General features: G+C 47.0%; 3 protein-coding genes across 6 annotated transcripts; 2 read left to right on the plus strand and 1 right to left on the minus strand.

The window, feature by feature from the left end:
- Nucleotides 1–5,886: 5,886 nt before the first annotated feature.
- LOC110530878 (elongation factor 1-delta) lies at nucleotides 5,887–22,712 on the minus strand. 4 transcript variants are annotated; one of them, XM_036986788.2, is made up of 8 exons: nucleotides 22,384–22,712; nucleotides 14,216–14,342; nucleotides 12,750–12,809; nucleotides 10,553–10,631; nucleotides 10,342–10,427; nucleotides 7,950–8,135; nucleotides 6,759–6,953; nucleotides 5,887–6,175 (listed from the first exon to the last, which is right to left on the minus strand). In XM_036986788.2, exons 2-8 carry the CDS (start codon nucleotides 14,333–14,335, stop codon nucleotides 6,137–6,139), a joined length of 765 nt encoding a protein of 254 aa, XP_036842683.2. In that variant the 5' UTR covers nucleotides 14,336–14,342; nucleotides 22,384–22,712; the 3' UTR covers nucleotides 5,887–6,136. The 4 variants fall into 4 exon arrangements, with proteins under 4 accessions (XP_036842683.2, XP_036842682.2, XP_036842684.2 ...); XM_036986787.2 differs by having other exon boundaries at nucleotides 10,553–10,661; nucleotides 22,384–22,583; XM_036986789.2 differs by lacking the exon at nucleotides 12,750–12,809 and having other exon boundaries at nucleotides 10,553–10,661; nucleotides 22,384–22,583.
- Nucleotides 22,555–39,821, plus strand: LOC110530867 (uncharacterized). Its single transcript, XM_021614155.3, has 3 exons — nucleotides 22,555–23,068; nucleotides 23,163–23,222; nucleotides 37,566–39,821. Exons 1-3 carry the CDS (start codon nucleotides 22,969–22,971, stop codon nucleotides 38,549–38,551), a joined length of 1,146 nt encoding a protein of 381 aa, XP_021469830.3. The 5' UTR covers nucleotides 22,555–22,968; the 3' UTR covers nucleotides 38,552–39,821.
- A 2,492-nt stretch (nucleotides 39,822–42,313) lies between these two features.
- LOC110530865 (chemokine XC receptor 1-like) lies at nucleotides 42,314–83,031 on the plus strand. The gene is made up of 3 exons (XM_036986791.2): nucleotides 42,314–43,305; nucleotides 78,052–78,302; nucleotides 79,454–83,031. The coding sequence occupies exons 1-3, from the start codon at nucleotides 43,279–43,281 to the stop codon at nucleotides 80,454–80,456; spliced, it is 1,281 nt and encodes a 426-aa protein (XP_036842686.2). The 5' UTR covers nucleotides 42,314–43,278; the 3' UTR covers nucleotides 80,457–83,031.
- Nucleotides 83,032–144,179: the final 61,148 nt, after the last annotated feature.

Consider the following 144,179-nt stretch of genomic DNA (forward strand, 5'->3'; position numbering starts at 1 on the left):
TGATATGTGTGGCAGGTGTGGCACCTGTCAGGTGGATGGATTATCTTGGCCCAGGAGAAATGCTCATTTCTGGGGGTTTTCCATTGAATTTAATTTTTCATTTAAGCTCATGAAACAACCAACACATTTTGTTCAGCATGTGATAGGCCCAATTAAATGGGATGCACACGATCATTTGTTGTATGGCTATTTAGGGAATATGAACTCATGGCCGGAAAAGGAATGAGAAATGTATTCTGCAATGTGGTGTTTTTAAAAATTTTATAAACAAAATTTCAGTGTTCAGAAGTAGCCTAGAAAACCTTCTGTTCTACCGCTAAACTGCGCGTTGGGTTAAAACGCGGAGAGCAACAAACTGCTTGAAATAGCTTATTTACTACTGTGAAATGTGTCTAATTAAATAGGGATGGGGTGAATGGTAGCCTATCCGAACTTGTTGTAGGTCTTGTTGTATATTCTGCGAGTCAGAAAAGGTAAGGAATTTATTTTGCAATGATCTTGTAAATGAAATAAATAGTAGGAAATATGCTTATTTCTAATTATTTTCAAATGCAAAGTAGAAATACTTTTTGCTCTTTTAAACAGAAAACGATTGTATCTTGTTTTTCTATTGAGCAACCTGTTATTGTTCTGAATAAGTTTCAGCATATATATTCCACATGGCTACTACTAAACTACGTTTAGATACAGTGCCTTGCGAAAGTATTCGGCCCCCTTGAACTTTGCGACCTTTTGCCACATTTCAGGCTTCAAACATAAAGATATAAAACTGTATTTTTTTGTGAAGAATCAACAACAAGTGGGACACAATCATGAAGTGGAACGACATTTATTGGATATTTCAAACTTTTTTAACAAATCAAAAACTGAAAGATTGGGCGTGCAAAATTATTCAGCCCCCTTTAAGTTAATACTTTGTAGCGCCACCTTTTGCTGCGATTACAGCTGTAAGTCGCTTGGGGTATGTCTCTATCAGTTTTGCACATCGAGAGACTGACATTTTTTCCCATTCTTCCTTGCAAAACAGCTCGAGCTCAGTGAGGTTGGATGGAGAGCATTTGTGAACAGCAGTTTTCAGTTCTTTCCACAGATTCTCGATTCGATTCAGGTCTGGACTTTGACTTGGCCATTCTAACACCTGGATATGTTTATTTTTGAACCATTCCATTGTAGATGTTGCTTTATGTTTTGGATCATTGTCTTGTTGGAAGACAAATCTCCGTCCCAGTCTCAGGTCTTTTGCAGACTCCATTAGGTTTTCTTCCAGAATGGTCCTGTATTTGGCTCCATCCATCTTCCCATCAATTTTAACCATCTTCCCTGTCCCTGCTGAAGAAAAGCAGGCCCAAACCATGATGCTGCCACCACCATGTTTGACAGTGGGGATGGTGTGTTCAGGGTGATGAGCTGTGTTGCTTTTACGCCAAACATAACGTTTTGCATTGTTACCAAAAAGTTCAATTTTGGTTTCATCTGACCAGAGCACCTTCTTCCACATGTTTGGTGTGTCTCCCAGGTGGCTTGTGGCAAACTTTAAACAACACTTTTTATGGATATCTTTAAGAAATGGCTTTCTTCTTGCCACTCTTCCATAAAGGCCAGATTTGTGCAATATACGACTGATTGTTGTCCTATGGACAGAGTCTCCCACCTCAGCTGTAGATCTCTGCAGTTCATCCAGAGTGATCTCTGATCAGTCTTCTCCTTGTATGAGCTGAAAGTTGAGGGACGGCCAGGTCTTGGTAGATTTGCAGTGGTCTGATACTCCTTCCATTTCAATATTATCGCTTGTACGGTGCTCCTTGGGATGTTTAAAGCTTGGGAAATCTTTTTGTATCCAAATCCGGCTTTAAACTTCTTCACAACAGTATCTCGGACCTGCCTGGTGTGTTCCTTGTTCTTCATGATGCTCTCTGCGCTTTTAACGGACCTCTGAGACTATCACAGTGCAGGTGCATTTATACGGAGACTTGATTACACACAGGTGGATTGTATTTATCATCATTAGTCATTTAGGTCAACATTGGATCATTCAGAGATCCTCACTGAACTTCTGGAGAGTTTGCTGCACTGAAAGTAAAGGGGCTGAATAATTTTGCACGCCCAATTTTTCAGTTTTTGATTTGTTAAAAAAGTTTTTAAATATCCAATAAATGTCGTTCCACTTCATGATTGTGTCCCACTTGTTGTTGATTCTTCCTTTGAAGCCTGAAATGTGGCAAAAGGTCGCAAAGTTCGAGGGGGCCGAATACTGTCGCAAGGCACTGTATATATTCCACATGACTACTACTAAACTACATTTATATATATTCCACATGACTCCTACTAAACTACATTTATATATATTCCACATGACTCCTACTAAACTACGATTATATATATTCCACATGACTACTACTAAACTACATTTATATATATTCCACATGACTACTACTAAACTACATTTATATATATTCCACATGACTACTACTAAACTACATTTATATATATTCCACATGACTCCTACTAAACTACATTTATATATATTCCACATGACTCCTACTAAACTACGATTATATATATTCCACATGACTACTACTAAACTACATTTATATATATTCCACATGACTACTACTAAACTACGATTATATATATTCCACATGACTCCTACTAAACTATGATTATATATATTCCACATGACTACTACTAAACTATGATTATATATATTCCACATGACTACTACTAAACTACATTTATATATATTCCACATGACTACTACTAAACTACATTTATATATATTCCACATGACTACTACTAAACTACATTTATATATATATTCCACATGACTACTACTAAACTACATTTATATATATTCCACATGACTACTACTAAACTACATTTATATATATTCCACATGACTACTACTAAACTACATTTATATATATTCCACATGACTACTACTAAACTACGATTATATATATTCCACATGACTACTACTAAACTACATTTATATATATTCCACATGACTACAACTAAACTACGATTATATATATTCCACATGACTCCTACTAAACTACGATTATATATATTCCACATGACTACTACTAAACTACATTTATATATATTCCACATGACTACTACTAAACTATGATTATATATATTCCACATGACTACTACTAAACTATGATTATATATATTCCACATGACTACTACTAAACTACATTTATATATATTCCACATGACTACTACTAAACTACATTTATATATATTCCACATGACTACTACTAAACTACATTTATATATATATTCCACATGACTACTACTAAACTACATTTATATATATTCCACATGACTACTACTAAACTACATTTATATATATTCCACATGACTACTACTAAACTACATTTATATATATTCCACATGACTACTACTAAACTACATTTATATATATTCCACATGACTCCTACTAAACTACATTTATATATATTCCACATGACTCCTACTAAACTACGATTATATATATTCCACATGACTACTACTAAACTACATTTATATATATTCCACATGACTGCTACTAAACTACATATATATATTCCACATGACTACTACTAAACTACATTTATATATATTCCACATGACTACTACTAAACTACATTTATATATATTCCACATGACTACTACTAAACTACGATTATATATATTCCACATGACTCCTACTAAACTACGATTATATATATTCCACATGACTACTACTAAACTACATTTATATATATTCCACATGACTACTACTAAACTATATTTATATATATTCCACATGACTACTACTAAACTACATATATATATTCCACATGACTGCTACTAAACTACGTTTATATATATTCCACATGACTACTACTAAACTACATTTATATATATTCCACATGACTACTACTAAACTATATTTATATATATTCCACATGACTACTACTAAACTACATTTATATATATTCCACATGACTACTACTAAACTATATTTATATATATTCCACATGACTACTACTAAACTACATTTATATATATTCCACATGACTACTACTAAACTACATTTATATATATTCCACATGACTGCTACTAAACTACATTTATATATATTCCACATGACTACTACTAAACTACATTTATATATATTCCACATGACTACTACTAAACTACGATTATATATATTCCACATGACTACTACTAAACTACATTTATATATATTCCACATGACTACTACTAAACTACATTTATATATATTCCACATGACTACTACTAAACTACATTTATATATATTCCACATGACTACTACTAAACTACATTTATATATATTCCACATGACTACTACTAAACTACATTTATATATATTCCACATGACTACTACTAAACTACGATTATATATATTCCACATGACTACTACTAAACTACGATTATATATATTCCACATGACTACTACTAAACTACATTTATATATATTCCACATGACTACTACTAAACTACATTTATATATATTCCACAGGACTACTACTAAACTACATTTATATATATTCCACATGACTACTACTAAACTACATTTATATATATTCCACATGACTACTACTAAACTACATTTATATATATTCCACAGTACTACTACTAAACTACATTTATATATATTCCACATGACTACTACTAAACTACGATTATATATATTCCACATGACTACTACTAAACTACATTTATATATATTCCACATGACTACTACTAAACTACATTTATATATATTCCACATGACTACTACTAAACTACATTTATATATATTCCACATGACTACTACTAAACTACATTTATATATATTCCACATGACTACTACTAAACTACGTTTATATATATTCCACATGACTACTACTAAACTACATTTATATATATTCCACATGACTACTACTAAACTACATTTATATATATTCCACAGGACTACTACTAAACTACGATTATATATATTCCACATGACTACTACTAAACTACATTTATATATATTCCACATGACTACTACTAAACTACATTTATATATATTCCACATGACTACTACTAAACTACATTTATATATATTCCACATGACTACAACTAAACTACGATTATATATATTCCACATGACTACTACTAAACTACATTTATATATATTCCACATGACTACTACTAAACTACGTTTATATATATTCCACATGACTACTACTAAACTACATTTATATATATTCCACATGACTGCTACTAAACTACATTTATATATATTCCACATGACTACTACTAAACTACGATTATATATATTCCACAGTACTACTACTAAACTACATTTATATATATTCCACATGACTACTACTAAACTACGTTTATATATATTCCACATGACTCCTACTAAACTACATTTATATATATTCCACATGACTGCTACTAAACTACATTTATATATATTCCACATGACTACTACTAAACTACATATATATATTCCACATGACTACTACTAAACTACATTTGTGTTCTGGCAGCGAGTCTGCGCGATCTAAGGTTGGCGGGAAAGATCGGCACCTTCATGTCAAGTTCCGTTTTTACGATTGCAACTTTCTGTGTGAAAACTGACTCATGCATGTTTTAGGTGCATATGCAACGTTTCTAAATGAGGCTGCTGGTTCTGAACGTGAACACAGCCAATCCCCACCTGTGTGTGTGAGGGGTAGAGGGAAGTGAGGACACAGGGGGACCCCCAGCCGTACCCCTGACTGGGCTCAGGTGCTGTGTGGAGGGGCGTCTATAGGGGCGTAGCAGGACTACTTCCCCTCACTGGGCCTTTACTAGTCCTGTATTAACAGACCTATATATATAGTCATGTTTGCCCTCATTCAGACAAACAGACAGGTGTTTGTGCTTAAAGCTATGTTTTATTAGCAACTGGAAGCAGAGAGCAGCAGTAACTCTTTGGATGACAGGAGAGGAGGGAGGAAGGAAGGAGGGAAGGAGAGGAAGGAGGGAGGGAAGGAGAGGAGGGAGGGAGGGAAGGAGAGGAGGGAGGTGAAGGAGAGGAGGGGAGGAGAGGAGGGAGGGAAGGAGAGGAGGGAGGGAAGGGGAGGGAGGGAAGGGAAGGGGAGGGAGGTAGGTAGGTAGGAGAGGCTTAGATCTTGTTGAAGGCAGCCACGTCGACACTCTGGACCTGAAATAGAAGAGCTCAGATCAGGGTAAAGTCACTACATAACGTGTCCTCAGACCACTATAATACACTAGTAGTAGTAGCTCAGATCAGGGTAACGTGTCCTCAGACCACTATAATACACTAGTAGTAGTAGCTCAGATCAGGGTAACGTGTCCTCAGACCACTATAATACACTAGTAGTAGTAGCTCAGATCAGGGTAACGTGTCCTCAGACCACTATAATACACTAGTAGTAGTAGCTCAGATCAGGGTAACGTGTCCTCAGACCACTATAATACACTAGTAGTAGTAGCTCAGATCAGGGTAACGTGTCCTCAGACCACTACAATACACTAGTAGTAGTAGCTCAGATCAGGGTAACGTGTCCTCAGACCACTACAATACACTAGTAGTAGTAGCTCAGATCAGGGTAACGTGTCCTCAGACCACTATAATACACTAGTAGTAGTAGCTCAGATCAGGGTAACGTGTCCTCAGACCACTATAATACACTAGTAGTAGTAGCTCAGATCAGGGTAACGTGTCCTCAGACCACTACAATACACTAGTAGTAGTTGTGTTATCTACAGCGCGTGATACTCACATAGTCCTCAAACTTGGTGATCTCTTCCTCTAGCAGGTCTGTCCCCACCTTGTCGTCCTCGACAACACACCCGATCTGAAGCTTCTTTATACCGTAACCCACGGGAACCAGCTTGGACTGACCCCACAGCAGACCGTCAGCTACAACAGACCTCACACACGCCTCCAACTTAGACATGTCTGTCTCATCATCCCACTGAGAAAGGGAGAGGTGGGGAGAAAGCATTAGATAGAGGGACAGACAGGGGACAACGTACAGGTTTGACATAGAGCAGGATAGAAGGACAGACAGGGGACAACGTACAGGTTTGACATCGAGCAGGATAGAAGGACAGACGGGACAACGTACAGGTTTGACATCGAGCAGGATAGAAGGACAGACAGGGGACAACGTACAGGTTTGACATCGAGCAGGATAGAAGGACAGACAGGGGACAACGTACAGGTTTGACATAGAGCAGGATAGAAGGACAGACACGGGACAACGTACAGGTTTGACATAGAGCAGGATAGAAGGACAGACAGGGGACAACGTGCAGGTTTGACATAGAGCAGGATAGAAGGACAGACAGGGGACAACGTACAGGTTTGACATAGAGCAGGATAGAAGGACAGACAGGGGACAACGTACAGGTTTGACATCGAGCAGGATAGAAGGACAGACAGGGGACAACGTACAGGTTTGACATAGAGCAGGATAGAAGGACAGACACGGGACAACGTACAGGTTTGACATAGAGCAGGATAGAAGGACAGACAGGGGACAACGTACAGGTTTGACATCGAGCAGGATAGAAGGACAGACAGGGGACAACGTACAGGTTTGACATAGAGCAGGATAGAGGACAGACAGGGGACAAAGTACAGGTTTGACATAGAGCAGGATAGAAGGACAGACAGGGGACAACGTACAGGTTTGACATCGAGCAGGATAGAAGGACAGACAGGGGACAACGTACAGGTTTGACATAGAGCAGGATAGAAGGACAGACAGGGGACAACGTACAGGTTTGACATCGAGCAGGATAGAGGACAGACACGGGACAACGTACAGGTTTGACATAGAGCAGGATAGAAGGACAGACACGGGACAACGTACAGGTTTGACATCGAGCAGGATAGAAGGACAGACAGGGGACAACGTACAGGTTTGACATCGAGCAGGATAGAGGACAGACAGGGGACAACGTACAGGTTTGACATCGAGCAGGATAGAGGACTTGGCGATGAGTGCTGGTTTCTTAGACTTCTTGGCAGCGTAAGCAGCGATTCTCTCCTCCTTCAGCCTCTCTGCCTCTTCATCCTCCTCATCACTCCCAAAGAGGTCCATCTCATCATCATCATCCTCCTCTACCTTCACAGACTGAACAGTCACCGCCTGGGAGGAGACAGGAGAAATAAGCATCTACAAAATATTGTTCATACACTGATGGAACAATTTCAAAGATTTTTCTCAGTTGCAGTTCATGAGGAAATCAGTTCATTTAAATAAATTCATGAGGTCCTGATCTATGGATTCCACATGACTGGGAATACAGATCGGCATCTGTTGGTCACAGATACCTTAATAAAGAGGTAGGGTGTGGATCAGAACCAGTCAGTATCTGGTGTGACCATTTTCCTAATGCAGCACAACATCTCCTTCACATAGAGTTAATCAGGCTGTTGATTGTGGCCTGTGGAATGTTGTCCCACTCCTCTTCAATGGCTGAGCGAGTTACTGGATATCAGCGGGAACTGGAACACGCTGTCGTACACGTCAATCCAGAGCATCCCAAACATGCTCAATGGGTGACATGTCTGGTGAATTTTCAGGCCATGGAAGAACTGGGACATTTTCAGCTTCCAGGAATTGTGTCCAGATCCTTGTGACATGGGGCTGTACATTATCATGCTGAAACATGAGGTGATGGTGGCGGATGAATGGCACGGCGATGGGCCTCAGGATCTCACCACAGTATCTCTGTGCATTCAAATCGTCATCAATAAAATGTGTTCATTGTCTGTAGCGTATGCCTGCCCATACCATAACCCCACCGTTACCATGGGGCACTCCGTTCACAACGTTGACATCACTAAACCCCTCGCCCACACAACACCATACACGCTGTCTGCCCAGTAGTTGAAACAGGGATTCATCCTTGAAGAGCACACTTCTCCAGCGTGCCAGTGGCCATCAAAGGTGATCATTTATCCACTGAAGTCGGTTACGATGCCCAAATGGAGTCAGTTCAATACCCTGGTGAGGACGACGAGCACGCAGATGAGCTTCTCTGAGACGGTTCTGACAGTTTGTGCAGAAATTCTTCAGTTGTGCAAACCCACAGTTTCATCAGCTGTCCAGGTGGCTGGTCTCAGATGCTCCCGCAGGTGAAGAAGCCAGATGTGGAGGTCCTGGCATGGTCTGTGGTTGGGAGGCTGGTCTCAGATGCTCCCGCAGGTGAAGAAGCCAGATGTGGAGGTCCTGGCATGGTTACATAGTCTGTGGTTGTGGTTACATGTGGTCTGTGGTTGTGGTTACATGTGGTCTGTGGTTACATGTGGTCATTTGGTAGTGGTTACATGTGGTTGTGGTTACATGTGGTTGTGGTTACATGTGGTCTGTGGTTGTGGTTACATGTGGTCTGTGGTTGTGGTTACGTTGTCTGTGGTTGTGTGGTCTGTGGTTACATGTGGTTGTGGTTACATGTGGTCTGTGGTTTCATGTGGTCTGTGGTTCCATGTGGTCTGTGGTTGTGGTTCCATATGGTCTGTGGTTGTGGTTACATGTGGTCTGTTGTTGTGGTTTCATGTGGTCTGTGGTTTCATGTGGTTGTGGTTACGTGGTCTGTGGTTGTGGTTACGTGGTCTGTGGTTGTGGTCTGTGGTTGTGGTTACGTGGTCTGTGGTTACGTGGTCTGCGGTTGTGGTTACGTGGTCTGTGGTTACGTGGTCTGTGGTTGTGAGGCTGGTTGGACGTTCTGACAAATTCTCTGAATCGATGTTGCTGCATATGGTAGAGAAATTAACATTCAATACTCTGGCAACAGCTCGGGTGGACATTCCTGCAGTCAGCATGCCAATTGCTCGCTTCCTCAAAACTTGAGACATCTGGCATTGTGTTGCGTGACAAAACTGTACAATTTAGTGGCCTTTTATTGTCCACAGCACAAGGTCCACTTTTGTAATGATCATGCTGTTTAATCAGATTCTTGATATGCCACACCTGTCAGGTGGATGGATTATCTTGGAAAAAGAGAAATGCTCACTAACAGGAACGTAAACAAATTTGAGAGAAATAATATTTTTGTGTGTTTGGAACATTTCTGGGATCTTTTATTTCAGCTCATGAAACATGAGACCAACACGTATGTTTGTTCAGTGTAGTTATAAAGCCTAAATATCGTTCATAGATCACACCATTCTTGGTACAGAAAAATCCAAATGTACACCTTCAATCTTCAACCGAATGTCCGCTCAGAGTTCCGCGTCCACAACAGCCAATGCAGATGGGGACGGGGTTGGACGTTCGAAATTCAAGCATTTTGCTTGAACAGACCAAGCGGACAGCGTGGACAGTGCAAATTAGACTTCTCTAAACCCACCTTGGCACAGGGAATAGCTGGGCTCCTCTCCAGAACCCGGACTCTGTTCTCCAGCTTGAACAAGGCTGCTCTCAGATCCTCCACCACTACACACAAACACACATTATCGTCAATCATCACTGTTTCTGTGGTCTGTGAACTGGATTAATAAAGACATATTCCACGTCAATATAGATAAGAATATGATCATTAAATTAAAAGACAGACGTACCTTTGTGCAGTCCCTGGTTTTCCAGCTCCAGACTCTTCATACGAGACACCAACTCCTGGTCCCCGCTGGCTGAGGAAGACTGCACACACACCCGGTGGTCAGAGGAAGACTAGACACAAACATACCCGGCGGTCAGAGGAAGACTAGACACATACCCGCTGGCTGAGGAAGACTAGACACATACCCGCTGGCTGAGGAAGACTAGACACATACCCGGCGGTCAGAGGAAGACTAGACACATACCCGCTGGCTGAGGAAGACTAGACACATACCCGGCGGTCAGAGGAAGACTAGACACATACCCGCTGGCTGAGGAAGACTAGACACATACCCGGTGGGCTGAGGAAGACTAGACACATACCCGCTGGCTGAGGAAGACTAGACACATACCCGGTGGGCTGAGGAAGACTAGACACATACCCGGTGGTCAGAGGAAGACTAGACACATATCCTGTGGCCAGAGGAAGACTAGACACATACCCGGTGGTCAGAGGAAGACTAGACACATACCCGCTGGCTGAGGAAGACTAGACACATACCCGGTGGTCAGAGGAAGACTAGACACATACCCGCTGGCTGAGGAAGACTAGACACATACCCGGCGGTCAGAGGAAGTTCACTTCAATACAGCCACATGCAGGACTGACTAAGTAACGCTGTAATATCATTGTTATACTACAATTCACCTCTATACACTCATCAGCTGAAAACACAACTACGTCAGCTCTCTGACAGAGCAGATATTTAACTGTCAACCCGTCAGCTCTCTGACAGAGCAGATATTTAACTGTCAACCCGTCAGCTCTCTGACAGAGCAGATATTTAACTGTCAACAGGTCAACTCTCTGACAGAGCAGATATTTAACTGTCAACAGGTCAACTCTCTGACAGAGCAGATATTTAACTGTCAACAGGTCAACTCTCTGACAGTGCAGATATTTAACTGTCAACAGGTCAACTCTCTGACAGAGCAGATATTTAACTGTCAACAGGTCAACTCTCTGACAGAGCAGATATTTAACTGTCAACAGGTCAACTCTCTGACAGAGCAGATATTTAACTGTCAACAGGTCAACTCTCTGACAGAGCAGATATTTAACTGTCAACCCGTCAGCTCTGACAGAGGAGATATTTAACTGGCAACAGGTCAACTCTGACAGAGCAGATATTTAACTGGCAACAGGTCAGCTCTGACAGAGCAGATATTTAACTGTCAACCCGTCAGCTCTGACAGAGCAGATATTTAACTGTCAACAGGTCAACTCTCTGACAGAGCAGATATTTAACTGTCAACAGGTCAACTCTCTGACAGAGCAGATATTTAACTGTCAACAGGTCAGCTCTGACAGAGGAGATATTTAACTGGCAACAGGTCAACTCTCTGACAGAGCAGATATTTAACTGTCAACAGGTCAACTCTCTGACAGAGGAGATATTTAACTGGCAACAGGTCAACTCTCTGACAGAGCAGATATTTAACTGTCAACAGGTCAGCTCTGACAGAGCAGATATTTAACTGTCAACAGGTCAACTCTCTGACAGAGCAGATATTTAACTGTCAACAGGTCAACTCTCTGACAGAGCAGATATTTAACTGTCAACAGGTCAGCTCTGACAGAGCAGATATTTAACTGGCAACAGGTCAACTCTCTGACAGAGCAGATATTTAACTGTCAACAGGTCAGCTCTGACAGAGCAGATATTTAACTGTCAACCCGTCAGCTCTCTGACAGAGCAGATATTTAACTGTCAGGAGCAGGGTTCCCCAATTGGTGGTCCGAATTTGGCCTCCCAAACATTCTGAGAACCCTGTAAAAACACCAGGAGTTCAGCTCCAAGTTGTTAATGTTAATTTAACAAATCTGTTCCTAAGTATTTCCACGCATAATAGAGATACATGTGATCGTATACAAATGGAAGAACGGTTTAAAATGATTCTGTTTTATTCAAACATTATATCTGTTTGGGACTCCTGCAATCAAATTGGAGTCTACAAATTATTTGTAATTATGTTCTGTCCCCAATCATCCGGTCAAGAAAGAAATTGGTCTGCGGCTGAATCTAGTGGATGATCCATGGGTTAGAGGACAGAGAGGACAGAATTAGAGAGTGGGGGTGGGGGGGGGGTTGGTCAATCTGTGTGTGTCGTACACGCCAGTCCAGTCCATGCACCTCTCAGCCCTGTACGGGGACTTACATTCCTGTGCTGGCGCTTCTGGGGACGAGATCGTCCTCTACCTTGGAGCGCTGACTTTACCTGGTTAACATGGAGGGGGGAAGGAGGACAGGACACAGACAGGGAGGAGAGGACAGTGAAATAGCCATGAAGAACAGGAGGACAGAGGAAAGATTGAAAGATTGCAGGTCCACCAAGATAGACGTCAGGAACACTACGGAAAGAGACGTCAGGAACAGTACAGGAACAGACGTCAGGAACACTACGGGAAATAAGGGACATTGAAAACAGAGAAAGATGTAAATAATAGATTGTTAACCAGAGCCACATTATTTCAACTCCACTGTCTCTGAGAATGTTACAACAGCCGCGCGTTACTAAGAGTTCCAGAACGTTACAACAGCCGCGCGTTACTAAGAGTTCCAGAATGTTACAACAGCCGCGCGTTACTAAGAGTTCCAGAATGTTACAACAGCCGCGAGCTACTAAGAGTTCCAGAACGTTACAACAGCCGCGCGTTACTAAGAGTTCCAGAATGTTACAACAGCCGCGCGTTACTAAGAGTTCCAGAACGTTACAACAGCCGCGCGTTACTAAGAGTTCCAGAATGTTACAACAGCCGCGCGTTACTAAGAGTTCCAGAACGTTACAACAGCCGCGCGTTACTAAGAGTTCCAGAACGTTACAACAGCCGCGCGTTACTAAGAGTTCCAGAACGTTACAACAGCCGCTCGTTACTAAGAGTTCCAGAATGTTACAACAGCCGCGCGTTACTAAGAGTTCCAGAATGTTACAACAGCCGCGCGTTACTAAGAGTTCCAGAACGTTACAACAGCCGCGCGTTACTAAGAGTTCCAGAACGTTACAACAGCCGCGCGTTACTAAGAGTTCCAGAATGTTACAACAGCCGCGCGTTACTAAGAGTTCCAGAACGTTACAACAGCCGCGCGTTACTAAGAGTTCCAGAATGTTACAACAGCCGCGCGTTACTAAGAGTTCCAGAACGTTACAACAGCTGCGCGTTACTAAGAGTTCCAGAACGTTACAACAGCCGCGCGTTACTAAGAGTTCCAGAACGTTACAACAGCCGCGCGTTACTAAGAGTTCCAGAATGTTACAACAGCCGCGCGTTACTAAGAGTTCCAGAACGTTACAACAGCCGCGCGTTACTAAGAGTTCCAGAACGTTACAACAGCCGCGCGTTACTAAGAGTTTCATCCTAACTGAACATTCCCAGCAGCACCAGTTGAAACATGGAGGACAGGACAGAGGCTAGAACTGATTGACAGATGTTTTCAGCCCAGCTAATAAAAGGTTAGTGTGGCTTAACACACACGAACACAGAGGACTGTATGAAAGGGTCTCAACCCAACTTAGTGGCGTCTCAACTGATTCTCTATCAGAACCTCATGGCACCTCATCACACCACGTTCTTTAGTAAAGCAGGTACCTGGGGAGAGAGAGTGTGTGTGTCGTTACGTTAGTACCTGGTGGTGTGAGTGTGTGGAGGGCCCGTTGGCTCCCTCGTAGAAGCGTCTCTCAGCCTCGTCGTAGCGGGGCTTCTCAAACCAGATGTTATCTTCACCAAGGCACTGTAGACCAGACATGATGATACTGATGGAGAAGGAGAGAGAAAGTGAGAAGAACAGAGAGGAAGTTAGAGTCATGAGCTCCTGAGAACTTCTGCAAAAATAATTTCATTTTAGTTGAATAAATGTAGATAAAATCCAAGTTTTTCACAAGGACTTATACAGGATACTACATCCAAACCTGCACTCCACAGCCAAATTCCAGACCTACAAACATGTCTGGTTAGTTACTAAGAGTTCCAGAATGTTACAACAGCCGCGAGTTACTAAGAGTTCCATCATGTCTGGTTAGAGTGTTGGACTAGTTAACTGTAAGGTTGTAAGCTTGGATCCCCTGAGCTGACAAGGTGAAAATCTGTCGTTCTGCCCCTGAGCAAGGCAGTTAAGCCACCGTTCCTAGGCCGTCATTGAAAATAAGAATGTGCTCTTAACTGACTTGCCTAGTTAAATAAAAAGGTATAAAACCATATATTTTTTTTTATTATTTTTCGGAAATCGGCGCTCAAAAATACCGATTTCCGATTGTTATGAAAACTTGAAAATCGGCCCTAATTAAATCGGCCATTCCGATTAATCGGTCGACCTCTACTCCAGAGTACAGGCCTCTGTGTAACGCTCATTCCTTCGACGATAAACGCAAATCCGACTATTACCCCTGGTCAGACAAAACCGCTACTCGTCAGTGAAGAGCCCTTTTGCCAGTGGTCCAGCGACGATGGATTTGTGCCCATAGGCGACGTTGTTGCCGGTGATGTCTGGTGAGGACCTGCCTTACAACAGGCATACAAGCCCTCAGTCCAGCCTCTCTCAACCTATTGTGGACAGTCTGAACACTGATGGAGGGACTGTTCCTGGTGTAACTTGGGCAGTTGTTGTTGCCATCCTGTACCTGTACCGCAGGTGTGATGTTCAGATGTACCGATCCTGTGCAGGTGTTGTTACATGTGGTCTACCACTGCGAGGACGATCAGCTGTCCGTCCTGTCTCCCTGTAGCGCTGTCTTAAGCGTCTCACAGTACGGACATTGCAATTCATTGCCCTGGCCACATCTGCAGTCCTCACGCCTCCTTGCAGCATGCCTAAGGCACGTTCACGCAGATGAGCAGGGACCCTGGGCATCTTTCTTTTGGTGTTTTTCAGAGTCAGTAGAAAGGCCTCTTTAGTGTCCTAAGTTTTCATAACTGTGACATTAAATGCCTACCGTCTGTAAGCTGTTGGTGTCTTAATGACCGTGCCACAGGTGCATGTTCATTAATTGTTTATGGTTCATTGAACAAGCATGGGAAACAGTGTTTAAATGAAGATCTGGGAAGTTTTGGGGATTTTTATGAATTCTTTGAAAGACAGGGTTCTGAAAAAGGGATGTTTACATGTATTTATTATGGATCCCCATTAGTTCCTGCCAAGGTAGCAGCTACTCTTCCTGGGGTTTATCATGGATCCCCATTAGTTCCTGTCAAGGCAGCAGCTACTCTTCCTGGGATTTATCATGGATCCCCATTAGTTCCTGCCAAGACAGCAGCTACTCTTCCTGGGGTTTATTATGGATCCCCATTAGTTCCTGCCAAGACAGCAGCTACTCTTCCTGGGGTTTATTATGGATCCCCATTAGTTCCTGTCAAGGCAGCAGCTACTCTTCCTGGGGTTTATTATGGATCCCCATTAGTTCCTGCCAAGGCAGCAGCTACTCTTCCTGGGGTCCAGCAAAACTAAGTTATATATATTTTTTAAACAGTACAATACATTCACAACAGATTTAGCAACATTTTAAGTGTATGCCCTCAGGCCCCTACTCTACAACACAAAATACATCAATCTAATTGTACTTATTTTGCATGAGTTACTTGATGTGGACTAGAGTTCCATGTAGTCATGGCTCTACTTAGTACTGTGCGCCTTCCATAGTCTGATCTGGACTTGGGGACTGTGAAGAGACCTCTTGTGGGGTATGCATGGGTGTCCGAGCTGTGCGCCAGTAGTAAAGACAGACAGCTCGGTGCATTCAACATGTCAATACCGCTCATAAATACAAGTAGTGATGAAGTCGATCTCTCCTCCACTTTGAGCCAGGAGAGATTGATATGCATATTAATAATGTTAGCCCTCGGTGTACATCCAAGGGCCAGCCATGCTGCCTTGTTGCAATGTTCCTTAGTCCAGGTGTGACTAAACTAGGGCCTGTAGGACCTGCCTTGTTGATAGTGTTGTTAAGAAGGTAGAAACTAGGACCTGTAGGACCTGCCTTGTTGATAGTGTTGTTAAGAAGGTAGAAACCAGGGCCTGTAGGACCTGCCTTGTTGATAGTGTTGTTAAGAAGGTAGAAACTAGGGCCTGTAGGACCTGCCTTGTTGATAGTGCTGTTAAGAAGGTAGAAACTAGGGCCTGTAGGACCTGCCTTGTTGATAGTGTTGTTAAGAAGGTAGAAACTAGGACCTGTAGGACCTGCCTTGTTGATAGCGTTCTTAAGAAGGTAGAGCAGCACTTTATTATAGACAGACTTCTCCCCATCTTAGCTACTGTTGTATCAACATGTTTTGACCAGGACAGTTTCCAATCCAGGGTTACTCCAAGCAGTTTAGTCACCTCAACTTGCTCAATTTATACATTAGAGGTTAGTTGAGGTTTAGGGTTTAGTGAATGATTTGTCTCAAATACAATGCCTTTAATTTTATAAATATTTAGGACCAATTTATTCCTTCCCACCCACTCTGAAACTAACTGCAGGTCTTTGTTGAGTGTTGCAGTCATTTCAGTCACTGTAGTAGCTGACGTGTATAGTGTCGAGTCATCCACATACATAGACACACTGACTTTACTTCAAAGCCGGTGGCATGTCATTAGTAAAGATTGATAAAAGTAAGGGGCTGCCCTGGGGAATTCCTGATTCTACCTGGATTGTGTTGGAGAGGCTTCCATTAAACACCCTCTTAGTTAACTGTCTAACCGAACACTTTATCCGCAATAAGGTGACGTAAAGCCATAACACAAGATTTTCCAGCAGTAGTCTATGATCGATATGTCAAAAGCCACAGCGCGAGTGTGTGGCTTTTGTCTACACCTGATGTATTTGGCATATGTGACAAATACATTGGTTTTGAAATGGATTTGATTATGAACACCTGTTCTTTCCACGACAGACTGACCAGGTGAATCCAGGTGAAAGCTATGATCCCTTATTGATGTCACTTGTTAAATCCACTTCAATCAGTGTAGATGAATGGGAGGAGACGGGTTAAAGAATGATTATGTCTTGAGACACAGATTGTGTGCCATTCAGAGAGTGAACGGGCAAGACAAAATATTTCAGTGCCTTTGAACAACGGGGGTATAGTAGCAGGTACCAGGCGCAACAGGAACGTTCATATGAACGCTGGAGAAGCTCTCAACTGTAGCGGTCGTGTATGGTGGTGTGTGGGAGAGCGGCTTGCTGATGTCAACATATACTAAAATACTACCCTGAACAAAAATATAAAAACAACATATAAAGTGTTGGTCCCATGTTTCATGAGTTGAAATAAAAAGTTCCCAGAAATTTTCCAAACCTTATTACTCTCACATTTTGTGCACAAATTTGTTTACATCCCTGTTAGTGAGCATTTCTCCTTCACCAAGATAATCCATCCACCTGACAGGTGTGGCATATCAAGAATCTGATTAAACAGCATGATCATTACACAGGTACACCTTGTGCTGGGGACAATAAACAGGCACTTAAAAATGTGCAGGTTGTCTCAAGTTGAGTGAGCGTGCAATTGGTCTGTTTACTGCATGAATGTCCACCAGAGCTGTTGCCAGATAATTTAACGTTAAATTCTCTACCATAAACTGCCTCCAATGTCATTTTAGAGAATTTGGCAGTACATCCAACCGGCCAATCAACCGCAACCACGCCAGTCCATGACCTCCACATCCGGCTTCATCACCTGTGTAATAGTATGAGACCAGCCACCTGGACAGCTGACGAAACTGTGGGTTTGCACAACCAATGAAATTTCTGCACAAACTGTCAGAACCGTCTCAGAGAAGCTCATCTGCGTGCTAGTCGTCCTCACCAGGGTATTGAACTGACTCTATTTTGGCATCGTAACCGACTTCAGTGGATAAATGATCACCTTTGATGGCCACTGGCACGCTGGAGAAGTGTGCTCTTCAAGGATGAATCCCTGTTTCAACTGTACTGGGCAGACAGCGTGTATGGTGTTGTGTGGGCGAGGGGTTTAGTGACGTCAACGTTGTGAACAGAGTGCCCCATGGTAACGGTGGGGTTATGGTATGGGCAGGCATACGCTACAGACAATGAACACAACATCCACAGCCACCACCTCATGTTTCAGCATGATAATGCACGGCCCCATGTCACAAGGATCTGTACACAATTCCTGGAAACTGAAAATGTCCCAGTCCTTCCATAACCTGCATATTCACCAGACATGTCAACCACTGAGCATGTTTGGGATGCTCTGGATCGACATGTATGACAGCGTGTTCCAGTTCCCGCCAATATCCAACAACATTACAGTCATTGAAGAAGAGTGGAACATTCCACAATCAACAGCCTGATCTACTCTATGAAGGAGATGTGTCAACGAATACAGATGCAGATCTGTATTCCCAGTCATTTGAAATCCACAGATTCGGGTCTAATGAATATATTTCAATGAACTGATGTTGTCCTATGAACTGTAACTTGGGAAAATCTTTGAAATGGTTGCATTTCTATTGTTGTCCATGGTACCTCTATATAGTCCTGTGGATTAGAGAAGTTGAGTTGAATGGTGAGCCTGTCAGGTAGCCTTCATTCTCTCCTAACATCTAGCCTAGCGGACGCCATTTTCCTGATTCATGACCACTTTGTTCCTCTGGACGTTGATGTCGTCACTAATTTTGACCATCCTTCAAGGGTAAAAACTCCAGTATGTTTTGAACAGATTATGATAGAGACATGAGGTTTGGACCGTTGGTTTTCTAAGAGGAGTCTCTACACAATTAGCATTATTTTACCCATTGGTCAAAATATGCGTTTTCGATTGGACACCATACAAATAGGAATCCATAACATTACAGCTGCATTTCCCATTAAGAAAACTTGACATTTTAACCGAGAATCTGTTCTTTCCTCATGTCACCGACTTAAAACATGTCATGGTTTTATTTTTTCAAGGGTAAACATTTGCTTAACAAGTCACATAATAGCATGGTTAAGTTATTAATTATACTGGGATGGGGTCTCAATACACCCAGACACTACGAAGATACAGGCGTCCTTCCTAACTCAGTGGCCGGAGAGGAAGGAAACTGCTCAGGGATTTCACCATGAGGCCAATGGTGACTTTAAAACAGTTACATAGTTTAATGGCTGTGATTGGAGAAAGCTGAGGATGGATCAACAACATTGTAGTTACTCCACAATACTAACCTACTTGACAGAGTGAAAAGAAGGAAGCCTGTACAGAATAAAAATATTCCAAAAACATGCATCCTGTTTGAAACAAGCCACTTAATACCGTAAAAGACGTGGCAAAGCAATTCACTTTTTGTCCTGAATACAAAATGTTTGGGCAAATCCAATACATACTGGATTTGAAGCATAGTGGTGGCTGCATCATGGCTATTCTTGATATAGTTTTTCCCGGATAAAAAATAAACTGAACGGAGCGCAGGGAAAAATCCTAGAGGAAAACCTGTTTGTCTGCTTTACACCAGACACTGGGAGATTAGTTCACCTTTCAGCAGGACAATAACATACACCATGAAGACAGTGAATACTCCAGAATGTTACAGTTTTCACTTAAATCGGCTTGAAAATCTATGGCAAAAATTTCAAATTGCTCTTTGCCATGATCCTCAACACCTTGACAGAGATTGAAGACTTTTTTCAAGAATAATGGGCAAATATTGTACAATCCAGGTGTGGAAAGCTCTGCGAGACACACCCAAGAAGACTCACAGCTGTAATCGCTGCCAAAGCCGTTCCAACAGGTATTGACTCGTTGGTGAATAACTTATCAAAATCAAGGTATATTTATTTTCATTAACCTTAAAAAAAGAAAAAAAAAAGACAATTAAATAAAGTTTAATTCCACTTTGTAACAATAAAATCCAAGGGGTGAATACCTCAGATTCTTTATAGGCAGATCATGTCTAAAACAGAGTTTGGAACATCTGTGCGTCACAACAGGAAAATTGAACTTTTTTTAATTTGATCTTTATTTAACTAGGCAAGTCAGTTAAGAACAAATTCTTATTTTCAATGACGGCCTAGGAACAGTGGGTTAACTGCCTGTTCAGGGGCAGAACAGATTTGTACCTTGTCAACTCGGGGGTTTGAACCTGCAACCTTCTGGTTACTAGTCCAATGCTCTAACCACTAGGTCCATTTGCCAACTAACATGGGGTGAACAGCTGCGTTGATTGCTTTCTGTCCAATAGACAGTGAGACAGACCTGCCAATCAGCGCCGACATTGTTCACACAAGACAACACGGCACATATATTTTACATGGGAAATACTGCACCAGACGCATTAGTTTGATGTCAAATTGCGTGACTAAGACCTCCTCGGCAAAAACTTCAAATTAATTACAGATTGCGTGAGTCATCTTAGATTCTTTCTGATCTGATCAAATCTGGGGATTTAGAGGAAATACACCTCAACTGAAGTCTTGTTTTTCTAATGAGCAACAGAAAAACACGTGCCAATCAGCGTGTTCAGTAGCGTTTTTGTCAATTGCATTAAGATCAGTGACCTATCTCAAATACCTCGAAACCGGTGCCCCCTCACATTGACTCCTGTACCGTAATACCCTGTATATAGCCTCCACATTGACTCTGTACCATAATACCCTGTATATAGCCTCCACATTGACTCTGTACCATAATACCCTGTATATAGCACCACTATTGTTATTTAGTGCTGCTCTTTAATTATTTGTTTTTCATCTGTCACTTACACATACATACATACATACACATATATATACACAAACACACACACACACACACACATACATACATATATATTTTTTAATAGGTATTTTCTTAAAATGGCAAAGTTGGTTAAAGGCTTGTAAGTAAGCATTTCACTGTTGTATTCAGCATGTGAAAAAACTATTCAATTAGATTTTAGGATTAACAAGTGACGGTTTGATGTAGATTTGGGTTACAGAATCTAAGAGATCAGTACAGTTTTACAATGGCAAACTATGGAACACTCATTACCAAAACATGCACTCATCTCCAAAACCTGCTCATCATTAATGTAATGCACCAATATTTAGAAAAATAAAACCTATACTTCAGTAATTTTAGCTTATCCAAATATGAGTACATAAAATATTCATACACAAGTAATAATGACAAGAAACAAGATTCAGAAAAGATTGCTAAATACATTTTCATTTGAAATATATTTGCTTTCAGTGTTGTTTAACTCGGGCCTTTTCATTAGCTGAACAATTACACAAATATTAGATTTGGATGTATTACTTTTTTGGACTTTGAAAACTGTTGGAAGTTGTGGACATGTCTAGTGATCATGGAAACTTTCTGTCCAAAAATGATGCTGCTAACCAACATGGCTTCCTGTAGCAGCATGGTAAATGTCTAGTGGTCGTGGCTTCCTATAGCAACATGGTACATGTCTAGTGATCATGGCTTCCTATAGCATCATGGTACATTTGGTGTTCAGTTTCTCATGACAGACATGACATTAAAAAAAATGGAAACAATCCAGGATAAAATAGCTTTGCTCCATTTCACATTGGACTTGATTGTCATGCAAACGTTTTGTTTTCCCCTTGAAAGGACATTACTAGTTGATAAAGAGCAAGTCCGTGCAAGTAACTAGTGGAGTCAATTGCAGCTGTGCGATAGCGTCTCCGATTTGTGGTTTGATGTGTGGCAGGGAAAACTCTGCAACTTCAGCTGAAGTTTGGCATGCCGAAAGTTGCTACTTATTCGGCCACGTGCTATTAAATATTCCCCGTTAAAAACGTTTTCTAACTAAAAGAACATTCCCCTCAACTATAGATACTTGGAGGTGTAAAATAATCAGTTAGTTTGACTCACTGTGTTTTTTTTATCGAGGTTTTATAGTTGAGTCGGAGTTGCCGGCGTGCACCCTGTTGTAATCCGACGATCCAAAAGAAGTGGACAGGATGGACGAACAGTAGTTGTTCAGAAAGGAAGGGGGAGTGGGGGGGACTTTTAGAAGTTTATATCCTGCGTGGCGGAACTATTCAACGATATAAAGAGATAGTGACCACTATATGAAACTGTAGAGACCTATTCGTTTACGGTTTAGTTAGCAGTGAAAAGCTAGTTTATGTTTTTACCATTTTTTAAATGTACTTGCTCAGTTGGTACGCACCAACATTCAAAACAGCAGCTACCACAATGCACTGCGCTTAGGGTGTGTCGTAAAACTTGGTCCGGTAAGAAAAGAGGAGAGGAAAGTTTTTAGCAAACAACAAAACAAGTCTTTCAAGTAGCTCGCTGTTTGTAGAACATTTGATTTAGGTTTAGCCATTGGTTTTCGTTCTACATGGGACTGTGAAATTCGTAGAGTTTATCTGCTACATAACTCACCGTTGACAGATAGCTAGCTAGCCTAATAACATAGATGGTAAAAACACAGAACTAGATACAGCAGAGATGGTATCAATCAACCCAGTGGACTCTGATCCGGTACTCGGGATCAACGTTGTGGTGAAGGATGAAGACGGAGAGGTAGTGGATTATTTAGCTGAACCAAGTAAGTTTTAATGGATCCATGTAGCTAAACTGTATGTTCTTGTGATATTATTTCTTGTTATAGCCTATCTGTGTTTTTATTCTGTTTAAAATAGGGCTGTCCTGGTGTGTGAAAGAGGAACAAGAAGAGGTACCGTGTCACCTAGAAGAACACGGTAAGTCTGATTGGATGATAATAGAAATATATATTTGTGGCGTATTTTTGTAGGCACTAAAGCCGGTAACGGCATGCTTCAGTTCGGCTGGCGGCTGGCGAACCGAACGAGTATACTCGCATGGTCCCTAAAATGACGTTCGCTTGAAAAACAAAAAAATAAGGGGGAAAGCAGCAATATTACCCAGGAACAGTAGAGGGCGGTGAGCTGGTAATAGCCATCTACGGCCAAACAAGGAAGCGACAACAACCAAACAAGGAAGAAACGTACTGGAGAAAATAAACAAAGATTTTTATAACTGAAAGAAGATAGGCTACAGCCTGTTGTTTCCAAATGGAACAAATGAGTCATTGTGGGCAGAACAAGTAAGGAGGTGGGCACAGCCAGAGAGATCCTATTGGCGTGTTCTGGCATTCATCTGCATATTTCCGTTAGGGAACGCCTACTCTGGTGTGTGCTATAACTTAATTATCTTTTGCACTCCTCCTAAGCAACGCTATTTTAAAAAACCTTTTCAGAAGGTAAAGTCTACTAAACGTAGTCCACTCGGTTCATAACATATTCTAGTTTTGGGAACAGAAAACTGTATTGACATCAAATGTTTAAATTGATGAGAAAATGTGCAGAATGTTGGCCAAAATCCATCTCGGTCGTCTTCTCCCACTGCTGGCCAGTGAGCAGGCAGATGCTTGACATTTATGCATCCGGTTAAATATCTGTCCCATTGTTCTATATGTGATATAATAGTGTACACAGAGAGACACTTGACTGGCGAGATAATGATAGTTGTGCGAATTGCCCGGGATCTACTAGATTTGATATACTTAGCAACTCGCATAATAGGGATCTACAATCAATCAATCAAATGTATTTATAAAGCCCTTCTTACATCAGCTGGTGTCACAAAGTGCATTACATAAACCCAGCCTAAAAACCCAAACAGCAAGCAATGCAGGTGTAGAAGCACGGTGGCTAGGGAAAAACTCCCTAGAAAGGCCAGAACCAAGGAAGACACCTAGATAGGAACCAGGCTATGAGGGGTGGCCAGTCCTCTTCTGGCTGTGCTGGGTGGAGATTATAACAGAACATGGCAAAGATGTTCAAATGTTCATAGATGACCAGCAGGGTCAAATAATAATAATCACAGTAGTTGTCGAGGGTGCAACAAGTCAGCACCTCAGGAGTAAATTTCAGTTGGCTTTTAATAGCCGATCATTGAGAGTATCTCTACTGCTCCTGCTGTCTCTAGAGAGTTGAAAACAGCAGGTCTGGGACAGGTAGCACGTCCGGTGAACTGGTCAGGGTTCCATAGCCGCAGGCAGAACAGTTGAAACTGGAGCAGCAGCACGGCCAGGTGGACTGGGGACAGCAAGGAGTCATCATACCAGTTAGTCCTGGGGCATGGTCCTAGGGCTCAGGTCCTCCTCCAAACGAGAGAGGATTAGAGAGAGCATACTTAAATTCACACAGGACACTGGATAAGACAGGATAAATACTCCAGATATAACAGACTGACCCTAGCCTCCTGACACAAACTACTGCAGCATAAATACTGGAGGCTGAGACAGGAAGGGTCGGGAGACACTGTGGCCCCATCCGATGATACCCCTGGACAGGGCCAAACAGGCAGGATATAACCCCACCCACTTTGCCAAAGCACAGCCCCCACACCACTAGAGGGATATCTTCAACCACCAACTTACCATCCTGATACAAGGCAGAGGAAAGCCCACAAAGATCTCCGCCACGGCACAACCCAAGGGGGGCGCCAACCCGGACAGGAAGATTACGTCAGTGACTCAACCCACTCAAGTGAAGCACCCCTTCTAGGGACGGTATGAAAGAGCACCAGTAAGCCAGTGACTCAGCCCCTGTAATAAGGTTAGAGGCAGAGAATCCCAGTGGAGAGAGGGGAACCGGTCAGGCAGAGACAGCAAGGTCGGTTCGTTGCTCCAGTCCCTTTCCGTTCACCTTCACATTCCTGGGCCAGACTACACTCAATCATAGAACCTACTGAAAAGATGAGTCTTCAATAAAGACTTAAAAGTTGAGACCGAGTCTGCGTCTCTCACATGGGTAGGCAGACCATTATATAAAAATGGAGCACTATAGGAGAAAGCCCTTCCTCCAGCTGTTTGCTTAGAAATTCTAGGGACAGTAAGGAAGCCTGCGTCTTGTGACCGTAGTGTAGGTATGTACGGCAGGACCAAATCGGAAAGATAGGTAGGAACAAGCCTATGTAATGCTTTGTTGGTTAGCAGCATCATTTTTGGACAGAAAGTTTCTGATTTTTGCAATGTTACGTAGATGGAAAAAAGCTGTCCTTGAAACAGTCTTGATATGTTCTGGCAGAACAGAGACGCTACCTCTGGTAAGACGAGGGGTGGGGGTGTGTGTCTTTTTGTCAATAACAGCTGGTGCGCGATGTCTAATATTAAAGAAGTCTCAAGGTATTGCTTGCCTGAGGTAGAGTACCTTATGATAAGCTGTAGACCACACGATCTACCAAGAGTTCTGATCTGTATTATTTGTAGCCGTCTACACAGACCGATGCTGACACTAAGACCGCACTCAACCAACTCTATAAGGTCATAACTATACAAGAAAATGCTCACCCAGAAGCGGTGCCCCTAGTGGCCGGGGACTTTAATGCAGGGAAACTTAAATCAGTTTTACCACATTTTACCAGCATGTCACATGTGCAACCAGAGAGAAAAAAAAATCATAGACCACCTTTACTCCACATACAGACATGCATACAAAGCTCTCCCTCACCCTTCATTTGGCAAATCTGATCATAATTCTGTCCTCCTGATTCCTGCTTACAAGCAAAAATGACAAACAAAACCTTTAAACAGGTCAACATTCACAAAGCCGCTGGGCCAGACGGATTACCAGAGCGTGTACTCAAGGCATGGACCAACTGTCAAGTGTCTTCACTGACATTTTTTGTTGTATTTTTCACCCCTTTTTTTACCCTTTTTTCATGGTATCCAATTGGTAGTTACAGTCTTGTCTCATCGCTGCAACTCCCGTACGGACTCGGGAGAGGCGAAGGTCGAGAGCCATGCATCCTCCGAAACACAACCCAACCAACCCTCACTGCTTCTTGACACAATGCCCATCCAACCCGGAAGCCAGCCGCACAAATGTATCGGGGGAAACACCATACACCTAGCGACCGTGTCACTGACATTTTCAACCGGGTCTGTAATAACTACATGTTTCAAGCAGACCACCGTACCGACCACCTGTGCCCAAGGAAGTGAAGGTAACCTGCCTAAATGATTACCGCCCGTGGCACTCACGTCGGTAGCCATGAAGTGCTTTGAAAGGCTGGTCATGGCTCACATCAACAGCATCCTCCCGGTCACCCTAGAGCAACTCCAATTTGCATACCGCCCCAACAGATCCACCGATGATGCAATCTCAATCGCACTCCACACTGCCCTTTCACACCTGGACAAAAGGAACGCCTATGTGAGAATGCTGTTCATTGACTACAGCTCAGCGTTCAACACCATAGTGCCCTCAAAGCCCTCAAAGCTCATCACTAAGCTAAGGACTCTAGGACTAAACACCTCCCTCTGCAACTGGATCCTGGACCTCCTAATGGGCTGCCCCCAGGTGGTGAGAGTAGGCAACAATTCGTCTGCCACACTGATCCTCAACACAGGGGCCCCTCAGGGGTACGTGCTCAGTCCCCTCCTGTACTCCCTGTTCACCCACGACTGCGTGGCCAAGCACGACTCAAACACCATCATTAAGTTTGCTGACGACACAACAGTGGTAGGCCTAATCACCGACAATGACGAGACAGCCTATAGGGAGGAGGTCAGAGACCTGGCAGTGTGGTGTCCACATCACCAACAAACTATCATGGTCCAAGCACACGAAGACAGTCGTGAAGAGGGTACGACAAAGCCTATTCCCCCTCAGGAAACTAAAAAGATTTGGCATGGGTCCCCAAATCCTCAAAAGGTTCTACAGATGCACCATTGAGAGCATCCTGACCAGTTGCATCACCGCCTGTTATGGCAACTGCTCGGCATCTGACCGCAAGGCGCTACAGAGGGTAGTGCGTTATGGCCCAATACATCACTGGGGCCAAGCTTCTTGCTATCCAGGACCTATATACTTGGCCGTGTCAGAGGAAAGCCCATAAAATTGTCAGAGACTCCAGTCACCCAAGTTATAAACTGTTTTCTCTGGTACCGCACGGCAATCGACACCGTAGCGCCAAGTCTAGGACCAAAAGGCTCCTTAACAGCTTCTACCCCCAAGCCATAAGACTGCAGAGCAACTAATCAAATGGCCACCGGACTATTTACATTGACACCCCCCCCCCTCCCTTTTGTACACTGCTGCTACTCGCTGTTTATTATCCATGCATAGTCACTTCACCCCTACCTACATGTACAAATTACCTCTAACCTGTACCCCCGGCACTGACTTGGTACCTGTGCCCGCTGTATATAGCCTCCACATTGACTCTATTCCGGAACCCCCTGTATATAGCCTCCACATTGACTCTGTACCAGTACCCCCTGTATATAGCCTCCACATTGACTCTGTACCGTAATACCCTGTATATAGCCTCCACATTGACTCTGTATCGTAATACCCTGTATATAGCCTCATTATTGTTATTCTTATTGTGTTTTTATAATTTTTTAATTTAATTATTTTGGTAAATATTTTTTTAACCCTTCTTGAACTGCACTGTTGGTTAAGGGCTTGTAAGTAAGCATTTCACTGTAAAGTGTACACTCATTGTATTCGGCGCATGTGACAAATAAAGTTTTGATTTGATATAATAGGGATCTACTAGATTTTATGTACCTAGCAGCACACATAATAGGCCGGATACGGAGACAGAGAAGATGCTACAGGTTCATAATGGTGGATGTAGGGGCATAATGGTGGATGTAGGGGCATAATGGTGGATGTAGGGGCATAATGGTGGATGTCAGGTTCATAATGGTGGATGTCAGGTTCATAATGGTGGATGTCAGGTTCATAATGGTGGATGTCAGGTTCATAATGGTGGATGTAGGGGCATAATGGTGGATGTCAGGTTCATAATGGTGGATGTAGGGGCCTAAGGCTGAGAGAGCAATGGTGGAGTGATTCAAGAGTTCTTTCGGGTCCAAACTGCTGCAGAAGACCCTTGATTTACCACCGCCAGCTGTCCTGCCAGTACCACAATTCCTTGTGTTTTCCTGGGAGATGCAGCTTTCCCTCCACATGAGAACCTCATGCGCCCGGATCCAGGTATGTTTAATCTAATTTCCCTTGCATACATGTATTCACCTCTATGAGAAATGCCATTTTATTAAGGCTTTTGGAATATGGTTTCTAGAAAATTGTATGATGTTTTTAAAAAAATGTTTAAAAAAAATACATTTTAATTATTATTATTTATTTATCTCAGTCATGTATGTATCTGCCATATATCCTCTCATTCACAGGTGTCTCAATAAACCTGGGCGTACCTTGAACCATCACCACTCTCATTCTCACAGGCAGAGAATGCATTATGGCTTCGATGAGGATTCTTGGTCGTCCAATCAAGTGTAGCTCTGAAAAGGCTAAGGACGTGTGACCCTCCACAACTACCTGTCTTCCTTAGATGAAGCTCATCAGCCAAACAGAAATTACCAAAAATATGTGGACACCTGCTGGTCCAACATCTCATTCCAAAATCATGGGCATTAATATGGAGTTGTTCCCCCCCCTTTGCTGCTATAACAGCCTCCACTCTTCTGGCTTTCCACTAGATGTTGGAACATTGCTGCTATAACAGCCTCCACTCTTCTGGGAAGGCTTTCCACTAGATGTTGGAACATTGCTGCTATAACAGCCTCCACTCTTCTGGGAAGGCTTTCCACTAGATGTAGGAACATTGCTGCTATAACAGCCTCCACTCTCCTGGGAAGGCTTTCCACTAGATGTAGGAACATTGCTGCTATAACAGCCTCCACTCTCCTGGGAAGGCTTTCCACTAGATGTTGGAACATTGCTGCTATAACAGCCTCCACTCTTCTGGGAAGGCTTTCCACTAGATGTTGGAACATTGCTGCTATAACAGCCTCCACTCTCCTGGGAAGGCTTTCCACTAGATGTTGGAACATTGCTGCTATAACAGCCTCCACTCTTCTGGGAAGGCTTTCCACTAGATGTTGGAACATTGCTGCTAAAACAGCCTCCACTCTTCTGGGAAGGCTTTCCACTAGATGTTGGAACATTGCTGCTATAACAGCCTCCACTCTCCTGGGAAGGCTTTCCACTAGATGTTGGAACATTGCTGCTATAACAGCCTCCACTCTTCTGGGAAGGCTTTCCACTAGATGTTGGAACATTGCTGCTATAACAGCCTCCACTCTTCTGGGAAGGCTTTCCACTAGATGTTGGAACATTGCTGCTATAACAGCCTCCACTCTTCTGGGAAGGCTTTCCACTAGATGTTGGAACATTGCTGCTATAACAGCCTCCACTCTTCTGGGAAGGCTTTCCACTAGATGTTGGAACATTGCTGCTAAAACAGCCTCCACTCTTCTGGGAAGGCTTTCCACTAGATGTTGGAACATTGCTGCTATAACAGCCTCCACTCTTCTGGGAAGGCTTTCCACTAGATGTTGGAACATTGCTGCTATAACAGCCTCCACTCTTCTGGGAAGGCTTTCCACTAGATGTTGGAACATTGCTGCTATAACAGCCTCCACTCTTCTGGGAAGGCTTTCCACTAGATGTTGGAACATTGCTGCAGGGACTTCCATTCAGCCACAAGCATTAGTGAGGTCGGGCACTGATGTTGGGCGATTAGGCCTGACTTGCAGTCAGCATTCCAATTCATCACATTTGCTGACAACCAGCCAGGGTTAGAAGAGGACAACTCAACCCAAGGCCAGCCAATCAGAACAGGCCTTTGTTTTGCCTGCTCACACACCCCCCCTGATGGACGCACTGTGAACGAAAAGTACTTTGTATTAAAATGTAGAGTTTTAATCTTGTTAATAAATTGAAACCTGATTTTCTGGGCCGTCTCTGTGTAATTTAGATTGAACTACTCCATTAGTAGAAAGCCTGTCAGGCTCTACGGTCTCAGAATGTCCATTCAAACACCTTCTATTGAGATGAAATGCCAACAGAACACACTTTTTCAGCCCACTAAAAAACCTTTATTCGGGAAAGTACTAAAGTGTCTGCTGAGAATAGACATGTAAACAAGTGTTTTTATGGGAAAAAAATGTGTCAAGAGTGGAGTTACAAATATTAGGTTTGGCGAGAGTTCATCCATGAAATCAGCTGTAGGACCCAGTGGAATGGAGGAGGAGAGGGGGGACATTAGGGGTGTCTGGAGAACAGTGTACATAGAGGAGAGGGGGGACATTAGGAGTGTCTGGAGAACAGTGTACATAGAGGAGAGGGGGGACATTAGGAGTGTCTGGGGAACAGTGTACATAGAGGAGAGGGGGGACATTAGGAGTGTCTGGAGAACAGTGTACATAGAGGAGAGGGGGGACATTAGGAGTGTCTGGGGAACAGTGTACAAGGAGGAGAGGGGAGACATTAGGAGTGTCTGGAGAACAGTGTACATGTTGAGGAGGAGAGGGGGGACATTAGGAGTGTCTGGGGAACAGTGTACATTGAGGAGAGGGGAGACATTAGGAGTGTCTGGAGAACAGTGTACATGTTGAGGAGGAGAGGGGGGACATTAGGAGTGTCTGGGGAACAGTGTACATAGAGGAGAGGGGGGACATTAGGAGTGTCTGGAGAACAGTGTACATGGAGAAGAGGAGAGGGAGGACAATAGGAGTGTCTGGAGAACAGTGTACATGGTAGGAGAAGACTGGGGACATGAGTGTCTGGTGAACGGTGTACATGGAGAAGAGGAGAGGGGGGACATTAGGAGTGTCTGGAGAACAGTGTACATAGAGGAGAGGGGGGACATTAGGAGTGTCTGGGGAACAGTGTACATTGAGGAGAGGTGGGACATTAGGAGTGTCTGGAGAACAGTGTACATGGAGAAGACGAGAGGGGGACATTAGGAGTGTCTGGAGAACAGTGTACATGTTGAGGAGGAGAGGGGGGACATTAGGAGTGTCTGGGGAACAGTGTACATAGAGGAGAGGGGGGACATTAGGAGTGTCTGGGGAACAGTGTACATAGAGGAGAGGGGGGACATTAGGAGTGTCTGGGGAACAGTGTACATAGAGGAGAGGGGGGGCATTAGGAGTGTCTGGGGAACAATGTGCATAGAGGAGAGGGGGGACATTAGGAGTGTCTGGAGAACAGTGTACATGGAGAAGAGGAGAGGGAGGACAATAGGAGTGTCTGGAGAACAGTGTACATGGTAGGAGAAGACTGGGGACATGAGTGTCTGGTGAACGGTGTACATGGAGAAGAGGAGAGGGGGGACATTAGGAGTGTCTGGAGAACAGTGTACATAGAGGAGAGGGGGGACATTAGGAGTGTCTGGGGAACAGTGTACATAGAGGAGAGGGGGGACATTAGGAGTGTCTGGAGAACAGTGTACATGGAGAAGAGGAGAGGGGGGACATTAGGAGTGTCTGGAGAACAGTGTACATAGAGGAGAGGGGGGACATTAGGAGTGTCTGGGGAACAGTGTACATAGAGGAGAGGGGGGACATTAGGAGTGTCTGGAGAACAGTGTACATGGAGAAGAGGAGAGGGGGGACATTAGGAGTGTCTGGGGAACAGTGTACATAGAGGAGAGGGGGGACATTAGGAGTGTCTGGAGAACAGTGTACATGGAGAAGAGGAGAGGGGGGACATTAGGAGTGTCTGGAGAACAGTGTACATGGAGAGGAGGAGAGGGGGGACATTAGGAGTGTCTGGAGAACAGTGTACATGGTAGGAGAAGACTGGGGACATGAGTGTCTGGGGAACGGTGTACATGGAGAGGAGGGGGGACATTAGGAGTGTCTGACCAGCTCTAGGAAGAGTCTTGGTGGTTCCAAACTTCTTCCATTTAAGGATGATGAAGGCCACTGTGTTCTTCGGGACCTTCAATGCTGCAGACATTTTTTCGTACCCTTCCCCAGATCTGTGCCTCGACACAATCCTGTCTCGGTGCTCTACGGACAATTAATTTGACCTCATGACTTCTGCTCTGACATGCACTGTCAACTGTGGGACTTTATATTGACATGTCTGCTTTTTCAAATCATGTCCAATCAATTGAATTTACCAAAGATAACTGAACTAAATGACTATCGCCCCGCCCCGTAGCACTCATTTCTGTCATCATGAAGTGCTTGAGAGACTAGTCAAGGATCATATCACCTCCACCCTACCTGACACCCTAGACCCACTTCAATTTGTTTACCACCCTAATAGGTCCACAGAAGATGCAATCGCCATCACTCTGCACACTGCCCTAACCCATCTGGACAAGAGGAATACCTATGTAAGAATGCTGTTCATTGACTACAGCTCAGCATTTAACACCATAGTACCCTCCAAGCTCATCATTAAGCTGGAGGCCCTGGGTCTCAACCCCACCCTGTGCAACTGGGTCCTGGACTTCCTGACGGGCCGCCCCGAGGTGGTGAGCTCCACCCCGCTGATCCTCAACACTGGGGCCCCACAAGGGTGCGTGCTCAGCCCCCTCCTGTACCCCTCCCCCTCTTGTACTCCCAGGCCTGAGGGCACACACTTTCTAGTAGGCTTAAATTTAAAATTTGGCAAATAAGAGTGGCAATATCGTCCGCTATCATCCTCAGTAATTAAACTGTTAAACAGCCATCACTAACACAGAGAGGCTGCTGCCCACATACCGACTCGAAATCATTGGCCACTTTAATATATGGATGACCAGTCACTTTAATAATGAATAAATCTGTTGCATCTTGCCTATGCTGCTCAGTCATCGCTCATCCAAATATTTATATGTACTTATTCTTATTCCATCTCAGGATGCACCTGAGCTCAATTTCAAGTCTCAGCAAAGGGTCTGAATACCTTTGTAAATAAGGCCTCTGTTTTTTATTTTGAATGAATAAATAAAATGTTTTCGCTTTGTCATCATGGGGTATTGTATGTAGATTGAGATGTTTATTTAAATGAATCCATTTTAGAATAAGGCTGTAACGTAATAAAATGTGGAAAAAGTTAAAGGGTCCGAATGCTTTCCGGAATGCTCCGTAAATCACAAAGGCTTCATTAATCATAAAGGCCATGTTAACTGTTATTAAATCATAGAACATGGAAGATCTCCTGTCTTTACCTTATTTTCAGCCTTTATTCCAGAACCTCATTCCTTCCCCATTCATTTCCCCTGGAAACGAACCAGGGTAACTTATTTCCTGGTTTCAGGGCTGCAAGCTCTAAAGATGACAATCTTTGTTTATGGGGGGGGGGAGAATTAATTCAATTAAAATGGTTGTTCTTAATTTGAATTATATTTCAATGATTCTACCGATTTGCATTCCATCAATGTTTAAGCAGTGTAAGGCTATTGTTAAAGAGCGTATGGGAGGGAAACGACCTGCATCAGCATGCAGAAAACATGCCCCTAAAGAAAAGGACTTCCAGATGTGGCCCTCTCCAACGTGACCTCTCCAACGTGACCTCTCCGTGACCTCTCCGTGACCTCTCCAATGTGACCTCTCCAGCGTGACCTCTCCAACGTGACCTCTCCAACGTGACCTCTCCGTGACCTCTCCAACGTGACCTCTCCAACGTGACCTCTCCAACGTGACCTCTCCAACGTGACCTCTCCAACGTGACCTCTCCAGCGTGACCTCTCCAACGTGACCTCTCCAACGTGACCTCTCCAACGTGGCTTCTCCAGCGTGACCTCTCCAACGTGACCTCTCCAACGTGGCCTCTCCAACGTGACCTCTCCAACGTGACCTCTCCAACGTGATCTCTCCAACGTGACCTCTCCAACGTGACCTCTCCAACGTGACCTCTCCAACGTGACCTCTCCAGCGTGACCTCTCCAACGTGACCTCTCCAACGTGACCTCTCCGTGACCTCTCCAGCGTGACCTCTCCAACGTGACCTCTCCAGCGTGACCTCTCCAACGTGACCTCTCCAACGTGATCTCTCCAACGTGACCTCTCCAACGTGACCTCTCCAACGGGACCTCTCCAACGTGACCTCTCCAACGTGACCTCTCCAACGTGACCTCTCCAGCGTGACCTCTCCAACGTGACCTCTCCGTGACCTCTCCAGCGTGACCTCTCCAACGTGACCTCTCCAGCGTGACCTCTCCAACGTGACCTCTCCAACGTGATCTCTCCAACGTGACCTCTCCAACGTGACCTCTCCAACGGGACCTCTCCAACGTGACCTCTCCAACGTGACCTCTCCAACGGGACCTCTCCAACGTGACCTCTCCAACGTGATCTCTCCAACGTGACCTCTCCAACGTGACCTCTCCAACGTGACCTCTCCAGCGTGACCTCTCCAGCGTGACCTCTCCAACGTGACCTCTCCGTGACCTCTCCAGCGTGACCTCTCCAACGTGACCTCTCCAGCGTGACCTCTCCAACGTGACCTCTCCGACGTGATCTCTCCAACGTGACCTCTCCAACGTGACCTCTCCAACGGGACCTCTCCAACGTGACCTCTCCAGCGTGACCTCTCCAACGGGACCTCTCCAACGTGACCTCTCCAACGTGATCTCTCCAACGTGACCTCTCCAACGTGACCTCTCCAACGTGACCTCTCCAGCGATCCAGAACAGCTAAACACTAGAGGAAGTTGAGGAGAGATGGTTTGAATTTGAACGGGGTTTAGCAGCTCCTTTTGGACCGCTACATATTCTGTCCCAAAAAGAGCCAATGATATTCAGAGCATTAATCCATTTCGCGGCCATTCCTGAGCGGCCTGGTTGTCAGTACATACAACGATCAAAGAGTCTCCACACTGACAAAGATATGCTTTTGTATGGTACTGTGTGAGGAAGCAGTCTATGATGTGGGGGAAATGGGTAAAAGAAGGGTTCCTACTCTGGGAGACCTGAACAAGAATAAGGTATTTTTTATATAAAGTGTGCGATAGTGATATATGCTAATTAAAATATTTGTCTACACTAGGTGGTGCCATCATGTCAAAAAGGCAACAATGTTGTAGAAGATGTATTTTCCAAGCTCTGTACAATCAGCCTTTGTATGTTAATCATGTGAACCTGTAGCAGAGGGACAATGTGACGTAAGAAGCAGAGGATGATAAACCGGATATATCGACAACGTCCAGAGATTTTACTGATATCGATCTGAAGTCTGTTAATTACAGGACAAATAACGTTCAAAAATAGTAGGATTTTAAAGGGTGAAATAAAAAGAAAGTAACTGGTGCTTATTCATTTTATAAACATATCGTTCAATTGATCATTATTGTGATAAATCAGTCAATTTATTGTGGTTTTGGTCAGAATCACACAGGTCAAATAAGAGGATATGATTGTATATTATCTCAGATATTAAAAGTTTTTCAGAGATTTTATGTCCCTCCTGTAAAGTTCCATAGGATGATGTGAAGGAACCCTCCTAGATGCATTGTGGGAAAGCCCGATTGTGCACCCCCTATGGGACAAAGCCTTATAGTGCATGGGAGATGGCCTTGGATCCCAGGTACCTACTTATAGGTCACCAAAGCTGTCTGTTGAGTGATATCTGAAATAAGAGAGATTAACCAGACAGAATGTAAAATATTATGTTGAGGTATTTTGTTAAGGCTAGTCCTAAAACATTGGAAAAGCTCTGAGTCGTTTGTTTTTTATTTAACCTTTCTTTAACTAGGCAAGTCAGTTAAGGACAAATTCTTATTTTACAATGAAGGCCTCCCCGTGTGGACAGAATGGATTAATACTTTGATAAAAACAACATTGTATGAAATCATGTTGGCAAAGAGGCCGGAGAAAACCCCTCCAGACTCCAAGATGAGATGAACAATTCCTGTGTTTCCTTTAGGGCACATAACAGAATATCGTGAACTCGCAGATCATTTATCAGGAAAACATCTCCATGGTTTTGCAGTGTCTGTTTTTGGATTTGTGTTTTGTATTAGTGTTTTCTTGTTTAATACAGTACCAGTCAAACGTTTGGACACACCGACTCATTCAAGAGTTTTTCTTTATTTTTTAAACTATTTTCTACATTGTAGAAAAATAGTGAAGACATCAAAACTATGAAATAACACATGGAATCATGTAGTAACCAAAAAAGTGTCAAACAAATTAAAATGTTATTTTTGAGATTCTTCAAAGTAGCCACCCTTTGCTTTGACGACAGCTTTGCACACTCTTGGCATTCTCTCAACCAGCTTCACCTGGAATGCTTTTCCAACAGTCTTGAAGGAGTTCCCACATATGCTGAGCACTTGTTGGCTGCTTTTACTTCACTCTGCGGTCCAACTCATCCCAAACCATCTCATTTGGGTTTAGGTCGGGTTTGTGAAAGCCAGGTCATCTGATGCAGCACTCCATCACTCTCCTTCTTTCTAAAATAACCCTTACACAGCCTGGAGGTGTGTTGGGTCATTGTCTTGTTGAAAAACAAATGATAGTCCCCCTAAGCACAAACCAGATGAGATGGCGTATTGCTGCAGAATGCTGTTGTAGTCATGCTGGTTAAGTGTGCCTTGAATTATAAATTAAACCAGACAGTGTCACCAGCAAAGCACCATCACACCTCCTCCTCCATGCTTCACAGTGGAAACCACACATGCAGAGATCATCCGTTAACCTACTCTGAGTCTCGCAGAGACACTGCGGTTGGAACCAATAATCTCAAATTTGGACTCATCAGACCAAAGGACAGATTTCCACTGGTCTAACGTCCTTTGCTCGTGTTTCTTGGCTCAAGTAAGTCTCATCTTCCTATCGGTGTCCTTTAGTAGTGGTTTCTTTGCAGCAATTCAACCATGAAGGCCTGATTCACGCAGTCTTCTCTGAACAGTTGATGTTGAGATGTGTCTGTTACTTGAACTCTGAAGAATTTATTTGGGCTGCAATTTCTGAGGCTGGTAACTCTAATGAATTTATCCTCTGCAGCAGAGGTGACTCTGGGTCTTCCTTTCCTGTGGCGGTCCTCATGAGAGCCAGTTTCATCACAGCGCTTGATGGTTTTTGCGACTGCACTTGAAGAAACTTTCAAAGCTGTCATCAAGGCAAAGGGTGGCTACTTTGAAGAATCTCAAATATAACATATATTTTGATTTGTTTAACACTTTTTTTGGTTACTACATGATTCCATATGTGTTGTTTCACGGTTTTGATGTCTTCACTTTTGACTGGTACTGTATGTTGGTTATTGTTTTGTGTTTAAAGAGGAATTGAAGTAATGCTGTTCCCCTCCTGTCCTGCAGGTGGCTGTATAGACCAGGCTATAGATCCTTCAGAATCACTCCAGAAGAATCAGCGGAGTCACACCACTGAAACCAACTACCCTTGCTTAGCCTGTGGGAAGTATTTCTACAACTCATCAACCCTGCGGAGACACATGCGTACTCACACAGGTGAGAGGCCGTATCACTGCTCTGAGTGTGGGCGGAGCTTCAGTCACTCTGGCAACCTGAGGAGTCATCAGGTGATCCACACAGGAGAGAGACCGTACCACTGTCTGGTCTGTGGCAAGAGCTTCAGTCAGCCAGGAGGCCTGGCCAAGCACCAGAGCACACACACAGGAGAGAAGCCATTCCACTGCACTTTCACAGAGTGCGGCAAGAGTTTCTCCAAGTTAGAACACCTACAGATACACCACAGGACTCACACAGGAGAGAAGCCTTACCCCTGCTCTGCCTCTGACTGTGGAAGGAGATTCTCCAACTCAGGCCAGCTGATCCAACACATGCGTACTCATACAGGAGAGAGGCCGTACCACTGCTCAGAGTGTCTGAAGACCTTCTCCCACCCAGGAGCTCTAAAGGACCACCAGAGGATTCACTCAGGAGAGAGACCCTACGTCTGTGCTGTCTCGGCCTGCGGTAAGACGTTTATAAACTCTGGGGCTCTGAAAAAGCACAGCCAGACCCACACAGGGGAAAAACCTCACTGCTGCTCTGACTGTGGGAGAGGCTTCTCCCAGCTGGCTCACCTCCAGGCTCATCAGAGGACTCACACAGGGGAAAGACCCTATCATTGCTCCCTCTGTTGGAAGAGCTTTATCCAACAAGGGCATCTGGACAGGCATAGACGCATCCACCTAGCAGCGGACACACCTGGAGATCAGTTATCCCCTTGCATCAGTCCAGATCAGCACATCAGACCGATAGATGATTCACCTGAGGTCTTTGATGAAGAGACTCTACCAGAACAACATGTACATCCTGAATTAATGAGTGACCTTGAATGACTGGTTTGATTGCATAATTCCAGACTGTGTCAATTTTTACACTGTTTTTGCTTGTATCTCACTGCTGCATAAAACCATTGGTGTTATTATTCTGTCAAATATCCTGCAATACATTACGTGGATGGATGGATTGGATGATTGAATGGATGGATTGGATGGATGGATGGATGGATGGATGGATGGATTGGAATGGATAGATGGAAGAATGGATACTTCAGCTAAACACAACATTTACACACTTTAGTGTTTTCCCTCTCAGTGAATGTTGAACGTTTCATCACAGTCTAGTTGATAACAGCACGACTGGATGTGTTGAACATGTACATGCTCTCATGAAACATGAGTCAAATCAGTTGTTCTACTCTCAACCTTTGTTTAAAACATGGATTTAAAATGAGATAATATAATACATTGAGTTAAATAGTATTTCAATTACTATTATGAGTGAAATACAAAACAAACTGCCTCAGCTGATCAGAGGGAAAGATGTGATGCAAGAGGCCTCTAATAAGGATGTGATGCAAGAGGCTTCTAATAATGATGTGATGCAAGAGGCTTCTAATAATGATGTGATGCAAGAGGCTTCTAATAAGGATGTGATGCAAGAGGCCTCTAATAAGGATGTGATGCAAGAGGCTTCTAATAATGATGTGATGCAAGAGGCTTCTAATAAGGATGTGATGCAAGAGGCTTCTAATAATGATGTGATGCAAGAGGCTTCTAATAAGGATGTGATGCAAGAGGCTTCTAATAAGGATGTGATGCAAGAGGCTTCTAATAAGGATGTGATGCAAGAGGCTTCTAATAAGGATGTGATGCAAGAGGCTTCTAATAATGATGTGATGCAAGAGGCTTCTAATAAGGATGTGATGCAAGAGGCTTCTAATGATGATATGATGCAAGAGGCTTCTAATAAGGATGTGATGCAAGAGGCTTCTAATAAGGATGTGATGCAAGAGGCTTCTAATATGGATGTGATGCAAGAGGCTTCTAATAATGATGTGATGCAAGAGGCTTCTAATAATGATGTGATGCAAGAGGCTTCTAATAATTATGTGATGCAAGAGGCTTCTAATAAGGATGTGATGCAAGAGGCTTCTAATAAGGATGTGATGCAAGAGGCTTCTAATATGGATGTGATGCAAGAGGCTTCTAATAATGATGTGATGCAAGAGGCTTCTAATAATGATGTACAGTAAAATGATGTAAAAATACTTTTTTGACATTTTTACAAGTGTATTAAAAATTACAAATGGAAATATTACATCAACATAAGTTTTCAGCCCCTTTACTCAGTACTTTTTAAGCACCTTTGGCAGTGGTTACAGGCTTGAGTTTTAGGTATGACTCTACAAGCTTGGCACACCTGTATTTGGGGAGTTTCTCCCATTCTTCTCTGCAGATTGATGTGTGGCAATCAAACAGGCAAAACATCAGTATAGAGACAAAGTGCAGTCACAATTCAACAGCTCAGACACAAGACATTTATGGCAGGTTCTACAGACAATCACAGACTACAAAAGGAAAACCAGCCACGTCACGGACACCGACATTTTGCTTCTGGACAAACTAAACACCTTCTTTGCCCACTTTAAGTATAACACAGTGCCACTGACCCGGCCAGTACGAAGGACTGTGGGCTCTCCTTCTCTATGGCCGACATAAGACATTTAAAAATGTTAACCCTTGCAAGGCCGCCGGCCCAGACGGCATCCCTAGCCTCATGTGCAGACCAGCTGGCTGGTGTGTTTACGGACATATTCAATCTCTCTCTATCCCAGTCTGCTGTTCCCACATGCTTCAAGATGGCCACCATTGTTCTTGTACCCAAGAATGCAAAGGTAACTGAGCTAAATGACTACCGCCCCCATCCCATCTGCATAAGAGGAATACCTATGTAAGAATACTGTTCATTGACTACAGCTCAGCATTTAACACTATAGTACCCTCCAAGCTTATCCTTAAGCTTGAGGCCCTGGGTCTGAACCCTGCCCTGTGCAACTGGGTCCTGGACTTCCTGACGGGCTGCCCCCAGGTGGTGAAGGTAGGAAACAACATCTCCACCCCGCTGATCCTCAACACTGGTGACCCACAAGGGTGCGTTTTCAGCCCTCTCCTGTACTCTCTGTTCACCCACGACTGTGTGGCCAAGCACGCCTCCAACTCAATCATCAAGTTTACAGACGACAGTAGTAGGCTTGATAAGCAACAATGATGAGACAGCCTACAGGGAGCATACAGGGAGGAGGTGAGGGCCCTCGGAGTATGGTGCCAGGAAAATAACCTCTCCCTCAACGTCAACAAAACAAAGGAGCTGATCGTGGACTTCAGGAAACAGCAGAGGGAGCACCCCCTATCCACATCGATGGGACAGCAGTGGAGAAAGTGGAAAGTTTTAAGTTCGTCGGCGTACATATCACTGACAATCAATTGTCCACCCACACAGACATTGTGGTGAAGAAAGTGCAACACCTCAGGAGGCTGAAGAAATTTGGCTTGTCACCTAAAACCCTCACAAACTTTTACAGATGCAGAATTGAGAGCCTCCTGTCGGGCTGTATCCCCGCCTGGTACGGCAATTGCACCGCCCACAACCTCAGGGGTCTGTACAATGCCTCAACGGGGGCAAACTACCTGCCCTCCAGGACACCTACAGCACCGATGTCCCAGGAAGGCCAAAAAGATCATCAAGGACAACAACCACCCGAGCCACTGCCTGTTCACCCTGCTATCATCCAGAAGGCGAGGTCAGTACAGGTGCATCAAAGCTGGGATCAAGAGACAGAAGCTGTTTTTCAGTCTCAAGGCCATCAGACTGTTAAATCGTCACTTTAATAATGTTTACATACTGCTTAACTTATGTAAATTCTGGGCTTCCAGAATTGATACCTGAGGGACACCGTAGTGAATAGGTCCCACAAAGATATGAGCTGAACCAGTCGAGGGCAACGCCAGAGATTCCCACCCACCTCTTCATCCTTTCAACAAAGATGTTATGATCAATAGTTTTAAACTGAGATCTTAAAGAACTACAATAGAGCATTTAATGGCATCCACAGCCAACAGAAGGTCATTAATGTCAACAGGAAATAGAAAAAGAAGAGAGGAAGACGTCCTGTGTAACTCTAAAAAGGCCTCCATATCTATGTGGAAAGGGTTAAAAACAACAGCCAGGGATATTAGAGACCTTGATGTCTTTGTGGTCTAGTGACCTTTACTTTCCCAAATCCTCTTGGTACCCCTCTGTAGTTGCTAGGACCGTTCTACGAGAGGAACAGATACCCGCATGTGTTCTAGTTGGATTTCAGCTCCAACCTCCACACTATGTGTGCAGGCTAAACGCTATTCTCTTTACAGTACATTGATTTAACCTTTATTTAACTAGGCAAGTCAGTTAAGAACAAATTATTATTTAACAATGACGGCCTACCCCGGCCAAACCCTAACCCAGACGACGCTGGGGGACTCCCAATCACGTCCGTTTGTGATACAGCCTGGAATCAAACCAAGGTCTGTAGTGATGCCTCTAGCACTGAGATGCAGTGCTTTAGACCGCTGCGATACAGCCTGGAATCAAACCAAGGTCTGTAGTGATGCCTCTAGCACTGAGATGCAGTGCCTTAGACTGCTGTGATACAGCCTGGAATCAAACCAAGGTCTGTAGTGATGCCTCTAGCACTGAGATGCAGTGCCTTAGACCGCTGCGATACAGCCTGGAATCAAACCAAGGTCTGTAGTGATGCCTCTAGCACTGAGATGCAGTGCCTTAGACCGCTGCGATACGGCCTGGAATCAAACCAAGGTCTGTAGTGATGCCTCTAGCACTGAGATGCAGTGCCTTAGACCGCTGCGATACAGCCTGGAATCAAACCAAGGTCTGTAGTGATGCCTCTAGCACTGAGATGCAGTGCCTTAGACCGCTGTGATACAGCCTGGAATCAAACCAAGGTCTGTAGTGATGCCTCTAGCACTGAGATGCAGTGCCTTAGACCGCTGTGATACAGCCTGGAATCAAACCAAGGTCTGTAGTGATGCCTCTAGCACTGAGATGCAGTGCCTTAGACCGCTGTGATACAGCCTGGAATCAAACCAAGGTCTGTAGTGATACCTCTAGCACTGAGATGCAGTGCGTTAGACCGCTGCGCCACTCGGGAGCCCATGTGGGCCTGGTTAAAAGTAGTGCCTTTTAAAGGGAATAGAGTGCCATTTGTGACACGTCGTATCTATGGTCTCGTCTGTTTCTCTGAGGAACAGAAACCTGCAGTTGGATTTCAGGTGCAACTTCCATACTGTTTCTATGAGGAACAGATTTCAGGTCCAACTTCCATACTTGGTGCATCTCAACGGTCTACATGATGCACTACTTTGACCAGAGCCCCCATAGTACACTATATAAAGTAGTGCATCATAAAGGGAATAGGGTGCCATTCGGTCTATCCTTAGGGTCTAGTGTTCCAGTCAGTCAGAGTAGGTATCTGAGACAGGAAGACTGAATCAGATCAGTCATCCTCATCTGTAGTCACTTAGCAACAACCAGGGTCTCTGTGTTCCAAGGGTCTCTGTGTTCCAGGGTCTCTGTGTTCCAGGGTCTCTGTGTTCCAGGGTATCTGTGTTCCAAGGTCTCTGTGTTCCAGGGTCTCTGTGTTCCAGGGTCTCTGTGTTCCGGTCAGATCATCACTACCACCACCTAGTCCTGTTCTGCTGGGACTACACACCTCTACAGGGAGATGGATGCTGAAGGAGTCAACATGGAGGTAGGAGGAGGGATATACATTTTATATCTAATATAGACTGAACAAATATATACTGAACAAATATATACTGAACAAAAATATAGTGAACAAATATATACTGAATATATACTGAACAAATATATACTGAACAAATATATACTGAACAAAAATATAGTGAACAAATATATACTGAATAAATATATACTGAACAAATATATACTGAACAAATATATACTGAACAAAAATATAGTGAACAAATATATACTGAACAAATATATACTGAACAAAAATATAGTGAACAAATATATACTGAATATATACTGAACAAATATATACTGAACAAAAATATAGTGAACAAATATATACTGAATATATACTGAACAAATATATACTGAACAAATATATACTGAACAAATATATACTGAACAAATATATACTGAATAAATATATACTGAACAAATATATACTGAACAAATATATACTGAACATATACTGAACAAATATATACTGAACAAAAATATAGTGAACAAATATATACTGAATATATACTGAACAAATATATACTGAACAAATATATACTGAACAAATATATACTGAATAAATATATACTGAACAAATATATACTGAACAAATATATACTGAACAAATATATACTGAACAAAAATATACTGAACAAATATATACTGAATATATACTGAACAAATATATACTGAACAAATATATACTGAACAAATATATACTGAACAAATATATACTGAACAAATATATAAACGCGACATGTAATGCCTTCCTAACCATCTTAAATAAACATGCCCCTTTCAAGAAATTTAGAACCAGGAACAGATATAGCCCTTGGTTCTCCCCAGACCTGACTGCCCTTAACCAACACAAAAACATCCTATGGCATTCTGCATTAGCATCGAACAGCCCCCGTGATATGCAGCTGTTCAGGGAAGCTAGAAACCATTATACACAGGCAGTTAGAAAAGCCAAGGCTAGCTTTTTCAAGCAGAAATTTGCTTCCTGCAACACTAACTCAAAAAAGTTCTGGGACACTGTAAAGTCCATGGAGAATAAGAACACCTCCTCCCAGCTGCCCACTGCACTGAAGATAGGAAACTCTGTCACCACTGATAAATCCACCATAATTGAGAATTTCAATAAGCATTTTTCTACGGCTGGCCATGCTTTCCACCTGGCTACTCCTACCCCGTTCAACAGCACTGCACCCCCAACAGCAACTCACCCAAGCCTTCCCCATTTCTCCTTCTCCCAAATCCGTTCAGCTGATGTTCTGAAAGAGCTGCAAAATCTGGACCCCTACAAATCAGCCGGGCTAGACAATCTGGACCCTTTCTTTCTAAAATTATCTGCCGAAATTGTTGCCACACCTATTACTAGCCTTTTCAACCTCTCTTTCGTGTCGTCTGAGATTCCCAAAGATTGGAAAGCAGCTGCGGTCATCCCCCTCTTCAAAGGGGGGAACCCAAACTTGACCCAAACTGCTACAGACCTATATCTATCCTACCATGCCTTTCTAAGGTCTTCGAAAGCCAAGTCAACAAACAGATTACCGACCATTTCGAATCTCACCATATCTTCTCTGCTATGCAATCTGGTTTCAGAGCTGGTCATGGGTGCACCTCAGCCACGCTCAAGGTCCTAAACGATATCTTAACCGCCATCGATAAGAAACATTACTGTGCAGCCGTATTCATTGATCTGGCCAAGGCTTTCGACTCTGTCAATCACCACATTCTCATCGGCAGACTCCACAGCCTTGGTTTCTCAAATGATTGCCTCGCCTGGTTTACCAACTACTTCTCTGATAGAGTTCAGTGTGTCAAATTGGAGGGTCTGCTGTCCGGACCTCTGGCAGTCTCTATGGGGGTGCCACAGGGTTCAATTCTTGGACCGACTCTCTTCTCTGTATACATCAATGAAGTCGCTCTTGCTGCTGGTGAGTCTCTGATCCACCTCTACGCAGACGACACCATTCTGTATACTTCTGGCCCTTCTTTGGACACTGTGTTAACAACCCTGCAGGCAAGCTTCAATGCCATACAACTCTCCTTCCGTGGCCTCCAATTGCTCTTAAATACAAGTAAAACTAAATGCATGCTCTTCAACCGATCGCTACCTGCACCTACCCGCCTGTCCAACATCACTACTCTGGACGGCTCTGACTTAGAATATGTGGACAACTACAAATACTTAGGTGTCTGGTTAGACTGTAAACTCTCCTTCCAGACCCATATCAAACATCTCCAATCCAAAGTTAAATCTAGAATTGGTTTCCTATTTCGCAACAAAGCATCCTTCACTCATGCTGCCAAACATACCCTTGTAAAACTGACCATCCTACCAATCCTCGACTTTGGCGATGTCATTTACAAAATAGCCTCCAATACCCTACTCAACAAATTGGATGCAGTCTATCATAGTGCAATCCGTTTTGTCACCAAAGCCCCATATACTACCCACCATTGCGACCTGTACGCTCTCATTGGCTGGCCCTCGCTTCATACTCGTCGCCAAACCCACTGGCTCCATGTCATCTACAAGACCCTGCTAGGTAAAGACCCCCCTTATCTCAGCTCGCTGGTCACCATAGCATCTCCCACCTGTAGCACACGCTCCAGCAGGTATATCTCTCTAGTCACCCCCAAAACCAATTCTTTCTTTGGCCGCCTCTCCTTCCAGTTCTCTGCTGCCAATGACTGGAACGAACTACAAAAATCTCTGAAACTGGAAACACTTATCTCCCTCACTAGCTTTAAGCACCAACTGTCAGAGCAGCTCACAGATTACTGCACCTGTATATAGCCCACCTATAATTTAGCCCAAACAACTACCTCTTTCCCTACTGTATTTAATTAATTTATTTATTTTGCTCCTTTGCACCCCATTATTTTTATTTCTACTTTGCACATTCTTCCATTGCAAAACTACCATTCCAGTGTTTTACTTGCTATATTGTATTTACTTTTCCACCATGGCCTTTTTTGCCTTTACCTCCCTTCTCACCTCATTTGCTCACATCGTATATAGACTTGTTTATACTGTATTATTGACTGTATGTTTGTTTTACTCCATGTGTAACTCTGTGTCGTTGTATGTGTCGAACTGCTTTGCTTTATCTTGGCCAGATCGCAATTGTAAATGAGAACTTGTTCTCAACTTGCCTACCTGGTTAAATAAAGGGGAAATAAATAAATAAATAAATAAATTTAAAAAAAAGTGTTGATCCCATGTTTCATGAGCTGAAATTAAAGATCCCAGAAATGTTCCTTACAGACAAAAAGTTTATATCTCTCAAATGTTTTGCACAAATGTGTTTACATCCCTGTTAGTGAGCATTTCTCCTTCAGCAAGATAATCCATCCACCTGACAGGGCTGGCAGATCAAGAATCTGATTTACAGCATGATCAAGTACACCTTGTGCTGTGGACAATAAAAGGACACTAAAATGTGCAGTTTTGTCAGACAACACAATTCCACATATGTCTCAAGTTGAGGGAGCGTGAATTTGGCATGCTGACTGCAGGAATGTCCACCAGAGCTGTTGCCAGAGAACTGAAAGTTAATTTCTCTACCATAAGCAACCTCCAACATCGTTTTAGAGAACTTGGCAGTGCGTCTAACCGGCCACACAACCGCAGGCCACATGTATGGCGTCGTGTGGGCGAGGTGTTTCCTGATGTCAACGTGCCTCATGGTGGCGGTGGGGTTAGCTATGAGCAGGCATAAGCTACGGACAACAAACACAATTACATTTTATTGATGGCAATTTGAATGCACAGTGATACTGTGACAAGTTTGAGGCCCATTGTCGTGCCATTTATCCACAGCCATCACCTCATGTTTCAGCATGATAAAGCACAGCCCCATGTCGCAAGGATCTGGACACAATTCCCGTAAGCTAAAAATGTCCCAGTTCTTCCATGGCCTGCATACTCACCAGACATGTCACCCATTGAGCATGTTTGGGATGCTCTGGATCGACGTGTACGACAGTGTGTTCCAGTTCCCACCAATATCCAGCAACTTAATCATCAATGAAAAGGAAAAGGCATAACATGCACATAGGTTAGGCTACTAGGGTGACAATAGGTTAGGCTACTAGGGTGACCATAGGTTAGGCTACTAGGGTGACCATAGGTTAGACTACTAGGGTGACGATAGGTTAGGCTACTAGGGTGACGATAGGTTAGGCTACTAGGGTGACCATAGGTTAGGCTACTATGGTGACCATAGGTTAGGCTACTAGGGTGACCATAGGTTAGGCTACTATGGTGACCATAGGTTAGGCTACTAGGGTGACCATAGGTTAGACTACTAGGGTGACCATGGGTTAGGCTACTATGGTGACCATGGGTTAGGCTACTATGGTGACCATGGGTTAGGCTACTATGGTGACCATAGGTTAGGCTGCTATGGTGACCATTGGTTAGGCTACTATGGTGACCATAGGTTAGGCTACTAGGGTGACAATAGGTTAGGCTACTATGGTGACCATAGGTTAGACTACTAGGGTGACCATAGGTTAGGCTACTATGGTGACCATAGGTTAGGCTACTATGGTGACCATGGGTTAGGCTACTATGGTGACCATTGGTTAGGCTACTATGGTGACCATAGGTTAGGCTACTATGGTGACCATAGGTTAGGCTACTATGGTGACCATAGGTTAGGCTACTAGGGTGACAATAGGTTAGGCTACTATGGTGACCATAGGTTAGACTACTAGGGTGACCATAGGTTAGGCTACTATGGTGACCATAGGTTAGGCTACTATGGTGACCATAGGTTAGGCTACTGTAACGGTTCTCTTCTTGTGAAGTAGAGGCGGACCAAAGCGCAGCGTGGTGGTTGTTCATTGTATTTTATTCACGACACTATACATGAACAAACTGACGAAAAAACAAGAAACGTGAGAACTCAAAACCTAATACAGCCTATCTGGTGAATACTACACAAAGACAGGAACAATCACCCACAAACACACAGTGAAACCCAGGCTACCTAAGTATGATTCTCAATCAGAGACAACTAATGACACCTGCCTCTGATTGAGAACCATACTAGGCCGAAAACATAGAACTGCCCCAAAACATAGAAAAACAAACATAGACTGCCCACCCAACTCACGCCCTGACCATACTAAATAAATACAAAAACAAAGGAAATAGAGGTCAGAACGTGACAGTCTACTATGGTGACCATGGGTTAGGCTACTATGGTGACCATGGGTTAGGTTACTATGGTGACCATAGGTTAGGCTACTATATTGACCATAGGTTAGGCTACTATGGTGACCATGGGTTAGGCTACTATGGTGACCATGGGTTAGGCTACTATGGTGACCATGGGTTAGGCTACTATGGTGACCATGGGTTAGGTTATTATGGTGACCATAGGTTAGGTTACTATGGTGAGCGAGCGTTGCGCCTTTTCATTTTCAATATGTATTAATTACCCATTTATTTGTCTCTGCCTGCAAATCGTCCCCCTAAAAGGTAGGCTATACCCCTTAGGCCTAGGCAAAACGTTGCATCATCATTCTCTCTGTTTCCAGTTCAGGTTCAGGTGCTCGTGTGGCCTCAATTAAATAGAGTAGACTATAGCCTATGCATGGGTGGAGCCCAACATATCTTTCCAAGGAAATTGACTTCCTAAACAGGCTATAGTTTACTACATTGCCTAGAAATAGGGCTAAATTATGATCCCCCATATTTCTCTGTCTGAAAATCTTCCCACTCCCAAAAGCTATAAAAATAGCTCAAGAGGAAGTGCAAGTCTCTCCAACTCTGCTCTCGTCTAACTACAGATATCATATTGGCTGATATAGCCCAGTAATACAATATAAGGGCCATGTGAGAATCTCTGGTCATTTAACCTATTTCTGAAGTTATTTTTATACATTTGAAATTGCCAATAGGGCGCAAAATTGCGGGGACCATGGGTGGCAAGTGAGCTGCTTCACATACGCCTAAAATAACATTTGAGACTGTGGTTGGGTTGGACCAGTCCTTGAGGTAGTGGGTAGGACTGGAGTTGGACCAGTCCTTGAGGTAGTGGGTAGGACCGTGGTTGGACCAGTCCATGTGGTAGTGGGTAGGACTGTGGTTGGACCAGTCCATGTGGTAGTGGGTAGGACTGTGGTTGGGTTGGACCAGTCCTTGAGGTAGTGGGTAGGACTGTGGTTGGACCAGTCCATGTGGTAGTGGGTAGGACTGCAGTTGGGTTGGACCAGTCCTTGAGGTAGTGGGTAGGACTGTGGTTGGGTTGGACCAGTCCTTGAGGTAGTGGGTAGGACTGTGGTTGGACCAGTCCATGTGGTAGTGGATAGGACTGCAGTTGGGTTGGACCAGTCCTTGTGGTAGTGGGTAGGACTGCAGTTGGACCAGTCCTTGAGGTAGTGGGTAGGACTGTGGCTGGACCAGTCCTTGAGGTAGTGGGTAGGACTGCAGTTGGACCAGTCCTTGAGGTAGTGGGTAGGACTGTGGCTGGACCAGTCCTTGAGGTAGTGGGTAGGACTGTGGTTGGACCAGTCCTTGAGGTAGTGGGTAGGACTGCGGTTGGCTTGGACCAGTCCTTGAGGTAGTGGGTAGGACTGTGGTTGGACCAGTCCATGTGGTAGTGGGTAGGACTGTGGTTGGCCCAGTCCATGTGGTAGTGGGTAGGACTGTGGTTGGACCAGTCCTTGAGGTAGTGGGTAGGACTGTGGCTGGACCAGTCCATGTGGTAGTGGGTAGGACTGCAGTTGGGTTGGACCAGTCCTTGTGGTAGTGGGTAGGACTGCAGTTGGACCAGTCCTTGAGGTAGTGGGTAGGACTGTGGCTGGACCAGTCCTTGAGGTAGTGGGTAGGACTGTGGTTGGACCAGTCCTTGAGGTAGTGGGTAGGACTGCAGTTGGGTTGGACCAGTCCTTGTGGTAGTGGGTAGGACTGCAGTTGGACCAGTCCTTGAGGTAGTGGGTAGGACTGTGGCTGGACCAGTCCTTGAGGTAGTGGGTAGGACTGTGGTTGGACCAGTCCTTGAGGTAGTGGGTAGGACTGTGGTTGGGTTGGACCAGTCCTTGAGGTAGTGGGTAGGACTGTGGTTGGGTTGGACCAGTCCTTGAGGTAGTGGGTAGGACTGTGGTTGGCCCAGTCCATGTGGTAGTGGATAGGACTGTGGTTGGACCAGTCCTTGAGATAGTGGGTAGGACTGTGGTTGGGTTGGACCAGTCCTTGAGGTAGTGGGTAGATCTGTGGTTGGACCAGTCCATGTGGTAGTGGGTAGGACTGCAGTTGGGTTGGACCAGTCCTTGTGGTAGTGGGTAGGACTGCAGTTGGACCAGTCCTTGGGGTAGTGGGTAGGACTGTGGCTGGACCAGTCCTTGAGGTAGTGGGTAGGACTGTGGTTGGACCAGTCCTTGAGGTAGTGGGTAGGACTGCGGTTGGCTTGGACCAGAACTTGAGGTAGTGGGTAGGACTGTGGTTGGACCAGTCCATGTGGTAGTGGGTAGGACTGTGGTTGGACCAGTCCATGTGGTAGTGGGTAGGACTGTGGTTGGGTTGGACCAGTCCTTGAGGTAGTGGGTAGGACTGCGGTTGGACCAGTCCTTGAGGTAGTGGGTAGGACTGTGATTGGGTTGGACCAGTCCTTGTGGTAGTGGGTAGGACTGCGGTTGGGTTGGACCAGGCCTTGAGGTAGTGGGTAGGACTGTGGTCGGGTTGGGCCAGTCCTTGTGCTAGTGGGTAGGACTGTGGTTGGACCAGTCCTTGAGGTAGTGGATAGGACTGTGGTTGGGTTGGACCAGTCCTTGTGGTAGTGGGTAGGACTGTGGTTGGGTTGGACCAGTCCTTGAGGTAGTGGGTAGGACTGTGGTCGGGTTGGGCCAGTCCTTGTGCTAGTGGGTAGGACTGTGGTTGGACCAGTCCTTGAGGTAGTGGATAGGACTGTGGTTGGGTTGGACCAGTCCTTGTGGTAGTGGGTAGGACTGTGGTTGGGTTGGACCAGTCCTTGAGGTGGTGGATAGGACTGTGGTTGGGTTGGACCAGTCCTTGAGGTAGTGGGTAGGCCTGCGGTTGGGTTGGACGAGTCCTTGAGGTAGTGGATAGGACTGTGGTTGGGTTGGACTAGTCCTTGAGGTAGTGGGTAGGACTGTGGTTGGGTTGGACCAGTCCTTGTGGTAGTGGATAGGACTGGGTTTGGGTTGGACCAGTCCTTGAGGTAGTGGATAGGACTGTGGTTGGACCAGTCCTTGTGGTAGAGGGTAGGACTGCGGTTGGGTTGGACCATTCCTTGTGGTAGTGGGTAGGACTGTGGTTGGACCCGTCCTTGAGGTAGTGGATAGGACTGTGGTTGGGTTGGACCAGTCCTTGAGGTAGTGGATAGGACTGGGGTTGGGTTGGACCAGTCCTTGAGGTAGTGGATAGGACTGTGGTTGGACCAGTCCTTGAGGTAGTGGTAGGACTGTGGTTGGGTTGGACCAGTCCTTGAGGTAGTGGGTAGGACTGTGGTTGTTTTGGACCAGTCCTTCAGGTAGTGTATAGGACTGTGGTTGGGTTGGACTAGTCCTTGAGGTTGTGGGTAGGACTGTGGTTGGGTTGGACCAGTCCTTGAGGTAGTGGGTAGGACTGCGGCTGGACCAGTCCTTGAGGTAGTGGGTAGGACTGTGGTTGGGTTGGACCAGTCCTTGAGGTAGTGGGTAGGACTGTGGTTGGACCAGTCCTTGAGGTAGTGGGTAGGACTGCGGTTGGGTTGGACCAGTCCTTGAGGTAGTGGGTAGGACTGCGGTCGGGTTGGGCCAGTCCTTGTGCTAGTGGGTAGGACTGTGGTTGGACCAGTCCTTGAGGTAGTGGATAGGACTGTGGTTGGGTTGGACCAGTCCTTGTGGTAGTGGGTAGGACTGCGGTTGGGTTGGACCAGTCCTTGAGGTAGTGGATAGGACTGTGGTTGGGTTGGACCAGTCCTTGAGGTAGTGGGTAGGACTGCGGTTGGACCAGTCCTTGAGGTAGTGGGTAGGACTGTGATTGGGTTGGACCAGTCCTTGTGGTAGTGGGTAGGACTGCGGTTGGGTTGGACCAGGCCTTGAGGTAGTGGGTAGGACTGTGGTCGGGTTGGGCCAGTCCTTGTGCTAGTGGGTAGGACTGTGGTTGGACCAGTCCTTGAGGTAGTGGATAGGACTGTGGTTGGGTTGGACCAGTCCTTGTGGTAGTGGGTAGGACTGTGGTTGGGTTGGACCAGTCCTTGAGGTAGTGGGTAGGACTGTGGTCGGGTTGTGCCAGTCCTTGTGCTAGTGGGTAGGACTGTGGTTGGACCAGTCCTTGAGGTAGTGGATAGGACTGTGGTTGGGTTGGACCAGTCCTTGTGGTAGTGGGTAGGACTGTGGTTGGGTTGGACCAGTCCTTGAGGTGGTGGATAGGACTGTGGTTGGGTTGGACCAGTCCTTGAGGTAGTGGGTAGGCCTGCGGTTGGGTTGGACGAGTCCTTGAGGTAGTGGATAGGACTGTGGTTGGGTTGGACTAGTCCTTGAGGTAGTGGGTAGGACTGTGGTTGGGTTGGACCAGTCCTTGTGGTAGTGGATAGGACTGGGGTTGGGTTGGACCAGTCCTTGAGGTAGTGGATAGGACTGTGGTTGGACCAGTCCTTGTGGTAGAGGGTAGGACTGCGGTTGGGTTGGACCATTCCTTGTGGTAGTGGGTAGGACTGTGGTTGGACCCGTCCTTGAGGTAGTGGATAGGACTGTGGTTGGGTTGGACCAGTCCTTGAGGTAGTGGATAGGACTGGGGTTGGGTTGGACCAGTCCTTGAGGTAGTGGATAGGACTGTGGTTGGACCAGTCCTTGAGGTAGTGGTAGGACTGTGGTTGGGTTGGACCAGTCCTTGAGGTAGTGGGTAGGACTGTGGTTGTTTTGGACCAGTCCTTCAGGTAGTGTATAGGACTGTGGTTGGGTTGGACTAGTCCTTGAGGTTGTGGGTAGGACTGTGGTTGGGTTGGACCAGTCCTTGAGGTAGTCGATAGGACTGGGGTTGGACCAGTCCATGTGGTAGTGGGTAGGACTGTGGTTGGGTTGGACCAGTCCTTGAGGTAGTGGGTAGGACTGCGGCTGGACCAGTCCTTGAGGTAGTGGGTAGGACTGTGGTTGGGTTGGACCAGTCCTTGAGGTAGTGGGTAGGACTGTGGTTGGACCAGTCCTTGAGGTAGTGGGTAGGACTGCGGTTGGGTTGGACCAGTCCTTGAGGTAGTGGGTAGGACTGCGGTCGGGTTGGGCCAGTCCTTGTGCTAGTGGGTAGGACTGTGGTTGGACCAGTCCTTGAGGTAGTGGATAGGACTGTGGTTGGGTTGGACCAGTCCTTGTGGTAGTGGGTAGGACTGCGGTTGGGTTGGACCAGTCCTTGAGGTAGTGGATAGGACTGTGGTTGGGTTGGACCAGTCCTTGAGGTAGTGGATAGGACTGCGGTTGGGTTGGACCAGTCCTTGAGGTAGTGGATAGGACTGTGGTTGGGTTGGACCAGTCCTTGAGGTAGTGGGTAGGACTGTGGTTGGGTTGGACCAGTCCTTGTGGTAGTGGATAGGACTGTGGTTGGACCAGTCCTTGAGGTAGTGGGTAGGACTGTGGTTGGGTTGGACCAGTCCTTGAGGTAGTGGATAGGACTGTGGTTGGGTTGGACCAGTCCTTGAGGTAGTGGGTAGGACTGTGGTTGGGTTGGACCAGTCCTTGTGGTAGTGGGTAGGACTGTGGTTGGACCAGTCCTTGAGGTAGTGGATAGGACTGTGGTTGGGTTGGACCAGTCCTTGTGGTAGTGGGTAGGACTGCGGTTGGGTTGGACCAGACCTTGAGGTAGTGGGTAGGACTGTGGTCGGGTTGGGCCAGTCCTTGTGCTAGTGGGTAGGACTGTGGTTGGACCAGTCCTTGAGGTAGTGGATAGGACTGTGGTTGGGTTGGACCAGTCCTTGTGGTAGTGGGTAGGACTGTGGTTGGGTTGGACCAGTCCTTGAGGTAGTGGGTAGGACTGTGGTTGGGTTGGACCAGTCCTTGAGGTGGTGGATAGGACTGTGGTTGGGTTGGACCCGTCCTTGAGGTAGTGGGTAGGCCTGCGGTTGGGTTGGACGAGTCCTTGAGGTAGTGGATAGGACTGTGGTTGGGTTGGACTAGTCCTTGAGGTAGTGGGTAGGACTGTGGTTGGGTTGGACCAGTCCTTGAGGTAGTGGATAGGACTGGGGTTGGGTTGGACCAGTCCTTGAGGTAGTGGATAGGACTGTGGTTGGACCAGTCCTTGTGGTAGTGGGTAGGACTGCGGTTGGGTTGGACCAGTCCTTGTGGTAGTGGGTAGGACTGTGGTTGGACCCGTCCTTGAGGTAGTGGATAGGACTGTGGTTGGGTTGGACCAGTCCTTGAGGTAGTGGATAGGACTGGGGTTGGGTTGGACCAGTCCTTGAGGTAGTGGATAGGACTGTGGTTGGACCAGTCCTTGAGGTAGTGGTAGGACTGTGGTTGGGTTGGACCAGTCCTTGAGGTAGTGGGTAGGACTGTGGTTGTTTTGGACCAGTCCTTCAGGTAGTGTATAGGACTGTGGTTGGGTTGGACTAGTCCTTGAGGTTGTGGGTAGGACTGTGGTTGGGTTGGACCAGTCCTTGAGGTAGTCGATAGGACTGGGGTTGGACCAGTCCATGTGGTAGTGGGTAGGACTGTGGTTGGGTTGGACCAGTCCTTGAGGTAGTGGGTAGGACTGCGGCTGGACCAGTCCTTGAGGTAGTGGGTAGGACTGTGGTTGGGTTGGACCAGTCCTTGTGGTAGTGGGTAGGACTGTGGTTGGACCAGTCCTTGAGGTAGTGGGTAGGACTGTGGTTGGACCAGTCCTTGAGGTAGTGGGTAGGACTGCGGTTGGGTTGGACCAGTCCTTGAGGTAGTGGGTAGGACTGCGGTCGGGTTGGGCCAGTCCTTGTGCTAGTGGGTAGGACTGTGGTTGGACCAGTCCTTGAGGTAGTGGATAGGACTGTGGTTGGGTTGGACCAGTCCTTGTGGTAGTGGGTAGGACTGCGGTTGGGTTGGACCAGTCCTTGAGGTAGTGGATAGGACTGTGGTTGGGTTGGACCAGTCCTTGAGGTAGTGGATAGGACTGCGGTTGGGTTGGACCAGTCCTTGAGGTAGTGGATAGGACTGTGGTTGGGTTGGACCAGTCCTTGAGGTAGTGGGTAGGACTGTGGTTGGGTTGGACCAGTCCTTGTGGTAGTGGATAGGACTGTGGTTGGACCAGTCCTTGAGGTAGTGGGTAGGACTGTGGTTGGGTTGGACCAGTCCTTGAGGTAGTGGATAGGACTGTGGTTGGGTTGGACCAGTCCTTGAGGTAGTGGGTAGGACTGTGGTTGGGTTGGACCAGTCCTTGTGGTAGTGGGTAGGACTGTGGTTGGACCAGTCCTTGAGGTAGTGGATAGGACTGTGGTTGGGTTGGACCAGTCCTTGTGGTAGTGGGTAGGACTGCGGTTGGGTTGGACCAGGCCTTGAGGTAGTGGGTAGGACTGTGGTCGGGTTGGGCCAGTCCTTGTGCTAGTGGGTAGGACTGTGGTTGGACCAGTCCTTGAGGTAGTGGATAGGACTGTGGTTGGGTTGGACCAGTCCTTGTGGTAGTGGGTAGGACTGTGGTTGGGTTGGACCAGTCCTTGAGGTAGTGGATAGGACTGTGGTTGGGTTGGACCAGTCCTTGAGGTAGTGGGTAGGCCTGCGGTTGGGTTGGACGAGTCCTTGAGTTAGTGGATAGGACTGTGGTTGGGTTGGACTAGTCCTTGAGGTAGTGGGTAGGACTGTGGTCGGGTTGGGCCAGTCCTTGTGCTAGTGGGTAGGACTGTGGTTGGACCAGTCCTTGAGGTAGTGGATAGGACTGTGGTTGGGTTGGACCAGTCCTTGAGGTAGTGGATAGGACTGTGGTTGGGTTGGACCAGTCCTTGAGGTAGTGGATAGGACTGCGGTTGGGTTGGACCAGTCCTTGAGGTAGTGGATAGGACTGTGGTTGGGTTGGACCAGTCCTTGAGGTAGTGGGTAGGACTGTGGTTGGGTTGGACCAGTCCTTGTGGTAGTGGATAGGACTGTGGTTGGACCAGTCCTTGAGGTAGTGGGTAGGACTGTGGTTGGGTTGGACCAGTCCTTGAGGTAGTGGATAGGACTGTGGTTGGGTTGGACCAGTCCTTGAGGTAGTGGGTAGGACTGTGGTTGGGTTGGACCAGTCCTTGAGGTAGTGGATAGGACTGGGGTTGGGTTGGACCAGTCCTTGAGGTAGTGGATAGGACTGTGGTTGGACCAGTCCTTGAGGTAGTGGTAGGACTGTGGTTGGGTTGGACCAGTCCTTGAGGTAGTGGGTAGGACTGTGGTTGTTTTGGACCAGTCCTTCAGGTAGTGTATAGGACTGTGGTTGGGTTGGACTAGTCCTTGAGGTTGTGGGTAGGACTGTGGTTGGGTTGGACCAGTCCTTGAGGTAGTCGATAGGACTGGGGTTGGACCAGTCCATGTGGTAGTGGGTAGGACTGTGGTTGGGTTGGACCAGTCCTTGAGGTAGTGGGTAGGACTGCGGCTGGACCAGTCCTTGAGGTAGTGGGTAGGACTGTGGTTGGGTTGGACCAGTCCTTGTGGTAGTGGGTAGGACTGTGGTTGGACCAGTCCTTGAGGTAGTGGGTAGGACTGTGGTTGGACCAGTCCTTGAGGTAGTGGGTAGGACTGCGGTTGGGTTGGACCAGTCCTTGAGGTAGTGGGTAGGACTGCGGTCGGGTTGGGCCAGTCCTTGTGCTAGTGGGTAGGACTGTGGTTGGACCAGTCCTTGAGGTAGTGGATAGGACTGTGGTTGGGTTGGACCAGTCCTTGTGGTAGTGGGTAGGACTGCGGTTGGGTTGGACCAGTCCTTGAGGTAGTGGATAGGACTGTGGTTGGGTTGGACCAGTCCTTGAGGTAGTGGATAGGACTGCGGTTGGGTTGGACCAGTCCTTGAGGTAGTGGATAGGACTGTGGTTGGGTTGGACCAGTCCTTGAGGTAGAGGGTAGGACTGTGGTTGGGTTGGACCAGTCCTTGTGGTAGTGGATAGGACTGTGGTTGGACCAGTCCTTGAGGTAGTGGGTAGGACTGTGGTTGGGTTGGACCAGTCCTTGAGGTAGTGGATAGGACTGTGGTTGGGTTGGACCAGTCCTTGAGGTAGTGGGTAGGACTGTGGTTGGGTTGGACCAGTCCTTGTGGTAGTGGGTAGGACTGTGGTTGGACCAGTCCTTGAGGTAGTGGATAGGACTGTGGTTGGGTTGGACCAGTCCTTGTGGTAGTGGGTAGGACTGCGGTTGGGTTGGACCAGGCCTTGAGGTAGTGGGTAGGACTGTGGTCGGGTTGGGCCAGTCCTTGTGCTAGTGGGTAGGACTGTGGTTGGACCAGTCCTTGAGGTAGTGGATAGGACTGTGGTTGGGTTGGACCAGTCCTTGTGGTAGTGGGTAGGACTGTGGTTGGGTTGGACCAGTCCTTGAGGTAGTGGATAGGACTGTGGTTGGGTTGGACCAGTCCTTGAGGTAGTGGGTAGGCCTGCGGTTGGGTTGGACGAGTCCTTGAGTTAGTGGATAGGACTGTGGTTGGGTTGGACTAGTCCTTGAGGTAGTGGGTAGGACTGTGGTCGGGTTGGGCCAGTCCTTGTGCTAGTGGGTAGGACTGTGGTTGGACCAGTCCTTGAGGTAGTGGATAGGACTGTGGTTGGGTTGGACCAGTCCTTGAGGTAGTGGATAGGACTGTGGTTGGGTTGGACCAGTCCTTGAGGTAGTGGATAGGACTGGGGTTGGGTTGGACCAGTCCTTGAGGTAGTGGATAGGACTGTGGTTGGGTTGGACCAGTCCTTGAGGTAGTGGGTAGGACTGTGGTTGGGTTGGACCAGTCCTTGTGGTAGTGGATAGGACTGTGGTTGGACCAGTCCTTGAGGTAGTGGGTAGGACTGTGGTTGGGTTGGACCAGTCCTTGAGGTAGTGGATAGGACTGTGGTTGGGTTGGACCAGTCCTTGAGGTAGTGGGTAGGACTGTGGTTGGGTTGGACCAGTCCTTGTGGTAGTGGGTAGGACTGTGGTTGGACCAGTCCTTGAGGTAGTGGGTAGGACTGCGGTTGGGTTGGACCAGTCCTTGAGGTAGTGGGTAGGACTGTGGTTGGGTTGGACCAGTCCTTGTGGTAGTGGGTAGGACTGTGGTTGGACCAGTCCTTGAGGTAGTGGGTAGGACTGCGGTCGGGTTGGGCCAGTCCTTGTGCTAGTGGGTAGGACTGTGGTTGGACCAGTCCTTGAGGTAGTGGATAGGACTGTGGTTGGGTTGGACCAGTCCTTGTGGTAGTGGGTAGGACTGCGGTTGGGTTGGACCAGTCCTTGAGGTAGTGGATAGGACTGTGGTTGGGTTGGACCAGTCCTTGAGGTAGTGGATAGGACTGCGGTTGGGTTGGACCAGTCCTTGAGGTAGTGGATAGGACTGTGGTTGGGTTGGACCAGTCCTTGAGGTAGTGGGTAGGACTGTGGTTGGGTTGGACCAGTCCTTGTGGTAGTGGATAGGACTGTGGTTGGACCAGTCCTTGAGGTAGTGGGTAGGACTGTGGTTGGGTTGGACCAGTCCTTGAGGTAGTGGATAGGACTGTGGTTGGGTTGGACCAGTCCTTGAGGTAGTGGGTAGGACTGTGGTTGGGTTGGACCAGTCCTTGTGGTAGTGGGTAGGACTGTGGTTGGACCAGTCCTTGAGGTAGTGGATAGGACTGTGGTTGGGTTGGACCAGTCCTTGTGGTAGTGGGTAGGACTGCGGTTGGGTTGGACCAGACCTTGAGGTAGTGGGTAGGACTGTGGTCGGGTTGGGCCAGTCCTTGTGCTAGTGGGTAGGACTGTGGTTGGACCAGTCCTTGAGGTAGTGGATAGGACTGTGGTTGGGTTGGACCAGTCCTTGTGGTAGTGGGTAGGACTGTGGTTGGGTTGGACCAGTCCTTGAGGTAGTGGGTAGGACTGTGGTTGGGTTGGACCAGTCCTTGAGGTGGTGGATAGGACTGTGGTTGGGTTGGATCCGTCCTTGAGGTAGTGGGTAGGCCTGCGGTTGGGTTGGACGAGTCCTTGAGGTAGTGGATAGGACTGTGGTTGGGTTGGACTAGTCCTTGAGGTAGTGGGTAGGACTGTGGTTGGGTTGGACCAGTCCTTGAGGTAGTGGATAGGACTGGGGTTGGGTTGGACCAGTCCTTGAGGTAGTGGATAGGACTGTGGTTGGACCAGTCCTTGTGGTAGTGGGTAGGACTGCGGTTGGGTTGGACCAGTCCTTGTGGTAGTGGGTAGGACTGTGGTTGGACCCGTCCTTGAGGTAGTGGATAGGACTGTGGTTGGGTTGGACCAGTCCTTGAGGTAGTGGATAGGACTGGGGTTGGGTTGGACCAGTCCTTGAGGTAGTGGATAGGACTGTGGTTGGACCAGTCCTTGAGGTAGTGGTAGGACTGTGGTTGGGTTGGACCAGTCCTTGAGGTAGTGGGTAGGACTGTGGTTGTTTTGGACCAGTCCTTCAGGTAGTGTATAGGACTGTGGTTGGGTTGGACTAGTCCTTGAGGTTGTGGGTAGGACTGTGGTTGGGTTGGACCAGTCCTTGAGGTAGTCGATAGGACTGGGGTTGGACCAGTCCATGTGGTAGTGGGTAGGACTGTGGTTGGGTTGGACCAGTCCTTGAGGTAGTGGGTAGGACTGCGGCTGGACCAGTCCTTGAGGTAGTGGGTAGGACTGTGGTTGGGTTGGACCAGTCCTTGTGGTAGTGGGTAGGACTGTGGTTGGACCAGTCCTTGAGGTAGTGGGTAGGACTGTGGTTGGACCAGTCCTTGAGGTAGTGGGTAGGACTGCGGTTGGGTTGGACCAGTCCTTGAGGTAGTGGGTAGGACTGCGGTCGGGTTGGGCCAGTCCTTGTGCTAGTGGGTAGGACTGTGGTTGGACCAGTCCTTGAGGTAGTGGATAGGACTGTGGTTGGGTTGGACCAGTCCTTGTGGTAGTGGGTAGGACTGCGGTTGGGTTGGACCAGTCCTTGAGGTAGTGGATAGGACTGTGGTTGGGTTGGACCAGTCCTTGAGGTAGTGGATAGGACTGCGGTTGGGTTGGACCAGTCCTTGAGGTAGTGGATAGGACTGTGGTTGGGTTGGACCAGTCCTTGAGGTAGTGGGTAGGACTGTGGTTGGGTTGGACCAGTCCTTGTGGTAGTGGATAGGACTGTGGTTGGACCAGTCCTTGAGGTAGTGGGTAGGACTGTGGTTGGGTTGGACCAGTCCTTGAGGTAGTGGATAGGACTGTGGTTGGGTTGGACCAGTCCTTGAGGTAGTGGGTAGGACTGTGGTTGGGTTGGACCAGTCCTTGTGGTAGTGGGTAGGACTGTGGTTGGACCAGTCCTTGAGGTAGTGGATAGGACTGTGGTTGGGTTGGACCAGTCCTTGTGGTAGTGGGTAGGACTGCGGTTGGGTTGGACCAGGCCTTGAGGTAGTGGGTAGGACTGTGGTCGGGTTGGGCCAGTCCTTGTGCTAGTGGGTAGGACTGTGGTTGGACCAGTCCTTGAGGTAGTGGATAGGACTGTGGTTGGGTTGGACCAGTCCTTGTGGTAGTGGGTAGGACTGTGGTTGGGTTGGACCAGTCCTTGAGGTAGTGGATAGGACTGTGGTTGGGTTGGACCAGTCCTTGTGGTAGTGGGTAGGACTGTGGTTGGACCAGTCCTTGAGGTAGTGGATAGGACTGTGGTTGGGTTGGACCAGTCCTTGTGGTAGTGGGTAGGACTGCGGTTGGGTTGGACCAGACCTTGAGGTAGTGGGTAGGACTGTGGTCGGGTTGGGCCAGTCCTTGTGCTAGTGGGTAGGACTGTGGTTGGACCAGTCCTTGAGGTAGTGGATAGGACTGTGGTTGGGTTGGACCAGTCCTTGTGGTAGTGGGTAGGACTGTGGTTGGGTTGGACCAGTCCTTGAGGTAGTGGGTAGGACTGTGGTTGGGTTGGACCAGTCCTTGAGGTGGTGGATAGGACTGTGGTTGGGTTGGATCCGTCCTTGAGGTAGTGGGTAGGCCTGCGGTTGGGTTGGACGAGTCCTTGAGGTAGTGGATAGGACTGTGGTTGGGTTGGACTAGTCCTTGAGGTAGTGGGTAGGACTGTGGTTGGGTTGGACCAGTCCTTGAGGTAGTGGATAGGACTGGGGTTGGGTTGGACCAGTCCTTGAGGTAGTGGATAGGACTGTGGTTGGACCAGTCCTTGTGGTAGTGGGTAGGACTGCGGTTGGGTTGGACCAGTCCTTGTGGTAGTGGGTAGGACTGTGGTTGGACCCGTCCTTGAGGTAGTGGATAGGACTGTGGTTGGGTTGGACCAGTCCTTGAGGTAGTGGATAGGACTGGGGTTGGGTTGGACCAGTCCTTGAGGTAGTGGATAGGACTGTGGTTGGACCAGTCCTTGAGGTAGTGGTAGGACTGTGGTTGGGTTGGACCAGTCCTTGAGGTAGTGGGTAGGACTGTGGTTGTTTTGGACCAGTCCTTCAGGTAGTGTATAGGACTGTGGTTGGGTTGGACTAGTCCTTGAGGTTGTGGGTAGGACTGTGGTTGGGTTGGACCAGTCCTTGAGGTAGTCGATAGGACTGGGGTTGGACCAGTCCATGTGGTAGTGGGTAGGACTGTGGTTGGGTTGGACCAGTCCTTGAGGTAGTGGGTAGGACTGCGGCTGGACCAGTCCTTGAGGTAGTGGGTAGGACTGTGGTTGGGTTGGACCAGTCCTTGTGGTAGTGGGTAGGACTGTGGTTGGACCAGTCCTTGAGGTAGTGGGTAGGACTGTGGTTGGACCAGTCCTTGAGGTAGTGGGTAGGACTGCGGTTGGGTTGGACCAGTCCTTGAGGTAGTGGGTAGGACTGCGGTCGGGTTGGGCCAGTCCTTGTGCTAGTGGGTAGGACTGTGGTTGGACCAGTCCTTGAGGTAGTGGATAGGACTGTGGTTGGGTTGGACCAGTCCTTGTGGTAGTGGGTAGGACTGCGGTTGGGTTGGACCAGTCCTTGAGGTAGTGGATAGGACTGTGGTTGGGTTGGACCAGTCCTTGAGGTAGTGGATAGGACTGCGGTTGGGTTGGACCAGTCCTTGAGGTAGTGGATAGGACTGTGGTTGGGTTGGACCAGTCCTTGAGGTAGTGGGTAGGACTGTGGTTGGGTTGGACCAGTCCTTGTGGTAGTGGATAGGACTGTGGTTGGACCAGTCCTTGAGGTAGTGGGTAGGACTGTGGTTGGGTTGGACCAGTCCTTGAGGTAGTGGATAGGACTGTGGTTGGGTTGGACCAGTCCTTGAGGTAGTGGGTAGGACTGTGGTTGGGTTGGACCAGTCCTTGTGGTAGTGGGTAGGACTGTGGTTGGACCAGTCCTTGAGGTAGTGGATAGGACTGTGGTTGGGTTGGACCAGTCCTTGTGGTAGTGGGTAGGACTGCGGTTGGGTTGGACCAGGCCTTGAGGTAGTGGGTAGGACTGTGGTCGGGTTGGGCCAGTCCTTGTGCTAGTGGGTAGGACTGTGGTTGGACCAGTCCTTGAGGTAGTGGATAGGACTGTGGTTGGGTTGGACCAGTCCTTGTGGTAGTGGGTAGGACTGTGGTTGGGTTGGACCAGTCCTTGAGGTAGTGGATAGGACTGTGGTTGGGTTGGACCAGTCCTTGAGGTAGTGGGTAGGCCTGCGGTTGGGTTGGACGAGTCCTTGAGTTAGTGGATAGGACTGTGGTTGGGTTGGACTAGTCCTTGAGGTAGTGGGTAGGACTGTGGTCGGGTTGGGCCAGTCCTTGTGCTAGTGGGTAGGACTGTGGTTGGACCAGTCCTTGAGGTAGTGGATAGGACTGTGGTTGGGTTGGACCAGTCCTTGAGGTAGTGGATAGGACTGTGGTTGGGTTGGACCAGTCCTTGAGGTAGTGGATAGGACTGCGGTTGGGTTGGACCAGTCCTTGAGGTAGTGGATAGGACTGTGGTTGGATTGGACCAGTCCTTGAGGTAGTGGGTAGGACTGTGGTTGGGTTGGACCAGTCCTTGTGGTAGTGGATAGGACTGTGGTTGGACCAGTCCTTGAGGTAGTGGGTAGGACTGTGGTTGGGTTGGACCAGTCCTTGAGGTAGTGGATAGGACTGTGGTTGGGTTGGACCAGTCCTTGAGGTAGTGGGTAGGACTGTGGTTGGGTTGGACCAGTCCTTGAGGTAGTGGATAGGACTGGGGTTGGGTTGGACCAGTCCTTGAGGTAGTGGATAGGACTGTGGTTGGACCAGTCCTTGAGGTAGTGGTAGGACTGTGGTTGGGTTGGACCAGTCCTTGAGGTAGTGGGTAGGACTGTGGTTGTTTTGGACCAGTCCTTCAGGTAGTGTATAGGACTGTGGTTGGGTTGGACTAGTCCTTGAGGTTGTGGGTAGGACTGTGGTTGGGTTGGACCAGTCCTTGAGGTAGTCGATAGGACTGGGGTTGGACCAGTCCATGTGGTAGTGGGTAGGACTGTGGTTGGGTTGGACCAGTCCTTGAGGTAGTGGGTAGGACTGCGGCTGGACCAGTCCTTGAGGTAGTGGGTAGGACTGTGGTTGGGTTGGACCAGTCCTTGTGGTAGTGGGTAGGACTGTGGTTGGACCAGTCCTTGAGGTAGTGGGTAGGACTGTGGTTGGACCAGTCCTTGAGGTAGTGGGTAGGACTGCGGTTGGGTTGGACCAGTCCTTGAGGTAGTGGATAGGACTGTGGTTGGATTGGACCAGTCCTTGAGGTAGTGGGTAGGACTGTGGTTGGGTTGGACCAGTCCTTGTGGTAGTGGATAGGACTGTGGTTGGACCAGTCCTTGAGGTAGTGGGTAGGACTGTGGTTGGGTTGGACCAGTCCTTGAGGTAGTGGATAGGACTGTGGTTGGGTTGGACCAGTCCTTGAGGTAGTGGGTAGGACTGTGGTTGGGTTGGACCAGTCCTTGAGGTAGTGGATAGGACTGGGGTTGGGTTGGACCAGTCCTTGAGGTAGTGGATAGGACTGTGGTTGGACCAGTCCTTGAGGTAGTGGTAGGACTGTGGTTGGGTTGGACCAGTCCTTGAGGTAGTGGGTAGGACTGTGGTTGTTTTGGACCAGTCCTTCAGGTAGTGTATAGGACTGTGGTTGGGTTGGACTAGTCCTTGAGGTTGTGGGTAGGACTGTGGTTGGGTTGGACCAGTCCTTGAGGTAGTCGATAGGACTGGGGTTGGACCAGTCCATGTGGTAGTGGGTAGGACTGTGGTTGGGTTGGACCAGTCCTTGAGGTAGTGGGTAGGACTGCGGCTGGACCAGTCCTTGAGGTAGTGGGTAGGACTGTGGTTGGGTTGGACCAGTCCTTGTGGTAGTGGGTAGGACTGTGGTTGGACCAGTCCTTGAGGTAGTGGGTAGGACTGTGGTTGGACCAGTCCTTGAGGTAGTGGGTAGGACTGCGGTTGGGTTGGACCAGTCCTTGAGGTAGTGGGTAGGACTGCGGTCGGGTTGGGCCAGTCCTTGTGCTAGTGGGTAGGACTGTGGTTGGACCAGTCCTTGAGGTAGTGGATAGGACTGTGGTTGGGTTGGACCAGTCCTTGTGGTAGTGGGTAGGACTGCGGTTGGGTTGGACCAGTCCTTGAGGTAGTGGATAGGACTGTGGTTGGGTTGGACCAGTCCTTGAGGTAGTGGATAGGACTGCGGTTGGGTTGGACCAGTCCTTGAGGTAGTGGATAGGACTGTGGTTGGGTTGGACCAGTCCTTGAGGTAGTGGGTAGGACTGTGGTTGGGTTGGACCAGTCCTTGTGGTAGTGGATAGGACTGTGGTTGGACCAGTCCTTGAGGTAGTGGGTAGGACTGTGGTTGGGTTGGACCAGTCCTTGAGGTAGTGGATAGGACTGTGGTTGGGTTGGACCAGTCCTTGAGGTAGTGGGTAGGACTGTGGTTGGGTTGGACCAGTCCTTGTGGTAGTGGGTAGGACTGTGGTTGGACCAGTCCTTGAGGTAGTGGATAGGACTGTGGTTGGGTTGGACCAGTCCTTGTGGTAGTGGGTAGGACTGCGGTTGGGTTGGACCAGGCCTTGAGGTAGTGGGTAGGACTGTGGTCGGGTTGGGCCAGTCCTTGTGCTAGTGGGTAGGACTGTGGTTGGACCAGTCCTTGAGGTAGTGGATAGGACTGTGGTTGGGTTGGACCAGTCCTTGTGGTAGTGGGTAGGACTGTGGTTGGGTTGGACCAGTCCTTGAGGTAGTGGATAGGACTGTGGTTGGGTTGGACCAGTCCTTGAGGTAGTGGGTAGGCCTGCGGTTGGGTTGGACGAGTCCTTGAGTTAGTGGATAGGACTGTGGTTGGGTTGGACTAGTCCTTGAGGTAGTGGGTAGGACTGTGGTCGGGTTGGGCCAGTCCTTGTGCTAGTGGGTAGGACTGTGGTTGGACCAGTCCTTGAGGTAGTGGATAGGACTGTGGTTAGGTTGGACCAGTCCTTGAGGTAGTGGATAGGACTGTGGTTGGGTTGGACCAGTCCTTGAGGTAGTGGATAGGACTGCGGTTGGGTTGGACCAGTCCTTGAGGTAGTGGATAGGACTGTGGTTGGGTTGGACCAGTCCTTGAGGTAGTGGGTAGGACTGTGGTTGGGTTGGACCAGTCCTTGTGGTAGTGGATAGGACTGTGGTTGGACCAGTCCTTGAGGTAGTGGGTAGGACTGTGGTTGGGTTGGACCAGTCCTTGAGGTAGTGGATAGGACTGTGGTTGGGTTGGACCAGTCCTTGAGGTAGTGGGTAGGACTGTGGTTGGGTTGGACCAGTCCTTGTGGTAGTGGGTAGGACTGTGGTTGGACCAGTCCTTGAGGTAGTGGATAGGACTGTGGTTGGGTTGGACCAGTCCTTGTGGTAGTGGGTAGGACTGTGGTTGGGTTGGACCAGTCCTTGAGGTAGTGGATAGGACTGTGGTTGGGTTGGACCAGTCCTTGAGGTAGTGGGTAGGCCTGCGTTTGGGTTGGACGAGTCCTTGAGTTAGTGGATAGGACTGTGGTTGGGTTGGACTAGTCCTTGAGGTAGTGGGTAGGACTGTGGTCGGGTTGGGCCAGTCCTTGTGCTAGTGGGTAGGACTGTGGTTGGACCAGTCCTTGAGGTAGTGGATAGGACTGTGGTTGGGTTGGACCAGTCCTTGTGGTAGTGGGTAGGACTGTGGTTGGGTTGGACCAGTCCTTGAGGTGGTGGATAGGACTGTGGTTGGGTTGGACCAGTCCTTGAGGTAGTGGGTAGGCCTGCGGTTGGGTTGGACGAGTCCTTGAGGTAGTGGATAGGACTGTGGTTGGGTTGGACTAGTCCTTGAGGTAGTGGGTAGGACTGTGGTTGGGTTGGACCAGTCCTTGAGGTAGTGGATAGGACTGGGGTTGGGTTGGACCAGTCCTTGAGGTAGTGGATAGGACTGTGGTTGGACCAGTCCTTGTGGTAGTGGGTAGGACTGCGGTTGGGTTGGACCAGTCCTTGTGGTAGTGGGTAGGACTGTGGTTGGACCCGTCTTTGAGGTAGTGGATAGGACTGTGGTTGGGTTGGACCAGTCCTTGAGGTAGTGGATAGGACTGGGGTTGGGTTGGACCAGTCCTTGAGGTAGTGGATAGGACTGTGGTTGGACCAGTCCTTGAGGTAGTGGTAAGACTGTGGTTGGGTTGGACCAGTCCTTGAGGTAGTGGGTAGGACTGTGGTTGTTTTGGACCAGTCCTTCAGGTAGTGTATAGGACTGTGGTTGGGTTGGACTAGTCCTTGAGGTTGTGGGTAGGACTGTGGTTGGGTTGGACCAGTCCTTGAGGTAGTCGATAGGACTGGGGTTGGACCAGTCCATGTGGTAGTGGGTAGGACTGTGGTTGGGTTGGACCAGTCCTTGAGGTAGTGGGTAGGACTGCGGCTGGACCAGTCCTTGAGGTAGTCGATAGGACTGGGGTTGGAACAGTCCATGTGGTAGTGGGTAGGACTGTGGTTGGGTTGGACCAGTCCTTGTGGTAGTGGGTAGGACTGTGGTTGGACCAGTCCTTGAGGTAGTGGGTAGGACTGTGGTTGGACCAGTCCTTGAGGTAGTGGGTAGGACTGCGGTTGGGTTGGACCAGTCCTTGAGGTAGTGGGTAGGACTGCGGTCGGGTTGGGCCAGTCCTTGTGCTAGTGGGTAGGACTGTGGTTGGACCAGTCCTTGAGGTAGTGGATAGGACTGTGGTTGGGTTGGACCAGTCCTTGTGGTAGTGGGTAGGACTGCGGTTGGGTTGGACCAGTCCTTGAGGTAGTGGATAGGACTGTGGTTGGGTTGGATCAGTCCTTGAGGTAGTGGATAGGACTGCGGTTGGGTTGGACCAGTCCTTGAGGTAGTGGATAGGACTGTGGTTGGGTTGGACCAGTCCTTGAGGTAGTGGGTAGGACTGTGGTTGGGTTGGACCAGTCCTTGTGGTAGTGGATAGGACTGTGGTTGGACCAGTCCTTGAGGTAGTGGGTAGGACTGTGGTTGGGTTGGACCAGTCCTTGAGGTAGTGGATAGGACTGTGGTTGGGTTGGACCCGTCCTTGAGGTAGTGGGTAGGACTGTGGTTGGGTTGGGCCAGTCCTTGTGGTAGTGGGTAGGACTGTGGTTGGACCAGTCCTTGAGGTAGTGGATAGGACTGTGGTTGGGTTGGACCAGTTCTTGTGGTAGTGGGTAGGACTGCGGTTGGGTTGGACCAGGCCTTGAGGTAGTGGGTAGGACTGTGGTCGGGTTGGGCCAGTCCTTGTGCTAGTGGGTAGGACTGTGGTTGGACCAGTCCTTGAGGTAGTGGATAGGACTGTGGTTGGGTTGGACCAGTCCTTGTGGTAGTGGGTAGGACTGTGGTTGGGTTGGACCAGTCCTTGAGGTAGTGGATAGGACTGTGGTTGGGTTGGACCAGTCCTTGAGGTAGTGGGTAGGCCTGCGGTTGGGTTGGACGAGTCCTTGAGTTAGTGGATAGGACTGTGGTTGGGTTGGACTAGTCCTTGAGGTAGTGCGTAGGACTGTGGTCGGGTTGGGCCAGTCCTTGTGCTAGTGGGTAGGACTGTGGTTGGACCAGTCCTTGAGGTAGTGGATAGGACTGTGGTTGGGTTGGACCAGTCCTTGTGGTAGTGGGTAGGACTGTGGTTGGGTTGGACCAGTCCTTGAGGTGGTGGATAGGACTGTGGTTGGGTTGGACCAGTCCTTGAGGTAGTGGGTAGGCCTGCGGTTGGGTTGGACGAGTCCTTGAGGTAGTGGATAGGACTGTGGTTGGGTTGGACTAGTCCTTGAGGTAGTGGGTAGGACTGTGGTTGGGTTGGACCAGTCCTTGAGGTAGTGGATAGGACTGGGGTTGGGTTGGACCAGTCCTTGAGGTAGTGGATAGGACTGTGGTTGGACCAGTCCTTGTGGTAGTGGGTAGGACTGCGGTTGGGTTGGACCAGTCCTTGTGGTAGTGGGTAGGACTGTGGTTGGACCCGTCCTTGAGGTAGTGGATAGGACTGTGGTTGGGTTGGACCAGTCCTTGAGGTAGTGGGTAGGACTGTGGTTGGGTTGGACCAGTCCTTGTGGTAGTGGGTAGGACTGTGGTTGGACCAGTCCTTGAGGTAGTGGATAGGACTGTGGTTGGGTTGGACCAGTCCTTGTGGTAGTGGGTAGGACTGTGGTTGGGTTGGACCAGTCCTTGAGGTAGTGGATAGGACTGTGGTTGGGTTGGACCAGTCCTTGAGGTAGTGGGTAGGCCTGCGTTTGGGTTGGACGAGTCCTTGAGTTAGTGGATAGGACTGTGGTTGGGTTGGACCAGTCCTTGTGGTAGTGGGTAGGACTGTGGTTGGGTTGGACCAGTCCTTGAGGTAGTGGATAGGACTGTGGTTGGGTTGGACCAGTCCTTGAGGTAGTGGGTAGGCCTGCGTTTGGGTTGGACGAGTCCTTGAGTTAGTGGATAGGACTGTGGTTGGGTTGGACTAGTCCTTGAGGTAGTGGGTAGGACTGTGGTCGGGTTGGGCCAGTCCTTGTGCTAGTGGGTAGGACTGTGGTTGGACCAGTCCTTGAGGTAGTGGATAGGACTGTGGTTGGGTTGGACCAGTCCTTGTGGTAGTGGGTAGGACTGTGGTTGGGTTGGACCAGTCCTTGAGGTGGTGGATAGGACTGTGGTTGGGTTGGACCAGTCCTTGAGGTAGTGGATAGGACTGTGGTTGGGTTGGACTAGTCCTTGAGGTAGTGGGTAGGACTGTGGTTGGGTTGGACCAGTCCTTGAGGTAGTGGATAGGACTGGGGTTGGGTTGGACCAGTCCTTGAGGTAGTGGATAGGACTGTGGTTGGACCAGTCCTTGTGGTAGTGGGTAGGACTGCGGTTGGGTTGGACCAGTCCTTGTGGTAGTGGGTAGGACTGTGGTTGGACCCGTCCTTGAGGTAGTGGATAGGACTGTGGTTGGGTTGGACCAGTCCTTGAGGTAGTGGATAGGACTGGGGTTGGGTTGGACCAGTCCTTGAGGTAGTGGATAGGACTGTGGTTGGACCAGTCCTTGAGGTAGTGGTAAGACTGTGGTTGGGTTGGACCAGTCCTTGAGGTAGTGGGTAGGACTGTGGTTGTTTTGGACCAGTCCTTCAGGTAGTGTATAGGACTGTGGTTGGGTTGGACTAGTCCTTGAGGTTGTGGGTAGGACTGTGGTTGGGTTGGACCAGTCCTTGAGGTAGTCGATAGGACTGGGGTTGGACCAGTCCATGTGGTAGTGGGTAGGACTGTGGTTGGGTTGGACCAGTCCTTGAGGTAGTGGGTAGGACTGCGGCTGGACCAGTCCTTGAGGTAGTCGATAGGACTGGGGTTGGACCAGTCCATGTGGTAGTGGGTAGGACTGTGGTTGGGTTGGACCAGTCCTTGTGGTAGTGGGTAGGACTGTGGTTGGACCAGTCCTTGAGGTAGTGGGTAGGACTGTGGTTGGACCAGTCCTTGAGGTAGTGGGTAGGACTGCGGTTGGGTTGGACCAGTCCTTGAGGTAGTGGGTAGGACTGCGGTCGGGTTGGGCCAGTCCTTGTGCTAGTGGGTAGGACTGTGGTTGGACCAGTCCTTGAGGTAGTGGATAGGACTGTGGTTGGGTTGGACCAGTCCTTGTGGTAGTGGGTAGGACTGCGGTTGGGTTGGACCAGTCCTTGAGGTAGTGGATAGGACTGTGGTTGGGTTGGATCAGTCCTTGAGGTAGTGGATAGGACTGCGGTTGGGTTGGACCAGTCCTTGAGGTAGTGGATAGGACTGTGGTTGGGTTGGACCAGTCCTTGAGGTAGTGGGTAGGACTGTGGTTGGGTTGGACCAGTCCTTGTGGTAGTGGATAGGACTGTGGTTGGACCAGTCCTTGAGGTAGTGGGTAGGACTGTGGTTGGGTTGGACCAGTCCTTGAGGTAGTGGATAGGACTGTGGTTGGGTTGGACCCGTCCTTGAGGTAGTGGGTAGGACTGTGGTTGGGTTGGGCCAGTCCTTGTGGTAGTGGGTAGGACTGTGGTTGGACCAGTCCTTGAGGTAGTGGATAGGACTGTGGTTGGGTTGGACCAGTTCTTGTGGTAGTGGGTAGGACTGCGGTTGGGTTGGACCAGGCCTTGAGGTAGTGGGTAGGACTGTGGTCGGGTTGGGCCAGTCCTTGTGCTAGTGGGTAGGACTGTGGTTGGACCAGTCCTTGAGGTAGTGGATAGGACTGTGGTTGGGTTGGACCAGTCCTTGTGGTAGTGGGTAGGACTGTGGTTGGGTTGGACCAGTCCTTGAGGTAGTGGATAGGACTGTGGTTGGGTTGGACCAGTCCTTGAGGTAGTGGGTAGGCCTGCGGTTGGGTTGGACGAGTCCTTGAGTTAGTGGATAGGACTGTGGTTGGGTTGGACTAGTCCTTGAGGTAGTGCGTAGGACTGTGGTCGGGTTGGGCCAGTCCTTGTGCTAGTGGGTAGGACTGTGGTTGGAACAGTCCTTGAGGTAGTGGATAGGACTGTGGTTGGGTTGGACCAGTCCTTGTGGTAGTGGGTAGGACTGTGGTTGGGTTGGACCAGTCCTTGAGGTGGTGGATAGGACTGTGGTTGGGTTGGACCAGTCCTTGAGGTAGTGGGTAGGCCTGCGGTTGGGTTGGACGAGTCCTTGAGGTAGTGGATAGGACTGTGGTTGGGTTGGACTAGTCCTTGAGGTAGTGGGTAGGACTGTGGTTGGGTTGGACCAGTCCTTGAGGTAGTGGATAGGACTGGGGTTGGGTTGGACCAGTCCTTGAGGTAGTGGATAGGACTGTGGTTGGACCAGTCCTTGTGGTAGTGGGTAGGACTGCGGTTGGGTTGGACCAGTCCTTGTGGTAGTGGGTAGGACTGTGGTTGGACCCGTCCTTGAGGTAGTGGATAGGACTGTGGTTGGGTTGGACCAGTCCTTGAGGTAGTGGGTAGGACTGTGGTTGTTTTGGACCAGTCCTTCAGGTAGTGTATAGGACTGTGGTTGGGTTGGACTAGTCCTTGAGGTTGTGGGTAGGACTGTGGTTGGGTTGGACCAGTCCTTGAGGTAGTCGATAGGACTGGGGTTGGACCAGTCCATGTGGTAGTGGGTAGGACTGTGGTTGGGTTGGACCAGTCCTTGAGGTAGTGGGTAGGACTGCGGCTGGACCAGTCCTTGAGGTAGTCGATAGGACTGGGGTTGGACCAGTCCATGTGGTAGTGGGTAGGACTGTGGTTGGGTTGGACCAGTCCTTGTGGTAGTGGGTAGGACTGTGGTTGGACCAGTCCTTGAGGTAGTGGGTAGGACTGTGGTTGGACCAGTCCTTGAGGTAGTGGGTAGGACTGCGGTTGGGTTGGACCAGTCCTTGAGGTAGTGGATAGGACTGCGGTTGGGTTGGACCAGTCCTTGAGGTAGTGGATAGGACTGTGGTTGGGTTGGACCAGTCCTTGAGGTAGTGGGTAGGACTGTGGTTGGGTTGGACCAGTCCTTGTGGTAGTGGATAGGACTGTGGTTGGACCAGTCCTTGAGGTAGTGGGTAGGACTGTGGTTGGGTTGGACCAGTCCTTGAGGTAGTGGATAGGACTGTGGTTGGGTTGGACCCGTCCTTGAGGTAGTGGGTAGGACTGTGGTTGGGTTGGGCCAGTCCTTGTGGTAGTGGGTAGGACTGTGGTTGGACCAGTCCTTGAGGTAGTGGATAGGACTGTGGTTGGGTTGGACCAGTTCTTGTGGTAGTGGGTAGGACTGCGGTTGGGTTGGACCAGGCCTTGAGGTAGTGGGTAGGACTGTGGTCGGGTTGGGCCAGTCCTTGTGCTAGTGGGTAGGACTGTGGTTGGACCAGTCCTTGAGGTAGTGGATAGGACTGTGGTTGGGTTGGACCAGTCCTTGAGGTAGTGGGTAGGCCTGCGGTTGGGTTGGACGAGTCCTTGAGTTAGTGGATAGGACTGTGGTTGGGTTGGACTAGTCCTTGAGGTAGTGCGTAGGACTGTGGTCGGGTTGGGCCAGTCCTTGTGCTAGTGGGTAGGACTGTGGTTGGACCAGTCCTTGAGGTAGTGGATAGGACTGTGGTTGGGTTGGACCAGTCCTTGTGGTAGTGGGTAGGACTGTGGTTGGGTTGGACCAGTCCTTGAGGTGGTGGATAGGACTGTGGTTGGGTTGGACCAGTCCTTGAGGTAGTGGGTAGGCCTGCGGTTGGGTTGGACGAGTCCTTGAGGTAGTGGATAGGACTGTGGTTGGGTTGGACTAGTCCTTGAGGTAGTGGGTAGGACTGTGGTTGGGTTGGACCAGTCCTTGAGGTAGTGGATAGGACTGGGGTTGGGTTGGACCAGTCCTTGAGGTAGTGGATAGGACTGTGGTTGGACCAGTCCTTGTGGTAGTGGGTAGGACTGCGGTTGGGTTGGACCAGTCCTTGTGGTAGTGGGTAGGACTGTGGTTGGACCCGTCCTTGAGGTAGTGGATAGGACTGTGGTTGGGTTGGACCAGTCCTTGAGGTAGTGGGTAGGACTGTGGTTGTTTTGGACCAGTCCTTCAGGTAGTGTATAGGACTGTGGTTGGGTTGGACTAGTCCTTGAGGTTGTGGGTAGGACTGTGGTTGGGTTGGACCAGTCCTTGAGGTAGTCGATAGGACTGGGGTTGGACCAGTCCATGTGGTAGTGGGTAGGACTGTGGTTGGGTTGGACCAGTCCTTGAGGTAGTGGGTAGGACTGCGGCTGGACCAGTCCTTGAGGTAGTCGATAGGACTGGGGTTGGACCAGTCCATGTGGTAGTGGGTAGGACTGTGGTTGGGTTGGACCAGTCCTTGTGGTAGTGGGTAGGACTGTGGTTGGACCAGTCCTTGAGGTAGTGGGTAGGACTGTGGTTGGACCAGTCCTTGAGGTAGTGGGTAGGACTGCGGTTGGGTTGGACCAGTCCTTGAGGTAGTGGATAGGACTGCGGTTGGGTTGGACCAGTCCTTGAGGTAGTGGATAGGACTGTGGTTGGGTTGGACCAGTCCTTGAGGTAGTGGGTAGGACTGTGGTTGGGTTGGACCAGTCCTTGTGGTAGTGGATAGGACTGTGGTTGGACCAGTCCTTGAGGTAGTGGGTAGGACTGTGGTTGGGTTGGACCAGTCCTTGAGGTAGTGGATAGGACTGTGGTTGGGTTGGACCCGTCCTTGAGGTAGTGGGTAGGACTGTGGTTGGGTTGGGCCAGTCCTTGTGGTAGTGGGTAGGACTGTGGTTGGACCAGTCCTTGAGGTAGTGGATAGGACTGTGGTTGGGTTGGACCAGTTCTTGTGGTAGTGGGTAGGACTGCGGTTGGGTTGGACCAGGCCTTGAGGTAGTGGGTAGGACTGTGGTCGGGTTGGGCCAGTCCTTGTGCTAGTGGGTAGGACTGTGGTTGGACCAGTCCTTGAGGTAGTGGATAGGACTGTGGTTGGGTTGGACCAGTCCTTGTGGTAGTGGGTAGGACTGTGGTTGGGTTGGACCAGTCCTTGAGGTAGTGGATAGGACTGTGGTTGGGTTGGACCAGTCCTTGAGGTAGTGGGTAGGCCTGCGGTTGGGTTGGACGAGTCCTTGAGTTAGTGGATAGGACTGTGGTTGGGTTGGACTAGTCCTTGAGGTAGTGCGTAGGACTGTGGTCGGGTTGGGCCAGTCCTTGTGCTAGTGGGTAGGACTGTGGTTGGACCAGTCCTTGAGGTAGTGGATAGGACTGTGGTTGGGTTGGACCAGTCCTTGTGGTAGTGGGTAGGACTGTGGTTGGGTTGGACCAGTCCTTGAGGTGGTGGATAGGACTGTGGTTGGGTTGGACCAGTCCTTGAGGTAGTGGGTAGGCCTGCGGTTGGGTTGGACGAGTCCTTGAGGTAGTGGATAGGACTGTGGTTGGGTTGGACTAGTCCTTGAGGTAGTGGGTAGGACTGTGGTTGGGTTGGACCAGTCCTTGAGGTAGTGGATAGGACTGGGGTTGGGTTGGACCAGTCCTTGAGGTAGTGGATAGGACTGTGGTTGGACCAGTCCTTGTGGTAGTGGGTAGGACTGCGGTTGGGTTGGACCAGTCCTTGTGGTAGTGGGTAGGACTGTGGTTGGACCCGTCCTTGAGGTAGTGGATAGGACTGTGGTTGGGTTGGACCAGTCCTTGAGGTAGTGGATAGGACTGGGGTTGGGTTGGACCAGTCCTTGAGGTAGTGGATAGGACTGTGGTTGGACCAGTCCTTGAGGTAGTGGTAGGACTGTGGTTGGGTTGGACCAGTCCTTGAGGTAGTGGGTAGGACTGTGGTTGTTTTGGACCAGTCCTTCAGGTAGTGTATAGGACTGTGGTTGGGTTGGACTAGTCCTTGAGGTTGTGGGTAGGACTGTGGTTGGGTTGGACCAGTCCTTGAGGTAGTCGATAGGACTGGGGTTGGACCAGTCCATGTGGTAGTGGGTAGGACTGTGGTTGGGTTGGACCAGTCCTTGAGGTAGTGGGTAGGACTGCGGCTGGACCAGTCCTTGAGGTAGTGGGTAGGACTGTGGTTGGGTTGGACCAGTCCTTGTGGTAGTGGGTAGGACTGTGGTTGGACCAGTCCTTGAGGTAGTGGGTAGGACTGTGGTTGGACCAGTCCTTGAGGTAGTGGGTAGGACTGCGGTTGGGTTGGACCAGTCCTTGAGGTAGTGGGTAGGACTGCGGTCGGGTTGGGCCAGTCCTTGTGCTAGTGGGTAGGACTGTGGTTGGACCAGTCCTTGAGGTAGTGGATAGGACTGTGGTTGGGTTGGACCAGTCCTTGTGGTAGTGGGTAGGACTGTGGTTGGGTTGGACCAGTCCTTGAGGTAGTGGATAGGACTGTGGTTGGGTTGGACCAGTCCTTGAGGTAGTGGGTAGGCCTGCGGTTGGGTTGGACGAGTCCTTGAGTTAGTGGATAGGACTGTGGTTGGGTTGGACTAGTCCTTGAGGTAGTGCGTAGGACTGTGGTCGGGTTGGGCCAGTCCTTGTGCTAGTGGGTAGGACTGTGGTTGGACCAGTCCTTGAGGTAGTGGATAGGACTGTGGTTGGGTTGGACCAGTCCTTGTGGTAGTGGGTAGGACTGTGGTTGGGTTGGACCAGTCCTTGAGGTGGTGGATAGGACTGTGGTTGGGTTGGACCAGTCCTTGAGGTAGTGGGTAGGCCTGCGGTTGGGTTGGACGAGTCCTTGAGGTAGTGGATAGGACTGTGGTTGGGTTGGACTAGTCCTTGAGGTAGTGGGTAGGACTGTGGTTGGGTTGGACCTGTCCTTGAGGTAGTGGATAGGACTGGGGTTGGGTTGGACCAGTCCTTGAGGTAGTGGATAGGACTGTGGTTGGACCAGTCCTTGTGGTAGTGGGTAGGACTGCGGTTGGGTTGGACCAGTCCTTGTGGTAGTGGGTAGGACTGTGGTTGGACCCGTCCTTGAGGTAGTGGATAGGACTGTGGTTGGGTTGGACCAGTCCTTGAGGTAGTGGATAGGACTGGGGTTGGGTTGGACCAGTCCTTGAGGTAGTGGATAGGACTGTGGTTGGACCAGTCCTTGAGGTAGTGGTAGGACTGTGGTTGGGTTGGACCAGTCCTTGAGGTAGTGGGTAGGACTGTGGTTGTTTTGGACCAGTCCTTCAGGTAGTGTATAGGACTGTGGTTGGGTTGGACTAGTCCTTGAGGTTGTGGGTAGGACTGTGGTTGGGTTGGACCAGTCCTTGAGGTAGTCGATAGGACTGGGGTTGGACCAGTCCATGTGGTAGTGGGTAGGACTGTGGTTGGGTTGGACCAGTCCTTGAGGTAGTGGGTAGGACTGCGGCTGGACCAGTCCTTGAGGTAGTGGGTAGGACTGTGGTTGGGTTGGACCAGTCCTTGTGGTAGTGGGTAGGACTGTGGTTGGACCAGTCCTTGAGGTAGTGGGTAGGACTGTGGTTGGACCAGTCCTTGAGGTAGTGGGTAGGACTGCGGTTGGGTTGGACCAGTCCTTGAGGTAGTGGGTAGGACTGCGGTCGGGTTGGGCCAGTCCTTGTGCTAGTGGGTAGGACTGTGGTTGGACCAGTCCTTGAGGTAGTGGATAGGACTGTGGTTGGGTTGGACCAGTCCTTGTGGTAGTGGGTAGGACTGCGGTTGGGTTGGACCAGTCCTTGAGGTAGTGGATAGGACTGTGGTTGGGTTGGACCAGTCCTTGAGGTAGTGGGTAGGACTGCGGTTGGGTTGGACCAGTCCTTGAGGTAGTGGGTAGGACTGTGGTTGGGTTGGACCAGTCCTTGTGGTAGTGGATAGGACTGTGGTTGGACCAGTCCTTGAGGTAGTGGGTAGGACTGTGGTTGGGTTGGACCAGTCCTTGAGGTAGTGGATAGGACTGTGGTTGGGTTGGACCAGTCCTTGAGGTAGTGGGTAGGACTGTGGTTGGGTTGGACCAGTCCTTGTGGTAGTGGGTAGGACTGTGGTTGGACCAGTCCTTGAGGTAGTGGATAGGACTGTGGTTGGGTTGGACCAGTCCTTGTGGTAGTGGGTAGGACTGCGGTTGGGTTGGACCAGTCCTTGAGGTAGTGGATAGGACTGTGGTTGGGTTGGACCAGTCCTTGAGGTAGTGGGTAGGACTGCGGTTGGGTTGGACCAGTCCTTGAGGTAGTGGATAGGACTGTGGTTGGGTTGGACCAGTCCTTGAGGTAGTGGGTAGGACTGCGGTTGGGTTGGACCAGTCCTTGAGGTAGTGGATAGGACTGTGGTTGGGTTGGACCAGTCCTTGAGGTAGTGGGTAGGACTGCGGTTGGGTTGGACCAGTCCTTGAGGTAGTGGATAGGACTGTGGTTGGGTTGGACCAGTCCTTGAGGTAGTGGGTAGGACTGTGGTTGGGTTGGATCAGTCCTTGTGGTAGTGGGTAGCACTGTGGTTGGACCAGTCCTTGAGGTAGTGGATAGGACTGTGGTTGGGTTGGACCAGTCCTTGAGGTAGTGGATAGGACTGTGGTTGGGTTGGACCAGTCCTTGAGGTAGTGGATAGGACTGTGGTTGGGTTGGACTAGTTAGACCAACCCAGTTATTCAAACTGGGGGGGACAAAAATGCCATTTCAGAACGTGGGACTTGACCCCCCATCCCCAGTAAAAGTTATGCCCCTGATATGAATGGTAACTCAGTAAAATCTTTGAAATTGTTGCGGGTTGCGTTTCTATTTTTGTTCAGTATATTTGAACATGATTACTGTTCACTTCAGCTTGTAACACTTTATCACAGATATGATTGTGTCGCTCATGGAGATATATTGTTTAGTAAACCAGATTGACTGACTTAGACGAGGAGCTAGTAAAACAGGAACTGATACCATTGTAGGTCAAATATAATGGTATATTTATTAGTATTTCAGGATGTCATTGTTACTGGGTATAGTTGAACCGTTTTCCCCTTATAGGAATCTCACTCATTAAGACTTTTTCAATTTCAGAGGTTTCCTACAGGGAACATGTATAGCACTGTAGAAGAAGGATTGAGACCTACTACCCCCAATTACGGCAATGGAACCAATGTCACCACTGATTTCTACGGCAGCGCCGACTATGACGAAGAGTACGGGGATGAACGCTGCTCCAAGACAGACGTGGTCAGGTTCGGAGCCCTCGTCACACCCATGGTCCTCTCCGTGGTCATTGTGCTAAGCCTTGTGGGTAACCTGCTGGTGCTGGTGATTCTGGCCAGGTAGGACAGTCTGATGATGAGAAATAGATCATGAAAATCTTCCTCATTTTAACTTGGCTTGCTGCTCTTATCATGCATCTTGTTTTGAGAGAGCGAGGTAACTAGTGACAGGATGGAGAAAGTATTGTGCTAATCTGAAGGAGTGGGGTCTTCCTCAGTGGTCTGTGTTACCTGAAGGAGTGGGGTCTTCTCAGGGGTCTGTGTTATCTGAAGGAGTGGAGTCTTCCTCAGTGGTCTGTGTTATCTGAAGGAGTGGGGTCTTCCTCACTGCCTAATAGCCTAGTTCAGGGCGCTCTAACCCAGTTCCTGGAGAACTACCATCCTGTAGGTTTTCACTCCAATCCTAATCTAGCACACCGGATTCTTATAATTATTTGGTTGAAAACTGAACCAGGTTAGTTACAACTGGGGTTGGAGCGAAAACCTACAGGAGAGTATCTCTCCAGGAATAGGGTTGGAGCAAAAACCTACAGGAGAGTATCTCTCCAGGAACAGGGTTGGAGTTAAAACCTCCAGGATGGTATCTCTCCAAGAACAGGATTGGAGTTAAAACCTACAGGAGGGTATCTCTCCAGGAACAGGGTTGGAGTTAAAACCTACAGGAGGGTATCTCTCCAGGAACAGGGTTGGAGTTAAAACCTACAGGAGGATATCTCTCCAGGAACAGGGTTGAAGTTAAAACCTACAGGAGGGTATCTCTCCAGGAACAGGGTTGGAGTTAAAACCTCCAGGATGGTATCTCTCCAGTAACAGGGTAGGAGTGAAAACCTACAGAAGGGTATCTCTCTTGGAAAAGGGTTGGAGAGCCTAGTTTAAACCATAACTCTTACTGTAGTCTTCATCAGGGTTACAGGGTAGGACTATTACTGTAGTCTTCATCAGGGTTACAAGTTAGGACTATTACTGTTGTCTTCATCAGGGTTACAAGTTAGGACTATTACTGTTGTCTTCATCAGGGTTACAGAGTAGGACTATTACTGTAGTCTTCATCAGTGTTATAGGGTAGGACTATTACTGTAGTCTTCATCAGGGTTATAGGGTAGGACTATTACTGTAGTCTTCATCAGGGTTACAAGTTAGGACTATTACTGTAGTCTTCGTCAGGGTTTCAGGGTGTTTAAAATAGTGTTGTGTCTCTGCTTCTTTCCCAGGTACGAGCATCTTCGGTCACTGACAAATGCGTTCATGATGAACCTGGCGTTGTCTGACCTGGTGTTCACCTGCGGCCTCCCCTTCTGGGTCTCCTATCACCTGATTGGCTGGAGCTACGGTGACCTCACGTGTAAGGCGGTTAGCTTCCTGTTCTATGCTGGCTACTACAGCAGTGGCATCTTCCTCATCCTAATGACGCTGCATCGTTACCTGGCCGTGCTCCACCCCCTGTCTTACCTGGTGTCAGGCCCCTCCCACTCTCAGGGCACCTGGAGCGCTGTCGTATCATTGGTCGTCTGGACCGTCAGTCTGTTAGCTGCTATGCCAGCTCTCATCTTTACCAAGTTCATCATCACTGATTCTACTGATCTTAAAGGCCCTCTGGACCCTAACAACCCTGATGGGCCTAGTGACTCTAACGCCCCTAGTGGTGAACAGCGGTACTGTGAGGTTGCAGATGTCAGCTGGAGGCTGTGGGGGGTCTACCAGCAGAACATCCTGTTCATAGTAACATTATTAGTGGTGTGTGTCTGTTACAGTCAGATTCTAGTCCGCCTCCTGAGACCCAGGGTTAGAGTTAGACGCCAGAGGAACGGAGGAGACAGGAGGAGCCAGAGGACCGCCAGGCTGGTCTTCGGCCTGGTCCTGGTTTTCTTTGTGGGCTGGGCGCCGTACAATGTGGTCATCTTCCTCAGGACGCTGGTGTATAAGAGTCAAGATGGCGGCGGTGCTGATTCATCCACAACACAATGGAACGAGTGTGTCACCAGCACCACGTTGGACTACTCCTTCTATGTGACCAGGCTGCTGGCGTTCTCCTACTGCTGTCTCAACCCTTTGTTCTACGTGTTCGTTGGGGTCAAGTTCCGGAACCACCTGAAGAGAATGTTGAAGGGTTGTTGTCATGGTGTTACCGTTGTCAATAACAACAACAACAGCAGTGTTCTGTACAGGAGCAGCAGACTGACATCACAGTCCAGTGGGGAGGAGTTCTCACTTTAAATAACAACACTGTAAACAACACCAACAATAGCAGTAGTCTGTACAGGAGTAGCAGACGGACATCAAAGTCCAGGGGGAGGAGTCACTGTACTAGACATCACTTTCATACTAGATATTGTAGTATTCTTTACCTCATGATAACTGGAGCATTTCACTGGATCTATTTTCCATTCATATTATCCATTTGCAGATAATGATTGCATTCCTCAAGACTATTTGAGGTGTTTATATCATATCCCTTTAATACCACGTTTAATACCATGTTTAATACTAGGTTTAATACCATGTTTAATACCACGTTTAATACCACGTTTAATACTAGGTTTAATACCATGTTTAATGCCATGTTTAATACTAGGTTTAATACCATGTTTAATACTAGGTTTAATACCATGTTTAATACTAGGTTTAATACCATGTTTAATACCATGTTTAATACTAGGTTTAATACCATGTTTAATACCATGTTTAATACCATGTTTAATACTAGGTTTAATACTAGGTTTAATACCAGGTTTAATACCAGGTTTAATACTAGGTTTAATACCAGGTTTAATACCAGGTTTAATACCAGGTTTAATACCATGTTTAATACTAGGTTTAATACCATGTTTAATACCAGGTTTAATACCATGTTTAATACCATGTTTAATACTAGGTTTAATACTAGGTTTAATACCAGGTTTAATACCAGGTTTAATACTAGGTTTAATACCATGTTTAATACTAGGTTTAATACCATGTTTAATACCATGTTTAATACCACGTTTAATACCATGTTTAATACCACGTTTAATACCATGTTTAATACTAGGTTTAATACCATGTTTAATACCAGTTTTTTTTACCATGTTTAATGCTAGGTTTAATACCACGTTTAATACCAGGTTTAATACCAGGTTTAATACCATGTTTAATACTAGGTTTAATACCATGTTTAATACCATGTTTAATACTAGGTTTAATACTAGGTTTAATACCAGGTTTAATACCAGGTTTAATACTAGGTTTAATACCAGGTTTAATACCATGTTTAATACTAGGTTTAATACCATGTTTAATACCACGTTTAATACCGTGTTTAATACCATGTTTAATACCATGTTTAATACCATGTTTAATACCAGGTTTAATACCAGGTTTAATACCATGTTTAATACCACGTTTAATACCAGGTTTAATACTAGGTTTAATAACATGTGTAATACCATGTTTAATACCATGTTTAATACCAGGTTTATTACCAGGTTTAATATCAGGTTGAATACTAGGTTTAATACCAGGTTTAATACTAGGTTTAATACCATGTTTAATACCATGTTTAATACTAGGTTTAATACCATGTTTAATACTAGGTTTAATACCATGTTTAATACCATGTTTAATACTAGGTTTAATACCAGGTTTAATACCAGGTTTAATACTAGGTTTAATACCATGTTTAATACCATGTTTAATACCAGGTTTAATACCATGTTTAATACCATGTTTAATACCATGTTTAATACCAGGTTTATTACTAGGTTTAAAACCATGTTTAATACTAGGTGTAATACCATGTCTAATACCACGTTTAATACCATGTTTAATACCACGTTTAATACCATGTTTAATACTAGGTTTAATAACATGTTTAATACCAGTTTTTTTTTACCATGTTTAATGCTAGGTTTAATACCACGTTTAATACCAGGTTTAATACCAGGTTTAATACCAGGTTTAATACCATGTCTATTACCATGTTTAATACCACGTTTAATACCACGTTTAATACTAGGTTTAATACCAGGTTTAATACCATGTTTATTACCATGTTTAATACTAGGTTTTATACCATGTTTAATACCAGGTTTAATACCACGTGTAATTCCATGTTTAATACTAGGTTTTATACCATGTTTAATACCAGGTTTAATACCATGTTTATTACCATGTTTAATGCTAGGTTTAATACCATGTTTATTACCATGTTTAATGCTAGGTTTAATACCAGGTTTAATACCAGGTTTAATACCATGTTTATTACCATGTTTAATGCTAGGTTTAATACCATGTTTAATACCATGTTTAATACCACGTGTAATTCCATGTTTAGAAGCAAATTAAATTGTGATTGTTGTATTTTGATTGCTGTCAGTCAAATCAAATTGTATTTGTCATATACACATGTTTAGCAGATGTCATTGGTCATATACACATGTTTAGCAGATGTTATTGGTCATATACACATGTTTAGCAGATGTTATTGGTCACATACACATGTTTAGCAGATGCTATTGCGGGTATAGTAAAATGCTTGTGTGTCTGGCTCCAAGTATGTAGTAATATCTAACAATTCACAACAATACACACAATCTAAAAGTAGAAGAATGCAATTAAGGAATATATTAATATTAGGATGAGCAATGTCGGAGTGGCATTGACTAAATACAGTAGGATAGAATACAGTATATACATATGAGTTGAGTAAAGGAAAAATATGTAAACATTCTTAAACAACAGCAAATACCTTTGCTTCCTTGGGTACAAGAAAAATGGTGGACATCTTGAAGAAAGTGTCATGTACTGTCATGTTGTGTCTTGTCTCTGTCCTTTCCCTTCACCCTGTCTCCCTCTGCTGGTCGTTGTTAGGTTACCTTTTCTCCCCCGCTTTCCCCCAGCTGTTCCTTGTCTCCTCTAACTACCCATTCACCCCGTTTCCCACCTGTTCCCTTTTTCCCTCTGATTAGGTCCCTATATCTCTCTCTGTTTCTGTTCCTGTCCTTGTCGGATTCTTGTTTGTTGTGTTTCATGCCTGAGCCAGACTATCGTCATGTTTGCTGTAACCTTGTCCTGTCCTGTCGGAATCTGCCGGTCTATCTGAGCCTACCTATGTTTGGTTATTAAAGAAGCTCTGTTTAAGTTAGTTCGCTTTTGGGTCCTCATTCACTCACCCCATAACAGAAGAATCCGACCAAGAATGGACCCAGCGACTTCGGATCCTCTCCACTCAGCCGTCGGGATCCAGGGAGTGATGCTAGGCAGACACGAGCAGGAAGTGTCTGCTGCTCGACATGCCGTTGAGACCCTGGCCACCCAAGTCTCCAACCTCACAGAACAGGTTCACCATCTCCGCCTCGATCCACCGGCCACTTCCAGGGCTTTCGAATCTCCGGAGCCCAGAATCAATAACCCGCCGTGTTACTCTGGGGAGCCCACTGAATGCCGCTCGTTCCTCACCCAGTGTGATATTGTGTTTTCTCTCCAGCCCAACACTTACTCCAGGAGCACTGCTCGTGTCGCCTACGTCATATCTCTCCTTATTGGACGGGCTCGTGAGTGGGGCACGGCAATCTGGGAGGCAAGGGCTGAGTGTACTAACCAGTATCAAGACTTTAAGGAGGAGATGATACGGGTTTTTGATCGATCTGTTTTTGGGGAGGAGGCTTCCAGGGCCCTGTCTTCCCTATGTCAAGGCAATCGATCCATAACAGACTACTCTATTGAGTTTCGCACTCTTGCTGTCTCCAGTGGCTGGAACGAGCCGGCCTTGCTCGCTCGTCTTCTGGAGGGTTTCCGCGCAGAGGTAAAGGATGAGATTCTCTCCCGGGAGGTTCCTTCCAGCGTGGATTCCTTGATTGAACTCGCTATTCGCATTGAGCGACGGGTTGATCTTCGTCACCGAGCTCGTGGAAAGGAGCTCGCGCTCTCCGTCGCCTCCCTCTCCGCATCACTACCATCTTCCTCTGCCGGCTCGGGTGCTGAGCCCATGCAGCTGGGAGGTATCCGCATCTCGACTAAGGAGAGGGAACGGAGAATCACCAACCGCCTCTGTCTCTATTGCGGTTCCGCTGGTCATTTTGTCACTTCATGTCCAGTAAAAGGCCAGAGCTCGTCAGTAAGCGGAGGGCTACTGGTGAGCGCTACTACTCCTGTCTCTCCTTCAAGATCCTGCACTACCTTGTCGGTCCATCTACGCTGGACCGGTTCGTCAGCTTCCTGCAGTGCCTTAATAGACTCTGGGGCGGAGGGCTGTTTTATGGACGAGACCTGGGCTCGGGAACATGACATTCCTCTCAGACAGTTAAAGGAGCCCACGGCCTTGTTCGCCCTGGATGGTAGTCCTCTCCCCAGGATTCAGCGTGAGACGCTACCTTTAACCCTCACTGTTTCTGGTAATCATAGTGAAACCATTTCTTTTTTAATTTTTCGTTCACCTTTTACACCTGTTGTTTTGGGCCATCCCTGGCTAGTTTGTCATAATCCTTCCATTAATTGGTCTAGTAATTCTATCCTCTCCTGGAACGTCTCTTGTCATGTGAAATGTTTAATGTCTGCTATCCCTCCTGTTTCCTCTGTCTCTTCTTCACAGGAGGAGCCTGGTGATTTGACAGGGGTGCCGGAGGAATATCACGATCTGCGCACGGTGTTCAGTCGGTCCAGGGCCACCTCTCTTCCTCCACACCGGTCGTATGATTGTAGTATTGATCTCCTTCCGGGAACCACCCCCCCCCGGGGTAGACTATACTCTCTGTCGGCTCCCGAACGTAAGGCTCTCGAAGATTATTTGTCTGTAGCTCTTGACGCCGGTACCATAGTCCCCTCCTCCTCTCCCGCCGGAGCGGGGTTTTTTTTTGTCAAGAAGAAGGACGGGTCTCTGCGCCCCTGCATAGATTATCGAGGGCTGAATGACATAACAGTGAAGAATCGTTATCCGCTTCCTCTTATGTCTTCAGCCTTCGAGATCCTGCAGGGAGCCAGGTTTTTCACTAAGTTGGACCTTCGTAACGCTTACCATCTCGTGCGCATCAGGGAGGGGGACGAGTGGAAGACGGCGTTTAACACTCCGTTAGGGCACTTTGAATACCGGGTTCTTCCTTTCGGCCTCGCTAACGCTCCAGCTGTCTTTCAGGCATTAGTCAATGATGTCCTGAGAGACATGCTGAACATCTTTGTTTTCGTTTACCTTGACGATATCCTGATTTTTTCACCGTCACTCCAGATTCATGTTCAGCACGTTCAACGTGTCCTCCAGCGCCTTTTAGAGAATTGTCTTTTTGTGAAGGCTGAGAAGTGCACTTTTCATGCCTCCTCCGTCACATTTCTCGGTTCTGTTATTTCCGCTGAAGGCATTAAGATGGATCCCGCTAAGGTCCAAGCTGTCATTGATTGGCCCGTCCCTAAGTCACGCGTCGAGCTGCAGCGCTTTCTCGGCTTCGCGAACTTCTATCGTCGTTTCATCCGTAATTTCGGTCAGGTGGCAGCTCCTCTCACAGCCCTTACTTCTGTCAAGACGTGCTTTAAGTGGTCCGTTTCCGCCCAGGGAGCTTTTGATCTCCTCAAGAATCGTTTTACATCCGCTCCTATCCTTGTTACACCTGACGTCTCTAGACAGTTCGTTGTCGAGGTTGACGCGTCAGAGGTGGGCGTGGGAGCCATCCTTTCTCAGCGCTCCCTCTCTGACGACAAGGTCCACCCATGCGCGTATTTTTCTCATCGCCTGTCGCCGTCGGAACGTAACTATGATGTGGGTAACCGCGAACTGCTCGCCATCCGGTTAGCCCTAGGCGAATGGCGACAGTGGTTGGAGGGGGCGACCGTTCCTTTTGTCGTTTGGACTGACCATAGGAACCTTGAGTACATCCGTTCTGCCAAACGACTTAATGCGCGTCAGGCGCGTTGGGCGCTGTTTTTCGCTCGTTTCGAGTTCGTGATTTCTTATCGTCCGGGCTCTAAGAACACCAAGCCTGATGCTTTGTCTCGTCTCTTCAGTTCTTCAGTAGCCTCCACTGACCCCGAGGGGATTCTCCCTGAGGGGCGTGTTGTCGGGTTGACTGTCTGGGGAATTGAGAGGCAGGTAAAACAAGCGCTCACTCACACTCCGTCGCCGCGCGCTTGTCCTAGGAACCTTCTTTTCGTTCCCGTTCCTACTCGTCTGGCCGTTCTTCAGTGGGCTCACTCTGCCAAGTTAGCCGGCCACCCTGGCGTTCGGGGTACGCTTGCTTCCATTCGCCAGCGTTTTTGGTGGCCCACCCGGGAGCATGACACGCGTCGTTTCGTGGCTGCTTGTTCGGTCTGCGCGCAGACTAAGTCCGGTAACTCTCCTCCTGCCGGCCGTCTCAGGCCGCTTCCTATTCCCTCTCGACCGTGGTCTCACATCGCCTTAGATTTTGTCACCGGACTGCCTTCGTCAGCGGGGAAGACTGTTATTCTTACGGTTGTCGATAGGTTCTCTAAGGCGGCTCATTTCATTCCCCTTGCTAAGCTTCCTTCTGCTAAAGAGACGGCACAAATCATCATCGAGAATGTTTTCAGAATTCATGGCCTTCCGTCAGACGTCGTTTCGGACAGAGGTCCGCAATTCACGTCTCAATTTTGGAGGGAGTTTTGCCGTTTGATTGGGGCTTCCGTCAGTCTCTCTTCCGGCTTTCACCCCCAGTCTAACGGTCAAGCAGAACGGGCCAATCAGACTATTGGTCGCATCTTACGCAGTCTTTCTTTTCGTAACCCTGCGTCTTGGTCAGAACAGCTCCCCTGGGCAGAATACGCCCACAACTCGCTTCCTTCGTCTGCGACCGGGCTATCTCCTTTTCAGAGTAGCCTCGGGTACCAGCCTCCGCTGTTCTCATCTCAGTTCGCCGAGTCCAGCGTCCCCTCCGCTCAGGCTTTTGTCCAACGTTGCGAGCGCACCTGGAAGAGGGTCAGGTCTGCACTTTGCCGTTATAGGACGCAGACTGTGAGGGCTGCTAATAAGCGTAGAACTAAGAGTCCTAGATATTGTCGCGGTCAGAGAGTTTGGCTCTCCACTCAGAACCTTCCCCTTAAGACGGCTTCTCGCAAGTTGACCCCGCGGTTCATTGGTCCGTTCCGTATTTCTCGGGTCATTAATCCTGTCGCAGTTCGACTTCTTCTTCCGCGATACCTTCGTCGCGTCCACCCGGTCTTCCATGTCTCCTGCATCAAGCCCGTCCTTCGCGCCCCCGCTCGTCTTCCCCCCCCCCCCCATCCTTGTCGAGGGCGCACCCATCTACAGGGTCCGTAGAATTTTGGACATGCGTCCTCGGGGCCGTGGTCACCAGTACCTCGTAGATTGGGAGGGGTACGGTCCTGAGGAGAGGAGTTGGGTTCCCTCTCGGGACGTGCTGGACCGTGCGCTGATCGAGGATTTCCTCCGTTGCCGCCAGGTTTCCTCCTCGAGTGCGCCAGGAGGCGCTCGGTGAGTGGGGGGGTACTGTCATGTACTGTCATGTTGTGTCTTGTCTCTGTCCTTTCCCTTCACCCTGTCTCCCTCTGCTGGTCGTTGTTAGGTTACCTTTTCTCCCCCGCTTTCCCCCAGCTGTTCCTTGTCTCCTCTAACTACCCATTCACCCCGTTTCCCACCTGTTCCCTTTTTCCCTCTGATTAGGTCCCTATATCTCTCTCTGTTTCTGTTCCTGTCCTTGTCGGATTCTTGTTTGTTGTGTTTCATGCCTGAGCCAGACTATCGTCATGTTTGCTGTAACCTTGTCCTGTCCTGTCGGAATCTGCCGGTCTATCTGAGCCTACCTATGTTTGGTTATTAAAGAAGCTCTGTTTAAGTTAGTTCGCTTTTGGGTCCTCATTCACTCACCCCATAACAGAAAGTGGGGACAGCAGACTGAGATAGGGAGAGATTGAGTATGTCCATGAACACACCAGCCATTGTGTTGCCATACTGTAGGTTCATAAAATCAGCATATATTTCTCATGGTCAGATTTGAATTGTGTAAATATTGAACTATTGTTTAATGTTTTTAAGTCTTCTGAATAAAGTACTGATTTGTTTTAACATTGATGGAAAATGTCTAAACTGTCCAATACATCACAAAAATTAATGATTTGATAATTTGACTAAATTTGAAACTGATGTGAAAATGAGGAACATGCAGTCTGTCCCCTCCACCCTAGAACAGGTTAACAGCTCTCTAAATGAGGAACAACATGTACTGTCCCCTCCACCCTAGAACAGGTTAACAGATCTCTAAGTGAGGAACAACATGTACTGTCCCCTCCACCCTAGAACAGGTTAACAGCTCTCTAAATGAGGAACAACATGTACTGTCCCCTCCACCCTAGAACAGGTTAACAGATCTCTAAATGAGGAACAACATGTACTGTCCCCTCCACCCTAGAACAGGTTAACAGCTCTCTAAATGAGGAACAACATGTACTGTCCCCTCCACCCTAGAACAGGTTAACAGATCTCTAAATGAGGAACAACATGTACTGTCCCCTCCACCCTAGAACAGGTTAACAGCTCTCTAAATGAGGAACATGCAGTCTGTCCCCTCCACCCTAGAACAGGTTAACATATCTCTAAATGAGGAACAACATGTACTGTCCCCTCCACCCTAGAACAGGTTAACAGATCTCTAAATGAGGAACAACAGTACTGTCCCCTCCACCCTAGAACAGGTTAACATATCTCTAAATGAGGAACAACATGTACTGTCCCCTCCACCCTAGAACAGGTTAACAGATCTCTAAATGAGGAACAACATGCAGTCTGTCCCCTCCACCCTAGAACAGGTTAACAGATCTCTAAATGAGGAACAACATGTACTGTCCCCTCCACCCTAGAACAGGTTAACAGATCTCTAAATGAGGAACATGTAGTCTGTCCCCTCAACCCTAGAACAGGTTAACAGATCTCTAAATGAGGAACATGCAGTCTGTCCCCTCCACCCTAGAACAGGTTAACAGATCTCTAAATGAGGAACATGTAGTCTGTCCCCTCCACCCTAGAACAGGTTAACAGATCTCTAAATGAGGAACAACATGCAGTCTGTCCCCTCCACCCTAGAACAGGTTAACAGATCTCTAAATGAGGAACAACATGTACTGTCCCCTCCACCCTAGAACAGGTTAACAGCTCTCTAAATGAGGAACATGTAGTCTGTCCCCTCCACCCTAGAACAGGTTAACAGCTCTCTAAATGAGGAACAACATGTAGTCTGTCCCCTCCACCCTAGAACAGGTTAACAGCTCTCTAAATGAGGAACAACATGTACTGTCCCCTCCACCCTAGAACAGGTTAACAGCTCTCTAAATGAGGAACAACATGTACTGTCCCCTCCACCCTAGAACAGGTTAACAGATCTCAAAATGAAGAACAACATGTACTGTCCCCTCCACCCTAGAACAGGTTAACAGATCTCTAAATGAGGAACAACATATACTGTCCACTCCACCCTAGAACAGGTTAACAGATCTCTAAATGAGGAACAACATGTACTGTCCCCTCCACCCTAGAACAGGTTAACAGATCTCTAAATGAGGAACAACATGCAGTCTGTCCCCTCCACCCTAGAACAGGTTAACATATCTCTAAATGAGGAACAACATGTACTGTCCCCTCCACCCTAGAACAGGTTAACAGATATCTAAATGAGGAACAACATGTACTGTCCCCTCCACCCTAGAACAGGTTAACAGATCTCTAAATGAGGAACAACATGTACTGTCCCCTCCACCCTAGAACAGGTTAACAGATCTCTAAATGAGGAACAACATGTACTGTCCCCTCCACCCTAGAACAGGTTAACAGATCTCTAAATGAGGAACAACATGTACTGTCCCCTCCACCCTAGAACAGGTTAACAGATCTCTAAATGAGGAACAACATGTACTGTCCCCTCCACCCTAGAACAGGTTAACAGATCTCTAAATGAGGAACAACATGCAGTCTGTCCCCTCCACCCTAGAACAGGTTAACATATCTCTAAATGAGGAACAACATGTACTGTCCCCTCCACCCTAGAACAGGTTAACAGATCTCTAAATGAGGAACAACATGTACTGTCCCCTCCACCCTAGAACATGTTAACAGATCTCTAAATGAGGAACAACATGTACTGTCCCCTCCACCCTAGAACAGGTTAACAGATCTCTAAATGAGGAACAACATGTACTGTCCCCTCCACCCTAGAACAGGTTAACAGCTCTCTAAATGAGGAACAACATGTACTGTCCCCTCCACCCTAGAACAGGTTAACAGATCTCTAAGTGAGGAACAACATGTACTGTCCCCTCCACCCTAGAACAGGTTAACAGCTCTCTAAATGAGGAACAACATGTACTGTCCCCTCCACCCTAGAACAGGTTAACAGATCTCTAAATGAGGAACAACATGTACTGTCCCCTCCACCCTAGAACAGGTTAACAGCTCTCTAAATGAGGAACAACATGTACTGTCCCCTCCACCCTAGAACAGGTTAACAGATCTCTAAATGAGGAACAAAATGTACTGTCCCCTCCACCCTAGAACAGGTTAACAGCTCTCTAAATGAGGAACATGCAGTCTGTCCCCTCCACCCTAGAACAGGTTAACATATCTCTAAATGAGGAACAACATGTACTGTCCCCTCCACCCTAGAACAGGTTAACAGATCTCTAAATGAGGAACAACATGTACTGTCCCCTCCACCCTAGAACAGGTTAACATATCTCTAAATGAGGAACAACATGTACTGTCCCCTCCACCCTAGAACAGGTTAACAGATCTCTAAATGAGGAACAACATGCAGTCTGTCCCCTCCACCCTAGAACAGGTTAACAGATCTCTAAATGAGGAACAACATGTACTGTCCCCTCCACCCTAGAACAGGTTAACAGATCTCTAAATGAGGAACATGTAGTCTGTCCCCTCAACCCTAGAACAGGTTAACAGATCTCTAAATGAGGAACATGCAGTCTGTCCCCTCCACCCTAGAACAGGTTAACAGATCTCTAAATGAGGAACATGTAGTCTGTCCCCTCCACCCTAGAACAGGTTAACAGATCTCTAAATGAGGAACAACATGCAGTCTGTCCCCTCCACCCTAGAACAGGTTAACAGATCTCTAAATGAGGAACAACATGTACTGTCCCCTCCACCCTAGAACAGGTTAACAGCTCTCTAAATGAGGAACATGTAGTCTGTCCCCTCCACCCTAGAACAGGTTAACAGCTCTCTAAATGAGGAACAACATGTAGTCTGTCCCCTCCACCCTAGAACAGGTTAACAGCTCTCTAAATGAGGAACAACATGTACTGTCCCCTCCACCCTAGAACAGGTTAACAGCTCTCTAAATGAGGAACAACATGTACTGTCCCCTCCACCCTAGAACAGGTTAACAGATCTCAAAATGAAGAACAACATGTACTGTCCCCTCCACCCTAGAACAGGTTAACAGATCTCTAAATGAGGAACAACATATACTGTCCACTCCACCCTAGAACAGGTTAACAGATCTCTAAATGAGGAACAACATGTACTGTCCCCTCCACCCTAGAACAGGTTAACAGATCTCTAAATGAGGAACAACATGCAGTCTGTCCCCTCCACCCTAGAACAGGTTAACATATCTCTAAATGAGGAACAACATGTACTGTCCCCTCCACCCTAGAACAGGTTAACAGATATCTAAATGAGGAACAACATGTACTGTCCCCTCCACCCTAGAACAGGTTAACAGATCTCTAAATGAGGAACAACATGTACTGTCCCCTCCACCCTAGAACAGGTTAACAGATCTCTAAATGAGGAACAACATGTACTGTCCCCTCCACCCTAGAACAGGTTAACAGATCTCTAAATGAGGAACAACATGTACTGTCCCCTCCACCCTAGAACAGGTTAACAGATCTCTAAATGAGGAACAACATGTACTGTCCCCTCCACCCTAGAACAGGTTAACAGATCTCTAAATGAGGAACAACATGCAGTCTGTCCCCTCCACCCTAGAACAGGTTAACATATCTCTAAATGAGGAACAACATGTACTGTCCCCTCCACCCTAGAACAGGTTAACAGATCTCTAAATGAGGAACAACATGTACTGTCCTCTCCACCCTAGAACAGGTTAACAGATCTCTAAAAGAGGAACAACATGTACTGTCCCCTCCACCCTAGAACAGGTTAACAGATCTCTAAATGAGGAACAACATGTACTGTCCCCTCCACCCTAGAACATGTTAACAGATCTCTAAATGAGGAACAACATGTACTGTCCCCTCCACCCTAGAACAGGTTAACAGATCTCTAAATGAGGAACAACATGTACTGTCCCCTCCACCCTAGAACAGGTTAACAGCTCTCTAAATGAGGAACAACATGTACTGCCCCCTCCACCCTAGAACAGGTTAACAGCTCTCTAAATGAGGAACAACATGTACTGTCCCCTCCACCCTAGAACAGGTTAACAGATCTCTAAATGAGGAACAACATGTACTGTCCCCTCCACCCTAGAACAGGTTAACAGATCTCTAAATGAGGAACAACATGTACTGTCCCCTCCACCCTAGAACAGGTTAACAGATCTCTAAATGAGGAACAACATGCAGTCTGTCCCCTCCACCCTAGAACAGGTTAACAGCTCTCTAAATGAGGAACATGCAGTCTGTCCCCTCCACCCTAGAACAGGTTAACAGCTCTCTAAATGAGGAACAACATGTACTGTTCCCTCCACCCTAGAACAGGTTAACAGATCTCTAAATGAGGAACAACATGTACTGTCCCCTCCACCCTAGAACAGGTTAACAGCTCTCTAAATGAGGAACATGTAGTCTGTCCCCTCCACCCTAGAACAGGTTAACAGATCTCTAAATGAGGAACAACATGTACTGTCCCCTCCACCCTAGAACAGGTTAACAGATCTCTAAATGAGGAACAACATGTACTGTCCCCTCCACCCTAGAACAGGTTAACAGATCTCTAAATGAGGAACAACATGTACTGTCCCCTCCACCCTAGAACAGGTTAACATATCTCTAAATGAGGAACAACATGTTGTCTGTCCCCTCCACCCTAGAACAGGTTAACAGATCTCTAAATGAGGAACAACATGTACTGTCCCAACCACCCTAGAACAGGTTAACAGCTCTCTAAATGAGGAACAACATGTACTGTCCTCTCCACCCTAGAACAGGTTAACAGATCTCTAAATGAGGAACAACATGTACTGTCCACTCCACCCTAGAACAGGTTAACAGATCTCTAAATGAGGAACAACATGTACTGTCCCCTCCACCCTAGAACAGGTTAACAAATCTCTAAATGAGGAACAACATGTACTGTCCCAACCACCCTAGAACAGGTTAACAGCTCTCTAAATGAGGAACAACATGTACTGTCCTCTCCACCCTAGAACAGGTTAACAGATCTCTAAATGAGGAACAACATGTACTGTCCCCTCCACCCTAGAACAGGTTAACAGATCTCTAAATGAGGAACAACATGTACTGTCCCCTCCACCCTAGAACAGGTTAACAGATCTCTAAATGAGGAACAACATGCAGTCTGTCCCCTCCACCCTAGAACAGGTTAACAGATCTCTAAATGAGGAACAACATGCAGTCTGTCCCCTCCACCCTAGAACAGGTTAACAGATCTCTAAATGAGGAACAACATGTACTGTCCCCTCCACCCTAGAACAGGTTAACAGATCTCTAAATGAGGAACAACATGTACTGTCCCCTCCACCCTAGAACAGGTTAACAGATCTCTAAATGAGGAACAACATGTACTGTCCCCTCCACCCTAGAACAGGTTAACAGCTCTCTAAATGAGGAACATGCAGTCTGTCCCCTCCACCCTAGAACAGGTTAACATATCTCTAAATGAGGAACAACATGTACTGTCCCCTCCACCCTAGAACAGGTTAACAGATCTCTAAATGAGGAACAACATGTACTGTCCCCTCCACCCTAGAACAGGTTAACATATCTCTAAATGAGGAACAACATGTACTGTCCCCTCCACCCTAGAACAGGTTAACAGATCTCTAAATGAGGAACAACATGCAGTCTGTCCCCTCCACCCTAGAACAGGTTAACAGATCTCTAAATGAGGAACAACATGTACTGTCCCCTCCACCCTAGAACAGGTTAACAGATCTCTAAATGAGGAACATGTAGTCTGTCCCCTCAACCCTAGAACAGGTTAACAGATCTCTAAATGAGGAACATGCAGTCTGTCCCCTCCACCCTAGAACAGGTTAACAGATCTCTAAATGAGGAACATGTAGTCTGTCCCCTCCACCCTAGAACAGGTTAACAGATCTCTAAATGAGGAACAACATGCAGTCTGTCCCCTCCACCCTAGAACAGGTTAACAGATCTCTAAATGAGGAACAACATGTACTGTCCCCTCCACCCTAGAACAGGTTAACAGCTCTCTAAATGAGGAACATGTAGTCTGTCCCCTCCACCCTAGAACAGGTTAACAGCTCTCTAAATGAGGAACAACATGTAGTCTGTCCCCTCCACCCTAGAACAGGTTAACAGCTCTCTAAATGAGGAACAACATGTACTGTCCCCTCCACCCTAGAACAGGTTAACAGCTCTCTAAATGAGGAACAACATGTACTGTCCCCTCCACCCTAGAACAGGTTAACAGATCTCAAAATGAAGAACAACATGTACTGTCCCCTCCACCCTAGAACAGGTTAACAGATCTCTAAATGAGGAACAACATATACTGTCCCCTCCACCCTAGAACAGGTTAACAGATCTCTAAATGAGGAACAACATGTACTGTCCCCTCCACCCTAGAACAGGTTAACAGATCTCTAAATGAGGAACAACATGCAGTCTGTCCCCTCCACCCTAGAACAGGTTAACATATCTCTAAATGAGGAACAACATGTACTGTCCCCTCCACCCTAGAACAGGTTAACAGATATCTAAATGAGGAACAACATGTACTGTCCCCTCCACCCTAGAACAGGTTAACAGATCTCTAAATGAGGAACAACATGTACTGTCCCCTCCACCCTAGAACAGGTTAACAGATCTCTAAATGAGGAACAACATGCAGTCTGTCCCCTCCACCCTAGAACAGGTTAACATATCTCTAAATGAGGAACAACATGTACTGTCCCCTCCACCCTAGAACAGGTTAACAGATCTCTAAATGAGGAACAACATGTACTGTCCTCTCCACCCTAGAACAGGTTAACAGATCTCTAAAAGAGGAACAACAATTACTGCCCCCTCCACCCTAGAACAGGTTAACAGATCTCTAAATGAGGAACAACATGTACTGTCCCCTCCACCCTAGAACATGTTAACAGATCTCTAAATGAGGAACAACATGTACTGTCCCCTCCACCCTAGAACAGGTTAACAGATCTCTAAATGAGGAACAACATGTACTGTCCCCTCCACCCTAGAACAGGTTAACAGCTCTCTAAATGAGGAACAACATGTACTGCCCCCTCCACCCTAGAACAGGTTAACAGCTCTCTAAATGAGGAACATAATGTACTGTCCCCTCCACCCTAGAACAGGTTAACAGATCTCTAAATGAGGAACAACATGTACTGTCCCCTCCACCCTAGAACAGGTTAACAGATCTCTAAATGAGGAACAACATGCAGTCTGTCCCCTCCACCCTAGAACAGGTTAACAGCTCTCTAAATGAGGAACATGCAGTCTGTCCCCTCCACCCTAGAACAGGTTAACAGCTCTCTAAATGAGGAACAACATGTACTGTTCCCTCCACCCTAGAACAGGTTAACAGATCTCTAAATGAGGAACAACATGTACTGTCCCCTCCACCCTAGAACAGGTTAACAGCTCTCTAAATGAGGAACATGTAGTCTGTCCCCTCCACCCTAGAACAGGTTAACAGATCTCTAAATGAGGAACAACATGTACTGTCCCCTCCACCCTAGAACAGGTTAACAGATCTCTAAATGAGGAACAACATGTACTGTCCCCTCCACCCTAGAACAGGTTAACAGATCTCTAAATGAGGAACAACATGTACTGTCCCCTCCACCCTAGAACAGGTTAACATATCTCTAAATGAGGAACAACATGTAGTCTGTCCCCTCCACCCTAGAACAGGTTAACAGATCTCTAAATGAGGAACAACATGTACTGTCCCAACCACCCTAGAACAGGTTAACAGCTCTCTAAATGAGGAACAACATGTACTGTCCTCTCCACCCTAGAACAGGTTAACAGATCTCTAAATGAGGAACAACATGTACTGTCCCCTCCACCCTAGAACAGGTTAACAGATCTCTAAATGAGGAACAACATGTACTGTCCCCTCCACCCTAGAACAGGTTAACAAATCTCTAAATGAGGAACAACATGTACTGTCCCAACCACCCTAGAACAGGTTAACAGCTCTCTAAATGAGGAACAACATGTACTGTCCTCTCCACCCTAGAACAGGTTAACAGATCTCTAAATGAGGAACAACATGCAGTCTGTCCCCTCCACCCTAGAACAGGTTAACAGATCTCTAAATGAGGAACAACATGTACTGTCCCCTCCACCCTAGAACAGGTTAACAGATCTCTAAATGAGGAACAACATGTACTGTCCCCTCCACCCTAGAACAGGTTAACAGATCTCTAAATGAGGAAAAACATGTACTGTCCCCTCCACCCTAGAACAGGTTAACAGATCTCTAAATGAGGAACAACATGTAGTCTGTCCCCTCCACCCTAGAACAGGTTAACAGATCTCTAAATGAGGAACAACATGTACTGTCCCCTCCACCCTAGAACAGGTTAACAGATCTCTAAATGAGGAACAACATGTACTGTCCCCTCCACCCTAGAACAGGTTAACAGATCTCTAAAAGAGGAACAACATGTACTGTCCCCTCCACCCTAGAACAGGTTAACAGCTCTCTAAATGAGGAACAACATGTACTGTCCCCTCCACCCTAGAACAGGTTAACAGCTCTCTAAATGAGGAACAACATGTACTGTCCCCTCCACCCTAGAACAGGTTAACAGATCTCTAAATGAGGAACAACATGTACTGTCCTCTCCACCCTAGAACAGGTTAACAGATCTCTAAATGAGGAACAACATGTACTGTCCCCTCCACCCTAGAACAGGTTAACAGATCTCTAAAAGAGGAACAACATATACTGTCCCCTCCACCCTAGAACAGGTTAACAGATCTCTAAATGAGGAACAACATGTACTGTCCCCTCCACCCTAGAACAGGTTAACAGCTAAATTAGGAAAGTTAGGTAAAAGCCCTGGTAAAAGCCTTGGTAAAAGCCTTGGTAAAAGCCCTGGTAAAAGCCACGGTAAAAGCCTTGGTAAAAGCCCTGGTAAAAGCCCTGGTAAAAGCCTTGGTTTCATTCCCTGGTAAAAGCCTTGGTTTCATGCGTGTTAACATCAGAAGCCTCCTCCCTAAGTTTGTTATATTCACTGCTTCATCAAACCATCAAACCAAATCTGTTGTGAATTATACAGGAAGTAACGTTTACAGCTTTTATCAACGTGGGAAAATAAGCATTGAATTCTTAACTGCAATCACAGGCATTATTAACCTATGTTTAAATACATGAATAGAATAACATGTAAAGCCTTTTCTTTCGGGGTGTTGCTATAGGCCACCAAGTGATAACAGTCAGTATCTAAATAATGTGTGAAATGCTTGATAGTGTATGTGATGTAAACAGAGAGGTCCACTTTCTTGGGGACCTGAATATTGACTGGTTTTCATCAAGCTGTCCGCTCAACAGGAAGCTTCTCCCTGTAACCAGTAATCTGGTTCAGGTTATTAATCAACCTACCAGGGTGTTTACAAACACTACAGGAACAATATCATCCACATGTATTGATCACATTTGTACTAATACTGTAGAACTTTGTTCTAAACCTGTATCTGTTCCCATTGGATGCAGTGGTCACAATATAGTGGCTATATCCAGGAAAGACAAAGTTCCAACAGCTGGGCCTTAAATAGTGTATAGGAGATCATACAAAAGACATTGCTGTGACTCTTATGTGGATGTTAAATATATTAGTTGGTCTGATGTGATTAATAAGCAGCATCCAGACGCTGCACTTGATGAATTTATGACATTTCTTCTTCCAATGATTGATAAACACGCACCTGTTAAGAAACGGACTGTTAGAACTGTTAAGGCTCCATGGATTGATGAGGAATTGAAAAACGGTATGGTTAAAAGAGATGGGGCAAAACGGAGTGGCTGATAAGTCTGGCTGCACATCTGACTGGCTGACTTACTGCACATCTGACTGGCTGACTTACTGCACATTGAGAAATGATGTGACTAAACTCAACACAAAGAATAAACTGTATTATGAAGCCAAGATCAATGACAAAAAGAATGATGGGTAAAAAGTACTTTAAATGAAATTATGGACAGAAAGACAAATTCAACTCCATCTTTCAACCAATCAGATGACTTATTCATCACAAAACCATTTAATGTCGCCAATTATTTTAATGATTACTTCATTGGCAAAGTGCCAACAACGAACACTGAGTAATTGTATTCATGCATAAAATAACAAATAATTAAAGAAAAGCATTGCAAGTTTGAATTGTGTAAAGTTAGTGTGGGAGAGGTGGGGAAATGATTGTTATAGATCAATAATGACAAACCTCCTGGCATTGACAACTTGGATGGAAAGCTACTGAGGATGGTAGCTGACTCTATAGCCACTCCTATCTGTCATATCTTTAATCTGAGCCTAGAGGAAAGTCTTTGTCCTCAGGCCTGGAGGGAAGCCAAAGTCATTCCGCTACCCAAGAGTGGTAAAGCGGCCTTTACTTGTTCTAACAGCAGAGCTATCAGCTTGCTGCCAGCTCTTAGCAAGCTGGTGAAAGAAATTGTGTTTGACCAAATACAATGCTATTTCTGTCATGCCCTGATCTGTTTCACCTGTCCTTGTGCTTGTCTCCACCCCCTTCCGGTTTCTCCCATCTTCCCCATTATCACCTGGGTACTTATACCTGTGTTCTCTGTTTGTCTGTTGCCAATTCGTCTTGTTTGTCAAGTCAACCAGTGTTTTGTTTCTCAGCTCCTGCTTTTCCCTAGTCTTAGTTCTTGTTAGTGATCCGAGATGGTGGCACTGTATTATCCTCAATGCGGGCAAAGAAGGTGTCTAGTTTGTCTGGAAGTTTGTCTTGTAATAAACATTGTTACTTCAACACAGTCTGCACTTGGGTCTTACCTGAAACTTAATAATTTATCTGTAACAAAGTTAACAACAGACTTTCAGCATGCTTATAGAGAGGGGCACTCAACACTGACACAAATGACTGATGATTTATTGAAATATATTGATAATAAGAAGATTGTGGGAGTTGTACTGTTAGATTTCAGTGGAACATTTGATATTATTGACCATAACCTGTTGTTGAGAAAAACTTGTGTTATGGCTTGTGTTATGGCCTTATTGTTGATTCAGAGATAATGAAGTCACTGAAACCCAACCTGTTGGTACTAGGGGGCAGTATTTTCATTTTTGGAGAAAAAAAACCGTTCCTGTTTTAAACGGGATATTTTGTCAGGACAAGAGGCTGGAATATGCATATAATTGACCGCTTTGGATAGAAAACACTCTAACGTTTCCAAAACTGTAAAGATATTGTCTGTGAGTATAACAGAACTGATGTTGCAGGTGAAAGCCTGAGAAAAAAAAGTGCCCCAGGTTTTGAAAGCGCTGCGTTCCAATGAGTCCCTATTGAGTTGTGAATGTGCCATCAACAAGCTTACGCTTTCTACGTATTCCCCAAGGTGCCTACAGCATTGTGACATAGTTTTACGCATTTATGTTGAAGAATAGCCGTAGGCGGCCACATTGCGTAAGTGGTCACATGGTGGCTCCGAGAGAGATTCTCGCGTAAAATACAGAGGTAACCATTACTCCAATCGGTCCTACTGAAAAACTACTTGTCCCGACGGATATATTATCGAATAGATATTAGAAAAACACCTTGAGGATAGATTATAAACAACGTTTGCCATGTTTCTGTCGATATTATGGAGCTAATTTGGAATATTTTTCGCCGTTTTCGTGACTGCAATTTCCGGGCGATTTCTCAGCCAAAAGTGAAGAACAAACAGAGCTATTTTGCCTACAAAAATAATTTTTGGGGAAAAAATGTACTTTGGCTATCTACCTGGGAGTCTCGTGAGTGAAAACATCCGAAGTTCATCAAAGGTAAACGATTTAAATTGATTGCTTTTCTGATTTCCGTGACAAGGTTGCCTGCTGCTAGCAAGGCATAATGCTATGCTAGGCTATGGATAAACTTACACAAATGCTTGTCTAGCTTTGGCTGTAAAGCATATTTTGAAAATCTGAGATGACAGGGTGATTAACAAAAGGCTAAGCTGTGTCTCAATATATTTCATTTGTGATTTTCATGAATAGGAATATTTTCTAGGGATATTTATGTCCGTTGCGTTATGCTAATTAATTCCAGACGATGATTACGCATGTGGGTTTGGGAGTTTAACAAAAAGTTGCAGTCTGTTTTGGAATGGATGGCCAGTAATAAACTGGTCCTGAACATCTCTAAAACTAAGTATCATGACACAAGGCGAGACCCAGATGCAGACACAGGAGGCAGATGTTTGGAGTCTTGCAATGTTTATTAATCCAAAAGGGGTAGTAGGCAAGAGAATGGTCGTGGACAGGCAAAAAGGTAAAAACCAGATCAGAGTCCAGGAGGTACAGAGTGGCAGACAGGCTCGTGGTCAAGGCAGGCAGAATGGTCAGGCAGGCGGGTACAGAGTCCAGAACAGGCAAGGGTCAAAACCGGGAGGACTAGAAAAAGGAGAATACAAAAAGCAGGAGAGCGGGAGAACGCTGGTTGACTTGGAAACACATACAAGACGAACTGGCACAGAGAGACAGGAAACACAGGGATAAATACACTGGGGAAAATCAGCGACTCCTAGAGGGGGTGGAGACAATCACAAGGACAAGTGAAACAGATCAGGGTGTGACACTAAGAGCATTGTATTTGGTACAAATCATTCCTTAAATTCCAGACCTCAGCTGAATCCGGTAATGAATGGTGTGGCTGTTGAACAAGTTGAGGAGACTAAATTACTGGTCGTTACCTTAGATTGTAAACTGTCAGGGTCAAAACATATAGATTGAATGTTTGTAAAGATGGGGAAAGGTCTGTCTGAAATAAAGAGATGCTCTGCTTTTTTGACACCACACTCCAAAAAACAAGTCCTGCAGGCTCTAGTTTTGTCTAATCTTGATTATTGTCCAGTCGTGTGGTCCAGTGCTGCAAGGAAAGACCTAGTTAAGCGGCAGCTGGTCCAGAACAGAGCGGCACATCTCGCTCTTCATTGTAATCAGAGGGCGGATATTATTACTATGCTGCCAGTCTCTCTTGGCTGAGAGTTGAGGAGAGACTGACTGCGTCACCTCTTAGCTCTGACACACACACTTGTCCCACCAGACATGCCACCAGGGGTCTTTTCACAGTCCCCAAATCCAGAACAAATTCAAGAAAACATACAGTATTATATAGAGCCCTTATTGCATGGAACTTCTATCTCATATCGCTCAAATAAACAACAAACCTGGTTTCAAAAAACAGATAAAGCAACACCTCAGGGCACCACGCCTCTCCCCTGTTTGATCTAGATAGTTTGTGTGTATCCATTGATATGTAGACTACGTGTGCCTTTAAAAAGGTATGTAGTTCTGTCCTTGAGCTGTTCTTTTCTAATGCTGTTCTGTATTATGTTTCATTCTGTCCTTATGTTTCATGTTCTGTGTTCTGTGTTCTGTGTGTAACCCAGGAAGAGTAGCTGCTGCTTTTGTAACAGCTAATGGGGATCCTAATAAAATACCAAATACCAAATTAATGCTTTCTGCTGTACCTATCAGCAGAAAGCATCGTGCCTTGGCTAAATTAGTTGATGTTTTGTTGTTATTCAGTGGTTGTTGTTGTTATTGTGTTGTTGTTCGGTCCTATTTTTGCCAGAAGCCAAACATCTGTTGTTGTTTTCTCTTCTGATGTTTCCCTCCTCCAGCTCTTCATTCCCATCCCCCTCCCCTCCTCTCATCCCCTCCCCTCCCTTCTCTCCTCTCACCCCCCTCTCTTCTTCTCTCCTCCCCCTCTCCTCCCCTCTTCAAACTCCTCTCCTCTCATCCCCTCTCTCCTCTCATCCCCTCACCTCACCTCTCTCCTCTCATCCCCTCCCCTCTCTCCTCTCATCCCCTCCCCCTCTCTTCTTCTCTCCTCCCCTCTTCATACCCCCCCTCCCCCTCTCCCCCCGCTCCTCTCCTCTCATCCCCTCCCCCTCTCTTCTTCTCTCCTCCCCTCTTCATACCCCCCCTCCCCCTCTCCTCCCCGCTCCTCTCCTCTCATCCCCTCCCCCTCTCTTCTTCTCTCCTCCCCTCTTCATACTCCCCCCTCCCCCTCCCCCTTTCCTCCCTGCTCCTCTTCAAACTCCACTCCTCTCATCCCCTTGCCTCTCATCCCCTTGCCTCTCATCCCCTTGCCCAGCTGCTGAGCATCTGGTACATTCCATTGGCTTGGGCTAGTGTAAGAGTGGGGGTTGGGCCTGTTTGCCTGCTCACGGCCTGGACGTATGTGTGACTTCCATGTTGAGGCCGTCTTTGCGGGGGTGGGGTGCATGGGGTGTGGAGGAGGGGCATAGGTCTGATCTGAGGGGGCCTATATGTGGTGTGAACATGGTTGGTTTTGGGGGGATATTAATTGGTTGGGGTGAGGGTGTGGATGTGTCTGGTGGTGCTGTGGTTTGGATGTAGGTCCTCTCGGCGTGGGTCCTCTATGTGTAGGTCCGGGGAGGGATGGGGGGTCCCGCAGGTCTGGGAGAGTGTCTCGCTGGTCTGTGCGGGGTGTCTGTTGATCTGATGCTCCTGTGTGAGGTGTGGGGGCTGCGGTTGAGGGCGTTGTTCTCTAGAGTCCGGGCGAAGGTGTATATGTTGTATATGTCCTGGTGACATAGTGAAGGTTATGGTGTGGAGGGTAGTATCCTGTATATGTCCTGGTGACATAGTGAAGGTTATGGTGTGGAGGGTAGTATCCTGTATATGTCCTGGTGACATAGTGAAGGTTATGGTGTGGAGGGGAGTATCCTGTATATGTCCTGGTGACATAGTGTTGTGGAGGGTAGTGTCCTGTATATGTCATGGTGACATAGTGTTATAGAGGGTAGTATCCTGTATATGTCCTGGTGACATAGTGAAGGTTATGGTGTGGAGGGGAGTATCCTGTATATGTCCTGGTGACATAGTGAAGGTTATGTTGTGGAGGGTAGTATCCTGTATATATGTCCTGGTGACATAGTGAAGGTTATGTTGTAGAGGGTAGTATCCTGTATATGTCCTGGTGACATAGTGAAGGTTCTGTTGTAGACGGTAGTATCCTGTATATGTCCTGGTGACATAGTGTTGTAGAGGGTAGTATCTTGTATATGTCCTGGTGACATAGTAAAGGTTATCTTGTGGAGGGTAGTATCCTGTATATGCCCTGGTGACATAGTGAAGGTTATGTTGTGGAGGGTAGTATCCTGTATATGTCCTGGTGACATAGTGAAGGTTATGTTGTAGAGGGTAGTATCCTGTATATGTCCTGGTGACATAGTGAAGGTTATGTTGTAGAGGGTAGTATCCTGTATATGTCCTGGTGACATAGTGTTGTGGAGGGTAGTATCCTGTCTATGTCCTGGTGACACAGTGAAGGTTATGTTGTGGAGGGTAGTATCTTGTATATGTCCTGGTGACATAGTGAAGGTTATGTTGTGGAGGGTAGTATCCTGTATATGTCCTGGTGACATAGTGTTGTAGAGGGTAGTATCCTGTATATGTCCTGGTGACATAGTGTTGTGGAGGGTAGTATCCTGTATATGTCCTGGTGACATAGTGTTGTAGAGGGTAGTATCCTGTATATGTCCTGGTGACATAGTGTTGTAGAGGGTAGTATCCTGTATATGTCCTGGTGACATAGTGTTGTAGAGGGTAGTATCCTGTATATGTCCTGGTGACATAGTGAAGGTTATGTTGTAGAGGGTAGTATCCTGTATATGTCCTGGTGACATAGTGTTGTGGAGGGTAGTATCCTGTATATGTCCTGGTGACATAGTGTTGTAGAGGGTAGTATCCTGTATATGTCCTGGTGACATAGTGTTGTGGATGGTAGTATTCTGTATATGTCCTGGTGACATAGTGTTGTAGAGGGTAGTATCCTGCATATGTCCTGGTGACATAGTGAAGGTTATGTTGTAGAGGGTAGTATCCTGTATATGTCCTGGTGACATAGTGTTGTAGAGGGTAGTATCCTGTATATGTCCTGGTGACATAGTGTTGTGGAGGGTAGTATCTTGTATTTGTCCTGGTGACATAGTGAAGGTTATGTTGTGGAGGGTAGTATCCTGTATATGTCCTGGTGACATAGTGAAGGTTATGTTGTAGAGGGTAGTATCCTGTATATGTCCTGGTGACATAGTGTTGTGGAGGGTAGTATCCTGTATATGTCCTGGTGACATAGTGTTGTAGAGGGTAGTATCCTGTATATGTCCTGGTGACATAGTGTTGTGGAGGGTAGTATCTTGTATATGTCCTGGTGACATAGTGAAGGTTATGTTGTGGAGGGTAGTGTCCTGTATATGTCCTGGTGACATAGTGAAGGTTATGTTGTGGAGGGTAGTATATACAGTGGGGCAAAACAGTATTTAGTCAGCCACCAATTGTGCAAGTTCTCCCACTTAAAAAGATGAGAGAGGCCTGTAATTTTCATCATAGGTACACTTCAACTATGACAGACAAAATGTGGGAAAAAAATGCAGAAAATCACATTGTAGGATTTTTTATTAATTTATTTGCAAATTATGGTGGAAAATAAGTATCTCCTCCTCTCTATATTCCCCCTATATGATCTCTATGTGATTTTAAATAGCCCATAGCGTGACTAATGATGGAAACATGTTAAAATCAGTACAGAAACGTCCTTGGGAAAGACAAATGAATATTCGTCAGAATAATTAACTTAATGAACTAATTTCACATGAATATTCATAAGCGGGGCTATTGAAGTCTTCCCCTGCTGTCTGTCTGCTGAACAGACCAGTTCCCTGCCCGTCTGTCTGTCTGTCTGTCTGTCTAACAGACCAGTTCTCTCTCTCTCTCTCTCTCTCTCTGTCTGTCTGTCTGTCTGTCTGTCTGTCTGTCTGTCTGTCTGTCTGTCTGTCTGTCTGTCTGTCTGTCTGTCTGTCTGTCTGTCTGTCTGTCTGTCTGTCTGTCTGTCTGTCTGTCTGTCTGTGTCTGTCTGTCTGTCTGTCTGTCTGTCTCTGTCTGTCTGTCTGTCTGTCTGTCTGTCTGTCTGTCTGTACAAATCAATTCCAATTTTATTGGTCACATACAGATGGTTAGCAGATGTTAATGTGAGTGTAGTGAAATGCTTATGCTTCTAGTTCCGACAGTGCAGTGATATCTAACAATTCCCCAACAACTACCTAATACACACAAATATAAAGGGGTGGAATAAGAATATGTACATATAAATATATGGATGAGCGATATCAGAGTGGCATAGGCAAGATGCAGTAGATGGTATAGAGTGCAGTATGTAAATATGAGATAAGTAATGTAGGGTATGTAACAAATAAATAAAGTGGCATTATTTAAAGTAACTAGTGATACCTTTATTACATCCATTTATTACATTTATTAAAGTGGCCAGAGAGTTGAGACAGTGTGTTGGCAGCAGCCACTCAATGTTAGTGGTGGCTGTTTAACAGTCTGATGGCCTTGAGATAGAAGCTGTTTTTCAGTCTCTCGGTCCCAGCTTTGATGCACCTGTACTGACCTCGCCTTCTGGATGATAGCGGAGTGAACAGGCAGTGGCTCGGGTGGTTGTTGTCCTTGATGATCTTTTTGGCCTTCCTGTGACATCGGTTGGTGTAGGTGTCCTGGAGGGCAGGTAGTTTGTCCCCAGTGATGTGTTGTGCAGACCTCACTACCCTCTGGAAAGCCTTACGGTTGTGGGAGGAGCAGTTGCCATCCCAGGCGGTAATACAGCCCGACAGGATGCTCTCGATTGTACAACCTCACCACATGGGGAGGGTACCGTGGTGTTAAATGCTGAGCTGTAGTCAATGAACAGCATTATACCTACATACTGTAGGTTTTCCTCTTGTCAGGTAAGGTGGAGGTGATATGATCCTTTACTTGTTTCTCAAAGCACTTCATGATGACAGAAGTGAGTGCTACGGGGCGGTAGCCATTTAGTTCAGTTACCTTCGCCTTATTGGGAACAGGGACAATGGTGGACATCTTGATGAAAGTGGGGACAGCAGACTGGGATAGAGAGGGATTGAATACGTCCGTAAACACTCCAGCTAGCTGGTCTGCACATGCTTTGAGGACGCGGCTAGGGATGCCGTCTGGGCCAGCAGCCTTGAGGGGGTTAGAACGTTTACATGTCTTACTCACATCAGCCACAGAGAAGGAGGGGGGGGGGGGGTACAGTATATATGTACGTGCTAAGATAGGGCCCAGCTGTGTAACAATAACACACCTCTCTCTGAAGGATGTAGACTCAGATAGCTGTCAATAACACACCTCTCTCTGTAGGATGTAGACTCAGATAGCTGTCAATAACACACCTCTCTCTGTAGGATGTAGACTCAGATAGCTGTCAATAACACACCTCTCTCTGTAGGATGTAGACTCAGATAGCTGACAATAACACACCTCTCTCTGTAGGATGTAGACTCAGATAGCTGTCAATAACACACCTCTCTCTGTACGATGTAGACTCAGATAGCTGTCAATAACACACCTCTCTCTGTAGGATGTAGACTCAGATAGCTGTCAATAACACACCTCTCTCTGTAGGATGTAGACTCAGATAGCTGTCAATAACACACCTCTCTCTGTACGATGTAGTCTCAGATAGCTGTTAATAACACACCTCTCTCTGTAGGATGTAGACTCAATAACACACACCTCTCTCTCTCTCTGTGGTGGGAGTTTCTTGGCACTGATCTTGGCTAGTAACTCTCCTGGGTAGACAGACTGTGCTGTTAAACCACACCCACAGGCAGACACACACGCAGAAACACCCCTCGAGGGCAATCTCTGAAGGCAGTAAGGTGTGACCGAACAGACTGGTAGGCTGGCATCAATGCCCGGGGATACCAGTGCTCTGTTAGACATGGTTGTACGCACGCACGCACGCACACACACACACACACACACACACACACACACACACACACACACACACACACACACACACACACACACACACACACACACAGTTTAAGGAGTGCTCTTAACACACACACACACCATGCCATCCTCTCCTCTCCTCTGTCCTCCTCTCCTCTATTGTCCTTATTGTCCTTGAGTGAAGGTATTAGGTGAACAATAGTAAGGAAATAAAAAACAACAGTAAAAAGAGGGACAAATAACAGTAGCGAGGCTATAGACTGGACCGGTTAGTCAGGCTAATTGAGGTAGTATGTACATGAGTGTATAGTTAAAGTGACTATGCATATAAGATAAGCAGAGAGTAGCAGCAGCGTAAAAAGAGGGGTTGGGGGGGGGGATCACAATGCAAATAGTCCAGGTAGCCATTTGATTACCTGTTCAGGAGTCTTATGGCTTGGGGGTAAAAACTGTTGAGAAGCCTTTTTGTCCTAGACTTGGCGCTGGGTTAGGGTTACTGCTTGCCATGAGGTAGTAGAGAGAACAGTCTGTGGCTGGCTTGGCTGGGGTAGGGCCTTTCAGGGCCTTCCTCTGACACCGCCTGGTGTAGAGGTTGCGGATGGCAGGAAGCTTGGCCCCATTGATGTATTGGGCCATACGCACTACCCTCTGTATCGCCTTGTGGTTGGAGGCCGAGCAGTTGCCATGTCAGGCGGTGATGCAACCAGCACCAAGCTCTCGATGGTGCAGCTATAGAACGTTTTGAGGATCTGAGGACACATGCAAAAACGTTTTAGTTTCCTGAGGGGGAATAGGCTTTGTCGTACCCTCTTCACGACTGTCTTTGTGTGCTTGGACCATGTTAGTTTGTTGGTGATGTGGACACCAAGGAAGCTCTCAACCTGCTCCACTACAGCCCCGTCGATGAGAATGGGGGCGTGCTCGGTCCTCCTTCTCCTGTAGTCCACAATCATCTCGTTAGTCTTGGTTATGTTGAGGGAGAGGATGTTGTCCTGGCACCATACGGCCAGGTCTCTGACCTCCTCCCTATAGGCTGCCTTGTCGTTGTCGGTTGTCAGGCCTACCACTGTTGTGTCGTCTGTAAACTTAATGATGGTGTTGGAGTCGTGCTTGGCCACGCAGTCATGGGTGAACAGGGAGTACAGGAGGGGACTGAGAACACACCTCTGCGGGGCTCCAGTGTTGAGGATCAGCGTGGCGGAGGTGTTGTTGCCTACCCTCACCACCTGGGGGCGGCCGTCAGGAAGTCCAGGATCCAGTTGCAGAGGGAGGTGTTTAGTCCCAGGATCCTTAGCTTAGTGATGAGCTTTGAGGGTACTATGGTGTTGAACGCTGAGCTGTAGTCAATGAATACAGTAGCATTCTCACATAGGTGTTCCTTTTGTACAGGTGGGAAAGGGCAGTGTGGAGTGCAATAGAGATTGTTCTAGGTCCCAAGAAACAAAGAGATCTTCTGTTGAATCTGACAATTAATCTTAATGGTTGTACAGTCGTCTCAAATAAAACTGTGAAGGACCTCGGCGTTACTCTGGACCCTGATCTCTCTTTTGAAGAACATATCAAGACCATTTCAAGGACAGCTTTTTTCCATCTACGTAACATTGCAAAAATCATAAACTTTCTGTCCAAAAATGATGCAGAAAAATTAATCCATGCTTTTGTCACTTCTAGGTTAGACTACTGCAATGCTCTACTTTCCGGCTACCCGGATAAAGCACTAAATAAACTTCAGTTAGTGCTAAATACGGCTGCTAGAATCCTGACTAGAACCACATTTTTTTATCATATTACTCCAGTGCTAGCCTCTCTACACTGGTTTCCTGTCAAAGCAAGGGCTGATTTCAAGGTTTTACTGCTAACCTACAAAGCATTACATGGGCTTGCTCCTACCCATCTCTCTGATTTGGTCCTGCCGTTCATACCTACACGTACACTACGGTCACAAGACGCAGGCCTCCTAATTGTCCCTAGAATTTCTAAGCAAACAGCTGGAGGCAGGGCTTTCTCCTATAGAGCTCCATTTTTATGGAACGGTCTGCCTACCCATGTCAGAGACGCAAACTCGGTCTCAACCTTTAAGTCTTTACTGAAGACTCATCTCTTCAGTGGGTCATATGATTGAGTGTAATCTGGCCCAGGAGTGGGAAGGTGAACGGAAAGGCTCTGGAGCAACGAACCGCCCTTGCTGTCTCTGCCTGGCCGGTTCCCCTCTTTCCACTGGGATTCTCTGCTTCTAACCCTATTACAGGGGCTGAGTCACTGGCTTACTGGGGCTCTCTCATGCCGTCCCTGGAGGGGGTGCGTCACCTGAGTGGGTTGATTCACTTATGTGGTCATCCTGTCTGGGTTGCCCCCCCCCCCCCCCCCCCCCCCCCCCCCCCCTTGGGTTGTGCCGTGGCGGAGGTCTTTGTGGGCTATACTCAGCCTTGTCTCAGGATGGTAAGTTGGTGGTTGAAGATATCCCTCTAGTGGTGTGGGGGCTGTGCTTTGGCAAAGTGGGTGGGGTTATATCCTTCCTGTTTGGCCCTGTCCGGGGGTGTCCTCGGATGGGGCCACAGTGTCTCCTGACCCCTTCCTGTCTCAGCCTTCAGTATTTATGCTGCAGTAGTTTATGTGTCTGTGGGGCTAGGGTCAGTTTGTTATATCTGAAGTACTTCTGTCCTATTCGGTGTCCTGTGTGAATCTAAGTGTGCGTTCTCTAATTCTCTCCTTCTCTCTTTCTTTCTCTCTCTCGGAGGACCTGAGCCCTAGGACCATGCCCCAGGACTACCTGACATGATGACTCCTTGCTGTTCCCAGTCCACCTGGCCGTGCTGCTGCTCCAGTTTCAACTGACCTGAGCCCTAGGACCATGCCCCAGGACTACCTGACATGATGACTCCTTGCTGTCCCCAGTCCACCTGACCGTGCTGCTGCTCCAGTTTCAACTGTTCTGCCTTATTATTATTCGACCATGCTGGTCATTTATGAACATTTGACTATCTTGGCCATGTTCTGTTATAATCTCCCCCCGGCACAGCCAGAAGAGGACTGGCCACCCCACATAGCCTGGTTCCTCTCTAGGTTTCTTCCTAGGTTTTGGCCTTTCTAGGGAGTTTTTCCTCGCCACCGTGCTTCTACACCTGCATTGCTTGCTGTTTGGGGTTTTAGGCTGGGTTTCTGTACAGCACTTTGAGATATCAGCTGATGAACGAAGGGCTACATGAATACATTTGATTTGATTTGATCATTTGTGGATCTGTTTGGGCAGTATGCAAATTGGAGTGGGTCTAGGGTTTCTGGGATAATGATGTTGATGTGAGCCATAACCAACCTTTCAAAGCACTTCATGGCTATGGACGTGAGTGCTACGGGTCTGTAATCATTTAGGCAGGTTGCCTTTGTGTTGTTGGGCACAGGGACTATGGTGGTCTGCTTGAAGCGTGTTGGTATTACAGACTAAATCAGGGACATGTTGAAAATGTCAGTGAAGCCACCTGCCAGTTGGTCAGCACATGCCTGGAGCACACGTCCTGGTAATCAGTCTGGCCCCGCAGCCTTGTGTATGTTGACCTGTTTAAAGGTCTTACTCACATCCGCTACGGAGAGCGTGATCACAGAGTCGTCCCGAAGAGTTGATGCTCTCATACATGCTTCAGTGTTAATTGCCTTGAAGCGATCATAGAAGTGTTTTAGCTCGTCTGGTAGGCTCGTGTCACTGGGCAGCTCGCGGCTGTGCTTCCCTTTGTAGTCTGTAATAGTTTGCCAGCCCTGACACATAAGACGAGTGTCGGAGCCGGTGTTGTAAGACTCGATCTTAGTCCTGTATTGGCGCTTTGCCTGTTTGATGGTTTGTCGGAGGGCATAGCGGGCTTTCTTATAAGCTTCCGGGTTCGAGTCCCGCACCTTGAAGCGGCAGCTCTACCCTTTAGCTCAGTGAGAATGTTGCCTGTAATCCATGGCTTCTGGTTGGGGTATGTACGTACAGTCACTGTGGGGACGACGTCCTCGTCACTGGTGCTTCCTGCTTTAATTTGTGCTTGTAAGCAGGAATCAGGAGGATATAATTGTGGTCAGATTTACCAAACGGAGGGCGAGGGAGAGATTTGTTCGCGTCTCAGTGTGTGGAGTACAGGGGGTCTAGATTTTTTTTCACTCTGGTTGCGCATATTACATATTCTCCTCTCCTCTCTTCTCCTCTTCGCCTCCGTTCTTCTCCTCCTCCGTTCTCCTCTCCTCGTCTCCTCTCTTTCTTCTCCTCTTCGCCTCCGTTCTTCTCCTCCTCCTCCGTTCTCCTCATTTGTTACATTGAACTGGTTGAATGGAATATGAATGAAAGTTGTCCAATGTGTTGTAATAGAAATAAGGCCAAGCTCCCAAAAAAATGATCGTCCTCCCTCATCTTAAACGGCACCGACCGCCACTGGTGTGTGTGTGCTATTGTAACACTGCTCGGCCCTATATTAGCGTGTACATGCTACATATTACATATTGTACATGCTACATATTACATATAGTACATGCTACATGCTACATATAGTACACTCTACATATAGTACATATTACATATAGTACATTCTACATATAGTACAAGCTACATATAGTACATGCTACATATTACATATAGTACATGCTACATATTGTACATGCTACATATTACATATAGTACATGCTACATATAGTACATTCTACATATAGTACATGCTACATGCTACATTTAGTACATTCTACATATAGTGCATGCTCCATATTGTACATGCTACATATTACATATAGTACATATTACATATAGTACATGCTACATATAGTACATTCTACATATAGAACATATTACATATTGTACATGCTACATATTACATATAGTACATGCTACATGCTACATATAGTACACTCTACATATAGTACATATTACATATAGTACATTCTACATATAGTACAAGCTACATATAGTACATGCTACATATTTCATATAGTTCATGCTACATATTACATATAGTACATTCTGCATATTACATACAGTACATGCTACATATAGTACATTTAGCATATTGTACATGGTACACATATTACATATAGTACATGCTACACATCGTACATGCTACATATCACATATAGTACATTTAGCATATTGTACATGGTACATATAGTACATACTACACATAGTACGTGCTACATATAGTACATGTTACATATTACACACAGTACATGCTACATATTACACACAGTACATGCTACATATTACATACAGTGCATGCTACATATTACACACAGTACATGCTACATATTACATATAGTACATGCTACATACTACATACAGTACATGCTACATATAGTACATACTACATACTACATACAGTACATGCTACATATTACATACAGTACATATTACATATAGTACATGCTACATATAGTACATGCTACATATTACATACAGTACATGCTACATATTACATATAGTACATGCTACATACTACATACAGTACATGCTACATATAGTACATGCTACATACTACATACAGTACATGCTACATATTACATACAGTACATGCTACATATAGAACATACTACACATAGTACATGCTACATATAGTACATGCTACATACAGCACATGCTACATATTACATACAGTACATGCTACATATTACATTCAGTACACGCTACATATTACATACAGTACGTGCTACATACTACATACAGTACATGCTACATACTACACACAGTACATGCTACATATTACATACAGTACATGCTACATATTACATACAGTACATACTACATACCAGCATGTCAAATCAATTCATCCAACCTTCTGCGTGGCGTGTTACAGGGGAGGTAGAGAGCAAGGTGCAAATACATGCACAAACACAACGATGATAACAACAGACAAAATGTATTTACAGCTTCTGTTGCCAGTATGTTATGATTCACCCAAGGTCAATTATCACCATAGTTAGTGCTGCAGGAAGAACAGAATCTCAGAATAACACCTGATATTAGCTTCTTTTCTCTGTCTCTCCGCTTCTCTCTCCTACGCCTTTTCAGACAGACATATGTTCCTTCCCGCTTGCTGTTGCACTCTTAGATAGAAGTGTGAAACTGACATTGTTGCAGTTATTTGTCTTTCCTTGTTTCTGAATATTTTGAAAGGAGACTACAATTGAAAGATTGTATAGGAGTTCATTGTGACAGCTAAAACAGTACTTGGTAAGTGACACACCCGGTAACTAACAGGCTATAGTACTAACTAATATAATAGTTGTATATAGGTTTTAGACTCAAAATACAGACAACAAACAACTAGTTTTTCTTCTGCATCAAAACTATAAACGCAACATTTAAACTGTTGGTCCCATCAGCTGAAATAATAGATCTCAGAACTGTTCCATTCAAAAAGCTTATTTCTCAAACATGTTGTGCACAAATGTGTTTACATCCCTGTTAGTGGGCATCTCTCCTTTACCAAGATAATCCATCCACCTGGCAGGGCTGGCAGATCAAGAAGCTGATTAAATAGCATGATCACTACACAGGTGCACCTTGTGCTGGGGACAAGGCCACTACTCTAAAAGGTGCAGTTGTGTCACACAATGTCTCAAGTTGAGGGAGCAACTGGCACGATGACTGCAGGAATGTCCACCAGAGGTGTTGCCAGAGAATTGAATGTTAATTCCACTAGCATAAGCCACCTCCGACTTTGTTTCATTGAATTTGTCAGTATTTGGCTAATGTCCATTGCTCGTGTTTCTTAGCCCAAGCACGTCTCTTCTTCTTATTGGTGTCTTTTAGTTGTGGTTTCTTTGCAGCAATTCGACCATGAAGGCCTGATTCACGCAGTCTCCTCTGAACAGTTGAGGTTGAGATGTGTCTGTTACTTGAACTCTGAAGCATTTATTTGGCCTGCAATTTCTGAAGCAGGTAACTCTAATGAACTTAACCTCTGCAGCAGAGGTAACTCTGGGTCTTTCAAAGTGTAACGATTGTCGTCGGGAGAAGGAGAAGAGGACCAAAGAGCATCGTGGTACGTATTCATAATGATTTTAATAAAGATGAATACTGAACAAAAACAACCAACCGACAAACGAACAGTTCTGTAAGGTGCAACAAAAACACTAAACAGAAAATAACTACCCACCAATCATAGTGGGAAATCAGGCTGCCTAAGTATGGTTCTCAATCAGAGACAACGATTGCCAGCTGCCTCTGATTGGGAACCATACCAGGCCAAACACATAGAAATAGAAAACATGGAACAAAAACATAGAATGCCCACCCCAACTCACGCCCTGACCAAACCAAAATAGAGACATAAAAAAGGAACTAAGGTCAGGACGTGACACAATGTTCTTGACATTTTCAGAATTAACTGATCTTCATGTCTTAAAGATGGACTGTCATTTCTCTTTGCTTATTTGAGCTGTTTTTGCCATAATATGGACTTGGTCTTTTACCAAATAGGGCTATTTTCTGTATACCACACCTACCATGTTAGAACACAACTAATTGGCTCAAACGCATTAGGAAGGTTCAGCCTCCCGCTGGTCCCAGTCCCTTTGTCCCCTTGTCCCAGTCCCCTGGTCCCAGTCCCCTTGTCCCAGTCCCCTTTTCCCAGTCCCCTGGTCCCAGTCCCCTTGTCCCAGTCCCCTGGTCCTCTGGTCCCAGTCCCCTTGTCCCAGTCCCCTAGTCCCCTGGTCCCAGTCCCCTTGTCCCAGTCCCCTGGTCCCAGTCTCCTTGTCTCCTTGTCCCAGCCCCCTTGTCCCAGGCCCCTGGTTCCAGTCCCCTTGTCCTAGTCCCCTTGTCCCAGTCCCCTTGTCCCCTTGTCCCAGCCCGCTGGTCCCAGTCCCTTTGTCCCCTTGTCCCAGTCCCCTGGTCCCAGTCCCCTTGTCCCCTTGTCCCAGTCCCCTTGTCCCCTGGTCCCAGTCCCCTTGTCCCAGTCCCCTGGTCCCAGTCCCCTGGTCCCCTGGTCCCAGTCCCCTGGTCCCCTGGTCCCAGTCCCCTTGTCCCAGTCCCCTGGTCCCCTTGTCCCAGCCCGCTGGTCCCAGTCCCTTTGTCCCCTTGTCCCAGTCCCCTGGTCCCAGTCCCCTGGTCCCAGTCCCCTTGTCCCCTTGTCCCAGTCCCCTTGTCCCCTGGTCCCAGTCCCCTTGTCCCAGTCCCCTGGTCCCAGTCCCCTGGTCCCCTGGTCCCAGTCCCCTGGTCCCCTGGTCCCAGTCCCCTTGTCCCAGTCCCCTGGTCCCCTGGTCCCAGCCCGCTGGTCCCAGTCCCCTTGTCTCAGTCCCTTGTCCCAGTCCCCTGGACCCAGTCCCCTTGTCCCAGTCCCCTTTTCCCAGTCCCCTGGTCCCAGTCCCCTTGTCCCAGTCCCCTGGTCCTCTGGTCCCAGTCCCCTTGTCCCAGTCCCCTAGTCCCCTGGTCCCAGTCCCCTTGTCCCAGTCCCCTGGTCCCAGTCTCCTTGTCTCCTTGTCCCAGCCCCCTTGTCCCAGGCCCCTGGTTCCAGTCCCCTTGTCCTAGTCCCCTTGTCCCAGTCCCCTTGTCCCCTTGTCCCAGCCCGCTGGTCCCAGTCCCTTTGTCCCCTTGTCCCAGTCCCCTGGTCCCAGTCCCCTTGTCCCCTTGTCCCAGTCCCCTTGTCCCCTGGTCCCAGTCCCCTTGTCCCAGTCCCCTGGTCCCCTGGTCCCAGTCCCCTGGTCCCCTGGTCCCAGTCCCCTTGTCCCAGTCCCCTGGTCCCCTGGTCCCAGCCCGCTGGTCCCAGTCCCCTTGTCTCAGTCCCTTGTCCCAGTCCCCTGGACCCAGTCCCCTTGTCCCAGTCCCCTTGTCCCCTGGTCCCAGTCCCCTTGTCTCAGTCCCCTGGTCCCAGTCCCCTGGTCTCAGTCCCCTGGTCCCCTGGTCCCAGCCCGCTGGTCCCAGTCCCCTTGTCTCAGTCCCCTTGTCCCAGTCCCCTGCAGCATACCCTTTGATGCAACAGTCAGTGCTTGATTGGACTGGAATAGGTTATGGTACTCATTTTGGGTGCCAGTACTGTTTATATTTAGGTGCAGGAGATCCACAATACTGTTGAGATAATATTCTATAAGAGGAACAGAACCTCAAGCAGTAGAACATCTGAGGTGCCAGAACTCAGGCTTTTAACACACAGCTCTGAGGGTGGATGAGTTTGTCTCTGTACAAACACACAAACATACACTGTGCACACACACACTCACACTCACACAGTCAGTCACACACACAGTCAGTCACACACACACAAACATACACTGTGCACACACACACTCACACTCACACAGTCAGTCACACACACACACAGTCAGTCACATACACACAAACATACACTGTGCACACACACACAGTCAGTCACACACACACAAACATACACTGTGCACACACACACAGTCAGTCAGACACACACTCACACAGTCAGTCACACACACACACACACACACACAGTCAGTCACACACACACAATCAGTCACACACACACAGTCAGTCACACACACACAGTCAGTCACACACACACAAACATACACTGTGCACACACATACTCACACAGTCAGTCACACACACACACAAACATACACTGTGCACACACACACAGTCAGTCACACACACACAAACACACTCACACAGTCAGTCAGTCACACACACACAAACATACACTGTGCACACACACACTCACACAGTCAGTCATACACACACAAACATACACTGTGCACACACACACTCACACTAGGATACAAGGACCGTAGATCAGGAGGGGGTTGCTTTTTAAAGACACAAGCAACAGATACAAGCAATATTTACATGTTTCTCTGTTATCATCTACTGTCGCGTTAGAATCATGTACATAGAAAATGAATATAATGAATAGCTGTGATGTTTCCATGGCAGCTCCAGTATAATGTTTCACACTGTTTTATTATATGTTTCCATGGCAGCACCAGTATATAGTCTGATACTGTTTTTATATACGTTTCCATGGCAGCACCAGTATAAAGTCTGACACTGTTTTTATATACGTTTCCATGGCAGCACCAGTATAAAGTCTGACACTGTTTTTATATACGTTTCCATGGCAGCACCAGTATAAAGTCTGACACTGTTTTAATATACGTTTCCATGGCAGCACCAGTATAAAGTCTGACACTGTTTTTATATACGTTTCCATGGCAGCACCAGTATAAAGTCTGATACTGTTTTTATATACGTTTCCATGGCAGCACCAGTATAAAGTCTGACACTGTTTTTATATACGTTTCCATGGCAGCACCAGTATAAAGTCTGACACTGTTTTTGTATACGTTTCCATGGCAGCGCCAGTATAAAGTCTGATACTGTTTTTATATACGTTTCCATGGCAGCGCCAGTATAAAGTCTGACACTGTTTTTATATACGTTTCCATGGCAGCACCAGTATAAAGTCTGACACTGTTTTAATATACGTTTCCATGGCAGCACCAGTATAAAGTCTGACACTGTTTTTATATACGTTTCCATGGCAGCACCAGTATAAAGTCTGACACTGTTTTTATATACGTTTCCATGGCAGCACCAGTATAAAGTCTGACACTGTTTTAATATACGTTTCCATGGCAGAGCCGTAAAGTATGACACTGTTTTTATATACGTTTCCATGGCAGCACCAGTATAAAGTCTGACACTGTTTTAATATACGTTTCCATGGCAGCACCAGTATAAAGTCTGACACTGTTTTTATATACGTTTCCATGGCAGCACCAGTATAAAGTTTGACACTGTTTTTATATACGTTTCCATGGCAGCGCCGTAAAGTCTGACACTGTTTTTATATACATTTCCATGGCAGCACCCGTATAAAGTCTGACACTGTTTTTATATACGTTTCCATGGCAGCATCAGTATAAAGTCTGACACTGTTTTTATATACGTTTCCATGGCAGCACCAATATAAAGTCTGACACTGTTTTAATATACGTTTCCATGGCAGCACCAGTATAAGTCTGACACTGTTTCAATATACGTTTCCATGGCAGCGCCAGTATAAAGTTTGACACTGTTTCGATATACGTTTCCATGGCAGCGCCAGTATAAGTCTGACACTGTTTCAATATACGTTTCCATGGCAGCGCCAGTATAAAGTTTGACATTGTTTCAATATACGTTTCCATGGCAGCGCCAGTATAAAGTTTGACACTGTTTTTATATACGTTTCCATGGCAGCGCCAGTATAAAGTTTGACACTGTTTCGATATACGTTTCCATGGCAGCGCCGTAAAGTCTGACTGGTTTTATTTCTCTCCAGTTCTGAATGCTGTCTTTCTGTTTATCCCAAATGGCACCCCATTCCCTACGTACAGAGCGCAATACTTTTGACCAGGGCCTTATGGGTAGTGCACTATGTAGTAAATAGTGTGTAATATGGGACTCACCCCCTCCAGTCACTGAGGTTTAGGAGAACAGATGGTCTTTTCTTACAGATATCTTCCCTCCAGCAGCACGTCAGCTATCTACCGTCTCTCTCTCATCTGAAATCTACACCCATTGACACCATACACCCATTGAAACCATACACCCATTGATACCATACACCCATTGACACCATACACCCATTGACACCATACACCCATTGACACCATACACCCATTGACACCATATACCCATTGACACCATACACCCATTGAAACCATACACCCATTGACACCACTAAACCCATTGACACCACTAAACCCATTGACACCATACAACCATTGACACCATACACCCATTGAAACCATTTACCTGCAGCTGAGAGAAGCCCACCAGAGGACCAGCAGAGGACCAGCAGAGGACCACCAGAGGACCAGGAGAGGACCACCAGAGGACCAGGAGAGGACCAGGAGAGAACCAGGAGAGGACCAGGAGAGGACCAGCAGAGGACCAGGAGAGGACCACCAGAGGACCAGGAGAGGACCACCAGAGGACCAGGAGAGGACCAGGAGAAGACCAGGAGAGGACCAGGAGAGAACCAGGAGAGGACCAGCAGAGGACCAGGAGAGGACGAGGAGAGGACCAGCAGAGGACCAGGAGAGGACCAGCAGAGGACCAGGAGAGGACCACCAGAGGACCAGGAGAGGACCACCAGAGGACCACCAGAGGACCAGGAGAGGACCAGCAGAGGACCAGGAGAGGACCAGGAGAGGACCAGCAGAGGACCAGCAGAGGACCAGGAGAGGACCAGGAGAGGACCAGCAGAGGACCAGGAGAGGACCAGCAGAGGACCAGGGGAGGACCATCAGAGGACCAGGAGAGGACCACCAGAGAACCAGGAGAGGACCACCAGAGGACCACCAGAGGACCAGGAGAGGACCACCAGAGGACCAGGAGAGGACCACCAGAGGACCACCAGAGGACCAGGAGAGGACCAGCAGCAGCAGATGCGTGCTGTAATTGGCTAGAGCAGCACAGCGGGAAGACAATAACTCCAGGACCTGGATCTGTCCATCAGAACCACATAGAGCAGAACCCTAAGAGTACACAGTCTAGCTACCAGCCTAACAATCAGGTCTACCCAGACTAGCTACCAGGCTAACACTCAGGTCTACACAGACTAGCTACCAGGCAAACACAGGCCTACACAGACTAGCTACCAGGCTAACACTCAGGTCTACACAGACTAGCTACCAGGCTAACACAGTCCATCCACAAACTTTAGTGGCAAGAAAAACCATGTGAACCCTTTCGAATTACCTGGATTTCTGCATCAATTGGTCATAAAATTTGATCTGATCTTCATCTAAGTTACAACAGACAACACAGTCTGCTTATTAAACTAACAACACACACATTATTGTATTGTTCTTGTCTATATTGAATACTTCATTTAAACATTCACGGTGTAGGTTGGAAAAAGTATGTGAACCCCTAGGCTAATGACTTCTCCAAAAGCTAATTGGAGTCAGCTAACATGGAGTACAATCATTGAGACTAGGTTGGAGATGTTGGTTAGAGCGACCCTGACCTATAAAAAAAAACACTCACAAAATGTGAGTTTGCTATTCACAAGAAGCATTGCATGATGTGAACCATGCCTCGAACAAAAGAGATCTCAGAAGACCCAAGATTAAGAATTGTTGACTTGCATAAAGCTGGAAAGGGTTACAAAAGTATCTCTAAAAGCCTTGATGTTCATCAGTCCACGGTAAGACATATTGCCTATAAATGGAGAAAGTTCAGCACTGTTGCTACTCTCCCTAGGAGTGGCCGTCCTGCAAAGATGGCTGCAAGAGAACAGCGCAGAATACTCAATGAGGTTAAGAAGAATCCTAGTGTGTCAGCTAAAGACTTACAGAAATCTCTGGAACATGCTAACATCTCTGCTGACGAGTCTCCGACACGTAAAACACTAAACAAGAAGGGTGTTCATGGCAGAACACCACGGAAGAAGCCACAGCTGTCCAAAAAAAACGTTGCTGCACGTCCGAAGTTCGCAAAAGAGCACCTGGATGTTCCACAGCGCTTCTGGCAAAATATTCTGTGGACAGATGAAACTACAGTTGAGTTGTTTGGAAGGAACACAAAACACTATGTGTGGAGAAAAAAAAGCACAGCACACCAACATCAAAACCTCATCCCAACTGTGAAGTATGGTGGAGGGAGCATCATGGTTTGGGTCTGATTTGCTGCCTCACGGCCTGGACAGCTTGCTATCATCAATGTGAAGATGAATTCCCAAGTTTATCAAGACATTTTGCAGGAGAACGTAAAGCTATCTGTCCGCCAATTGAAGCTCAACAGAAGTGGGTGATGCAACAGGACAACGACCCAAAACACAGAAGTAAATCGACAACAAAATGGCTTCAAGAGAAGAAAATACGCCTTCTAGAGTGGCCCTGTCACGGTGAGTGAATGAGGACCCAAAAGCGAATTAACTTAACAGAGCTTCTTTAATAACCAAACATAGGTAGGTTCAGACAGACCGGCAGATTCCGACAGGACAGGACAAGGTTACAGCAAACATGACGATAGTCTGGTTCAGGCATGAAACACAACAAACAAGAATCCGACAAAGACAGGAACAGAAACAGAGAGAGATATAGGGACCTAATCAGAGGGAAAAAGGGAACAGGTGGGAAACGGGGTGAATGGGTAGTCAGAGGAGACAAGGAACAGCTGGGGGAAAGCGGGGGAGAAAAGGTAACCTAATACGACCAGCAGAGGGAGACAGGGTGAAAGGAAAGGACAGAAAGACACAACATGACAATACATGACAGTACCCCCCCACTCACCGAGCGCCTCCTGGCGCACTCGAGGAGGAAACCTGGCGGCAACGGAGGAAATCCTCGATCAGCGCACGGTCCAGCACGTCCCGAGAGGGAACCCAACTCCTCTCCTCAGGACCGTACCCCTCCCAATCTACGAGGTACTGGTGACCACGGCCCCGAGGACGCATGTCCAAAATCCTGCGGACCCTGTAGATGGGTGCGCCCTCGACAAGGATGGGGGGGGGGGGGGGGGGGGAGACGAGCGGGGGCGCGAAGAACGGGCTTGATACAGGAGACATGGAAGACCGGGTGGACGCGACGAAGGTATCGTGGAAGAAGAAGTCGAACTGCGACAGGATTAATGACCCGAGAAATACGGAACGGACCAATGAACCGCGGGGTCAACTTGCGAGAAGCCGTCTTAAGGGGAAGGTTCTGAGTGGAGAGCCAAACTCTCTGACCGCGACAATATCTAGGACTCTTAGTTCTACGCTTATTAGCAGCCCTCACAGTCTGCGTCCTATAACGGCAAAGTGCAGACCTGACCCTCTTCCAGGTGCGCTCGCAACGTTGGACAAAAGCCTGAGCGGAGGGGACGCTGGACTCGGCGAACTGAGATGAGAACAGCGGAGGCTGGTAACCGAGGCTACTCTGAAAAGGAGATAGCCCGGTCGCAGACGAAGGAAGCGAGTTGTGGGCGTATTCTGCCCAGGGGAGCTGTTCTGACCAAGACGCAGGGTTGCGAAAAGAAAGACTGCGTAAGATGCGACCAATAGTCTGATTGGCCCGTTCTGCTTGACCGTTAGACTGGGGGTGAAAGCCGGAAGAGAGACTGACGGAAGCCCCAATCAAACGGCAAAACTCCCTCCAAAATTGAGACGTGAATTGCGGACCTCTGTCCGAAACGACGTCTGACGGAAGGCCATGAATTCTGAAAACATTCTCGATGATGATTTGTGCCGTCTCTTTAGCAGAAGGAAGCTTAGCAAGGGGAATGAAATGAGCCGCCTTAGAGAACCTATCGACAACCGTAAGAATAACAGTCTTCCCCGCTGACGAAGGCAGTCCGGTGACAAAATCTAAGGCGATGTGAGACCACGGTCGAGAGGGAATGGGAAGCGGCCTGAGACGGCCGGCAGGAGGAGAGTTACCGGACTTAGTCTGCGCGCAGACCGAACAAGCAGCCACGAAACGACGCGTGTCATGCTCCCGGGTGGGCCACCAAAAACGCTGGCGAATGGAAGCAAGCGTACCCCGAACGCCAGGGTGGCCGGCTAACTTGGCAGAGTGAGCCCACTGAAGAACGGCCAGACGAGTAGGAACGGGAACGAAAAGAAGGTTCCTAGGACAAGCGCGCGGCGACGGAGTGTGAGTGAGCGCTTGCTTTACCTGCCTCTCAATTCCCCAGACAGTCAACCCGACAACACGCCCCTCAGGGAGAATCCCCTCGGGGTCAGTGGAGGCTACTGAAGAACTGAAGAGACGAGATAAAGCATCAGGCTGGTGTTCTTAGAGCCCGGACGATAAGAAATCACGAACTCGAAACGAGCGAAAAACAGCGCCCAACGCGCCTGACGCGCATTAAGTCGTTTGGCAGAACGGATGTACTCAAGGTTCCTATGGTCAGTCCAAACGACAAAAGGAACGGTCGCGCCCTCCAACCACTGTCGCCATTCGCCTAGGGCTAACCGGATGGCGAGCAGTTCGCGGTTTCCCACATCATAGTTACGTTCCGACGGCGACAGGCGATGAGAAAAATACGCGCATGGGTGGACCTTGTCGTCAGAGAGGGAGCGCTGAGAAAGAATGGCTCCCACGCCCACCTCTGACGCGTCAACCTCGACAACGAACTGTCTAGAGACGTCAGGTGTAACAAGGATTGGAGCGGATGTAAAACGATTCTTGAGGAGATCAAAAGCTCCCTGGGCGGAAACGGACCACTTAAAGCACGTCTTGACAGAAGTAAGGGCTGTGAGAGGAGCTGCCACCTGACCGAAATTACGGATGAAACGACGATAGAAGTTTGCGAAGCCGAGAAAGCGCTGCAGCTCGATGCGTGACTTAGGGGCGGGCCAATCAATGACAGCTTGGACCTTAGCGGGATCCATCTTAATGCCTTCAGCGGAAATAACAGAACCGAGAAATGTGACGGAGGAGGCATGAAAAGTGCACTTCTCAGCCTTCACAAAAAGACAATTCTCTAAAAGGCGCTGGAGGACACGTCGAACGTGCTGAACATGAATCTGGAGTGACGGTGAAAAAATCAGGATATCGTCAAGGTAAACGAAAACAAAGATGTTCAGCATGTCTCTCAGGACATCATTGACTAATGCCTGAAAGACAGCTGGAGCGTTAGCGAGGCCGAAAGGAAGAACCCGGTATTCAAAGTGCCCTAACGGAGTGTTAAACGCCGTATTCCACTCGTCCCCCTCCCTGATGCGCACGAGATGGTAAGCGTTACGAAGGTCCAACTTAGTGAAAAACCTGGCTCCCTGCAGGATCTCGAAGGCTGAAGACATAAGAGGAAGCGGATAACGATTCATGCAGGGGCGCAGAGACCCGTCCTTCTTCTTGACAAAAAAAAACCCCGCTCCGGCGGGAGAGGAGGAGGGGACTATGGTACCGGCGTCAAGAGCTACAGACAAATAATCCTCGAGAGCCTTACGTTCGGGAGCCGACAGAGAGTATAGTCTACCCCGGGGGGGAGTGGTTCCCGGAAGGAGATCAATACTACAATCATACGACCGGTGTGGAGAAAGAGAGGTGGCCCTGGACCGACTGAACACCGTGCGCAGATCGTGATATTCCTCCGGCACCCCTGTCAAATCACCAGGCTCCTCCTGTGAAGAAGAGACAGAGGAAACAGGAGGGATAGCAGACATTAAACATTTCACATGACAAGAGACGTTCCAGGAGAGGATAGAATAACTAGACCAATTAATGGAAGGATTATGACAAACTAGCCAGGGATGGCCCAAAACAACAGGTGTAAAAGGTGAACGAAAAATTAAAAAAGAAATGGTTTCGCTATGATTACCAGAAACAGTGAGGGTTAAAGGTAGCGTCTCACGCTGAATCCTGGGGAGAGGACTACCATCCAGGGCGAACAAGGCCGTGGACTCCCTTAACTGTCTGAGAGGAATGTCATGTTCCCGAGCCCAGGTCTCGTCCATAAAACAGCCCTCCGCCCCAGAGTCTATTAAGGCACTGCAGGAAGCTGACGAACCGGTCCAGCGTAGATGGACCGACAAGGTAGTGCAGGATCTTGAAGGAGAGACAGGAGTAGTAGCGCTCACCAGTAGCCCTCCGCTTACTGATGAGCTCTGGCTTTTACTGGACATGAAGTGACAAAATGACCAGCAGAACCGCAATAGAGACAGAGGCGGTTGGTGATTCTCCGTTCCCTCTCCTTAGTCGAGATGCGGATACCTCCCAGCTGCATAGGCTCAGCTCCCGAGCCGGCAGAGGAAGATGGTAGTGATGCGGAGAGGGGGGCAACGGAGAGCGCGAGCTCCTTTCCACGAGCTCGGTGACGAAGATCAACCCGTCGCTCAATGCGAATAGCGAGTTCAATCAAGGAATCCACGCTGGAAGGAACCTCCCGGGAGAGAATCTCATCCTTTACCTCTGCGCGGAGACCCTCCAGAAGACGAGCGAGCAAGGCCGGCTCGTTCCAGCCACTGGAGGCAGCAAGAGTGCGAAACTCAATAGAGTAGTCAGTTATGGATCGATTGCCTTGACATAGGGAAGACAGGGCCCTGGAAGCCTCCTCCCCAAAAACAGATCGATCAAAAACCCGTATCATCTCCTCCTTAAAGTCCTGATACTGGTTAGTACACTCAGCCCTTGCCTCCCAGATTGCCGTGCCCCACTCACGAGCCTGTCCAGTAAGGAGAGATATGACGTAGGCGACACGAGCAGTGCTCCTGGCGTAAGTGTTGGGCTGGAGAGAAAACACAATATCACACTGGGTGAGGAACGAGCGGCATTCAGTGGGCTCCCCAGAGTAACACGGCGGGTTATTGATTCTGGGCTCCGGAGATTCGAAAGCCCTGGAAGTGGCCGGTGGATCGAGGCGGAGATGGTGAACCTGTTCTGTGAGGTTGGAGACTTGGGTGGCCAGGGTCTCAACGGCATGTCGAGCAGCAGACAATTCCTGCTCGTGTCTGCCTAGCATCGCTCCCTGGATCTCGACGGCTGAGTGGAGAGGATCCGAAGTCGCTGGGTCCATTCTTGGTCGGATTCTTCTGTCACGGTGAGTGAATGAGGACCCAAAAGCGAATTAACTTAACAGAGCTTCTTTAATAACCAAACATAGGTAGGTTCAGACAGACCGGCAGATTCCGACAGGACAGGACAAGGTTACAGCAAACATGACGATAGTCTGGTTCAGGCATGAAACACAACAAACAAGAATCCGACAAAGACAGGAACAGAAACAGAGAGAGATATAGGGACCTAATCAGAGGGAAAAAGGGAACAGGTGGGAAACGGGGTGAATGGGTAGTCAGAGGAGACAAGGAACAGCTGGGGGAAAGCGGGGGAGAAAAGGTAACCTAATACGACCAGCAGAGGGAGACAGGGTGAAAGGAAAGGACAGAAAGACACAACATGACAATACATGACAGGCCCAGTCAGAGTCCTGACCTCATCCCGATTTGAGATGCTGTGGCATGACCTCAAGAGAGCAGTTCACACCAGACATCCCAAGAATATTGCTGAACTGAAACAGTTTTGTAAAGAGGAATGGTCCAAAGTTCCTCCTGACCGTTGTGCAGGTCTGATTCCCGACTACAGAAAACATTTGTTTGAGGTTATTGCTGTCAAGGGGGGGGTCAACCAGTTATTAAATCCAAGTGTTCACATACTTTTCACACCCTGCACTGTGAATGTTTACACAGTGTTCAATAAAGACATAAACATGTATAATTGTTTGTGTGTTATTAGTTTAAGCAGACTGTGTTTATCTACTGACTTAGATTAAGATCAGATACAATTTTATGACCAATTTATGCAGAACAGGTAATTCCAAAGGGTTCAAATACTTTTTCTTGTATGTGGCGCTTATTGACTCTTTCTCCCAACCCCAGGTTTCTGTGTAGATAGTTCTACTGGATTTGAGGAGATTTTAGTAGTTAGTGTGGCGACTTCCGTACCAGTCTGGAGACCACATATTGAGTGTCTTGGTCTTGTCTCAGTGTCAGAGACATTTGTACTCAGTTTTGACTCGGTCGCGGACAGTGAGGAATCGTAATTTCTACCCAAGACCATTAAAAAATCCATCATTATCAGCTTCCTTCCAGTCAGCGCATAAAACTGATTCAGTCCACAGTAGGTCTCACACACAGCTCATTAAAGTTACCTCAGACTTATTCTATCAATACAATAGATCCCTACCATCTCTCGCTCTCTCTCTCTCTCTCCATCTATCTCTCCCTCTCTCTCAACCACTGTGATTTATTACCTTAAAAGACAAGATAACTAATTTGTATAGTAATTAATGAATATACTTTTGCATATTTGCATTTGCAATTAGTGCAGTGAAGTGATTAGTGTGAGATGGGGAGTTTGACTCATCATATGCTACTGTCGCTGTGTGTGTGTGTGTGTGCGTGTGTGTGTGTGTGTGTGTGTGTGTGTGTGTGCGTGTGTGCGTGTGTGCGTGCGTGTGTGCGTGCGCTGGACCAGAACGTCAGGATTAGGCCTTGGTGTGTGTGTGTATGTGCATGTGTGTGTGTAGCTTCAATGTACTCATTCTAAGTGACACATCATACTGCCAGACATTCCATATTAAAGATCGCCTGCCCCTGAAAAACAACCAATCCCTTTGGAAACAGCCAATGTGGGGTCAATATGAGTATGACACATTTATTCCCAATCTGGTCCTCATACCATCATGGCCACCTAATCATCCCCAGCTTCCAATTGGCTCATTCATCCCCCTCCTCTCCCCTGTAACTATTCCCCAGGTCATTGCTGTAAATGAGAATGTGTTCTCAGTCAACTTACCTGGTAAAATAAGGTGTTCTCAGTCAACTTACCTGGTAAAATAAGGTGTTCTCAGTCAACTTACCTGGTTAAACAAGGTGTTCTCAGTCAACTTACCTGGTAAAATAAGGTGTTCTCAGTCAACTTACCTGGTAAAATAATGTGTTCTCAGTCAACTTACCTGGTTAAACAAGGTGTTCTCAGTCAACTTACCTGGTAAAATAAGGTGTTCTCAGTCAACTTACCTGGTAAAATAATGTGTTCTCAGTCAACTTACCTGGTTAAACAAGGTGTTCTCAGTCAACTTACCTGGTAAAATAAGGTGTTCTCAGTCAACTTACCTGGTTAAACAAGGTGTTCTCAGTCAACTTACCTGGTAAAATAAGGTGTTCTCAGTCAACTTACCTGGTAAAATAATGTGTTCTCAGTCAACTTACCTGGTTAAACAAGGTGTTCTCAGTCAACTTACCTGGTAAAATAAGGTGTTCTCAGTCAACTTACCTGGTTAAACAAGGTGTTCTCAGTCAACTTACCTGGTAAAATAAGGTGTTCTCAGTCAACTTACCTGGTAAAATAATGTGTTCTCAGTCAACTTACCTGGTTAAACAAGGTGTTCTCAGTCAACTTACCTGGTAAAATAAGGTGTTCTCAGTCAACTTACCTGGTTAAACAAGGTGTTCTCAGTCAATTTACCTGGTAAAATAAGGTGTTCTCAGTCAACTTACCTGGTAAAATGATGTGTTCTCAGTCAACTTACCTGGTAAAATAAGGTGTTCTCAGTCAACTTACCTGGTAAAATAATGTGTTCTCAGTCAACTTACCTGGTAAAATAAGGTGTTCTCAGTCAACTTACCTGGTAAAATAAGGTGTTCTCAGTCAATTTACCTGGTAAAATAAGGTGTTCTCAGTCAACTTACCTGGTAAAATAAGGTGTTCTCAGTCAACTTACCTGGTAAAATAAGGTGTTCTCAGTCAACTTACCTGGTTAAACAAGGTGTTCTCAGTCAACTTACCTGGTTAAACAAGGTGTTCTCAGTCAACTTACCTGGTAAAATAAGGAGAAAAAAATATATAGTGTCAAAATTGACTACAAAGTGTAAATGGGATAATTTTTGTCATAAAGTCAGTCTGGTCTAAAACAGTTTGGAACCTCAGTGTGTCACAGTGAGTAGATTGAGGTTGGATTTAGATTACAGTTATGTCAGCAAATCATGTCCACTTTCGCCAAACTCCAAGCTCCAAGTTCCAAGTGTGTATCATGGCCCCTTTCGCCAAACTCCAAGCTCCAAGTTCCAAGTGTGTATCATGGCCCCTTTCGCCAAACTCCAAGCTCCAAGTGTGTATCATGGCCCCTTTCGCCAAACTCCAAGCTCCAAGTTCCAAGTGTGTATCATGGCCCCTTTCGCCAAACTCCAAGTTCCAAGTGTGTATCATGGCCCCTTTCGCCAAACTCCAAGCTCCAAGTGTGTATCATGGCCCCTTTCGCCAAACTCCAAGTTCCAAGTGTGTATCATGGCCCCTTTCGCCAAACTCCAAGCTCCAAGTTCCAAGTGTGTATCATGGCCCCTTTCGCCAAACTCCAAGCTCCAAGTTCCAAGTGTGTATCATGGCCCCTTTCGCCAAACTCCAAGCTCCAAGTTCCAAGTGTGTATCATGGCCCCTTTCGCCAAACTCCAAGTGTGTATCATGGCCCCTTTCGCCAAACTCCAAGCTCCAAGTGTGTATCATGGCCCCTTTCGCCAAACTCCAAGCTCCAAGTGTGTATCATGGCCCCTTTCGCCAAACTCCAAGCTCCAAGTGTGTATCATGGCCCCTTTCGCCAAACTCCAAGTTCCTATTATGGCCCCTTTTTCCAAACTGATAGTGCAAATCGCCCCTTCCCCCACTTTGCTTCCCTTCATTGAATGGGGCTCTGTTGTTGTTTTATCGCCCCAGGCCGTTTAAAATGTAATCATTTTTAGAATATGGCTGTAACGTAACAAAATGTGGAAAAAGTGAAGAGGCCTGAATACTTTCCTAATGCATTGTCCATCTGTAAAGAATGAGCTTGACCCGAGTTACAGTACTTAGGACACAGACGGCTTTCTCAACAACGGTAATGTGTGTTATGGGAAAAGTTGTATTTAAAAATACCCGGCTTTATAAACAAGTAGGTTAATTCTCCAGCCAAGCAGATAAAACAAATACAGTCATCTTGGTTGTGAAGTGATCAAAAAGCCTTGTCCTTTATAACAAAATGTACTTTACCACTTGTCTGTCTATTATATCACCCTGTCACGGGCCCCATAGTCAGAAACACCTCATAAAATGAGGAACTACATTGTTTATGAGAATTGTCTGCTGCAGTTGTTTGAGACCCGAACACGCAACACAGAGAAGACCAGGGACCCTGCATGTGTTATGTGTTCCTATAATTGGAACAGGGAGGGCAATTTTATCAGATTGGTGACCTTTGTCCTGGTCAAAAACAGTTCTGAGTTTTGTCCCAAATCACCTTCATTAACTAGTCTGGTGGAACCAGCCTGATGCCTGGTCTGGTGGAACCAGCCTGATGCCTGGTCTGGTGGAACCAGCATGATGCATGGTCTGGTGGAACCAGCATGATGCCTAGTCTGGTGGAACAGCATTATGCCTGGTCTGGTGGAACCAGCCTGATGCCTGGTCTGGTGGAACCAGCCTGATGCCTGGTCTGGTGGAACCAGCCTGATGCCTGGTCTGGTGGAACCAGCCTGATGCCTGGTCTGGTGGAACCAGCATGATGCCTGGTCTGGTGGAACCAGCCTGATGCCTGGTCTGGTGGAACCAGCCTGATGCCTGGTCTGGTGGAACCAGCATGATGCCTGCGTTAACCATCAATTTCCCTTCACATTGGATGACAGGTTGGTTCCACCCAGCTAATCATAACCACCATTGATTATGTAATCAGTGATCTGTGTGTGTGTGTATCTTTGAGGGGCCAGGAGCTGATCTACACTGCTGTGCCCATCGATGGGACTCGGCAGTCTTGGCAGTCTGACAGACAGGCTTGATACTGATGTCTCTGAAGGGAGAGAGACCTGGCACTCTGACAGACAGATACTGATGTCTCTGAATGGAGAGAGACCAGACAGACAGATACTGATGTCTCTGAATGGAGAGAGACCAGACAGACAGACACTGATGTCTCTGAATGGAGAGAGACCTGGCACTCTGACAAACAGATACTGATGTCTCTGAATGGAGAGAGACCAGACAGACAGATACTGATGTCTCTGAATGGACAGAGACCTGGCACTCTGACAGACAGATACTGATGTCTCTGAATGGAGAGAGACCTGGCACTCTGACAGACAGATACTGATGTCTCTGAATGGAGAGAGACCAGACAGACAGATACTGATGTCTCTGAATGGAGAGAGACCAGACAGACAGATACTGATGTCTCTGAATGGAGAGAGACCAGACAGACAGATACTGATGTCTCTGAATGGACAGAGACCTGGCACTCTGACAGACAGATACTGATGTCTCTGAATGGAGAGAGACCTGGCACTCTGACAGACAGATACTGATGTCTCTGAATGGAGAGAGACCAGACAGACAGATACTGATGTCTCTGAATGGACAGAGACCTGGCACTCTGACAGATAGATACTGATGTCTCTGAATGGAGAGAGACCTGGCACTCTGACAGACAGATACTGATGTCTCTGAATGGAGAGAGACCAGACAGACAGATACTGATGTCTCTGAATGGAGAGAGACCAGACAGACAGATACTGATGTCTCTGAATGGAGAGAGACCTGGCACTCTGACAGACAGGCTTGATACTGATGTCTCTGAATGGAGAGAGACCAGACAGACAGATACTGATGTCACTGAATGGAGAGAGACCTGGCACTCTGACAGACAGATACTGATGTCTCTGAATGGAGAGAGACCTGGCACTCTGACAGACAGGCTTGATACTGATGTCTCTGAATGGACAGAGACCTGGCACTCTGACAGACAGGTTTGATACTGATGTCTCTGAATGGAGAGAGACCAGACAGACAGATACTGATGTCTCTGAATGGAGAGAGACCTGGCACTCTGACAGACAGATACTGATGTCTCTGAATGGAGAGAGACCTGGCACTCTGACAGACAGGTTTGATACTGATGTCTCTGAATGGAGAGAGACCAGACAGACAGATACTGATGTCTCTGAATGGAGAGAGACCTGGCACTCTGACAGACAGATACTGATGTCTCTGAATGGAGAGAGACCTGGCACTCTGACAGACAGATACTGATATCTCTGAATGGAGAGATACCAGACAGACAGATACTGATGTCTCTGAATGGAGAGAGACCAGACAGACAGATACTGATGTCTCTGAATGGAGAGAGACCAGACAGACAGATACTGATGTCTCTGAATGGGGAGAGACCAGACATACAGATACTGATGTCTCTGAATGGACAGAGACCAGACAGACAGATACTGATGTCTCTGAATGGAGAGAGACCAGACAGACAGATACTGATGTCTCTGAATGGAGAGAGACCAGACAGACATATACTGATGTCTCTGAATGGAGAGAGACAAGACAGACAGATACTGATGTCTCTGAATGGACAGAGACAAAACAGACAGATACTGATGTCTCTGAATGGAGAGAGACCTGGCACTCTGACAGAAAGATACTGATATCTCTGAATGGAGAGAGACCAGACAGACAGAAACTGATGTCTCTGAATGGAGAGAGACCAGACAGACATATACTGATGTCTCTGAATGGAGAGAGACCTGGCAGACAGATACTGATGTCTCTGAATGAAGAGAGACCAGACAGATACTGATGTATCTGAATGGACAGAGACCAGACAGACAGATACTGATGTCTCTGAAATGAGAGAGACCAGACCGACAGATACTGATGTCTCTGAATGGAGAGAGACCAGACAGAAAGACAGATACTGATGTCTCTGAATGGACAGAGACCAGACAGACAGATACTGATGTCTCTGAATGAAGAGAGACCAGACAGACATATACTGATGTCTCTGAATGGAGAGAGACCAGACATACAGATACTGATGTCTCTGAATGGACAGAGACCTGGCACTCTGACAGACAGATTCTGATGTCTCTGAATGGAGAGAGACCAGACAGACAGATACTGATGTCTCTGAATGGACAGAGACCTGGCACTCTGACAGACAGATTCTGATGTCTCTGAATGGACAGAGACCAGACAGACAGATACTGATGTCTCTGAATGGACAGAGACCAGACAGACAGATACTGATGTCTCTGAATGGACAGAGACCAGACAGACAGATACTGATGTCTCTGAATGGACAGAGACCAGACAGACAGATACTGATGTCTCTGAATGAAGAGAGACCAGACAGACAGATACTGATGTCTCTGAATGGAGAGAGTACAGACAGACAGATACTGATGTCTCTGAATGGACAGAGACCAGACAGACAGATACTGATGTCTCTGAATGGACAGAGACCAGACAGACAGATACTGATGTCTCTGAATGGAGAGAGACCAGACAGACAGATACTGATGTCTCTGAATGGAGAGAGACCAGACAGACAGATACTGATTTCTCTGAATGGACAGAGACCAGACAGACAGATACTGATGTCTCTGAATGGACAGAGACCTGGCACTCTGACAGACAGATTCTGATGTCTCTGAATGGAGAGAGACCTGGCACTCTGACAGACAGATACTGATGTCTCTGAATGGAGAGAGACCAGACAGACAGATACTGATGTCTCTGAATGGAGAGAGACCAGACAGACAGATACTGATGTCTCTGAATGGACAGAGACCTGGCACTCTGACAGACAGATTCTGATGTCTCTGAATGGACAGAGACCAGACAGACAGATACTGATGTCTCTGAATGGACAGAGACCAGACAGACAGATACTGATGTCTCTGAATGGACAGAGACCAGACAGACAGATACTGATGTCTCTGAATGGACAGAGACCAGACAGACAGATACTGATGTCTCTGAATGGAGAGAGACCAGACAGACAGATACTGATGTCTGAATGGAGAGAGACCAGACAGACAGATACTGATGTCTCTGAATGGAGAGAGACCTGGCACTCTGACAGACAGATACTGATGTCTCTGAATGGACAGAGACCAGACACACAGATACTGATGTCTCTGAATGGACCTGGCACTGAACACATCCACGATGTGGAACTGAAGGTGATTCTCAATAATACAGTCCAGTCATAACAACACCCTTTTCATTCCATCGTGTCACTGATAAACTCTGCCTCAACTCTGCCTGTTTCTACAGATGGTGATGACTGTAAATGCCTTTGCCAGACGCCAGCCCCAGTCATTTGATGGGGAGACCGTAATTGGGTAGGTCAAATCAAATCACATTTTATTGGTCACAGTCACGTGTTTAGCAGATGTTATTGCGGGTGTAACGAAATGCTTGTGCATCTAGCTCTGACAGTGCAGTAGTATGTAACAAGTAATATCTAAAAAAATTACACAACATATACCCAATACACACAAAGTAGGATTGATATTAAGAATATATACAGTTGAAGTCTGAAGTTTACATACACCTTAGCCAAATACATTTAAACTCAGTTTTTCACAATTCCTGACTTTTAATTCTAGTAAAAATTCCCCTATTTGGTAGCATTGCCTTTCAATTATTTAACTTGGGTCAAACGTTTCGGGTAGCCTTCCACAAGCTTCCCAATTTTGGCCCATTCCTCCTGACAGAGCTGGTGTAACTGAGTCAGGTTTGTAGGCCTCCTTGCTCGCACACGCTTTTTCAGTTCTGCCCACAAATTGTCTATGGGATTGAGGTCAGGGCTTTGTGATGGCCACTCCAATATCTTGACTTTTCTGTCCTTAAGCCATTTTGCCACAACTTTGGAACTATGCTTGGGGTCATTGTCCATTTGGAAGACCCATTTGTGACCAAGCTTTAACTTCCTGACTGACGTCTTGAGATGTTGCTTCAATATATCCACATAATTTTTCCTTTCTCATGATGCCATCTATTTTGTGAAGTACACCAGTCCCTCCTGCAGCAAAGCACCCCACTACATGATGCTGCCACCCCCGTGCTTCACGGTTGGGATGGTGTTCTTTGGCTTGCAAGCCTCCCCTTTTTCCTCCAAACATAACGGTGGTCATTATTGCCAAACAGATCTATTTTTGTTTCATCATATTTCTCCAAAAAGTACGATATATGTGCAGTTGCAAACCGTAGTCTGGCTTTTTATGGCGGTTTTGGAGCAGTGGCTTCTTCCTTGCTGATTGGCCTTTCAGGTTATGTTGATATAGGACTCGTTTTACTGTGGATATAAATACTTTTGCACCTGTTTCCTCCAGCATCTTCACAAGGTCCTTTGCTGTTGTTCTGGGATAGATTTGCACTTTTCGCACCAAAGTATGTTCATCTCTAGGAGACAAAATGAGTCTCCTTCCTGAGCGGTATGACGGCTGTGTCATCCCATGGTGTTTAGTCATGCTCACTATTGTTTGTACAGATGAACGTGGTACCTTCAGGAGTTTGGAAAGTGCTCCCAAGGATAAACCAGACTTGTGGAGGACTACAATTTTTTTTCTGAGGTCTTGGCTGATTTCTTTTGATTTTCCCATGATGTCAAGCAAAGAGGCACTGAGTTTGAAGGTAGGCCTTGAATACATCCACAGGTACACCTCCTATTGACTTGAATGATGTCAATTAGCCTATCAGAAGCTACGAAAGCCATGACATCTTTTCTGGAATTTTCAAAGCTGTTTAGCGGCTCAGTCAACTTAGTGTATGTAAACTTCTGACCCACTGGAATTGTGATACAGTGAATTATAAGTGAAATCATCTGTCTGTAAACAATTTTTGGAAAAATGAAGTGTCATGCACAAAGTAGATGTCCTAACAGCCTTTCCGAAACCATAGTTTGTTAACAAGACATTTGTGGAGTGGTTGAAAAACTAGTTTTAATGACCCCAACCTACGTGTATGTAAACTTCCGACTTCAACTGTACTAATGGACAAGGGATGTCAGAGCGGAACGGACTAAGATACCGTAGAATAGAATAGTATACAGTACATACATATGAGATGAGTAATGCCAAAAATGTAAAATATTTTAAGTGAATGAGATACTGTGGAATAGTCTAGAATACAAGTAGTGTGTTAAAAGTTTGACGTCATTTCCGGTCACAACTTGTAGACTTGTTTACGTGCTGCTGTGCGGTTTGTTGCCAAATCTACCGTTTTTACCTTTTAATTACCGTTTTATATTTTTATTTTCCCCCTTAATTAACTTTTTAACCAATGACGCTTTATCTGGACATGGTTCTCCAGGACCTCCACCAGCCAACCAGTAGTAACATTAACATGATGCTTTATCTGGACGTGGTTCTACAGGACCTCCACCACCCAACCAGTAGTAACATTAACATGATGCTTTATCTGGACATGGTTCTACAGGACCTCCACCAGCCGAAGCTCAGTAGTAACATTAACATGATGCTTTATCTAGACGTGGTTCTACAGGACCTCCACCAGCCGAAGCTCAGTAGTAACATTAACATGATGCTTTATCTGGACGTGGTTCTACAGGACCTCCACCAGCCAACCAGTAGTAACATTAACATGATGCTTTATCTGGACATGGTTCTACAGGACCTCCACCAGCCAACCAGTAGTAACATTAACATGATGCTTTATCTGGACGTGGTTCTACAGGACCTCCACCAGCCAACCAGTAGTAACATTAACATGATGCTTTATCTGGACGTGGTTCTACAGGACCTCCACCAGCCAACCAGTAGTAACATTAACATGATGCTTTACCTGGACGTGGTTCTACAGGACCTCCACCAGCCAACCAGTAGTAACATTAACATGATGCTTTATCTGGACATGGTTCTACAGGACCTCCACCAGCCAACCAGTAGTAACATTAACATGATGCTTTATCTGGACGTGGTTCTACAGGACCTCCACCAGCCAACCAGTAGTAACATTAACATGATGCTTTATCTGGACATGGTTCTACAGGACCTCCACCAGCCAACCAGTAGTAACATTAACATGATGCTTTATCTGGACGTGGTTCTCCAGGACCTCCACCAGCCAACCAGTAGTAACATTAACATGATGCTTTATCTGGACGTGGTTCTACAGGACCTCCACCAGCCAACCAGTAGTAATATTAACATGATGCTTTATCTGGACATGGTTCTACAGGACCTCCACCAGCCAACCAGTAGTAACATTAACATGATGCTTTATCTGGACATGGTTCTACAGGACCTCCACCAGCCAACCAGTAGTAACATTAACATGATGCTTTATCTGGACATGGTTCTACAGGACCTCCACCAGCCAACCAGTAGTAACATTAACATGATGCTTTATCTGGACATGGTTCTACAGGACCTCCACCAGCCAACCAGTAGTAACATTAACATGATGCTTTATCTGGACGTGGTTCTACAGGACCTCCACCAGCCGAAGCTCAGTAGTAACATTAACATGATGCTCTATCTGGACGTGGTTCTACAGGACCTCCACCAGCCAACCAGTAGTAACATTAACATGATGCTTTATCTGGACATGGTTCTACAGGACCTCCACCAGCCGAAGCTCAGTAGTAACATTAACATGATGCTTTATCTAGACGTGGTTCTACAGGACCTCCACCAGCCGAAGCTCAGTAGTAACATTAACATGATGCTTTATCTGGACGTGGTTCTACAGGACCTCCACCAGCCAACCAGTAGTAACATTAACATGATGCTTTATCTGGACATGGTTCTACAGGACCTCCACCAGCCAACCAGTAGTAACATTAACATGATGCTTTATCTGGACGTGGTTCTACAGGACCTCCACCAGCCAACCAGTAGTAACATTAACATGATGCTTTATCTGGACGTGGTTCTACAGGACCTCCACCAGCCGAAGCTCAGTAGTAACATTAACATGATGCTTTATCTAGACGTGGTTCTACAGGACCTCCACCAGCCGAAGCTCAGTAGTAACATTAACATGATGCTTTATCTGGACGTGGTTCTACAGGACCTCCACCAGCCAACCAGTAGTAACATTAACATGATGCTTTATCTGGACATGGTTCTACAGGACCTCCACCAGCCAACCAGTAGTAACATTAACATGATGCTTTATCTGGACGTGGTTCTACAGGACCTCCACCAGCCAACCAGTAGTAACATTAACATGATGCTTTATCTGGACGTGGTTCTACAGGACCTCCACCAGCCAACCAGTAGTAACATTAACATGATGCTTTACCTGGACGTGGTTCTACAGGACCTCCACCAGCCAACCAGTAGTAACATTAACATGATGCTTTATCTGGACATGGTTCTACAGGACCTCCACCAGCCAACCAGTAGTAACATTAACATGATGCTTTATCTGGACGTGGTTCTACAGGACCTCCACCAGCCAACCAGTAGTAACATTAACATGATGCTTTATCTGGACATGGTTCTACAGGACCTCCACCAGCCAACCAGTAGTAACATTAACATGATGCTTTATCTGGACGTGGTTCTCCAGGACCTCCACCAGCCAACCAGTAGTAACATTAACATGATGCTTTATCTGGACGTGGTTCTACAGGACCTCCACCAGCCAACCAGTAGTAATATTAACATGATGCTTTATCTGGACATGGTTCTACAGGACCTCCACCAGCCAACCAGTAGTAACATTAACATGATGCTTTATCTGGACATGGTTCTACAGGACCTCCACCAGCCAACCAGTAGTAACATTAACATGATGCTTTATCTGGACATGGTTCTACAGGACCTCCACCAGCCAACCAGTAGTAACATTAACATGATGCTTTATCTGGACATGGTTCTACAGGACCTCCACCAGCCAACCAGTAGTAACATTAACATGATGCTTTATCTGGACGTGGTTCTACAGGACCTCCACCAGCCGAAGCTCAGTAGTAACATTAACATGATGCTCTATCTGGACGTGGTTCTACAGGACCTCCACCAGCCAACCAGTAGTAACATTAACATGATGCTTTATCTGGACATGGTTCTACAGGACCTCCACCAGCCGAAGCTCAGTAGTAACATTAACATGATGCTTTATCTAGACGTGGTTCTACAGGACCTCCACCAGCCGAAGCTCAGTAGTAACATTAACATGATGCTTTATCTGGACGTGGTTCTACAGGACCTCCACCAGCCAACCAGTAGTAACATTAACATGATGCTTTATCTGGACATGGTTCTACAGGACCTCCACCAGCCAACCAGTAGTAACATTAACATGATGCTTTATCTGGACGTGGTTCTACAGGACCTCCACCAGCCAACCAGTAGTAACATTAACATGATGCTTTATCTGGACGTGGTTCTACAGGACCTCCACCAGCCAACCAGTAGTAACATTAACATGATGCTTTACCTGGACGTGGTTCTACAGGACCTCCACCAGCCAACCAGTAGTAACATTAACATGATGCTTTATCTGGACGTGGTTCTACAGGACCTCCACCAGCCAACCAGTAGTAACATTAACATGATGCTTTATCTGGACGTGGTTCTACAGGACCTCCACCAGCCAACCAGTAGTAACATTAACATGATGCTTTATCTGGACATGGTTCTACAGGACCTCCACCAGCCAACCAGTAGTAACATTAACATGATGCTTTATCTGGACGTGGTTCTCCAGGACCTCCACCAGCCAACCAGTAGTAACATTAACATGATGCTTTATCTGGACGTGGTTCTACAGGACCTCCACCAGCCAACCAGTAGTAACATTAACATGATGCTTTATCTGGACATGGTTCTACAGGACCTCCACCAGCCAACCAGTAGTAACATTAACATGATGCTTTATCTGGACATGGTTCTACAGGACCTCCACCAGCCAACCAGTAGTAACATTAACATGATGCTTTATCTGGACATGGTTCTACAGGACCTCCACCAGCCAACCAGTAGTAACATTAACATGATGCTTTATCTGGACATGGTTCTACAGGACCTCCACCAGCCAACCAGTAGTAACATTAACATGATGCTTTATCTGGACGTGGTTCTACAGGACCTCCACCAGCCGAAGCTCAGTAGTAACATTAACATGATGCTCTATCTGGACGTGGTTCTACAGGACCTCCACCAGCCAACCAGTAGTAACATTAACATGATGCTTTATCTGGACGTGGTTCTCCAGGACCTCCACCAGCCGAAGATAAGTAGTCCCTATAGTCCCTATAGCTGTATCTGGTGGTCCCTATAGTCACTATAGCTGTATCTGGTGGTCCCTATAGCTGTATCTGGTGGTCCCTATAGCTGTATCTGGTGGTCCTATAGTCCCTATAGCTGTATCTGGTGGTCCCTATAGCTGTATCTGCTGGTCCCTATAGTCCCTATAGCTGTATCTGGTGGTCCCTATAGCTGAATCTGGTGGTCCCTATAGTCCCTATAGCTGTATCTGGTGGTCCCTATAGCTGTATCTAGTGGTCCCTATAGTCCCTATAGCTGAATCTGGTGGTCCCTATAGCTGTATCTGGTGGTCCCTATAGTCCCTATAGCTGAATCTGGTGGTCCCTATAGTCCCTATAGCTGTATCTGGTGGTCCCTATAGTCCCTATAGCTGAATCTGGTGGTCCCTATAGTCCCTATAGCTGTATCTGGTGGTCCCTATAGTCCCTATAGCTGTATCTGGTGGTCCCTATAGTCCCTATAGCTGTATCTGGTGGTCCCTATAGTTCCTATAGCTGTATCTGGTGGTCCCTATAGCTGTATCTGGTGGTCCCTATATCCCCTATAGCTGTATCTGATGGTCCCTATATTCCCTATAGCTGTATCTGGTGGTTCCTATAGTCCCTATAGCTGTATCTGGTGGTCCCTATAGCTGCATCTGGTGGACCATATAGCTGTATCTGGTGGTCACTATAGTCCCTATAGCTGAATCTGGTGGTCCATATAGTCCCTATAGCTGTATCTGGTGGTCCCTATAGCTGTATCTGGTGTGTCCCTATAGTCCCTATAGCTGAATCTGGTGGTCCATATAGTCCCTATAGCTGTATCTGGTGGTCCCTATAGCTGTATCTGGTGGTCCCTATAGTCCCTATAGCTGTATCTGGTGGTCCCTATAGCTGAATCTGGTGGTCCCTATAGTCCCCATAGCTGTATCTGGTGGTCCCTATAGCTGTATCTGGTGGTCCCTATAGTCCCTATATCTGAATCTGGTGGTCCCTATAGTCCCTATAGCTGAATCTGGTGGTCCCTATAGTCCCTATAGCTGTATCTGGTGGTCCCTATTGTCCCTATAGCTGAATCTGGTGGTCCATATAGTCCCTATAGCTGTATCTGGTGGTCCCTATAGCTGTATCTGGTGGTCCCTATAGTCCCTATAGCTGTATCTGGTGGTCCCTATAGCTGTATCTGTTTTCCCTATGGTACTTATAGCTGTATCTGGTGGTCCCTATAGCTGTATCTGGTGGTCCCTATAGTCCCTATAAATGTATCTGGTGGTCCCTTTAGTCCCTATTGCTGTATCTGATGGTCCATATAGCTGTATCTGGTGGTCCCTATAGTCCCTATAGCTGAATCTGGTGGTCACTATAGTCCCTATAGCTGTATCTGGTGGTCCCTATAGTCCCTATAGCTGTATGTTGGTGTCCCTATAGTCCCTATAGCTGTATCTGGTGGTCCCTATAGTCCGTATAGCTGAATATGGTGGTCCCTATAGTCCCTATAGCTGCATCTGTTGGTCCCTATAGCTGTAGCTGGTGGTCCCTATAGCTGTATCTGGTGGTCCCTATAGTCCCTATAGCTGTATCTGGTGGTCCCTATAGCTGTATCTGGTTGTTCCTATAGTCCCTATAGCTGTATCTGGTGGTTTCTATAGTCCCTATAGCTGAATCTGGTGGTCCCTATAGTCCCTATAGCTGTATCTGGTGGTCCCTATAGTCCCTATAGCTGAATCTGGTGGTCCCTATAGTCCCTATAGCTGTATCTGGTGGTCCCTATAGTCCCTATAGCTGTATCGGATGGTCCCTATAGCTGTATCTGGTGGTTAATTTAGTCCCTATAGCTGAATCTAGTGGTCCCTATAGTCCCTATAGCTGTATCTGGTGGTCCCTATAGTCCCTATAGCTGTATCTGGTGGTCCCTATAGTCCCTATAGCTGTATCTGGTGGTCCCTATAGTCCCTATAGCTGTATCTGGTGGTCCCTATAGTCCCTATAGCTGTATCTGGTGGTCCCTGTAGTCCCTATAGCTGTATCTGGTGGTTCCTATAGTCCCTATAGCTGAATCTGGTGGTCCCTATAGTCCCTATAGCTGTATCTGGTGGTCCCTATAGTCCCTATAGCTGTATCTGGTGGTTCCTATAGTCCCTATAGCTGAATCTGGTGGTCCCTATAGTCCCTATAGCTGTATCTGGTGGTCCCTATAGTCCCTATAGCTGTATCTGGTGGTTCCTATAGTCCCTATAGCTGAATCTGGTGGTCCCTATAGTCCCTATAGCTGTATCTGGTGGTCCCTATAGTCCCTATAGCTGAATCTGGTGGTCCCTATAGTCCCTATAGCTGAATCTGGTGGTCCCTATAGTCCCTATAGCTGTATCTGGTGGTCCCTATAGTCCCTATAGCTGTATCTGGTGGTCCCTATAGTCCCTATAGCTGAATCTGGTGGTTCCTATAGTCCCTATAGCTGAATCTGGTGGTCCCTATAGTCCCTATAGCTGTATCTGGTGGTCCTTATAGTCCCTATAGCTGAATCTGGTGGTCCCTATAGTCCCTATAGCTGTATCTGGTGGTCCCTATAGTCCCTATAGCTGTATCTTGGTGTCCCTATAGTCCCTATAGCTGTATCTGGTGGTCCCTATAGATGTATCTGGTGGTCCCTATAGCTGTATCTGGTGGTCCCTATAGTCCCTATAGCTGAATCTGGTGGTCCCTATAGTCCCTATAGCTGTATCTGGTGGTCCCTATAGTCCCTATAGCTGTATCTGGTGGTTCCTATAGTCCCTATAGCTGAATCTGGTGGTCCCTATAGTCCCTATAGCTGAATCTGGTGGTCCCTTAGTCCCTATAGCTGTATCTGGTGGTCCCTATAGTCCCTATAGCTGAATCTGGTGGTCCCTATAGTCCCTATAGCTGTATCTGGTGGTCCCTATAGTCACTATAGCTGTATCTGGTCGTCCCTATATTCCCTATAGCTGTATCTGGTGGTCCCTATAGCTGTATCTGGTGGTCCCTATAGTCCCTATAGCTGTATCTGGTGGTCCCTATAGCTGAATCTGGTGGTCCCTATAGTCCCTATAGCTGTATCTGGTGGTCCCTATAGCTGTATCTGGTGGTCCCTATAGTCCCTATAGCTGAATCTGGTGGTCCCTATAGCTGTATCTGGTGGTCCCTATAGTCCCTATAGCTGTATCTGGTGGTCCCTATAGTCCCTATAGCTGTATCTGGTGGTCCCTATAGTCCCTATAGCTGAATCTGGTGGTCCCTATAGTCCCTATAGCTGTATCTGGTGGTCCCTATAGTCCCTATAGCTGTATCTGGTGGTCCCTATAGTCCCCATAGCTGTATCTGGTGGTCCCTATAGCTGTATCTAGTGGTCCCTATAGTCCCTATAGCTGTATCTGGTGGTCCCTAAAGTCCCTATAGCTGTATCTGGTGGTCCCTATAGTCCCTATAGCTGTATCTGGTGGTCCCTAGAGCTGTATCTGGTGGTCCCTATAGTCCCTATAGCTGTATCTGGTGGTCCCTATAGCTGAATCTGGTGGTCCCTATAGTCCCTATAGCTGTATCTGGTGGTCCCTATAGCTGTATCTAGTGGTCCCTATAGTCCCTATAGCTGTATCTGGTGGTCCCTATAGCTGTATCTGGTGGTCCCTATAGTCCCTATAGCTGTATCTGGTGGTCCCTATAGTCCCTATTACTGTATCTGGTGGTCCCTATAGTCCCTATAGCTGTATCTGGTGGTCCCTATAGCTGTATCTGGTGGTCCCTATAGTCCCTATAGCTGAATCTGGTGGTCCCTATAGTCCCTATAGCTGTATCTGGTGGTCCCTATAGTCACTATAGCTGTATCTGGTGGTCCCTATAGTCCCTATAGCTGTATCTGGTGGTCCCTATAGTCCCTATAGCTGTATCTGGTGGTCCCTATAGTCCCCATAGCTGTATCTGGTGGTCCATATAGCTGTATCTGGTGGTCCCTATAGTCCCTATAGCTGTATCTGGTGGTCCCTATAGCTGTATCTGCTGGTCCCTATAGTCCCTATAGCTGAATCTGGTGGTCCCTATAGTCCCTATAGCTGTATCTGGTGGTCCCTATAGTCCCTATAGCTGTATCTGGTGGTCCCTATAGTCCCCATAGCTGTATCTGGTGGTCCCTATAGCTGTATCTAGTGGTCCCTATAGTCCCTATAGCTGTATCTGGTGGTCCCTATAGTCCCTATAGCTGTATCTGGTGGTCCCTATAGTCCCTATAGCTGTATCTGGTGGTCCCTATAGCTGTATCTGGTGGTCCCTATAGTCCCTATAGCTGTATCTGGTGGTCCCTATAGCTGAATCTGGTGGTCCCTATAGTCCCTAAGCTGTATCTGG

This window comes from Oncorhynchus mykiss, chromosome 8 (assembly GCF_057628025.1).
Source record: "Oncorhynchus mykiss isolate SJ-2025 chromosome 8, ASM5762802v1, whole genome shotgun sequence".
Taxonomy (NCBI): Eukaryota; Metazoa; Chordata; class Actinopteri; order Salmoniformes; family Salmonidae; genus Oncorhynchus; species Oncorhynchus mykiss.

Coding starts and splice junctions, on each gene's coding strand:
- LOC110530867 (XM_021614155.3), top strand. CDS start 22,969: ATGGTATCAATCAACCCAGTGGACTCTGATCCGGTACTCGGGATCAAC. Junction 23,069..23,162: donor GGATTATTTAGCTGAACCAA/GTAAGTTTTAAT, acceptor TGTTTAAAATAG/GGCTGTCCTGGTGTGTGAAA. Junction 23,223..37,565: donor GTGTCACCTAGAAGAACACG/GTAAGTCTGATT, acceptor CCTGTCCTGCAG/GTGGCTGTATAGACCAGGCT.
- LOC110530878 (XM_036986787.2), bottom strand. CDS start 14,335: ATGTCTGGTCTACAGTGCCTTGGTGAAGATAACATCTGGTTTGAGAAG. Junction 12,810..14,215: donor CCACACACTCACACCACCAG/GTACTAACGTAA, acceptor CATGTTAACCAG/GTAAAGTCAGCGCTCCAAGG. Junction 6,176..6,758: donor TCACCAAGTTTGAGGACTAT/GTGAGTATCACG, acceptor CTTCTATTTCAG/GTCCAGAGTGTCGACGTGGC.
- LOC110530865 (XM_036986791.2), top strand. CDS start 43,279: ATGGATGCTGAAGGAGTCAACATGGAG. Junction 43,306..78,051: donor CTGAAGGAGTCAACATGGAG/GTAGGAGGAGGG, acceptor TTTCAATTTCAG/AGGTTTCCTACAGGGAACAT. Junction 78,303..79,453: donor GTGCTGGTGATTCTGGCCAG/GTAGGACAGTCT, acceptor CTTCTTTCCCAG/GTACGAGCATCTTCGGTCAC.